Here is a 125,366-nt window from a genome sequence, read left to right on the forward strand (position 1 = left end):
CTGCAGCGCTGAATGCTCCCCATGCTTGGGGCCCCCTCAGCCTTGTCTGCAGCGACTTGCCCCTGCCCCGAGGATTGTCCAGCCTGAGAACACTGCCTTGTGTTGTGGTTTGACATTTCGCCTGGGTTTGCTTTGTCTCCTCTTGAAGACTTTACAACAGGAAAAATTGGGTCCCTAACCACTACCTCCTACTTCAAAGAAGATCCCTTACAGAACTGAGCTTAGAGCTTGACCCTATTGTGGGGGGAAATAAAACCTCACCGAATGTCCCAATGCCTCTGTCTGAGTTCCTGCCTGAATGTCAGTCAGGTCAGGCCAGGCCGGGAGGAGGAGGACAACAGGGGGTTCCCTCCCCAGAATATTCTGCCTGGCAGTCACGTTGCCTCATTTCAGGAAGCTGACCAAGGCCTGCCCCTCTCCAAGCTTGCTCCCAGGCCCCCTCTGACTAACAGTGAGTGTTGTGGGGCTGACCTGAATGGACCAGCCCTTGTCCTACAAGGGACTCCTCAGTGTGAGTGCTTGCAGGTGGATGGCAAGGGACAGGGAAGGGTGGTGGGCACTTGCCAGGCTTCCCCCAGGTCCACTCCAGGGCACCACTCACAGAGCACTCTCAATGGGGGCTCTCCGGCCTTGCTCTCTCCTCTACCCCCAATCTCAGGGAGGGCCTAGCTAATCCTACCCGGGGGATCTGAGAGGGGCTGGGGTGGGGGTGGAGTGAGCCGTCACCCGGGACTCTCAGCCCAGCGCTCTTCCCCCTATTGTGAAATGGCCTTGGATGAGGGCCAAGCAGGAAGCTGCCTCCTATGTCTTCTCATGTGAGTCCGGGCGCCTGGGGTGTGAGGATGGACCCCAGGCCCTTTCCTTCCCAAGGGAGGGCAGAGGCGAACACAGAGCCGACCCGCTAGGAGAGCCCGCGCTGCCCTTGGCTAACCCTGAGGGGCCTGTGCTTTTCCGGCCACCCTCTGTCCCAGCCCCCGGGGCTTCCCGAGGGCTGTGAAGGGCAGTGGGCAGGACATGGGCCTGAGGCTCAGGCTTCCAGCCTTCACTCTGCCACCACCAAGCTCGTGACCCCGGGCAAGTCACTTTCCCTCTCGGGTCTCACTCGGTTCTCTTACTTGTCAGTAACCAGACGGGAAGGGCTTGGACTGGAAAGATCTCGGAGGCTTCTTGCAGCTTGATGTTGTGACTCACTGCAGTCAGTGATTCACGGGTGTTATTGCCAGGACTTGGCTCCCATCTGACGGGAATCTGTCCGTTGTGTCTGTCTAGGTTCCCCGCGTAACTCGACATCTGCTGGTCTCTCAGAGCCGTGGAGCGGCTTCCCTGGACAATGAAGAATGAATGATGACAGAGGCCACGAGAGGAACAGCATCTGTTACTTTTGGGAGTTAGGACACCTGGGTAATTGGTACAGAAACTCTGGCTTTATAATTTCCTGTCCTTGACTTCCAGGCAGGAAATTTAAAATGTTGGGACCCCTAGTCATCACGAATAAAGGGTGCCCTCCTCCCACTCACTACCCGTGGAAGTGGGGGAAGGACGTCAGGAAGAGGACAGACTCCTTTCTTGTTGTTGTTGGGGGCAGAGTCCTTCATGCCCCAGGCCTCCAGCCTCCGTGGGACAGTTTGAGCGACAACCACGCTTGCTTTTCTTGGTCTCAGTTTCCCTCACACAACATGGGGCGTGGTGACCCTCCTCCTCCTGAGGTCCAGCAAGGAAGAAAATCACCGCAGGGGAAGACCTGTCAAAGACCACAGGTGTTTCATGAGTGCCACAGCCCGGTTCTGTGCACCCCGACTTCTGTATATACGATGGGGTGCAGTCTGTGGGGTACTGAGAACTCCTTTTAATCTCCCCAAAGCCCACCTCCAGAGTCCTTTCTTTGTTTAATATTGCCTAAGTTGCCTCCAAAAATGGAGTGTGTGTGTGTGTGTGTGACATATGTAACCATTTGTCATGAGCATATTAGCCTGGTTTGGCTCGCAGATGGGTTGCTCTGCTCCGTGAGCTGAGGTTAGTGAGCTGGGGTTTGGTGGGGGTGGAGAAGAGGGGGTTTTGGAGGATGGAATATTTGTACTCAGGGCACCGCTTGAGTAGGAGGGGAGAATAACAATGAAACCCGGCCGGGCACCATGCTTTCTCGCTTATAACAACCCACAGCTGTGGGAGGCAGACACTCCTATCTTCCAGTTGAGGAAATGGAGGCTCATAGGGATTGAAGGAGTGACTCTCCTTCAGAGACACAGCCAGAAGGTGGGGGGCCTAGACTCCAAGAACTAAGGACCTAGGAGGCGGGGAAAGCCTGTGTGGTGGTGGGCGAGGCCGGGGTGGTGGTGGGCAGGGGCTTGGATGTGGCTCCATACCCAGAGGGAGGCAGAGGAAGATGAGAGGTGGAGAGTGGACTCCCCAGCTTGTCTGCTCTGCGGAGGCCCCTTTCCCCACTTCCCACCTTCTCCTACGCGGCCCACCACCTCTCCGGACGCCGGCCGGGCCCTCAGCTCCCTCGGGCGGCGCTAATGTGCTGCTCTCCTCGGGGCGCAGAGGCAGTGCACCATGGGGGCTGGCTCTGAGGTCCGTGACCCCGGGTTCGGATCTCCACCCCACCCCTGACTGACTGTGTGACCGCGGGCACGTGGTTGTTTCACCTCTGGTGCCTCAGTGTCTCTGGCCAGAAAATGGACGTAAACAACATCCCCCGCACACGACTATTCTGAGGGTTCAAGAAAGAAGCTATTTAAAGCACTAGAAGTCAGCCTGGCACTTAGTAAATTCTTAAAAATATAAGCGATCTATTATTATCTGAGAAGAAAAAAAACACCAAAACCAGTTCCTCCTCTAATGCAGACCTTGGTCAGCTTCCTGTGACCCCACACCTCGAGCACCGCGCCTGGCCCCAGTGGGTGCTTGTGTAGTCCTCGTTCAGTGATTGAATGGATGATAATACCCGTTACGCAGAAACTTCTAGGCACGCAGCAGAAGTGACTTGGAGAAATAATGACCAGAATCTTGGGTATTGGTATGGTCCAAGGTAATGGGACAAAAGATCCGGGAAGACGGGCGGCCCCGCAGCTGCGCTTGTCCGACGTGGTCAGGGCGCCCCCTGCCGGCCCCAGGGAGCGCTGCAGGCAGGGCTCGGCCGGGCGCGCCCGCCTCTGAGATGCCCGCCTGGCCCACTTCCTTATTTTTCTGTGAGCGAAGGGAAGGCCAGGGCTAACCACCGACACTCGTGAGCTCCAGAAACTTCCCTAGGGCCCCCAGAAGGGGCCAGGGGCTGAGAAGCAGTAGCTCTCAGAAGTTTGCAAGTGGAAGTAATTTTAGCAATCTGGTCTAAGTCCTTAATATAATGGTGGCACATAAAAAAAAAAAAAGAAAGAAATACCGTGGTATTTGGTGCTTACCGCGGGCCCTTTACATAGATCATCTCACTGAAACCTGAAAACAACCCTTCGGGGTAGGTACTGTGCAGAGGAGACTGCAGGTAAGCACCTAGCTCAAAGTAAGGGACAAGAGGCAAACCCAGACCCCGCCTGACTCCCAGTCCAGTGCTCTCACCATGCCGCTCCAGGGCACTAGGGCTGGGATCCAAACCTGGGAGTTCATCCTGGGAGCGTGGGAAGCAGAAGTCCCTGGGGCCCTGCATCTCCCAAGAAGATACACAGTGAACACTTGTGGATTGACTGACTGATACAAAGAATAAAGGAATTGTCAGTTCGGAGTGTCTGGGTGGATTCAGTTTAAGGAATGTGTTGCCATGGCTACAGGGAGGTTATTCTCTCACACTGGGCACCCAGATGTCTAGGACACACCCTCAATTCCCTCTGGCCTCACCTGTGGCCTTCTCTAGGATGTTGCCACCAGAGCTAACCACTTCCCACAGACTCAGGGGGTCTGCCAGTATCATTCCCTTCTATGTTTCAAGGACACCCTCCCTCCCTTCCTTCATCCTGAGCTGACCCTGACGTCAGCACACTGGGCCTACAGTGAGGCAGTTCAGAACCTGCGGTGCCCCTCAGAGTGAAACTGGAGACCAGCACAGCATCTGGCAAGGTGGGCACTAATCCATGCTTGTTAACATCGTGACCTGCTTCTGTAGAACGAATCCGCCTTGACAAATAGAAAAGGGAACAGCCACCTCCAATCTAAGGGACTCACTTACCTCTCCCCAGTTCACAGTGAGGTAGGCACTTGAATTACATCCCCATTTTATAGATGAGGGAACTAAAAGACGGAAGGATTTAAGTAAATTTGGAATAAAAAAAAATTAGCAGGTGTTTCCAGTGAAAAACCATGTACTGAGCACACTCTTCGGTGCCATCTGATTATAGCTTTTCATGACCTTTAAACTAGTTTGCAACCCGTAGGTTGGAGAGACCGAATGGCAGTTCAGTCTATGCATATGCAAATGATTCTGTTCAACCTTCCTCTCTTGTGAGAAATTCAATTTTGCTTCCATTTATAAACTCATTTCAGTACTCCTGATCTATAAATGGTCTGTTCTTTGGATTCACCTTGAATGAGTTGTAACATCTCTCTGGTTCCCTGATTAATAATAAAGTAAATAGATCTTAAATATGTGTGTGAGAGTTATTTCACCTTTTTTAAAAAAGTGACCTCTCATTAGAGGCCATGTAATTTGCCTCCAGTCACTTAGGCAAGAAGCGGTAGAGCTGTTGTTCAAACCCAGGCGGCCAGGCGGCATCTGTGTTTATAACCATCACTGGAGTGCAGACACTGCAGAGCTTAATTGCATTCAGGTAACCACAGCTGTAAGTTAATCAACCCACATCTAAATAAGACCTTTGAACCTAATTCAAACCCTAGCCCTAATTAAAACCTAATAAGTTCAATCGTACTCTGCCTAAGGAAGGGACATGTGTGACCACAGCATTCTGGAGAGATGATCTTAGGTGACACAGGCGGACACTTCTCCAGGCCCTTAGGCCCCAGGCCACTGAGGAGTACGGGGCGTTCTCTCCTCCCCGTCAGCCTGCAGCAGCCCCGCACTTGGGGAGGCAGCTAAGGCGGGGCAAGTACACGCAGGTGTCCTCTGTTGAGGGGTTCTTGTCGCACTCAGTGCTGCCTAGGCCTTTGCCTTTGCCGAGGGCCCCAGGAAGTGGGAGGGGATTTGGGAGGTATTTTCATTTCCCAGTTCTCTTAGGGTGAGTGCAGGAGAAGGTGCCAGAAGGTGTCTGGTCCATGTAACTTGGAGACTTCGACCCAGCTTCCTGCCTCACATACTCCTCTGCTCCAAGGGCCCAAAGCCACCAACCTAATTGCAAGGCAGAATTTTGTGTTTTTGACAAAATGTAACCATGTCTTTTTAACATAGACTCTCAGTTTCATTGTTCACTGAGCTGTCTTTATTCCTGACTGATCATTAACAATTCATTGTTTTCCTCATTGGGGAATTTATTTTTGGATCTCTATTTTTAAAAGCTGACTTGCTTCATGATTGCTTTATTCATTGTTTTTAAGTTTTTAAACCTAAAAACTTAAAATTTAGCTACATTATTTTGTTTCATAGTACTGATTTTTATGATTCCTTTTTATGGCAAATGCTGCTGTTTTTTCATTTATGATAATGATATTAAATAAACTTGTTTAAGTGTAAAATGAGTCAACTTGAAGAAAAATATTAAGTAATAATTCAGGTGGTATTAGATTAGCAAAAATCAAGAAGATAATATCTTTGCCCGGCCAGTGTGGCTCAGTGGTTGAGCAACGACCTAGGAACTAGGAGGTCACAGTTCTGGTTCCCCCTCTGGGCATGTGCGGGGATTACAGGCTCAATTCCCAGTGAGGGGTATGCAGGAGGCAGTCAATTGATGTTTCTATCTCTCTCTCTCTCCTTTTCTCTCATTAAAATAAATAAAAGTATATTTTAAAAAGGAAAAAAGAAGGTGGTATCCAAATGACGGAAGGTGGCTGGTCCATAAATGATAACACTGCTTTTTGGGAATTCATTATGGGCCAGCCCCAATGTCATGGTACCCACAGTAGCACTGTCCAGTAGAATCTGTGATGACAGAAATACTCTATTTCTGTATTAGCCAAGATACACACTGAGTGGCCAGATTATTAAGATCTCTGAACGCATAATAAATCTGGCCACTCAGTGTGTATGTGTGCATATATATATATATTTTAGAGGCCCGGTGCATGAATTCGTGCACGGGTGGGGTCCGGCCAGCCTGGCCAGGGGGAGGTGACATGGGTGGTTGGCCGGCCTGCCTGCTGGTCAAACTCCTTGTCGAGGGGACAATTTGCATAATAGCCTTTTATTATATAGGATATACACAGATATACATAGCTTGGACTTTATCAGTGATATGTATCTTGACCCTGCTGCCATGTTTCAGGACCCTTTCCACAAGGATCCCAACAAGCTGGTGTTCTGTGAAGTCTTCAAGTACAAATGAAAGCCTGCAAAGACCAATTTAAGGCATAACTGTAAAGGGGTAATTGACATAGTGAGTAATCAGCACTCCTCATTTGGAATGAAGCAGGAATATACTCTTATGGGCACAGATGGTCCTTTGGTTGACTTTCCAATGGCTTCCTTGGGCCCCAAGGACCATACTACTGTGGCGTGGGAGCAGACAGAGCCTATGGCAGGCATATTGTGGAGGTTCACTACCCAGCCTGCTCATACGCTGGCCTCAAGACCAAGGGTCCAAATGCTGAGGTCATGCCCACCCAGTGGGAATTCCAGATAGGACTCGTGAATCTACATGGGATATCATTTTGATGGCCCGTTTCATCTTGCACTAAGCGTGTGAAGATTTGGAGTGATAGCAACCTTTGATCCTAAGCCCATTCCTGGGAACTGGAATGGTGAGGACAACCATACCAACTTCAGCACCAAGGTCATGCAAGAGGAAAACGGTCTGAAGTACATTGAGGAGTCCTTCCAGAGGCTGAGCAAGCAACACCAGTACTTCATCGGAGCCTATGATCCCAAGGGGGGCCGGGACAATGCCTGGAACCTAAGTGGATTCAAGGAAACCTCCAACATCAACTAATTTTTTGCTGGTGTGGCCCACTGTAGCACTAGCATCCGCATTCCCGGGCTGTAGGCCAGGAGGAGAAGGGTTACTCTGAAGGGTTACTTTTCAGGGTGACAGAAGCCCTCATCTGCATGGGTCTTCTCAACGAAACTGGTGATGAGCGCTTCCAGTACAAAGACTAAGTGGACTAGACCTGCAGCCATCGAACCCCTTCTAATTAATTCTTCATCCCGCTACCACTCTTGCCTCCCTCTCAATTGTCGTAATAGTTGTAACTCAAAGGGTGGAATATCAAAGCCTTTTTTTAATTGCTCATGAAAACAAAAGCAAAAACTTTTTACTTCCTAAGTCTTTCTTATCTTAGCAAATGGCATCACCATCCATCCAGTTGCTCAAATAAAAAACCTATGAGACAGCCCTGATTTCTTTCCCTCTTAATATTCATAACCAATTGAACATCAGTCCTGTTGACTCTACAGTGTCTTCACTTAAGGTTGTCTGTAGGTTCTGCGACTTTAAGCAAAATGACCTGCAATGAAAACAATTTACCCTAGGCTAATTTATATAAACAAGAGTTAAGTTCCCAGGGCATGTCATCAACAGTATAAATGAAACGATGTTGAACAAAATAAAGTTAATTGAGGACCTGCTGTATACCCTAATCTGATTCCAAGTGTACTAGCACCTGGACTTTTGCAATAACTTCTGTGGTAGTGTCCTGCGCGCCACCCCCCCCCACCCAATGTCTATTGTTCTAATACCCAGAACTTGTGAATATGTTACCTTAACATGTTTAAAGGATTTTGCAGAAGTGATTACATTAAGGATCTTGAGATAGGGCGGTTATTCTGGATCGTCCAGGGGTGCCCAATGGAACCATAAGGTCCTTATAAGAGGAGGATCAGAGTCAGTAGTCATCCTTCTAGACCAGTGTCGGCAAACTCATTAGTCAACAGAGCCAAATATCAACAGTACAACGATTGAAATTTCTTTTGAGAGCCAAATTTTTTAAACTTAAACTTCTTATAACGCCACTTCTTCAAAATAGACTCACCCAGGCCGTGGTATTTTGTGGAAGAGCCACACTCAAGGGGCCAAAGAGCCGCATGTGGCTCGCGAGCCGCAGTTTGCCGATCACGGTTCTAGACGGTGACTTCTAGATGGGCAAGAAAACAGATTTCCCCTGAAGCTTCCAGATGAAGTGCAGCCCTACAGACACATTGATATGAGAGGCCTGACCTCCAGATCTGGAAAAGAATAAATTCACCCTGGCCAGTGTTGCTCAGTGGTTGGAGCATTGGCCCAACCACCAAAGGGTCGAGGGTTCGATTCTCAGTTGAGGGCACGTACCTGGGTTGCGAGAGGCAACCAGTTGATGTGTCTCTCGCACATAGATCTTCCTCTCTCCCTCCCTCCCTTCCATTCTCTCCAGGAGCAATGGAGAAAATAGCCTCTGGTGAGGATTAACAACAAAAAAAGAATAAATTCACGTTGTTTTAAGCCACTAAGTTTGTGGTAAAGGAAGCTAATACGATCCTCTAGTGCAGTGGTTCTCAACCTTTCTAATGCCGCGACCCTTTAATACAGTTCCTCATGTTGTGGTGACCCCCAACCATAAAATTATTTTCATTGCTACTTCATAACTGTAATTTTGCTACTGTTATGAATCGTCATGTAAATATCTGTGTTTTCTGATGGTCTTAGGCTCTACTGCAGCGGTTCTCAACCTGTGGGTCGCGGTTGAGAACCGCTAGCAGGGTCGCCTAAGACCATCAGAAAACACAGATATTTACATGACGATTCATAACAGTAGCAAAATTACAGTTATGAAGTAGCAACGAAAATAATTTCATGGTTGGGGGTCACCACAACATGAGGAACTGTATTAAAGGGTCGCGGCATTAGAAAGGTTGAGAACCACTGCTCTAGTGGGACTCCCCGTTTCCGGCCTTGTCTCTCTACTGACATTCTCCACACCACAGAAAGGGAGATCTTTTAAAAATGTAAGTTAGATGGTCACTATCCTGTTTAAAGCTTAACGAGAAACTTCTCTTTGTACCTGGAACAAAATCCAAACTTACCATGGCCATCGGCCCTATATGACTACCTCTCCAGCTGTCCATACCCCTTCACTCCTCCTTCCGAATGCCCTCTCCATTCCCACCCCACCCAGCCTTGTGGAAACAGGGCAACCTGTTTCCCTTTGGGGCCCTTTGTCCTAGCCACTGCCTGTTGTCTGGAACCATCTGTCCCCATTCCACTCAGTTCCTAGAGCTTTCCCTGACCCAACCTAAAGTAGTTCCCTCGTAATCCTCATCTGTATCACCCTGCTTACTTGTCTTCACAGCACTTATCATTACCTGAAGCTATACTTCTTGTTTTATTGTGTGTTTCTTCTCTACTCTTTTAATCCGAGTTCCAGGAAACCAGGAGTTTAGCTTGTCATATTCTGTTGTATCCCCAACTCCTACAGCAGTGCCTAGCACAGGCTTCAGAGGCTCTCAGTGAAAACCCATCGCACGTTGAGTGCTTGACTTCAAGTCAAGGGCCTAGAGTTCAAGTTGGCTACTGGCACAGCAGGGCCTCCAACGCAGGTCTCTTGATTGAATCCAGACGTAAAACCAAGACGGGGTTCCAGTCCTTCTTGCTAGAGGTCCTTTAGGGCCACCCAGCCTGGTCAGAGAAGAGGGAGCGTTCAGAGACCCGCCATGGCAATTTAGAATAATAATAATGATAATGAAAATAACAGTAACAGCTAACATTTATCCAGAACTTCCTCTGTGCCAGGCACTGGTCTAGGTATTTAATATAAATTCATTTATTCTTCACAACCAGTGAAGTGGACACTATTACTATCCTTATGATAAGGATGGGGAAACTGAGGCACTGCACTGTTAGGTAGAAACTATAGGTTTCTATCATGTCTTCCTTTCGCACTCTCACTCCCTCAACTCTAACTGGGGAGAGAGGATTTCGTCCGGGACCAGACAGGGGCGTCCCAGAGCGCAGGCGCGGGGCAGGAGGGGCGGCGAGAGGGCGGAGGCAGGGATTGGTGGAATAGATTAGCAATCTAGAAGCGGAAGTCCCCACCCAGCCTGGCAGGAACTTCCGGCTCCGATTGCTTGGGTCTTATGTGGCTTGAGTGGGGCCCGCGGAGCCGGGATGGTTCTGCTGGAGAGTGAGCAGGTGAGCCGGGGCTGGCCCGCCGCGGGGGCGGGGCGCAGTCGGGGCTTAGCTCGGGGCCGCTGTCTTCTCCGGCGGGTGGGAGTGGGGCTGGACGCGGCGGGGCCTGGGGCTGCTTGACGGGGCCTGGTTTGTTGTGTTCCAGTTCCTGACGGAGCTGACCCGGCTCTTCCAGAAGTGCCGGCTGTCGGGCAGTGTGTTCATCACCCTGAAGAAGTGTAAGCAGCTGTCCACGCGGCCGGGCCGGGAGGAGCGGGGAGGCCGAGCGGTGCCCCAGCCTGGGTGCCCGATGTCTGGGAACCCCGAGTCAGCCCCCGACTCATTCCCGCCTTCCCTTACGTTCCTCCACCGTGTGCGGGGCACATTCGGGGCAGAGGGACCGAAGACTATCCGGGGTGCGGCCCGCAGCGCTTAGCAACTTAAGCCGGTCCGGGTTACAGCGGGGCCCGGACGTCACGGCTCTCTCTTCTCCTTGTCAAGGATCCCAGACCCCACCGCTGATAGTGGAAGTAGCAAGTCGTTTTCCAGGTTTTGGCCAAACTTGAGACAATGGCGGATAAGGTGGTTAACAGAACTAGAGCAGTGCAGGTGGATTAGGGGTCCTCTTCTATTCCTTCCCTACTTATTAGCTTTTTACCTACCTCTTAACAACGTCGGTGGCTGTGGTCACCAGGGTGCATTTTTCTTGCAGATGATGGCCGAACTAAACCCATTCCAAGGAAAGGTTCAGTGGAGGGCTTTGAGCCCTCAGACAACAAGTGTCTGTTAAGAGCTACTGATGGGAAAAAGAAGATTAGCACAGTGGTGAGTTGGGTTCGTAACACTACAGTTTTGGAGTTTAAAGACTTAAACTTAACTGAGCAGGTGGCATATCTGAACCAGTTTTTGTTTTATTTTTAAAGGAAACATTTATTTTTCGTTGATTTCAGAGAGGAACGGAGAGGGAGAGAAACATCAATAATGAGAGAATCATTGATCGTCTGCCTCCTGGGAATGTGGCCCACAACCCAGGCATGTACCCTTGACTGGAACGCCGGACCTTTCAGGCCGCAGGCCAACGCTCTATCCACTGAGCCAAACCGGCTAGGGCTACTTTATTTTTTAAAGAATAGTTGATTTTTACAGAGGAAGGGAGAAGAGAGAAACATTGAAGGGAGAATGCAACATCGATAGGCTGCCTCCAGCACAACCCCTACTAGGGATGAGCCTGCAACCCAGGTGGAACCAGCATCTTTCAGTGCACTAGACATTGCCCAACCGAGCTACACCGTCCAGGGCTTGTTTTTGTTTTAAATGAGGGGTCGTTATTGTGTAGCTCCCCAGCTGTTTTGGGATCAGTGCATTTTTTTTTTCTTTTTAAAAATCCTCACCCGAGGATATGTTTTTATTGATTTGAGAGAGGGAGAGAAACATTGATCAGTTATCTCCCATTCATGCCCCGACTGGGGATCGAACCTGCAACCTAGGTATGAGCCCTGACTGGGAATCGAACCCATAACCTCTTGGTGTATAGGATGGCACTCCAACCAACTGAGCCACGTGGCCAAGGTGGGATCAGGGCTTTCTTTTATTACCTTTGTAATAGAAAACCCAAGAGCAAAATTAAAATGAAGGTGGAAGTCAAACACTTGTTCTGCTGAAAGTTTTGTAGAAATAAAATTAGCATGTTGGTACTTATAGTAGCATTGTAAGGAGCAGTGAATGTATGATTACTTATTCCCTTAGCTTACTGTGCTGGCCCTTCCATGACCAACTTCTTGTCACCAGATGATGCTTTTAAGCTAATTATTCCTTTTCTTTGTGGTTCGCATAGTAAGCATGTAGCTATATGTAGACTTGGTACTTGAGAGAGTATAAATTTAGTCCAGAGCTCTAGTGTTGCCTTTCAAGGTGGAGGTTGAATATGGCTTGAAAGGGAACACTAGAGCTCTGGACTAAATTTATACTCTTTCAAGTACCAAGAGACTCCTTGGGTTCTGAATGAATACAGACATTCCTCTTTTTATTACGCATTGCTTTATTATGCTGCCAGATGTTTATTACCAATTAAGGCAAGGCCCTCCACGGGCAAAAAGGCTGTGACTTGCTTTGTTGTGATAATTGCTTTACTGTGGTGGTCTGGAACCAAACTCGCAGTGTTTGAGATATGCCTGTACTTCCTTATTCTGCTGGGGCAGAACCAGACTGCCCTCCGTTTCCAGGCACGTCAGTATATGATATTCGTGAGCTTGATGGCCATAATTAGTTGGTGCCTCCCTTTACCAGTTATCTCGAGGACATTTACAGTAAAGCTTATGGGGTTCTAAAAAATAAAGTTGGGTATCACGAAATAAGAAAACCCAAAGAATTTTTAGAGGTAGGATTTCTTGTGGTAGCTTGCATTTTGCTTAAATTGGCCTGAATTAAAGGAAGATAGGTTTAAAATAAGATGGGGAATAGTTTAAATGTATCCTGCAGAAAAGATTAGTACTTAGTCCTTTGACATCGCAGAACCCAGGGAGAAAATGTTGATGCCATGTGTGCAAGAGATTTCAATAGTGGTGAGAAGCACGGCTTCTTCAGGAACATAATTCTGCCTCTTTCCCATCGTGGCACAAGTCTCATGTGGAAAAAAGCTCAAATTTTGCTTGTTCCCAGGCAGAGGAGAGTGAAGTAGGAAGATAGCCTTAGTGTATCATGACCTCTGAGACTGAGAAGGAATATTTTAGCGATTAGGATGCTGTCTTCAGGAGGCTTTGGGTTCTTATCTAGGGTGCGGCAGGGGATTACTGTATGGGTCCTAGGGGTGACCATTTTCCCCTCTTTTCCAGGTGAGCTCCAAAGAAGTGAATAAGTTTCAGATGGTGAGTTTCTGCTATTCCCTGTCCCTTTCTCAGGGCAGGTCCGCATCACGTTGGGCACCGGGTGGACACTGATATTTAGGTTCACCGCTCTCCTCTGATGTTTTACCAGTAGTTTATGAATGAGAGCTGCCAGGCTATGAATTTTACTTTCAACACTGATACTGTCTTCCTTTTAAGTTTTTATAAGCTAGATTTTGCCGTTTTAGGCTTCAGATATGCTCTGCCTATAGTAAAGCTGAACAAGAAGTTGCCTATGTTTATCTGTTTTTGCTTAAAAAAAAGTGCACCTCACAGTGGGTGAGCGTTGCAGAAGCTGCTAACATGTGAGTGTTCTCCTCTTACACCATTTTCCTTCAGGAACAAGTGTCCCATGGTGTTATTTGCTTTATCAGGTAGACTTTCTGATTTGGCCACACTAAAGCCATTATGGAAACGGGGCAGCTGCCCCACCAATTTGTAGCTCTTCCCACTAAGGTCGTGCTCTGTGTCTTTTAGGCTTATTCAAACCTATTGAGAGCAAACATGGATGGGCTGAAGAAGAGGGACAAAAAGAGCAAGAGTAAGAAGAGCAAAGCAGCACAGTGAAGGCTCCAGATTCCCTGCTTTCACCAACTAACCACCACATTGCTATTTTTCCTTTGGTTTTTCCTTTTGGCCACAAAACTAGGTTTCTGGTTCCCCTACATTGTTTTCATGTGAGATTATGTTCATTTTGGACGGAAGAAGAGCTGTGATGTTTACAGGGTAGTTATAAGAAGCCAGTTTATTTTAGATCTGGCTAATTGGTCTATGTTGCCTACTTGCATATTCCTGGATTTTAGTTAAAGACTCTGCAGGCATCTGTGTGAAGAACAATGCATCATTAAACCTGTCTATTTATCAGCACTGACTATCTCTTATTTATTCTTTTTCTCTCCCCATATTAATAATTCCTGGCAATAAGTACTGATGCTGGTATGATATGATTATGAATAGGCTTTAGCCCTATCTTCTAGGTCATTGGAATTGAAACCTGAAAATTTTATTAAAAGTTGTGTTAGCTCATGGGTATTCTTCCCAACTGGCTATATAATTTCTTTTTTTTTTTAAGACTAGCTTATCGATTTTTTAAGAGAGAGAGGAAGGGAAAGGGAGAGAACCATCGAAGAGAGAGTGCAACATGGATTGGCTGCCTCCTGCACGCCCCCTACCAGGGATGGAGCTCACAACCTGGGCATATGCCCTTGACTGGGTATCAAACCCAAATCCTTTGGTGCGTAGGCGGACGCTAACCATTAGGCACACCAGCCAGGGCCAGGCTATATAATTTTATCATAGTTCCTTTAGCAAATTTGAATTCTCATAGTCAAATTAGAGTTCGCTTAACAACCTTAGGATAAGCATGTTACAAAATTAAGAATAAAGATTACAAGTTAATGATGATATTTGATTTCTTTATGCCCTTCAGTTTGGACATTTTCATGAGTTAGTCATTAGAGCTAAGGGAAGAACATGGCTGTTTTCCTGTCTTCTAGCTCCACAAAACCTTTCGTGTCAATAGATTTGCAGTTAAAAAAGAAATATATGAAAGCATTTATTATATTGCAAAAGATAAATTTATATATATATTACAAATGAAAAACTTACAAAGCTCCACTTTGCGTGACAGCTTCTTAGAATGTAAAGTTAATTTAAAATTACAATGAATATACAACATTTTACAGCTCCTGTCTGAACAATGTAATGGCTGTTCTCTAGAATTAAAATAAGATTCGGTAGTAGTCATCTCTGTAGCTATATAGGAATAGCACGGACACCCTGCAAAAGAAGGGAAAAAGTAGGATCAGTATAATGGATAGAGAACAGGGTTAGTAAAGATTTATTTTTAGAGCACCTAACTGTAGGAGTTTTGTTTAATCAAAAACAAGATGGAAGGCTAGGCACTAACATTGCACAAGTTTACAAAAGCTGTGACTGGTAAGGGTCTGCAGTATAAGGTCCTACACAAGGAGACCACCATTCACAGGCTTTGTCATTGCCTTTTAAGCAGAAGAGAATATGAACAGCTGGCTTCTGCCATGAGGACATAAAGCAAAGTAGTCACAGCTGTTTTCTATTATTTAAACATAGTTTTAGGAGTTACCTGGGTGATTAAAATTTATAATTGGGACAGTTACTTCTGAGACCTCAGTTTTGTTATTGACAAGATCATGACTGTGGTTCAGTCCTGAGTTGCAGTTCTAACATAACAACTTATCAGCCATCAAAACGCTAGACCAGTGGTCAGCAAACTACGGTTTGCGAGCCACATGTGGCTCTTTGGCCCCTTGAGTGTGGCTCTTCCACAAAATACCATGGCCTGGGTGATTCTATTTTGAAGAAGTGGCGTTATAAGAAGTTTAAGTTTAAAAAATTTGGCTCCAAAAGAAATTTCAATCATTGTACTGTTGATATTTGGCTCTGTTGACTAATGAGTTTGCCGACCACTGCTCTAGATAATAAACTATGTCACTTTAAAAATCCTCCTTGAGTTTTAACCCGTTTTGAAATCTGCGGTGCCTAAGTGATAACTTACTTTTTTCCTACTTTGATGTTATAAATTTCATCACAGACTACTTTCAGGTATCTTTGTCTTTGCTTTGGCAGGCGTGACAGCAGCTGCTTCACAGTTGTGTCAAATGCCTGTTCATCAGCATCCCACTAGAAAAAATAAATGAGACTTAACAACAGGAACTAGGGTTTATTAAGTGGCTTTTTTCTGGGTCACTAATGAAAGTCCAATGCCATTCTCCCCTTTAGTTATACTGACGAAATCATTGTAGGGCGATACTGGAACTGCTGAGCACACTGCTGGGATTCCTCTTTGAAGCATCAGTTTTCTTTACAGCAGATCACCTTATTAGATCTGGTTAACAACACAGCAGCACACTGTGTGCTGATCTGACTTTAGACCAGTTATTTCTGCCTGTTGTCTATTTTTTGTATAATGGACATACCACCTCTGATGTGCATCCATCTGAATGGATCATAAGACAATACACTGCCAATGTAGTGGTATATGCTTATTTATAAGACAACAACAGAAAATACAGTAGGAAGCGTTAGTTTTGGGGCAAAGTTCATTTTTCATCTGATTTAATGTGGATAGACAAAATATTCTTTGATATGATGTTGCAAAAGTCACCTATAGCTATGATTATAGTTAAGCGTTCTTAATAGCAAAGGTTTATTCAAAATTTAAATAGTTATTTGGTTATTTGATAACTAGTAGCCCTGTGCATGAATCCGTGTGCCAGTAGCTCGCCAGTAGCTCGCTGCTGCCCTCCAGTAGCTCTCCGCCTGCTGCCCTGCCCCTCCTGTAGCTCCCTGCTGCCCGCTTGTAGCTCGCTGCCCCACCCTCCTGATCCGAGATCCGGTTGTTACGTGGTCAGTCGTTACACTTCACGGCGTAACGACCATTTGCATATTACATCTTTATTATATAGGATTATATAGGATTAGGGTATGTACTTGGGGGGGGGGGTTACATAAAAAAGTACCTAAATTAAATTTTTACAAAAAGATCTTCCATCACTTCTGCTTCTACAAATGAGCTTCCCTAGTTGGAATGAAGGTATGACCTGTACAGTGGTTAAGAACATTGATTCCACTACTTTACCTAGGTTCAAATACTGGCTCTACTACTTACTAGTTGGGTGACCTCGAGTAAGATATTTAACCTCTCTACTTCTGTTCTCTGTAAAATGGTGATAACAATAGTACCTCTCTCTTGGGTTTGTTATGATTAAATGAGTTTAAAATTTGTAAAATACTTAGGACAAGGCCTGCCAGAGCCTGACACTCAATAAAAGCTCTAGTTATTTGTTAAATAATCTCTGAAATTTAAAAGAAAGTCACCAGAAAAGTATGATTCTTTTAAAATCTGATTTAGTAATACATATATCACATAAAGGAACAATGTTACCAAATTCCTGAAACTGACAAAAAATACCTAATATCACTAAGAAAATAATACCATTTTCAGTGTTGTTTTTTTTGGCAAAGCTTTGGGATTTTAAAAACCACAATGCAGAAGAGTTCGTTTTGCTTACCTCTAATGATAAACACTGTAAGATCGTTTCTTTGGGTAGATCCACCTGTCAATACACACAAAAATGTACATCATCTGTCAGAGAACCCCCAGCAGCACATACTGACTTGTGATGATGGTGCCACTCTGGGTGGAGCAACAGGAAAGTGGCTGGCAGAGTCCGGGATGCTACTGTCCCATAGAGCAGACTTAACCTTTTGCACTCGGATGTCGAGTGTGACTCGACACGGTTAGCATCGGTAGCAGGAATCGAGAAAAAAGCAAGCGAGTGCAAAGGGTTAATGAACCACGCATGGACAAGATCTCAGCCCTGGTGAACTACAGTCCTGGTTCCCACACCCTGCACTCCAGAGGTTTGACACTGCTACCCGCACTCAGTGTAGGCTTAGTGAGGCAAAGGCCTGAAACGTTTAGAAAAAGGATTTTCATTTTCACTTCAGAGGAAGGAAGTAGGAGAAACAAACACAAAACCTTCAATTGTTCTCCCCAGGTCTTTAGATTACATGAGATCCACATCAGTGATAACAGGCTTGTACCCCAATACTGCTGACACTGAGCAAAAAAGCCCTGACCTCTGAGGAAACTACTTTGACAGTATGGACAGAGGCCATCCTCAAAAGGTTAAAGAAAGTAACTTACAGCCAAAATTTCAATTTCACTGCTTTTCTGATGTAAGTTGGCAAGGGAGGTCTGAAGTCGGGTTTGTACCTAACAAAAAGAAAACATGTCAGAATTCAGAACCTGTCAAACCAAGCCATCTTCCTTGCCATTCTATGTCCTATTCCAGGAAACAATCACGTGACAAACCAAGGCCTAGAAAGGACCCCAAATATTATCCTAGAATTTGCGTTTAATCCACCTCAGAAAGATGTATGTGTATCCCATTATGATATCAGGGAAATGAGATTTTGTAGCCTATCTATAATTTGTTTAATAACCCACCTAAGTTGCTTATTTCTTTATAATTCTGAAATGACACCTAGTAAAAAACTCAGTGTGGTGAAACTCATGTGGAAGCAGGGAGATTTCAGTATTAAGCTAAATTTGGAAAAAGGGGAAGGTGGTAGCAACGAGAACATGGAACTGAAATACGGTAGAAGTGAAAAATTTTAGTTTCCACCAACATCCTGAGAAAAATAGCCAGGAGAGCTTACAGAAGTAAGGTAACCTGATCTTCTGTATTTCAGTCTAATTACATTTCTAAAAATGACTGCTCTCCAACACTCACCCTCTTCCCAAGTGAGGCCGGCGTCCTGACCGTGCTCAGTAGCACAGTCCATGCCGCCTTTCCTTCCATCCCTCCCAATTGGAAAACCCTAACCTTTTCTCCCTGCCTATTTCAATCCCTCAGGGACCATCTCTGTGAAGCAAATACTGACCTCTGTGTCTCCCATGTGTCTGTAATACACTCTAACACTCATATTAAATACTAGAGGCCCGATGCACAAAATTCGTGCAAGAGTAGGCCTTCGCAGCCATGAAGGCTGCCTGGATCCCTCCCTCACAGCCTCAGCGGCTGCCTCGATCCTGCGGCTGCAGCCCCGGCTTTGTCCAGAAGGACGTCTGGTCTAATTAGCTTATTACGCTTTTATTATTATAGATATTTAATTCAGCATTCTGTTACTTATTCACATCTATTGTTCTCCAAGCATAAAATGCATATGCTTCTAAGGTTACAAACTCTTTGAGGAGTGGGGCCATGTCCTATGTCTTTTATATTTTACATGGCACTTAGCACAGAATCAGGCAGATAGTAGATACCAAAATATATGTAAGGATATTTTTGCCTCAAGTCTTGGGATAGATCTCTTCTGCTTTGTTATTTAAAGCAAAAACAAACTCCATTTAGGCAGCCAATCAATGATTATCTCTCATCATTGATGTTTCTATCTCTCCTTTCCTCTCTGAAATAAAAATATATTTTAAAAAAACAACAAAAAAACCTCCACAAACTCCATCTGCCATTAGAGCCAGATGAGAAAGCTTTTGTTTAGATCCAGTAATTCTGACAGCTGCTTCTAGGGGCCCACAGTCCACACTGACGCCTCTTTGGAGGACAGATGTGGCAAAATCTTGGTGCCAGAGACATGACTGTGTTGATGAAACTTTCAGAAGCCACCAAGTTAGGGAAGTGGGAAGGAAAATATTTCCAGAACACTCGTTTATTTTCCTTTCCGGTTCCCTTCCTTTGTAGCTTACCTTAGAAAGCCCTGGACACGAACATGTACCTGAGTTTCATACCGCCGCTTAGTGCTGGCTGACAGCTTCTCCGGGGCGATCACAGTCACAGTGGGGACAACGGCTGCTCCATGGATTTCAAACAGACCTGAAACAGAGAGAGCTTCAGACTTCACGGCCGTCTCTGGTCCTCCATTCTCTAACACCGCTGAGGGGACAGAGATATTAACAGAATCCCCTCTGGGGTGACTCAATGGGGCTAGATTATGTCTGGGCCTTGTTTTCTGTCTCTGCAACTGCCTGCAATTGCCCAGGGAGAACCCAGAGCCTCAACACCCAGCAGTTTGGATGCTTCCGTCAAAACCAACAGCCTTCTCTCCTCAGGTGGGCGTGGGAAGTGACAAAAACAAAGGGAGGCAATGTGAGTCACCCAAACCTCATGTACCTATGAAAAAAATAAAACATTATCTCTGAAATAATACTTCCTTAAATTTCTCAAAGTATTTGAAATCTGATGGTGACAGAGAGTCAATACTAACAGAAATGAACCAAAAAGATCCAATTCTGTTAAAAGCCAAATATGTCTTTTGTGGACTTAATTAGGACACTTCTTTTTCAGTAAGATAGATGTGATGAAACTACAGGCATAACTATCACCACTGTTCCTGCTTGGCTTTCATGAAAAAGAAATATATATATATATATATATATATATATATATATATATATATATATATATATATAAAATTACATATATATATAATATATATAAATAAGGTACTATAAGATTATATATATCATCTTTCCCCAAGGGATTTCAAAATACTTTTCTTCAATCCTGTATATGGGGAAAATTTCCAGGAAAAGTATCCACATTTAATAAATCTATACCATAAACTAAGTTGAAGAAAGATTAAACCACTTGTAAAAATAAGGTACTAAGACAAAGAATACCAGGATCAGAAGTCACCAAATGCCCAGTAATCACCAGTAATCATCTTGTTATTTTCTAAGATGTGAGTTTCAAAGCACAGTAATAAATTCCATTTGGTACAATTAATTATGTATATGTTACTTAAAAATATATATATTTGATGCAACAAGGAGTTAGCCACATAGTGCTTACAGAAAACACACACATAAAAGCATTATTATGTTTAGATTGTAATTAGTAATTATACCTGAAGCATTAGAAAATGACCCCTTCAGATTTTGTACTGCGATATTATCGGAAGCTTCTCTAAAAACAACCAAACGAAAAAAATTAGAAAACACTCAATAAGCCAAAAGCAACACAGATTACTTACAGTGAGCTATACTTAGAGTGAATCATTTTTTAATTCAATATAAAAATATTTCATAAGTATTGGTTATTAGTGAAGGAAAAACAAAAACAACTAATTTGCACTTAATTATGCTTTTAGTCAAGAGCAGGTAAAAATGATAAAGGATGTCATTTCAAATTAACAAATGTCTAAAGACAACATTCTGATCTATTCAGCTGTTTGAAATCCTGGCTCAATATCAGAAGCTAATTTCAATGAAATGTAATGGGTGTTCTTTCCGCTCCCCTCACAATACAAGGAAACATTAGCACAGGCCGGCCGGCCCCTCTCATTATGGCAGCAGCCTTGGCTGTCACCCACTGAACATTCAGTAAATAAGGAGATTCTTTCAAAAGCTGTGAATGGATGTTCTTTCAAAGACTTTATGGCCTTTGCGAGACACAATAGCATTCTGTCTTGGGAAAACGGGGAAATAATCATTTGGAAGGAAAGATTTTAAACCTTTCCTGTTAAAACTAAATCCCATCTGGCCAATTAAGTGTCTTAATAGTGTTCATGTACTCACTATTAATTAGTGGACTTCTTTGTTTTCTCTTCTAAATCTGTCTTTGATTTGGATCTGCAGCCCTTAATACCTGGTAACTTCAAAAACATATTCCCTCAGAAAAAGCCTGATGATGAATTTATGCAAGCTAGGTGCAGATGGGAGGGGGCAGAGCCAGGGAGGGAGAAGAGCAAAACATTTATTTTTTATATATTTTTATTGATTTCAGAGAGGAAGGGAGAGGGGGGAGAGAGAGACATCAATGATGAGATTGATCGACTGCCTCCTGTAACACAGGCATGTTCCCTTGACCAGAATTGAACCTGGGACCCTTCAGTCCACAGGCCGACACTCTATCCACTGAGCCAAACTGGCCAGGGCAAAAACATTTATTTTATATTAGCCAGGATTTCTCAGTCTTAACATTTTGAGCCACATAATTCTTTGTTTGGGGTGGGCGGTCAGTCCTGTGCACTGTAGAATGTTTAGTGGTATTCCTGGTCTCTACTAGATACCAGTAGCATTTAATTTCTAAATGAAACTTATTGGGGTGAAATTGGTCAACAGGAACTGTCACCCATCACTGTCACCCACAACACGAACTATTACCCACCACTCAGGTGTGGGTTTCTGTGTTACAAGATCTGTATATTGCACCATGTACCCACCACCCAAAGGCACCTTATATTAGGACCCCTTCTCCCCCAACTCCCTTCCCTCTGGCAACCACCACACTGCTGTTTATGTTCATGAGTTTCAGTTTTATATCCCACATGAGTGAAATCACATGGTTCTTAGCTTTTTCTGACTGACTTATTTCACTTAGCATCATGTTCTCAAGGTCGGTCCATCCATGTTGTTGCAAATGGCGCTATTTCATCCCTTCTCATGGCTGAGTAATATCTCATGTATATATGTACCACATCTTCTTTATCCAGTCCTCTATCGCAGGACACTTTGGCTGTTTCCATGTCTTGTGCACCATGAATAATGCCGCAATGAACATAAGGGTGCATATATTTTTTTGAATACATGATTTCGAGTTTTTCGGGTATATACCCAGGAGTGAAATTGGTGGGTCATATGGCAGCTCTATTCTTAATTTTTTGAGGAATTGCCAGACTGCTTGCCATAATGGTTGTACCAGTCTATCAGCAGTGAATGAGGGTTCCCTTTTTTCCCAAACCTCTCCAACACTTGTTATTGCTTGTCTTGTTGATCATGGCCACTCTAACAGGGTGGTATCTCATTGTAGTTTTGATTTGCATTTCCCTAATTGCCAGTGAGGTTGAACATCTTTTCATATTGGCTGTTCATATGTCTTCTTGAGATAGGTGTATTTTCAGGTTCTCTGCCCACTTTTTGATTGGATTGTTTGTTTTTTTGGTGCTGAGTTCTTTATATGTTTTTTAAATTAAACCTCTGTTGGAGCTATGGTTTGCAAATATCATCTCCCATCTAGTTGGCTGCCTGTTTTGTTGCCGGTTTCTTTTGCAGTGTAGAAGCTTTTTAGTTTGATATAGTCCCATTCATTTATTTTTGCCTTTACTTCCCTTACCTTTGGGGTCAAGTTCATAAAATGTTCTCTATGACCCAGGTCCATAAGTTTGGTACTTATATTTTTTTCTATGTAACATTGTTTCAGGTCTGATGTTTAGGTCTTTGATCCATTTTGAATTAGTTTTTGTACATGGGGACAAACTGTAATCCAGTTTTATTCATTTGCTTGTGGCTTTCCATTTTCCCCAGCACCATTTATTGAAGAGACTATCTTTACTTGCTTTGGCTATTCGGGGTCTTTGTGGTTCTATACAAATCTGATGATTTCTTGTTCTATTTCTTTAAAAAATGGCATTGGGATTTTGATGGGGATTGCATTAAATTTGTATATTGCTTTGGGTAATATGGTCATTTTAACTATGTTGATTCTTCCAATCCATGAATACGGGATATTTTGAGTATATCTGATCTTCATCTTCCTTTGCCAGTTCAGATCTTTCCCCCTTCCTCTTGTATGTTTTTGTTGTCACAAATTATCCCTGTTTATGCTGTAAGTTTTGGGGGATCTTACTCGTAGTGCTGTGACATGTTCTTTGTTTCAGGTAGAATAACTACCTTGAGTATTTCTTGCAAGGAGGTTTTTTTACATTTCAGCTTCTGTATGTATGGAAATGTCTTTATTTCCCCTTCATATTTAAAGGATAATTTTGCTGGATATATTATTTGTGACTGGTAATTTCTCTTTCAGATGTCTGAATATTTAGCTCCACTCTCTAGTTTCTGCTGAAAAGTCAAATGACATTCTAATGGGTTTTCCTCTGTAGGTTACTTCCTTCTTTTCCCTGGATGCTTTGAGAATTTTTTCTTTGTCATTAATTTTTGACAGCTTTATCACCAAGTGCCTTGGAGAGGGCCTCTTGGATTGGAGTAACTAGGTGTTCTGTTTGCTTCTTAGACTTGAGAATCTAGTTCTTTCCATAGATTTGGGAAGTTCTCATTCACTATTTGTTTTAATAGACTCTCCATTCCATGCTCCCTCTCTTCCTCCTCCGCTATGCCTATGATTCTGATATTACTTTTTCTGATTGAGTCAGGGAGTCTCGTAGCGCTCTTTCATTTTTCTTTATTCTCAGGTCTCTCTCTTCTTCCCTCTTGATTCCTATTTTCCATATCACTAGTTCTTTCCTTTAAGTGGTTGGTTCTCTTTTCAATTCTCAACAGTTTACTCTTAATCTCCTTAAATTGCCTGCTTCATTTCCAGTATTTCTGATATATTCTTTTTTAAAGTTTCAATTTCCTTGGAGAAATACTCATTTTGTTCATTGATTTGTTTTCTGAGTGCACTGAATTACTTGTCAGTACTTTCTCGCATCTCGTTGAGTATTTTCACAACTGTAGTCTTGAAGTCTCTGTCATTTATATCACATAATTCCATGTGTTCCACCCTGCTTTTTGGGAATTATTTTGTTTTCTTTCTGGTCATCGTCATTACTGTGGTTCTTCATGGTATTTGCTGCCCTCCTTTGTTTTCGCATTTATCTCTGAAGAGGTCTTTCTACTATGTTCCAGTAGATGGCGCTGAATTGAAAGATTTTTACCGGATTTGAGCCTCATTGGCTTCCATGGGACAGTACCTCCGTGCTGCTTGGGGTGGGGTTTGTTATGCCCGCACACTAATGGTGACCCCTGACCTCTGCGGGGTCCCTCCCCAAGCACCTTTCCTGGGGTTCAGTCACAGAGGGAAACAGCGAACCTATCACAACAGCTCTTGGTTTACAGATAATATGCTTCTGGAGTCAATTTCAAGGGCAGCAGGAGGCGGGTTTTGGGAGTCTAAGCAGCAGCAAGGCTCCGTGGTTTCCTTTCTTTGTTTGAAACACCACCGCCCCCGGCCCAGCAGTGGGGAGCCCCATGGCAGAACCCTATGCTCTCTTTGGGCGTCTGCTGACTCAGTCACTGTTCTCTCTTGTTGCTCGTGCTCATGACTGCTCGCTGCTCCCCCTTCTATCCCGCTCCCCCCTGCCAGCTCCCTCTGTCCCTCCAGGCCCAAGGAAGTGCCTGCTACCACTGGCTTTCTCCCCTTTCCTGCGAGCTCCCAGCTGAGCTGCAGGGCTGCATATGCGGGCTGTCTGCGCTTTCCTGCCTTCTCGTTGCCCTGTTTATTCCCAGATGCCCGCCTTAGGTGTTTCAGTGTGCAGCTCTCAGGTGTGCATCTGTGTTGAGCAGGGACTTATTTGTTGAGTTACAGATGGCTAACTTGTTGAAATGTCAGGGGGAGAAGAAAAGAAGCACCCTTACGCTGCCATTCCTCTGACGTCACTAGCCAGTTTTAAGGCTTTTAAAACTTACTTTATTAAATTCCTATCCAGACAGTTGAACCAATTTACATTCCCATCATGAGTATATGAGATCTCTTCACAGAACGTATTAGACAAAACACTATCAAAATTCACTGATTAACAGACCAAATAAGATAATGGCAGACAGAGTTTGGCAGCTTAGCCCTTTCAAAATGATAAAATATTCCTTGACATGTTCCGGAGAACAAATGTTGAAAGTAAGATATGACTAATCTTACACAGGGGGTCATATAATTAAACTGCTGAGTTATTCAGAAACAATAGAAAGATTCACTGAAAGTTATCCAGACCTATCTTATTTCCAAAAAGGATCAAATTGATTTTTAAAGTAAATTTGCCTATGTTCTATATAGGTAGTCCCAGCTGATTTTCCGGGCTTTTGTTTTATTACAGTTACCTGATAGTCCTTTCATCACTGACTTTAGTCCTCAGTTTCTGCACAACGTGGTCCACAAGATCAGACTCCAGCACACGCTTCTCTGTTTGCCTTTCCTTCTCAAAAGACTTAACCTTAAAAAGAATGAAACAGATCCATCATTTCAGAAGCCAAAAGGCTAAATCAGAATCCTAGAGTAATACAAGGCAATAGTTTAGGGGCGATTTTGCTCCCCACAGGACACTTGGTCATGTTCAGAGACACCTCTGGTTGTGACAACTGTGGGGGCATCGAGTGAGTGGAGGCTAGGCATGCTGCTAAACATCCTACAATGCACAAGACAGCAGCCCCACAAAGAATTATCTGGCCCGAGATGTCAAAGTGTGGCTGTTGAGAAACCCAAGTCTAGACTAGAATAGCTTATCATAGATGACAGAATTAAAAAAAAAAAAAAGGCTAAGACAAACCCGCTCCTACTTAATTTCATTCTTTCACATATTCTTCTCCTTAAACATCCTCTGGTCAGTCACCAAGGTTTCTACAACTCCTCCCTCTCCTTTTCAAACCCAAGTCCTGTCATCCTACTTTTATGGTGCCTGCCCTTTCATCTCCACTTGCACACACAGCACTCAGCCTTGGCTTGGGGATAGCCTGATATTATTCCCATTGCTATCCCTGTCTTCAATTTTCCCTTGCTCCTTTCCATACTACACATCCCTGCAGGTTAATTTTTTTCATATACAATTCTGATGTCCCCTTCTGTTAAAAACATACACTGGCTCCCTATTAGTAGCTAAATAAAGCCAAAATTTTTTTGGCTCTCCATGATCTAGCTAGAACCATTCTCTCCTGCTGAAGTCCCCTTCTTCTTCTTTTTTTTAAAAAAATATATTTTTATTGATTTCAGAGAAGAAGGGAGAGGGAGATAGGGATAGAAACATCAATGATGAGAGAGAATCATTTATCGGCTGCCTTCTGCACGCCCCCTACTGGGGATCGAGCCCGCAACCTGAGTATGTGCCCTTGAGTGAAATCGTACCTGGGACCCTCCAGTCCACAGGTCGATGCTCTCTATCCACTGAGCCAAACCAGCTAGGGCTCAAGTACCCTTCTTTATAATCCTTCTGCTTTATCCAAAACAGACATTGAGGGTAATACCAGAATAGTTCTCCGCTGGTCTGACTCTATCTTTCGGACAATCTACAGAAATAACTACCATTGCCTTTGCTATTCCTTCTGCTGAAAAGTCCCTTTCAGCACATACCTATATCCTGTCCATCCATGAAGTTCCAGTATAAATGCCACCTCCACCCTGTAGACATCCTTGCTACTTCTGAAATAATCTACTAGGCTGATGAACCCTCAGAGAACTTTCTCTGTAAGACCTTCATGGCGTTGAACATTTTCTAGGTCATAATCATGCACAAATGTCTTATGTTTCCTACTAGATTACAGGATCCTTGACAGTAGGGCCTGTGGCTTAATGTCCCTGTACTCTTCTTGGGCCTCAATTTAACCCCTCCCACAATGAATGCTTAAAATGCATTTGCTGAATGGATGAAGCGATGGCTTGCCCTTCAAATGTGAAGGTGATGCTATCGATCCATCATTAATAGAGGCAGAATCAAGACTGAAAAGAGCTGGAGATGCTGGAACAATGCTGAAATGAACAAAATCATATTTAATGGAGATAAATATGAAGTCCTGAAATTAAAGCCTCATTGTGGAAGGCCAGCCAGACCTGGTAATAACTGTGAAAAGCCTAATGGGTTTAGTTGATGATAAATTCAGTATGAGCCAAAGGAACCACATGGTTGCTAAGAATTCACTTACAGGCTGTATTAGGAGAAATATGGTATCTGGATGGAGGGAGGTCAGAGACCCTTTCCTTTTAATCAGAACATGCTTAGAGCACTCTGTAAAATTTTAGTATCACATTTAAGGACAGACACTGACACAGTGAAGTATGTCTAGAGGAGGTTAAGAGGGTCAAGGACCTGGAAACCATGTTATGAGGAATGGCTTCAATACGTGCAATGTTTACACCGGAACAGAGGACAGTTAAAGTGGCATGGCAGCTGAGTCCTAAGATTTATTTGCAGGTAGCTGAGAGAAGTAGGAAAAATTAGATTTGTTACCTCGACTACCCCAGAGGGTAGAACTAGGACCAGTGATGGTACCTATTGGGAAGCAGACTGTGAGTCAGGTTTCTAAAAGGTGCTAACCATAACAGCAGTGTGTTATGGCACTGGAATTATCAGCAGAGGCTGGACAGTCATCTCCTGGTAATACTGCAGGAGCAATCACTGCTCTAGACGAGGCCTGATCTGTGGAACGTAGGGTAACTGATGATTTTGTGACTAACAAGCAGACTGCCAGTGGGGACTTCCAAATCTGTCCGTGAAGGATTAACTACTACAAGAATTGCCCTCCTGCCTTAAACTAGAACACCAGATAAAACATAAACAATGGTTTTCAGACATTGGACAATGAGCAGTGGAGGACTATTATCCTACAAGAGGCCCAGGTTATTGTGTTGAAGAAGTTTGCACACTGCAGTGCCGGGGAGGGGCACCTAAACAGAGACTAGGCGTCTTGCTAAATTGAAGTTTAGGCAGGCCAAGTTGGCTACAAATTGTAGGGCAAACGACCAAAGAGGAGGGAGCCACACACTCACAGAGAAGTATTTCTGAAGCTCTACAGAGGAGTCCACTCACATCTTTGGCAGAGGTGCTGACCTGGCATGGGTGACAGGAAACCATCCACAGCTGAAGAAACAACCACCAGAAATAAGTAGGCATAATAATTTCTGGAATCACAGGACTGGGAATAGTTCTTGTCCTTGCCAGAGTAGAGGGATCTCATAATAAATAGGGCACGAGGCAGAATCCTCCAAAGGGCACTGCTAGGGACTAAATTAGGCCAAGACTAAAAGTTGCCCTGAACCTGCCCTAACAAAGCTTAAAATCAAGCCTGGAAAGGATCAAACAGAACCCAAAGATCCTAACTACATTCCAGAACAAAGGTCAACAGAGCTTACGGGAGCATAAGAAAACCCAGCACCCAAAAATGTAACATTCATAATGTCCAACAACCAATAAAAATTATTAGGAATGCAAAGTGCTAAAAAATATGACTCATAACCAGGTGAAAAATTAATACATAGAAATAGCCCCAGAAATGACAGAGATGATGGAATTAGTAGACAAGTACCTTAAAACGCCCATTTTAAATCTTATAAAGAATGTAAAGCAAATAAGAACCACAATGAGAGAAATGGAAGACATAAAAAAACCCACAATGTAACTTGTACAGATGAAAAAAAATATAATATCTGAAATAAGAAATGCACTGTATGGGATTAACAGCAGATTCGAGATTGCAGAAAAGATCAGGGTCTCATTCAAAATAAAGCAGCGGGGAGAGAAAAACAATAAAACAAAAAAGAGTCCGAGCTGTGGGGCATATAAAATAATTAATAGACTATAATCAGAGTCCCAGAGGGAAAGGGACAAAACATTTGAAGAAATAATGTCTAAAAAATGTCCAAATTTGATAAGTACTATACATCTACAGGTCAAAGAAGCCCCGAGAAACAAAGAATACCACACTGCGGCATATCATATTCAAATCGCAGAAAGCCAATGACAAAAAAAAACAACAACCCTAAAAGCTGACAGGAAAAAAGGGATACATTATATTCAGAGGATCAAAGCAAACATTTTAAAATAGGTTAGGAGATCTGGCTTCACCCGTACCCAAGGACACTTGGCCTCTCCCAGACCCAGGGGCACGTGGCCTCACCCGGGCTTAGTTGCACAAGGCCTCACCTGGATCCAGGGACACATGGTCTCTCCCGGACCCAGGGACGCTTGGCCTCTCCCAGACCCAGGGCCACTTGGGCTCACCTGGGCCTAGGTGCACGAGGCCTCATCCGGATCCAGGGACGCATGGTCTCACCCGGACCCAGGGACGCTTGGCCACTCCCAGACCCAGGGCCACTTGGGCTCACCCGGGCCTAGGTGCACGAGGCCTCATCCGGATCCAGGGACACATGGTCTCACCCGGACCCAGGGACGCTTGGCCTCTCCCAGACCCAGGGCCACTTGGGCTCACCCGGGCCTAGGTGCACGAGGCCTCACCCGGATCCTGGGACACATGGTCTCACCCGGACCCAGGGACGCTTGGCCTCTCCCAGACCCAGGGCCACTTGGGCTCACCCGGGCCTAGGTGCACGAGGCCTCACCCGGATCCAGGGACACATGGTCTCACCCTGGATCCAGGTGAGGCCTTGTGCAACTAAGCCCAGGTGAGGCCACGTGCCCCTGGGTCTGGGAGAGGCCAAGCGTCCCTGGGTACGGGTGAAGCCAGATCCTGGGTCCGGGTGAGGCCGTGCGCCCCTGGATCCATCCGGGTGAGGCTGGGTCCCAGGCCCGGGTGAGACCACGCGCCCCTTGGGTATGGGTGAGGCCACGTGCCCCTTAGTCCAGGTGACGCCGTGCCCCTGGGATCGGCCGAGACCAAACCAGAGGGAGTCAGACCTCCATTACCACCATTTGTCCACCATCCAGAGCTGAGGGGTCAGTGCTGACATGTACACATAAGGAACTACTGGACATCGAAATTGGGTCTCAAAAGAACTGTTGGTCCAGGGGGAAGCTCGCTACAGATTGATTCATTTGCCTGTCAGCATAAATATTATTGCTTGTCTCACATTCAGTTCTTATTAGTATATATCTAGTGACATTTAATCTCGTTCATCTAGAGGAAATGATGAACAACATAGACTGAGGAACAAGAACAGAACCAGAAGCAAGGAGGCATCGATCGGACTATCGGGCCTCAGAGGGAGGATACGGGAGGGTAGGGGGAGGGTGGGGGGAGGGGGAGAGTTCAACCAAAGGACCTGTATGCATGCATATAAGCCTATCCAACGGTTAAGTTCAACAGGGGATTGGGGCATGCGTGGGGAGAGGGGTGGGATGGGAATGGGGGGATGAGGACAAATATGTGACACCTTAATCAATAAAGAAATTAAAAAAAAAAAATAGGTTAGGAGACAACAAAACACATCTTCAAAGTGGAAAAGAAAAATTATAAATCTTGAATTCTATACCAGCAAAAATAACTTTAAGAAATAAAAGTGAGCCCTGGCCACATGACTCAGCCGGCTGGAGCACAGCCCCACATAACAAAAGGTTGTGGGTTTGATTCCTACTCAGGGCACAAACTCGGTGGCAGCACAAACTCAGTGGCAGCGCAAACAGGAGACAACCGATCAATGTTTCTCTCTGGAGTCGGACCTCCGTTACCACCATTTGTCCACCATCCAGAGCTGAGGGGTCAGTGCTGACATGTACACATAAGGAACTGGTGGACATTGAAATTGGGTCTCAAAAGAACTGTTGGTCCAGAAAGAAACTCACTACAGACTGATTCATTTGCCTGTCAGCATAACTATTATTGCTCGTCTCACATTCAGTTCTTATAAGTATGTCTCTAGTGACATATGATCTCGCTCATCTAGGGGAAATGATGAACAACATAGACTGAGGAACAAGAACAGAACCAGAAACAAGGAGGCATCGATCGGACTATCGGGCCTCAGAGGGAGGATAGGGGAGGTTGGGAGGAGGGGGGAGAGATCAACCAAAGGACTTGTGTGCATGCATATGAGCCTATCCAACGGTTAAGTTCAACAGGGGGTTGGGGCATCCGTGGGGCGGGGTGTGGGATGGGATTGGGGGGGATGAGGACAAATATGTGACACCTTAATCAATAAAGAAATTAAAAAAAAAATGTTTCTCTCTCTCTCTCGCTCTCAAAAATAAATAAATAAATAAATAAAAACATGTCCTCGGGTGATGACTTAAAAAAAGAAAAGAAATGAAAGTGAAATGAGGACTTTTTCAGGCCAATAACAGCTGAGAGAATTCATCACCAGCAGACCTACACTAACCAGAAATATTAAAGGAAGTTCTTCAGGCCGAAGGAAAATTAAATCAGAATGATATCTGGCTTAACCCAAAGGAATAAACAGTTCCAGAAATGGTAAATATGTGAGTAAATATAAAGGACATTTCCCCCTTATTTAAAAACCACTTTAAAAGATAACTGACTAATTAAAACCAAAATATTAACAATGGGATTTATAACATAAGTAGAAAAAAGCATTAGGTAATAATAGCACATAAAATTGGGAGCGAGAGGAAATGGAAATATTCTGTTGTAATATTATTCTGTTGTAATATATGTGAAGGTGCATGATATTTTTTTCAAAGTACAATGTGATAAGTTAGAGATGTGTACTATAAACCCAAGAGAAGTCACTAAAAAAATCCCACCAAAAACAAAGAATTATAGTCAGTAAACCAATAGTAGAGTTAAAATGGAATAAAAAATAATTTAAAAGAGGACATGAAAACAGAAAAAAAATGGAAAAAGGACAGTAAAATAGTAGTTTTAAACTCAACCATTTTAATAATTGCATTACATATAAGTGGTTTAACCACACCAATTTCTAAAAGGCTGGGTAACAAAGCAAAACTCAACTAGTGACTGTCTCCAAAGAACCTACTTTAAATATAAAGACACAAATAGAAGGAGAATGATAAGCCATGCAAATACTAACCAAAAGACTTCAGAATAAGAAATATTACCAGGGATAAAGAACATTTCATAATTATAAAGAGCTCAATTCATCAAGAAGATATAAAATCCTAAATGTGTATTCACCAAATAACAGTTTCAAATACATGAAGCAAAAGTGATAGAACTAAAAGGAGAAATAGATAAACCTACAATATAGCTGGAGATCAATGCTCCTCAGTAATTGATAGAACAAACAGACAAGTAAGTTAGGAAAAACAGAAGATTTAAGCAATGATATCAACTAATATGCGCAAATTGATGTTTATGAAACACTCCTAACAATGTAGAATACACATTCTTTTCAAGTGTACATGAAACATTTACAATAACAGACCATTATTTAAAGGAATGAAATCACACAGAGTATGATTTCTGGTCACAAAGGAATTAAACTAGAAATGGTTAAAGAAATATATCTGGAAAATACCCAAATATTTGGAAACTGAAACACACACTTCTACTAGTAAATAACCTATGGATAAAAGAAGAAATCATCAAGGAAATTAGAAATATTCTGAACTAAGTGAAAATAAAAAGTACTAAATAAATTGTATGCAACTAATGCTATATGTAGAGTGAAATTTATAGCATTAAATGCTTATACTTAGAAAAGAAGAAATTATATAATCTGTGATCTAAGCCAGGTGGCCAGCATTTTTTTTTTTTTTCCTGTAAAGGGCTAGATAGTAAACATTTAAACTTTGCAGGCCACACACTGTCTCTGTCACACTCTTTTTCTTTTTAAACCAAGAACATAAAAAGGGTTTGTGGCCCACAGGCCATGCAAAAATAGGCTGTGGGCTGGATTTGACCTGTATGTAGGTTGTAGTCTGTCAAACCCTGATGTAAAGTTCTGTCAGAGAAACTAGAAAAATAAACTAAATCCAAAATTATCAGGTTAAAAAAATAATAAAGAATAGAAATCAATAAAATAGAAAACCGATAAAAAATAAAGAAAACTCAGACATCAAAAGCTGGTTCTCTGAAAAGACAAAATTGATAAACCTCTGGTCAGGCTGATCAAGAAAAAAAAGATGGGAGACATAAATTACCAATGTCAGGAATGAAAGAGGATATCACTACAGATCTTATGGATAGTGAAAGAACAGGGAATATTTGGGAACTTAGATGAAATGGAAACATTCTAGGAAAGATACAAACTACCAGAACTCACTCACGAAGAGGCAACCTGAATAGCTCTATACCTAAGCCCATGTGGCTTTATTGGTGAACTTCACCAAATAAATGAGGATTAAATAATACTAATTCTAAACAAATCTTCCAGAAAACACAAAAGGAGAGAACACTGTCCATTTCATTTTATGAAGCCAATATTACCTTCATATTAAAACTAGACAAAGACATTATAAGAGAAAAACAAGGAGAAAAATGTTTTGTTTATTTTCCCCTTTAAAAACAGAAATAAAGGTTATGAAGTAGTTTCAGTTTGAGCATTTTTAATTACATGCAACACAGTAAAACTGGTTAGTAAGTAGCCAGAGAATATGCCAGTCAGCAGTATCAGCTCTAATTATTATTATTTTCTTGGATGAAAAAGAAAACAAGGGAAGAAAATTAGGAAAAAACTACAGCCACCGTTATTTTTTTTTAAGCTCTAAGGAAGTGTTCAGAGTCTCTCTTTCTTATTTTATATTCTCTCCAATAATGAGTCCAGCAATTCAGAGGGAGAGCAAAGTAATGGATTTCCACGCACAGGCAGGTGGGAAGTGGGGTGCTCCACAGTTAACAGAGCTTTGGAAATCTACTGAATTGTGAAAGATTTTCTCTGGTCTTTACCTTGACATGGCTTCCTTCTTTATCTGACACAAGGGCCACATAGGTGATTTCATGATGTCGGCAGTACTCCTGTAGTTCCTCTTGGGACTGAAACAAATGAACAGTGTATGAAATAGCACAGAGCACCTGGAGCCGCTTCAAGGAATTAAAAAGAATGAAAACACTGTGTTCAATTGTATTCTCAAAGTGAACATGCTGACTTCAGGGGTTATAAATATTAAGCCGAATTCAAGGGAGGAATGAGACCTCTTTTGCTTTCATTACTTTCACTATTGTTTTAAGGGTCCATGGGCAGTGTGGTCAGGACACAGTAAGAGGTTTTCAGAAGCTTCAAATCTTGAGGGAAGGTGCCAGAAATTATAACACACACACACACACATAGACACAGAAAAGGCCTTTGAGGAAAGCAAAGGCAACAAAAGAAATAGTGGAGAGTGAAAAGCAGAACTGAATCATAAAACAAAGAACATGAGAGGAGAGAAGCCTGCAGGGGGATGTCACATTGCAGGACTGAAGTCACATTACTGGGTTTATATTTTACGGTAAGACAGAGCACTTCTCTAACAACTTAGGAAACAAGTTAACAAATGGAAGAGATACTGCTCTGGAAAATGATTAAAAATTATCGCACCTGAACAACAACAAAATCATCGCACCTGGCCGGCGTGGCTCAGTGGTTGAGTGTTGACCTATGAACCAGGAGGTCATGGTTCAATTCCTGGCAGGGCACATGCCTGGGCTGCGGGCTCGATCCCCAGTGTGGGGCGTGCAGGAGGCAGCCGATCAATGATTCTCTCTCATCATTGATGTTTCTATCTCTCTCCCTCTCCCTTCTTCTCTGAAATCAATAAAAACAAAATTATTGCTCAGCCTACTTCTGACATGAATTTTTATATAACACAAAAATGGACAACAGCAGCTTCATAAATGACTTGGCAGGTGATGTGAAAGGAGCAGGAGGGAGGGAGGGGGCTCTGCTTCCCCAGGCGTCTCTTCAGGATCTGGGGCACCTTGAGTGTGGGTAAACGTGTACAACTTGGATGATCACCCAGGGGTACAACCCCTTCTGTGATCTGCTCATGGCAGCAAGAAGTTAGTTATCTAAAGGCCCCACGTTCTAAAGGATAGGCAAGTATTCAGTCAGCTATGGGAGGTCTGAGGATATAAAGCTACAAACACACTAAACACAGAATGCCCTTGGGAAGTGTGGTAGGGTGGATAATGGATTGTAAAGGTGTCCATCCACGTCTTAATCCCCAGGTCCTGTGAATATATTACCTTATATGGTACAAGGGACTTTGTAGATGTGCTAGCGTTAAGGATCTTGAGATAGGGAGATTATCCTGGATTATCTGGGTGGGCCCAGAGTAATCACAAGGGTCCTTATAAGAAGGAGATAGGAGGGTCAGAGTTAGAGAATGTAAGGACAGAAGCATAGGTCAGAGAGGACAGGAGATGCTACTCTGCCATGTTTGAAGATGGAGGATGGGGCTATGAGCCAAAGAATGCAGGAGCCTCTAGAAGCTGGAAAAGGACTCTCCCCACAAAGCCTTCAGAAGGAATAACCCTATTGACACCTTGTGTTGAGTCCAGTTAATACTGATTTCAGACTTTTGAATTCCAGAAATGTAAGCTAATAAACTTGTGTTGTTTTTAGCCACTAAGTTTGTGGTGATTTATTACTGCTGCAATCAAAAACGAATACAGGAAGCAACTGTAACCTCAGAGATAGAGTTTGAGAACCCAAAGTGGTAGAGGATGATTCCCCATGGAAGCCATGACTATTTGCATTCCATTCACTGTGCCTCATTACCTGTGACCAGTCATACATGATTTCTGCTGTGATTCCCGCCGTCCAGAGTTTCTGGGTTATGTTGATGGCCCTGGACATGGACATCTGGCCAACACTTACGACCAGGAGGTCACAAGAGCTTATTGAAACCTGGATCAGAAACAGAGTGATGACATTAGAGGAGCCAGACTACGGGCATGTAGGCGGGACCAGCCCCAGGATGGACGCAGCCCTCATACGAAGGCCGGCATTTTGAAATCTTGTACAGCAACATATGGGCGGAAGCCTTTACTTCAAAATTATATAGTAAAATAGCACAGTAAAAACCTTTAATATTTGTCATTTAAGATAGCTATTATTTCAAAACTACCCTCCAGGAAAACTAATCTTGCTTGAAACACAAAGGAAAAAGAACCATTTTTAGCTCTGCAGAGTACAGCAGGATTTCTGAACAAGGGGTTTTGATATGAGCCTGTTAACAACTATAACACCTCACACCTACAGAGCTCATTACAGATGAAGAGCGAGGCTAGGAAAGGAAGGATGGATTGTCGAGGTTCCCCAGCTAGAGGCTAAGGACAGAAAGAAGGCAAGGACTCACAACAAGTTTTTGGCTTGTCTATCATGGCAAAGAAAATCTACCAAACCCAAATCTATCACTGCCACATCTGGGCTCCATGTAAATGACGATGGAATGGAAGACGACTCAAGGCACACTGGAAAGCAAAGCCGGTACTTACAGGTTCTTCCATGTTGAGGACAGCAGCAGATATCTTGTCTATCGCTATGCTGACCCCAATGGCAGTGGGAACTGGCCCCAGAGCCTGTGGCCCTCTAAACTGGGGAATCTGCAGAGGAAGACACACAGTTCTGGTTACGAAATAGAGAAGAAATTGAAATTACGGGCAAAGCAATGATTAGGGTGCATGCACTCTCAGCAACTTATCATCAAAGGGTTCAACAAACAGTCGCACGCGCGTGTGTGCGTGTGTGTGTATGTGTGTGTGTGTGTGTGTGTGTGTGTGTGTGTGTGTGTAAGAGACAGCAGCAAGCCCACATGCAAACTTAGGTAAATGTGACATCTAGAACTGTACTGTTCAATAGGGCAGCCACTAGCCATATGTGCTTGAGCACTTGAAATATGGCTAATCTGAACTGACATGTGCTATATGTAAAATACACACTGGTTGCAAAGATTCAGAATTTAAAAAAAGTAAAATATCTCATTAATAATTTAAAAAATTTTGATTACATGGTGAAATAATACTTTGGATATATTTTATATTAAATGAAATACATTATTAAAATTAATTCTACCTGTTTCTTTTTACTTATTTTATGTTACTATATAATTTAAAATGTAACATATTTTTTTTCATATATTTTTATTGATTTCAGAGAGGAAGGGAGAGCTAGAGAGAGAGAAACATCAATGATGACACAGAATCATTGAGTGGCTGCCTCCTGCATGTCCCCTACTGGGGGGGATTGAGCCCGCAACCCAGGCATGTGCCCTTGGCCGGAATCGAACCTGGGACCCTGTAGTCTGCAGGCCGATGCTCTATCCACTGAGCCAAACCAGCTAGGGCAACATATAGGTTCTGTACCCAAGATGGATAAGTCCACTTCTCCCTATTCTTATTGCTAAGTACAGCTAAAAATCCTGGACACTACATAAAACAAATATAAAAAGATTCTGAAGTGAAGAGAAGGCAGCAAACTGGCCAGAAACCACATGACATGTGGCTAGTTCCCTGGGTTTGGTCTTTGCCTCATATGTCCTAAATTGGGTGCCAGAGAAACTGGCAACCCAGACATGCCAAGGAAAAACAATAAAAAAGCCCTGATGAAAACCTGCTTTTTCTGGCTAAAAGACCACACAAGAGGCAACCCAGTAGGACAGAAAACTTTTAGATAATACCTGCCCTATTACAGCCAAGACACATCATAAATAAACCTCAAACTAAAGACAAAAAAAAACAAACAAACCACACCTCTTTAAAACCATCGAGTGAGAATCACTTTTCCTATAGTGAAAAAAATAATTCAAATAACAGCAGATTTCTCATAAGAAACCAGAAATGTTGAAGAAATACAACAGACTTTCTTCTTCTCTTGAGTTTCTCAGAGTTTGACAATCAAAGTAATAAGCATAACACTTTCTGATATGGATCTCAATGTATGTAGAGGAAGCATTTAAGACAACTACATGATAAATGGGGATGAAATAAAGGGATATAAAGGCAGATAAGGTTTCTGCAATTATACACATACAGTAAATCAATGTCCATTTCCTGGTGTTGACATTTCATTAGGTTACTAGTAGCCCTGCGCACGAATCCGTGCGCCAGTAGCTCTCTGCCGCCCTCCTGTAGCTCTCTGCCCACTGCCCCACCCTCCTGTAGCTCCCCCCGCTCCCCTCTCTCCTTACCCCCCTCATAGCTTGCTGCCCTGCCCCCTCCTGTAGCTCTCCACCACCCACTTGTTGTTCACTGCCCCACCCTCCTGTAGATCCGTGATCCAGGTTGTACGTGGTCAGTCATTACGCCTCATGGCGTAATGGATAATTAGCAAATTCCTCTCTTATTATATAGGATGCCAGGTTTAACCATTGGAAGAAATTGGGTAAAAGTTACATGAACTTCTCTGTACTATCTTTGCAACTTCCTATAAATCTATAATTATTTCAAAATAAAAGTTTAAAAACATTACAAGTGTGGTTCACAAGACATTTCTATTCTAGATAAAAGTTATGTTTAGCTTGGTGTGGCTCAGTTGGTTTGAGCATCGTTCAGTGCACTGGAAGGTTTCGGGTTTGATCCCTGGTCCGGGTGTGTACGGGAGGCAACCGATAGATGTATCTCTCTCACATCGATGTTTCTCTCTCTCCCTTCCTCCCTCTATAAAATAAACACACACACACACACACACACACACACACACACACACACACGCCTGTACTCAGAGGTAAATCAACAAAGATATACAGGTGTTCAACTATACTATTGGTTCTATTTTTCTGTAGGTTTGAAAATGTTCAAAATAACAAGTTGAGGAATAAATGAAATTAAGCCAGAACAGATCAACAGATCTGGGGCCAGGCCTCACCAGCAGGTCATATCTGCCACCAGCTGCAAGGATTTCAGAGATAGCCCTTTGCCTCCGTCTGATGAACGCCACAAACTGGAAGATGATCCCGCTGTGCTGCTGCACCTTGTAAACCAAGCCCAAATTGATCAAGACCTGCCAAGCGAAATGCCACACAACCGTATCAAAGGCACTGTTTTCCATCAATAGCATCAGAACAATCTATTTAGCATAAACCAAATATTCAGTAAGATCTGGTACAAAGTCTGTTTCACTATAGCCCGCCAAGTAAGAGAAACTGCTGTCTTCTCTAAGGCTAAATGACAATAAGAATTGCTGCACAACAGGAATCGAGATGCTTGCACAGAAATTCTGATTGAAGACAAAATTATTACTAGATATCAAATGTTGCAAAATGTAGAAAGCAGAGCTTTTCTGGAACAATAAAACACTTATTAGCATTAATACAATAAACCCATTTCCCTCTTGTGCTGTTATTAACACTACAAATCTGAACCGACAGAATCAAACAATTGCCAAACCTGTAACTTTATGCCAAGTTTCTTCAACAGCCCAACAACCTCCTCTAGATCTTTTAAGCCATACTTCACCAGCTGGGCAACGCCCGTTTTCTGTTTTATTAATGAATTTATTGTTGGTGTTAGATCTTGCAAATCTCCCTTCTGCTCAATAAATTTGTAGAGTCGACACAGCTAGAAAGCAAAGAGGCACAGTTAGCTTGCAGTCCACAGCAGGGAAGACTTCCTTTGCACTGGGTTTCGTACACATACCTCCAAGAAGAGGGTTTGGTAGTTGAAGGTCATTTTAGCCCTTACCACAATCCCAAATGAGGATTATCCTTTTCCAACAACTCTAAGGCGCCTCATAGAAGTGCTTCAGGCACCTGCCTCCTCACAAGTTCATTTTTAAGCCACACACTTACTCATAGTTAATGCTGACCCCAGCAGAGCAGTTTCGTTCTAGCAGAGCTTCCATTATATTTTCTTTCTTTCTTTTTTTTAATTTAAATTCTTTATTGTTTAAAGTATTACGTAAGTCTTCTTTTCCCCCCACTGACCTCTCCCCGGCTGCCCCCACCTCCCCTCCATTATATTGTCAAGCCAATAGTGTTCCCCTTTCCATCCTCATTCTCATGAATTCCGATTCCTACAGCCATACAAACGGGGGGCTGGGGACAGGAAGGCAACGTCTGACTTGTTCTGTCTAATACCACACCAAAGCAGTCAGAAATCCCCTCTCCTCCCTCTGCCTGACCGATTCCTATTTGTATCTGGCGGGTGCAGCTAGATGTCATCGCCTGCAGGCAGCCTCCTGGTCTTTCAGACCCTGACCCCAGCTCCTGGCTCTTGCCACCTGTATACATGGTCCTTCCCAGGAGAGGGTGGGGGCTAGCGATGACCTCTCTGCGGCCGGCACAGTCGCTGGCACAGAGCAAGTGAGGAGGCAATAACTGGGATCATAAGACCAGAGAGAAAACTTCCAGGAGCTAAAGTGGAAATTATTAAGAAGCAAAATTGTAGCTATTTTAAGGCTGTAGGCAAGCAGAACCTGGTTCAACTCTAAATTGGCACCTGGAAATTAAGAGTTAAATGAACAGTCAGCTTAATATAGTTTCACATAATCATAAATTATTTTTTAAAAATAAGAATGTTAAAATCTCTTTACTAAAGATAAAATATTTTAATTTTAAAATGGTCTCATTTAATTATTTTCTCTTAATAAAGTAATTTCTTCTCAATAATTCTAACATTAAATTTCCCCATTAATAAAACACCAGAAGCACTAGAGTCAACACCCTCAGGGTTGGGTCCACCCCCTATCATCATCTAACGCATGCCACTTTGTACAACTCACAGTATCTCTTTGGGCCTCAGTGCCTCATCTATACTAATAAAAGGGTAATATGCTAATTAGATCAGGTCGACTGGACTTCTGGACAGTTAGGAGGTGGCCAGGCCGGCAGGAGGGCAGTTAGGGCATGACCAGGCCAGCAGGGGGGCAGTTAGTGGGCGACCAGGCCATCAGGGGACCAGTTAAGGGGTGATCAGGCTGGCAAGCAGAGGCAGTTAGGGGCGATCAGGCAAGCAGTTAGGAGCCAGTGGTTCCAGACTGTGAGAGGGATGTCCAACTGCTGATTTAGGCCCCATCCCACAGGGCAGTCGGACATCCCCCGAGGGGTCCCAGATTGGAGAGGGTGCAGGCCGGGCTGAGGGACCCCCACCCCTGTGCACGTATTTCGTGCACCAGGCCTCTAGTTTGTAAATAAGACAGGGCCAGATATTTGAAACTGTTTTGCAGCATTCTACTCTTGTTTTTAATGTGCTTAGAGTTCCATTTTTAAATAATGAGAGTACCAACTGCCTTTATTAGATACTAATTGTTCCATTTTAAACTAACTGAACACATAACTTTGAATCAATGCTTATCATCATCAAATGACCAGTGAATAGAAATTTAGCGAAAAGAAGCTAACACTTTAGCAACCAATGCAGCTTCATGTGCAAGTGTGAAATAGCTTTGAAATAGGACATTAGTTCAAAGAACCTTTTGGGCTTAAACCTTCGGGTAGGGAATTACTGAATCGGGCAGTTTGTTGAGCAGATTCTTTGTGCTATTTATACATTCCACTATTTGTGAACATAGTATGTGCTGTGTGCATGTCTAGGGTTTTATGTAAATACCGTTTTTTGTATTAGAATGCTATGCCATTGGATCACTTTGCATATCATCAATATCTCCTCCAATATTTAACATTTAAAATCTAACCTAGCTGAATTTCTAGAACTCCCAGTGCTATTTATCTGGTCTACTTTCCCTCCCTGCAAACTGTAGGGGTGATTTCTCTCAACTGTGGTCTCTGTGTGCCTGTGAAACTGTTTTAAAGAGCTGAGGGTGAATACATGCTACAGGTGTCCCCTCATGTCTCTCGCTCCCCCGCCCCCTCATGTCTTTTCAAAGGCCAAGCCTAATTAAGAACTGAAAGCAGTCTGCAGACTCCTCAACCCACTCATTCTCTCCCTAGCTCTGCCTGACCTGAGTATGGTCACATTTTAACCTCTCCCATGTATGAGTTCTGCTGATCACAGGATCATGTCTGTCCAAGGGCTACAGGGTTCTGGAAAGGTTTTTACAATCTCTCTTCCTATGTAAATATTCAGAAAAATGTAAGAAATCCCTGTTGTCTTCTGCGTTGCAGCAGCTCAGTTAAGTGTGGGTGACTATGCCCAAGATCTGGGCCCAATCTGATGCCGGTAGGGAGAATACAATAAACCTGGTTACCCCGGGAGACGTTCCTCACGGCCAGTGGGATCAAACACAAGAATTTAGGAGCAGGAAATGTATCAGGAAAGCAAGAGCCTTAATTTAGTTCTCAGGTGTTAGAAGACCCTGGTGGGGAGGGGTTGCAGGATGGGTGGGTGCCCATTCATCTGCAGAGCTCTGTGCCTCATTCTAGTCCCACAGAGTCTATTTCAGAAGAGGAGAGCTGGTACTAGGTCTGCTCAGCAGGAGGGCCCACAGGCACGCCTTCACAAGGGTGTGAAGAGGGTTCTGATGATGGAGAAAGAACAGGATGATTACAGCACATTAAGCCGCAGCGTGGAGAGGCTTTTTTTGATCTCAGCACTGGTTTCTCTCTTCCCTTAGTCCCATGTTGCCATGGTACCTATTAACACTCAGGGAAAACCGTCTGTGAGGCAGCAGGCAGTGCTGCTGGCTGACTGCAGCAAGAATTTGGTGACATTTTCTGGTCTCACAAATTCACAGAGAGCTGTAATAACACCATGAGAAGGTACTTACACTATTAGGAGACAAAGACAGATTACAAAATTTAGCTTCCACTTCTCTCCTCGTCAGCTTTTCTGTCTAATGTAGAAGAAAAAGGTAAAATGAGAGGGACCAAATGACCCTGAACAAGGTACAATTTCCAGGCTAATTCTGTTAAGTACAGTCTTCATTTTGGATAAACTACTCCTAGTCATGAAAGATGTATTAATTCTGTAATTTACAAAAGATTTTTCCCCCAATTCATATAAAACTTATCATTATTTTAAATTGTGAAAAACCCTTACATGAAAGAATTAAAAAGGGGAAAGTTGCACTTGCTGAATGATGAGGCAACTCTGAGGTGGACAGGCCTGACCAGCGCGTTTCTGTTTGTGCGGGAGGGAGTCAGCTGATCTGTCCCCCTGGTAAAAACCACGGACGGACAGGCTCCGCATTTCACCCCACGCTGGCAGTTGGGCTGTGGCTGTGGGGTATGAACAAGGCTGACCTGAGGCCTCTGCAAGACCCCTGGGGCCAGTGTCTGACTGACGTATTGTATCTGTCACTGCTACACAGCAGCAGCATTTTGGGGGAGGAAAGAACCACTAGAAACGGACAGTAATGTTAGAGGCCTCGAGGTATACCTGACAGATGAAAGAAAAGTTAGGTAAGCCTTTTGGTGTATAAAAAACAATTTGTTTCACTATTTGTTCTGCCTTAACCAGAGACTGGTACTGTTAGTTACTGAATCTCCTAGATGCTTATTTGTTATAAAAAAATATTTAACAAGAAAAAAATTATAAAAGATAAGTAAGCATTCACCTCCATCCCAGCCTCATAATATCACACGATTTAAAATTTTCAGCCCGGCTGGTGTGGCTCAGCTGGTTGAGCATTGACCCATGAACCAAGAGGTCACTGGTTTGATTCCCGGTCAGGGCACATGCCTGGGTGTAGGAAGCGGTTATAGGGTTAAGCCTCGGACTGACCTGCTGGCAAAGTCGCAAACAAGTCCCAGCTTGGAGGGCTCAGTCCTCTAAGCATAATTAAGCTTGATCTTGTGACTGATCCCTAGATCTTTCCTGGGTAGCTAGTGGGCTGTGGGAGGGGCAGCAAGTGCTGCCAAAACAAGTGAAACTTACAACAACATTGTAGATTACCTTGTTTGTCCCTGATTATAAATAAAGCCTCAGCTTTGCAGTCTGGATCTGTTCTGTGGCCTCAGCAAGACACAGAAGATCCACCTAGACCAGTGATGGGCAACCTTTTGAGCTTGGTGTGTCAAACTTCGCCAAAAAACTGAGCATAACTCGGGTAGTGTGTCACTTTGAGGAAAAAACTAACTCCAAGACTCTAGTCATAAATGTTTCATCCTCAGGAGCAGCAAATGTTTCATCCTCAGCATGCGGCCACGTGTCATCAGAAATGGCTACGCGAGGCAGTGCTGACACGCGTGTCATAGGTTCGCCATCACTGACCTAGACCCAGCTTTTTCTCTTTGTCTATTATTTCTCAATCCCTGGCCGCCTCTACCAAGAACCAATTTCATCTCTCTTTCCGTGCTGGCCATGGAAAAGGGAGATCCCCGCCATGTTTGGCCCCCGCCACATCAGGCCCCTGCACCTGGGTTGCGGTCTCAATCCCTGGTAGGGGTGTACAGGAGGCGGTCGATTGATGTTTCTATCTCTCTATCCCTCTCCCTTCCTCTCTCTCTAAAATAAAAAAATATATATTTAAAGAAAATAAAATTTTCAGTGTTTTCCCTCTGGACTCTACTATGATGTGGCTAATTATGAAGAGGAACTGGAGGTGCCACTGCCCTGGTCCCACAGGAAAGAGGTGGTAAATGAAGCTCCAACAGAGATTTAAACCACTCTTCCCAGTTCAACCAATCCAAATCTATAAATGACTTTGCTGGTAAGCACGGGTAGGCTGGAAGAATTAAGGGCAGGGAATAAGTCTTTTATCTCAATATTAATACTCCCTTCTCTTGGCCTCTGTAAATTAAGTATAATAACAGCACTTGTGAGGATGGAGTGAGTTAACTCACGTAAGAAGATTAGACTAATGCTTGCCGCATGGGTAGGTGCTCAATAAAGGTCATTATTAGCAAGTATCAGGACTGATTTTTTGCCTCCAGAAGTAGGTTAGTGAAGAACTTTATTATCTTACAAATGAAATAAGACAATTTGGTCTTTATAAAATCAGAAGTTACCCTTAAAAAACCCCACACACACCCTGGAAGTCACTAGTCCAGAATAAAAGCTCAACTTGTTAACTGTTGATATAATCAGAGAATTGGTTCTTTTACCTTACAGCAATGAGGGAAGGAGATACAACTCTAAATTCAATGTTATGGCTACATCACTAAGAAAATGCTCATGAACTATCATCAAGTGAAAGTAATTAAATGCTTACCACGGCATCATACAGAATAATGTAGACTTGACTGAGTTTATCTTCTGGGATCCCACAGTGTAAGAGTATTGCTTTCAATAACATGGTATGGTTCAAGTAAATACTGTAATTTCTTTCCTAGGATACCCCCCCAAAAAAAGAGACTATTTTAATTATAAAAGCAATGTAGGTACATGACCAAACCTAAGATCTCACTACCAATTTACGACCCTAACACATGAAACGACTGAGCGTGAAAGACTGAATTTTAGCATATTACTTTCTAGCTTATTTTTTCATATACATCTTTTTCATTTGTTGTAGTCAAACAGTATAATACCATTCAACACTTTATTACATACATCGAAGTACTTTGGCGTTCAGCTATGTTAAAAAGCCTGAGCAAATTCAGATTTCAAGAGGGAAAAGGCCTGGTTCAGTGGTAACTGACTTTGTAAGCACAGGTTAGGGAAATAGCTATCCTTACTTTTGTCAATTAATGAGCGTTCCGAGCTGCGAGCTGTGTCCTGAGCTCGGTGCCGTGGGGCATGCAGAAAAGTGGGCACAGGTTCTGCCCCAAAAGAGCACACACCCGGGCGAGTTCTGCCTCTGAGAGCACGAGGGTGAGGGTGCTTTACCTTCCCCTCAAATTCCCCCCTAGGCATGCTACTTTGTCTTTCTGCTAAACTGGCTCACTTCTACTACCTCTGCAACTTTCTAAATAAACTTTCTCTTATAGTTTGAAAAAAAAAAAAAAAAGAGCACACACTCTGACTGAACAACTAACAACCAACACAACTCAAGGCAGCAGGTGATGTCTTGTGTCAAGTGAGAGTTGAAAAGGAAAGGGGGCCAGTCCATCAATGGGGGAGCAGTCAGGCTTCCTGGGGAAAATGGGCCAACCCCATGGCTGGGTAGAGAAGTCTTTCAAGAGAAGGAACTGCGATGGGAGTGAACAGCGCAGGCCCATGGAATCGGGAGGGAAGGCCTGAGAGCCAAACCTCGGGCTAAGAGTAGTGGCTAGGGAGCATGCAGACATGAGGAAAAGTGAAGTTGGGGAGTTGAGAGCTCAAGTATAGGAGGGACCCACCAAGGGCTCTGAAGAGGCCATGAACCTGCTAAAAAAAGCATCCTAGGAATCAGCCTAATTTCTTCCATTTTGGAAGAATAGGCAGAAAAGCAACACCCTTCCCTCAAAACAAAACAAACAGATAAAAACAAAGGCTGTTCCTTTCAAGGCTGAGGTAAGCGCCCGGGGTAAAACTCAAAAGCAACATCATCAAACTCTTGTGCCACTTTAGTGACAGTGATTCACTGTCAGCACAGCTGGGGTGCAGCTCTGATGAAGGACTCGGTGGGGGAACCTCAGAATGTTAGAATGCAGAAAGGAACCTGAAGGGCTGGAAACTCTTGGATGATTTCGTAGATAGTGTAGATGACTTCAGCCGTGGGCAGAGAGCTGTTGGTGGTGGAGGTGACGATATCAAACGCACATTCCAGAAGTTCTTTGGGATGAAATCGGTCTAATTTGCGAGGTCTGAACACACGTTCTATGCAGTACCTGGAGAGAGAAACCTGATTTCTAAGGCCATTGCTTACTGGAATCAAATACGCATAAGACGTTTTTGAACAAGATAAAAGTAACAGCTATGAAAAAATTAATCAGTGGTATGACAAAGAAAGCCTAAAGACAGATTTCCCCAGAACAGTCTTGCCTTATGGCCTAGGTTCCAATTCCCAGTTTTCATTAAATGTCTGAAATAGAGATGACATTTCACACAAAAATAACTTTACCTAAGTGCTTGCTTCCCACACAGTGATACCCACACCTTAGGACTATGACTATTAATTGTTCACTTGCAGCTGAGAATAAAAGCATGTAAAGAGCTGTGATTTCTTTTGAGGAAAGGAGCCTTAAAGTAGGGTGCCTCGCGGATGACAATACTGTTCCAATTTATGGAGACCTGGGTGTCAGAGCCCTGTGGTATCTGAATGTACAAAAACTTTCCCGGTGCTAAGTGCCCGGAGCTGCTGGTGTTCAGCACTCCTGCTGGTTAATCCTGCTGGTTCAGCACTGCTGCTGATGGTTATCCCACTAATAACCATCAAAACTCCACTTCCCTACACACAGCTTTTGTTCCGTTACCTATGCAGGCAGTTTTCACGCAGGGACCACTGGCCATTTGTCCCTCCAATTAAGTTTTAAAAGGGGCCATCAAGAACAGCCAGATGTTATTTTTCCAAGCTACTACTCATGAAAATAATTAGTGATGTTGCTTGGGGATATTCAGCAGTCACAGAACAGACTGCAGGAGTTTCAGTACCCACCCAACTGCCACCTTCCTCCCGAAGAGGAGGCTGACTGTCCTCATCGCTTTATAGAAAGGGCTACGTGCCTGGGTTTTTGACCATATTCCAAACTCAATACTTAAACCCCAAATTCTTTGCTGTATAAGGATCACAGGAGATAAAACATTCTTCCTGGGTTTTTCCCCACATCCACCAATGAAATCCTCATTGTTTCTTACCGTTTTAAATTCAATATATTATTTCTTGCCACGTATCTTGCAAAAGGAACCTGAGAAACAAAGTGTCAAAGGTCAATGTCAAGATGTGTCAACTAGCACACTCCTTTTAGTTTTTAAGTAACAGCTTCATTGAGATGTGACTCATATACCATAGAGTTCAACCCTTTTAAAGTGTACAATTCTGTGGTCGTTAGTACATTCACAAAGCTGTGCACTGCTTGTCATTCCTGTTCCTTGAAATGTTCCTGACTGTGTCAGTCAGCAGCAGACCCCACTGCTGGACATAATAAGGTTGGTGAGACTTATTCATTGTGGTATTTTTTAGGTTTTTAAGTTTGAGAAAAATTCACTTTTAGTTAAATATACTCTGCCAAATTTTATTATGCCAAGTTAAAATCAGTGCAAGTTATTTGTGAAACATTTTAAGTGTCATTTATGATAATGCAATCAACATGGGCATTATCTCTTGTGATGAATTTCTTGATTTTCCTACCGATCTTTTAGGAGAAATGTTTAATAACTACCCACTAATAATCATCAAAACTTATAAAACCATTTTCAGATTGTCCCAAGAGATCTGAGAGCATCGTTAACCAATGGGTTAAATTCTAAAGGGTAATTACTTTTTATCTTTTGTAATTGACTATCAGCTCACAGAAAAGGAGCTATGTTTAAAAATTTATATTTTCGTCTCCTAACATCTAGAGAAGAAGCAACCAGTTTTAAGTATCACTGTGTAAATGTCTGTACTCCTACCCTTCCTTTAACAGAGCCCAGCTGTCTGATATGCTATTGACTCACTTCTCACTCAAAATAATCCCAAATCACTTTGCTTACTGTATAAGAAAAACAAGCCAAGAATATGGAAGAATTTTTTCTTAAACCGGAAAAGCAAAACATGTTATTGCAATAAGCTGCACCACAAAGGTATGAAGAAGGAAATGCCTTGATTCCATGCCCTCCCCAGTAATACACAGTCAAAGATTCAGTGTATTCCTTGACACTTCACTCTGTGGTGCTACAAACAAGCTGGCGTTTGTGGCCGTTCACATGCACGTGAGGGCATGTTTATACCACACACACACCAGATGATGCAAACATAGTGCACCTTATGCACACACTCGGTTGTTGTTTTTTAAGTGTCTCTCTTTCTTTATAATAAAAATAGGGTCATATTAGAGTTCCTTTGAAACATACTTTTCCCCCTACCTAACACTACCCTATGGACATTTCTACAGATCAAATATAGATATGGGTATAACTAAATACATATACATGTATTTTTATCTTATACCTCTTTAATATTCCATAGTAAATTATTCAACCATTTTCCTATAGATACACATGCAGTTTTCAGATTTTGACCACCACAATAATATAGCAATAAACATCCTTTTAATATTCATACACCAATGCATTTGTATTTTTCTTTAACTCAATTCCTCACAGTGGAGTTCCTGGTTCACAGGGTATAGTTTGTGTATCAGAAACATTTTTTTTATTTTAGTAAATACTTTCAGATTACTTTTCTAAAGGTTTAGCGATTTACATTCCCATCACTCTTGGCATCTCTGGGTATTAACTGAAATATTTTTGCCAGTCTGGTGGGTGAAGTGGAGATAGCTTTGCTTGCTATCTCCTCATTATTAGTGAGGCTGTACACTCAGAAGTTTATCAGCCCTGTGCATTTCTTGTGAGAATTTCCTGGTTATACCTTTTGCTCATTCCTCTACTTATAAGTGCTTTCTGTACATTAGGAGTATTAAACTCGTGTCTGTCTTATGCACGGACAGTGCTACACATGGGCTTGTCAGCAGCCAACCCTGTGAGTGAACAACTGGTAAGAGTGTTGTCAGAGGGAACCCTGGGGACCGGAAGGAAAGCAAGCATGAGCAGATTCCAGCACAGCCCATTAGCAGACACTGCTGTTATAAGAATTTAGTTGTTCTAGACATTAACATGTTAGAAAATTAGCAAAGATCTGCCCAGGAAGTAGATAAAAACTCCACGTATTTGTCTCAGCGGGCCTGGTTAATGTGCTAAGGTCATTCGGCAGAGCTCAACCACGAGGAGCAGACATGGCACCTGCAGTGCAGGGTTCAGTTTCTAGGGCCAAAAACACTTCCTTGTGCGATTAACAAAGTGGATGTACACAGGGACAAAGGATTACTGAATTCCAATAATGCCCTCACCCCAACAACTTCCTTGAACATATGTCTCCTAAGGGCGACATTTAGATTGTAAGTTCAGCAACAAAACAAAACAAAACAAAAAAAACAAAAACAAAAAAACACCCCAAAACAAAAAGATTGGTGGGAGTAATCCTTTAACAGACATGCCAGCCCTACGACCAGACATGGCATCTGAACTGCCAGCAGAGTGTACCCAGCCTCACCCTCAGGTCGAAAGGAAGCATCACCAGCATCCCGCTGTGGTCCATGAATAAGGCGGCCTCGTTGTGCTCGTATATTTGCCTATTTCGGGGAAGCAGTAGTGGGGTACACAACTGGACAGCTCCTAAACCAAATTAGAAAAAAATAACTAATCATTTTTCCGAGGAGGCAAGTTAAAATGAACACAAACCTGACAGTCGGGTCCCCTGCTATGGGGACTGTGGAAATCATCACCAGTCTATGGTCAGTTCTCAATAGAGAGCTCCCCTAAGGTTAACTTTGACAATCTAGTCATATTTCTGACTCCGTAAACCAGCTGTACTTTAGTGGCAAGGTTGTAATATTAAAATGTTTCTCCTTAACAAGCTGGATTGTACAAATAAGCTTAAATTTCACATGATGTCAGTTGCTTGTAATTTAATTTAAAAGTAAAATATAATTGCACCCAAACCCATTAACAATACTTTTTTCCTTTTAAATATATTTTTGTTGATTTCAGAGAGGAAGGGAGAGGGAGAGAGAAACAGAAACATCAATGATGAGAGAGAATCACTGATTGGCTGCCTCCTGCACGCTCCCCACTGGGGATGGATCCCACAACCCAGGCATGTGCCCTTGACAGGAATCGAGGGATCCATCCTCAATTAGTACTATTGCCCTAGCAAAACCAGCTAGGGCAATAGTACTTCTTAATGATGAAAACAACAACATCTTTTAAGAAGGCATATGATTTTTTCAAAAGTATATACCGTGTCTTTTAAAGATGCGGATGATGGTCTCACACACATGCTGCTGCATCTTGGCTATACGGATTGAAAAGTTGCCCTAAAAACAGGATCAATTAAAATGTTATCAAGGGTTAATCAAAAGGATCACCTAAAATATTAATCTGTGGCTTTCATTACATTGCTTGTTCTGAGGGTCACTGAAGAGATTTCAACATGTTAGTCCCTTTCTGAACATAGTCAGGTTAGAGAAAGCACAAGTCTCACAGCACGTCCTGCTTGCGGAGGGCCAGCTACGTTCAGAGTCCAAACTCTTAACCAGGCTGGTATTTGCCCTTCCGAGAGAGAGCTAGTCAAATACACACATTCCCCCTAAGGACTCTCGGCGCCACCGTGGAGCAAGCAAACCCCTAACAGCATCAGGCCCTCTCCCACAAGCTAAGGGATTCACATTAGATATTTTGTAAAGAGCTCTCCTTTTCACTTGCTTCTTATTAGGGAAGTAGCACTATGTCACTAGAGAAAATTTAAAAACAACGGAGAGGCAAAAAGACAGGAGTCACCCATAATTCTGTATCTTTCTAATATTGCCAGCCAGCAAAATCTGTTTGACCCCAACATTTATACTGATCTACCACAAACCTTCTCACTTCCTCTATTGCTCTTTGAAAATTATATCATATTTTAAACATACAGACAATATAACAAAAATCTGTTATTCACCTACTCAACTTTATCAAATTTCAACATTTTGCTATATTACTTCAGATAATTTTTTCTTATTATTTCAATATTTATTTGTCTTCCTTCTGTCAAAACCTGAGCCAACCACTTTCCCCAGGCTACCTGGGGAGGTACAGGAAAAGGACACGAGAGAAAGAACTATGGGAGGTGGAGACAGCTCCTTCCCATGGCGAAGAGGATGAGAAAGGCCACCATCAGGCAGAGGAGCCCCATGGCCTCTGAGAGGGCAAAGCCCAGATGGCGTAGGAGAAGAGCTGTTGCCTCAGAGAAGGGTTCCTGGCATAACCAACGATCAGGCTCCCAAACACAGTCCCAACTCCGGCCCCAGAGCCGGCCACCCCTACTTTGGCAGCCCCAGCCCCAATGAACTTGGCTGCTGTGTCGATGTCCCTTGAAATGACACTGGTTTGGAAGCTGCGACTAGAAATAAGCGAGGTCAGGGGACGTGGGCTGCCAAGCTGCTGAGGCTCTCATCTGCAGTGTCTCTGGTCATTTCAGCACCACTGCAGACAGTGACCGGCTCAGCTGAGAGGCGCTCCTGACCAAGGAGGGGTGCAGACAAACGTGGCGCAGGCATACATTTTCAGGGGATGAGGGGAGCTGCTCCCAGTGCAGAGAAGACAGAGAGGGGCGGGGGGCAGATACATTTTTTTTTACCCTCTTTTTTTTAAAGAAAACACTGACAGCTCTCAACCCTGGCTATCCTTCAGAAACCAGCTGGGAGCTTTCAAACAGATTCTTCAAGTACCTCACACCTGGAGATCCTGTCACTAGAATGGGCATCTGTATTGTCAAAGGGTCTCCCCGGAGAGTCTGACGTGCAGCCAGCACTGGGAGTTACTGGCTACCTCATCTGTAGCTGAGCTGGCCGATGTCTTTGGCTGTGGACAGCTGGGCCAGGTCAGTCTCTAAAAGCACTCCTTCTGATCTCCTGGGGGGTGGGTCAGACATTCCTTCAAATGGTTCTTCCCAGAATACAAATGCACACGTTTTGCATACACAGACCTCAGATTAAGAATTTATGTTGGAGGCCTTAAAGGAATCCATGAAAAATTAGAAACTGACTTGATCCTTCTGTGAACCAGGTACAGCTCTCTATCGAAGCCCTGCTTAAGCCCACCTTCAGTATGTCGCTGTCATAGGTGTAGTCGATGGCAGGGGGGATGCGCTGGGAGAAGATCTGGGCCATCATGGTGCGATAGGCCTTCCCGTCCACGTTGGCCAGCGTGTGGTGCAGCACCTCGTGCAGCTCCGACTCCTCCATCTGCGGTGGGGGCAGCAGCTCACTCTTGAGCAGTTCTGTGGCTGTGGGCCGCTTTGCTGGATCGTGGTTCAACAGCCAGGAGATGACAGATTTCTATAACAAAACCCAGGCATTCCAGTGAGGAGAAGCAACAGATGGTGCTCAGGAATTCTCCTGACAAGCCGGTGGTTGCTTCCAGTCAAAGACAAGACACCATACTTCTTGCACTGAGTGGGTGCATTTTCATTTCTGAAGGTTTCTGAATTTGTCATTTTCCTCCCTGCACTTCAATAGGCAATGGGCCCACAGTGCTGTGCAACAGTGTAACAGAGGCCCTTTTTTTTTTTTTTTTTTTTTTTTTAAATTTAGGAAGCCTTTATTAGCCGGCTGGCCAGCCAAAGGGCGACTGCTCTGCCTTTCTCCACGCAGGGAGACCAGAGAGCAGCAGCGACCCTTTGTGGGGGACCACTTTTAAGCATATTAACCACATCCTGTTTTTGCAGAGCAAGCAACCCAAGACAAAACAGTTTATCCCAAGCAACGTCAGGATCATGCCATTGACGGCCATGTTATTCACAGGGTCATCCTGTTCTTCAGAAAGCTGACAGTGTTCTGTGAAAGAAGGCTTACATGCTGGGAAGGGGCCATGAAACCATATCTCAAGCGCAGGCGTCCTCAAACTACGGCCCACGGGCCACATGCGGGTGTTTTTGCTGTTTTGTTTTTTTACTTCAAAATAAGATATGTGCAGTGTGCATAGGAATTTTTGTTCATAGTTTTGTTTTTTTTAAACTATAGTCTGGCCCTCCAATGGTCTGGGGGACAGTGAACTGGCCCCCTGTTTAAAAAGTTTGAGGACCCCTGGGTAACAGAGGCCCTTTTTATATTTTATTGACATAAATGACCCAAAAAATCCTCAACAACTACCTAGAAGCAGAACTCAGGCCTTCTAAACACACAAAATACTGAATCCAAGAAACGGTGAAAATATAAAACAAATCCTTTCGATGTCTAATTTCAGTAGAAATTATGTGCAGTAGCTGCTGGAATCCTTAAAGCAGTGTAAAACATCTTGTTTTCATTTTCTCTTCTCCATTTATGTTATCTATATTGATACCATTCCCTTGAATTCTCTTGATTTATGTTACTCTATATCTTCTACTATATCAGCTACTACCCATTAAGCAGGTAATATAAACCTTTCTTTTGAGGGTAATACAAACCTTTGAAACGTTCCATAATGATTCCTTAATTCTCTTGTTTATAATAAGGATTTATAAGGAGTTAGAAGACTAGCTGACATCAGAAACATCTCAATTTTTAGATGACTATTATTAAGCATTTTCTTTTCTTTAATTCTTTATTGTTTAAAGTATTACATATGTCCCCTTTCCCCCCATTGTCCTCTCCCTCTCCCAGCCTGCCCCCGCCCCCCAGCACCAGCCTTCACTCCCCCCTCCCCCATAGTCTGTGTCCTTTTGTTATGCTTATATGCATATAAGTTCTTTGGTTGATCTCTTACCCCCTCTACGCTCCCCCCCTCCTGCCCTTCCCCCGCCCCCAGCAGCATTTTCTAATTATATATCTTTAATATATGCTCCCCTCACCACCCCAATCCCCAAACTCCTATCCTAGTGTTAGGCTGGAATAAAGAGACAGGTAATTGCTTTTCATGTAAAGAAACGGACATGATACAACTTTTATGAAAATGTTGCCAAATTAAAGTGGTAAAAACAATAGCCTATTCAGCACAACAGACCCTGATATACTGCTTAAACCCTGTGTGGTGAACACTGTGTTACACGCATCTATAAGCATTTCCTATGCTGCCTCCTTTCAGATAAGAAGCAATGGCTGCCTTGTGGGAAGCGGCGGTGGCAGTGGTTTTATCAGTTTTTACATAGTCCAAACACAAACGCTCAGGGGTGCCTAGTAAGTACTTGTGACGGAGAACAATTCCGTTGTGAGAAATGGTCTATATAGTTGCTCTCACGTTTACAGTTTAATAAAGTTCCTGAGCCACCACAGCTGCCAACATTCATGTGGAAATACTGAATAAGACTGACCTTGTTATGGGGAACATTTCACTAATGTTCAATGAAATGAACATTTTCTTATGACGTCTGGAAACACAGAAATGACTCAGCTAAGAAATAATAACTAACAAAAGAAGAAGAAACACAACTCAATGTTCTTTCTAATGGTCTTTACTAATTCAATAGATGAGGCAGAACAGGCCCCTCTAGCCACTAGATAAGCACTACAGCATTACAGGATATTTAAGGGTATTTAATCCCTTTATTTTGCAGGTGAGGAAATGGAAAGTCTAGAAAAGTGAATTGTCCACCCAGCTACATAATTAATATGCAAGAAATTAGCCTGGCCGGTGTAGCTCAGTGGTTGAGAGTCAACCCAAGAACCAAGAGGTCATCAGTTCGATTCCCAGTCAGGGCACGTGCCTGGGCTGTGGGCTCAGTCTCCAGTAGGGCGTAAGCAGGAGGCAGCAATCAATGATGTTCCTCTCTCTCATCGATGTTTCTATCTCGCTATCCCTCTCCCTTCTTCTAAAAATCAACAAAAACATATGTAAAATAATAGCAAATTAATGCCATGTTCTAGCTAGGTTTCTCTCAACATTAATACAGTCATACTACTTAAAGACAGGGATATGTTCTGAAAAATGAGTCCTTAGGCAATTCCATCACTGTAAGAACATCACAGTACACAAACCTCGGTGGGATAGCTCGCTACTATAATTGTGTGCTATACTTTTACTAGAGGCCCGGTGCACGAAATTCGTGCATGGGGCGGGGGGTGTCCCTCAGCCCAGCCTGCACCCTCTCCAATCTGGGACCCCTCGAGGGATGTCCGACTGCCCGTTTAGGCCCGATCCCTTGGGCCTAAATGGGCAGTCGGACATCCCTCTCACAATCCAGGACTGCTGGCACCCAACTGCTCGCCTGCCTGCCTTCCTGATTGCCCCTAACTGCTTCTGCCTGCCAGCCTGATCACCCCCTAACCACTCCCCTGCCAGCCTGATTGATGCCTAACTGCTCCCCTGCCAGCCTATTTGCCCCTAACTGCTCTCCCCTGCAGGCCTGGTCACCCCTAACTTCCCTCCTCTGCCGGCCTGGTGACCTCTAACTGCCCTCCCCTGCAGGCCTGGTCCCCCACAACTGCTCTCCTCTACAGGCCTGGGTCCCCCCCATCTGCCCTTCCCTGCATGACCGGTCACCCCCAACTTCCCTCCTCTGCCAGCCTGGTCCCTCCCAATTGCCCTCCCCTGCTGGCCATCTTGTGGTGGCCATCTTGTATCCATGTGGGAGCAGGATCTTTGACCACATGGGGGCAGCAATCTTGTGTGTTGGAGTGATGGTCAATCTGCATATTACTCTTTTATTAGATAGGATAGAGGCCTGGTGCATGGGTGGGGGCTGGCTGGTTTGCCCTGAAGGATGTCCCAGATCAGGGTGGGGGTTCCCTTGGGGCATGGGGCGGCCGGGCAAGGGGCCTGTGGTGGTTTGCAGGCCAGCTACACCCCCTGGCAACCCAAGCGGAGGCCCTGGTATCTGGGTTTTATGTATCTTCTATAATTGAAACTTTGTAGCCTTAAGCGGAGGCCTGGGCAGGCCAGGGTGTGTGGAAAGCTTGGCTTCCTCCATTGCCAGGGGCAACCCTAGCCTCCCGCTCTTTCCAGCTCCGTTGCTGCCGCCATTTCTGTTTGGATTTGCTTACCTTCTATAATTGAAACTTTGTAGCCTTGAGTGGAGGCCTAGGCCAGCAAGGGCAGGCAGAAAGCTTGGCTTCCTCCATTGCCAGGGAAACCCAAGCCTCCCTCCTGTTCTCTGTGGCTGTAGCCATCTTGGTTGGATTTATTTGCATATTTGCTCCTGATTGACTTGTGGGTGTGGCTTGTGGGTGTAGCAGAGTGATGGTTAATTTGCATATTACTCTTTTATTAGATAGGATAAAACTGACAGCATAGTTTATTTGCTTACACTGCACCATCACTAACGTGTGAGTAATGAAAGTCTTGTGCTACAACATTAAGATGGATATGATAATATTAGGCGACAGGAATTTTTCAGCTCCATTATAATCTTAACTAGTAGCCCTGCGCACGAATCCGTGCACCAGTAGCTCTCTGCGGGGCCTGGCCGCTCCACACCCGCTGCCCAGAGGCTCTCCGCGGCTGAGAGGCCCATCCCAGGCCAGGCATAGAACGCTTGCCTCATCGCTACGGCGACAAAGCAAGTATTCCGCCAGGCCACTCATGCTGCCCGTTCTCAGCGGCCGCCCCCTCAGGACTGGGGGACTCCGGCGGGGCTGAGAGGACTGGGCGCCACCATCTTTGTGATGGAGTGATGATTAATTTGCATATTACCCTTTTATTTGATAGGATGGGACTGCTGTTGTATGTGAAGCATGACTGTTATGTGATGCAGGACTGTTATTTAAATAAGGAATTTTATCATAATTATAATTGTTAAGAAAGGTCAGTTTAAGAAATAAATGTCCATATGACAAGAGTATTAATCACAAACGTTTCACCAAGACAAACAACCAACTAAGAAGTGCACACCAGAAGTACAATACATAAGTTCCCTAATAATTATTCTTTTAGACTAGCTGGGCGCCAATATTAACCTATGACAAGCCACACACACACACATTCCGATATTTATAGCATGGAGGAGAAATTATTTTGCTCTAAAATACTGTAACTTCAGACTGTCTGGTCTTCTTCCCCTTCATAATCTGAACTACTTGAACCACAAAACAGAACAAAATGGTAGTTTTAAATTACTTTTCTTTTCTTAAAGTCCTAAGCTTTCTCTAAAACAATGAGCTATAAAAGCATTCTCTTTTTTTTGGAAGGCAAGGTTCCAAATAGCACTTCAAAAGCACAATGAACCACACAAAAGAACTCTGTAGTTTGTTAATTTTCTGTGCCAATCCTTGGCATTTTTATGGTGTATTTCAAGATTAGTGACGTGTTAAGTGCTTTATCTTTTGATTTTCCCTCTACATTGTTCCCAGGACACGAGAATGAGTGGCAGAAGATTACTAATTGAAAAAGAAAAATAGTAATTAAAACCCAAGAGTGAAGATGGTGTTTAAAGCATCAGAAAATTACCTGCTTTGTATGCTCTCCATCATCGAAGTCTTCTGGAAACTTAGGTGAAGTGGGCTAAAAGAATATCATATTCAAATCAGCAAGGGCTTGGCAGACTGCCACAGTGAAAGCATTTATTCACTAGAGGTAAGAAAAGCAAATACAGAAATGAAAATCTGCCAATAAGGGAAGATGGAGGTGGCACCTTCTTGAAACCCAGGGCTATTCTTCCAAGTACATACATACTGATACAAACGTTACCCAAATGACAGCCTAGATGATAGGAAACACCTTAGGGGAGGACAAGCTATTTAAAATCTAATGGTTTCAGAAAACAAGAAAGTAGCTTTATTAAACACATAGATGAAAAAAGGCAAAAACACCAAACCATCAACACAGAGTAAGAGAGAAACATTAACTGAAACCTCTACTTCCCCCAAAGTTCTCACCTTTCTGGTAAATAAGACCCTAATTATCACATTAACTTGAAAGTTTAGATATTCTTGAAATGAGGTAAATTTTGACTAAAGAAAGGCACTTCATCAAAGACAATTCTCAAGTCACAGGAAGGGCACAGTAATCGCTTTATTTACTCCTTTACTTTATGAACACAGCTGCCCACGCTGTACTGGCAGTAAAATAATTCAAGTGTTTTCCAAAGCACTGGCTCAGCTCAGGAAGGAAGAGGAAGAATCTCAATATCTCTTGCTCATGAATATGTAAATCTAAATCACCCTCACCCAAACCTTACTCTCCACTTTCATCTTAATGCCTTTTCTAATTCGAGTCCTTGACCTCACACACTGTTAACATTAACCCCTTTTTATTTTGGATAATAACAAGAGGCAAGGATTAATCCCAAGAACACAAATGAAAATTTCATTGAAGAAACAAATTCAAATGGCTCATATTTTGGTCATGGTAGTTTTCTTTAGGCACCAGCTGGAACCTTTAATTTTTAAAAGTTAATTTCCATTAACCTTATAACCCATTCTCACTGCTGTAACTGTATTGATATTATGCAAAACTTCTTGGATTTTTCCTTTGTTTTAAAATTAAGAGTAAACCTCTCAGGATCATTTTTAAAAAGTAACTATAACAGCAATTTCTCCAAGTAAGATTTCTAAAAATAAACAAAACTGGGGAGTTTCTCATCATGGGAGGTATGCAAGAGATAGATTTCCACTTATTAGGAATTCAGAAAATTATAGCAGGATCACTTTTTCTATATTATAAGTATCAGAAAAACCCTCTGCACTAAATTCTGCTGTCCATGCTAAGATCCAGGTTACTGGAAACTGATGCACTGAAACATCTGATACATACATCTCTGAGTTGGTTGAGAACAAAGATCCTTTCTGAGGCCGTGACCATGGGGTAATAGGACATCTCGAAGAAGATGATTCCCAGGCTGAAGAGATCCACTTTCTGAGGAGGAAAAATAATTATATTTAGAGAGTCGTGATAGGAAATGTTACTTACCAGGGAATTATGAGCACTGTTAATTGGAATTAAAGTTTGCATAAGTGAAAAACAAGCCAATTAAATAGAAAAAAAATTAATTTCTTCTAAAGAATAGTATAAGGTATAGATGAGATTAAATACTTGGCATGACTTTTCAACATTTCCCTTGAAATTTAATTGTGACTGGTTTAGCTATATACAGAGACATCAATAATCACTGGCCAACCATTGAGAATAATTACTAAAAAGCAAAGACAACTGAGATTTGTCTCAAGAATTTGCCTTGCATCTTTACTAATCTCAAAAGTGAAACACAGGCCAAAATCTGTAGTTAATAACAAAGATCAGCTATTGATTGCAAAGCCATACCAACAAGGCAGAGAAATTGCACAACAGAAAGATCATGAGTCAAATCCTAACAAAATATAGAAGTGCAAGCAAAGAGGAAAAAGGTGAAGTCAGTGCAGCGTGCCTGAGAGGGATCTGCCGGGGAGCCAGAGGGCGTGTGCCACAGGCAGCCAGCACTGCCTGGCCGGCTAAGGGAGTCTGCTCACGGTCATCGCACAGGCACGGAAGCCACTTTCCAGAAAAACTCCTGAATGAATTTGGAGTCAAGGATCAGTAGGAGAGCCTCTCCAATTATCACCAGTGACCTCTGAAGTTTTAAAAACATTCATTGTGGCATTTCCTACACTTGTTGGCTGTAGAAAATGTGGACTATGTAGAAAAGCACTAAGATCAAAATCTTAAGCTCACAATGTACCAGTTACTATTGATGTCTAAGACATGCCCACTTTGTGCTTTTTAGAATGTACACATGTACACACTATGAAACTAGAGCCATGCTATTCTTGTAACTTTTATTCCCTTAATTTAGTGAGAATATTTTAAAATACTATATCATTTTTCTAAAACAAGCTTCTAAAATATGACCTTAATGACATACAGTATTCAATTACGTGGAAGTCCCATAATTTATTTAACCAGTCTCCTAGTTTTAAACACGCTTGTCATTTTTCACTGTTATAAATAACTAGAGGCCCAATCCACAAAGATTCGTGCAAGAATGGGCCTTCCTTCCTCTGGCTGCCGGCACCACCTTTGCTCTGGCCCGAAGCCGCCTTCCCACGCTGCCCAGAGGCCCAGAGCCATGGCGACGACTCAAGCAACCCGACCCCGGGCCACTCGGTGCCTGTGTATGCAAATTAATTTGCATACCCACTCCTGATTGGCTGGTGGGCATCACGAAGGTATGGTCAATTTGCATCTTTCTCTTTTATTAGTGTAGATACTATGGAGAATTCCCTTTACACTAATCTTTTTGGAATGTCCATGGTTGTTTCTTTTTGGTACATTTCAAAAGGTGGAACTTCTGGGCCAAAGAGTAGAGTGCTTTTAAGAATTTAATCACACTATTCTACATTGCATTTGGAAAGGTGGCACTGGAAGTCCCGCCCACACCCAAGTCCATCTCCCCCCACCCTCACTCTTGATGGGTATTTGGAGGCCTGTCTCAACTTTCTGTCACTGCCAAGTGCTCCCTGTCGGAGCCCAAACCCAGGCTTGTGTTTTGATGTGAATTGCCTGCCTAATATATTTTTAAAATTTAGCTCTGCACTCTTGCTTTAAGTGATCTCACCCAATCTCATAGTTTTAAATCCCATCTGGGTGCCGATGACTCTCACATTTATAACTCTGACTCTGACCTTTCTCAGAGTCTTGAGCCTTGAGCCTCTCGCAACCTACTGGACATCTCCAATTGGATTTCTCATGAGGTAATTCAAACTTAACATGTCTCAAATGGAATTTTCCTGCCATCTTCTCCTCCATGTCTTTCCTCAGGTCTCCGCATATCATTCTCTCCTGCCTGCCACCCCCCTCCCTGCTCCAGGCAGAAACCTGAGCAGTGTTCCATTTCCTTCCTTTTCTTCACCCAAATCTACTCCATGAGGAAAACCTGTCAATTTCCCCCAAATTATCTTATATCAGAATGCTTCTCCCTGCCTCACTTGGTACCACTCTCGTTCCAGCTACCATCTGCTCCACCCTGGACTTCTGCAAAGCCTCTAGCAGTAGCTGGAGTGACCTCTCACTCGAGATTCTTCAGCAGCTCCCTGTGCCTAGTCCTTACCATGGCTAAGCTGGCCCTGCACGATCAGACCCCTGCCTTCCTTTCCAGCTTCCCTTCATGCCTCTCTCCCCATTGCTCACCGCACTGCAGCTACACAGACCTTCTCTTTGGTGCCTTAAATGTGCCAAACTAGCCCTCACCCTGTCTTCTCTTTATGCATGCTACTGCCGCTTCACCCCCTTTTCCTCCCAGGCATGCTCCAACCTCCAACTCTGCATGGCTTTTCCCTTCTTTTCCTTTATCCTAACAGCCAACTTCTTGGAAAAGCTTTCTCTGGTTTAATCTAAAGACGATGTCCCTAGTGTTCTCTGGTCACTGGACTCCTTTTCTTCTTAGCTTTTGTTGGATAAGCTCTTTGAGGGCTCGAATAAGGTATTTGTCCTATTGCTCGACTGCCTTATCCCTTGTGTTCCTGGGCCTGGCCTGGAACTGGGATGGAGGGACTGTAAATTATCTCAGCAGCAACTGTGTCAGCGTCAGTCACTGTCCTTGGCAACACATGTCCTGTGTAGTGTAGTCACTCAGTATACATGTGGGTATATATAAAATGTTCCTGACTATTTTAGCTGGAAACTAAACCCCAAATGCCATGACCTTGATGTTTTTACTATTGTCTCACTCTTGAGACCTTTCCTTCTCTCCCAAAAGCTTTCCCTTTACCTGGTTGTATGCAGATTTGGTGCTTCCTTGGACTTCTGGGCTTACATACAGAGCAGTGCCAACCATCCCAGTCAAATGACCTGCATGGAAGAAGGCGAGAGGAGGGTTTCCAATAACAGGACTTAAAAAAAGGCAAATTTTAATTAAAAAAAAAGTTTCTTGTGCCCTGACTGGGAAGCAAGTCATGACCTCCTGGTTCATAGTTCGACACTCAACCACTGAGCCACACTGGCCAGACTGTGGTGTGTTTTTTAATACATGAATAAAATATACTGAATTTACCTGAAGGGTCTGATTTAATTAAGTGATCTCCTGCTGCATCATCTTGTTTGCCATCAGCCTAAAAGTATAAATAAGCCAAGTATCAGATTAAAATGTGATATTATTCCATACAAATGGCTTATCCATTTCCAAATAAAGACTGAATGAAAAATATCACACAGAAACCAGAATAATCGTAATAAAGCTTTTTTTTTTGAGCTGTAAAATTTTTTGTTTACTTGGCCCACTAATGCAGAGCTTGCCAGAAACCCAATAAGACCAAGAAGAAGGGCAATTCACTACAGAACTCTTTCTTTGTGACAGAAACCCCTGAAGCTTATAGAAGCAAATGCCAAAACAGAATCTATTTACTAGCAAGAGGAAGAATATATTAGCAACCACCATCACCACCTCACTTTCTGACTTTCCCATTCATTTGGGTCAATTTTTATTCTGTTTTCCTATAGGCTGGCCACAAATTTCCACTATCACTGCAAACACCTCCTAAGTAGCCTCATCTTCTTTCACTGTATCTGTGACAGTGCTGATTCACATATTACCCTAAATCACTACTTTGCTGACATTACTCCATAGGTCGCTATTACAAGCACCATCATCAATACTGGTAGCGGTAACATTTTCAGTGCTGGGCACTGTCCACAGCTTTCCTGTAGTCTTATTTTATCCTGCTGACAACTCTCTGAAGTAGGTACTAGTATTAGATACCTTTTGCAAATGTGTTTATTGAGAGGTTAATCAATTGCCCAACGTCACAACACAAAGAATTGGCAAAGATAGGATTAGTCCAGCTGTGCTCTTATCTACCTCACTATATAAGCTTTCCAGAAAGCAAGTTAAATTATTTAGTTTGGGGACCAAGATCCCCATCATTTAGCCCTTCCTTGGTATTAGCATTCTTCTAAATACCTTGTACTGGTCAGGACCACGTTCTTACTGACCCCCTTCCATTTCCTCCCTCTCTGCTCCTTCTAACGTCTCCTTCTAATTCAGCCTCTATTTACCATTTATCCAAATGGATTATTTACCATTAATCCAAATCCTATTTTATTTTTTCTGACCGCCCTTAGAATTAATGGCATTTACTAACGGCGTACTATTTTGGAACTTAATAACTTGGGCTTCCAATGTCAAGTAAAACTCTCCCTCTGGCACTCAAGGTCTGCCACCTACAGGACTTTCAACCTCACAGCATCCTCTCTCACCCGACAACATGCTGGCCTTCACACAATCAGGTCTGCTCACCTGAGGGCCTTTGCTGATGCTATTTTTGCTGGAATCCCCTATCCTGGTGTCACTACACCCTGCCCTCAAGCTTGGCCTGCTGGACTCACACCCATCCTTTAAGGCACATTTGCAACGCTGTTTTCTTTATATAGCTTTTCTTGGTCCTCATAACCATATGTAAATTTTCTCCTTTTATATCTCTACTAGAGGCCCGGTGCACGAAATTCGTGCACTGGGGAGGGGGGGGGTATCCCTCAGCCCAGCCTGCACCCTCTCCAATCTGGGACCCCTCGGGGGATGTCCACAGGGATCGGGCCTAAACTGGCAGTCGGACATCCCTGTCACAATCCGGGACTGCTGGCTCCCAAATGCTCACCTGCCTACCAGCCTGATCACCCCCTAACCACTCCCCTGCCAGCCTGATTGACACTTAACTGCTCCCCTGCTAGCCCGTTTGCCCCCAACTGCCCTCCCCTGCTGGCCTGATCGCCCCCAACTGCCCTCCCTTGCAGGCCTGGTTCCCCCCAACTGCCCTCCCCTGCAGGCCTGGTCCACCCCTAACTGCCCTCCCCTGCCAGCCATCTTGTGACAGCCATCTTTGACCAAATGGGGGTGGCCATCTTGTGTGAGGGCAGAAGGGTCAATTTGCATATCCCCCGTTTATTATATAGGATTTCGCTCACTTCACATTATTCTACCTTTGTATATTAAACAACTACTCTATAATGCCATGAAGAACAAACACCTGTGAATCATATGTTGTCTAGGAGTGATGTTTTATGCTTTTTGAGCCTTATTTCCTTAAAATAACTAAAAGCCCCTCAAGTGCAAAGCACCTAGCCCAGTGTCTGGTGTGGTAGATCAAAACACAAATTATTTCATAAAGTATTATATGCCTAAATATTGACATAATTATGTCCCTCAAGTGGAATGCACTCACTAAAATGCACTCACGATTTCAAAGCGTAAAAGGTCACTTGCAGCTCACCCCTTCAGACTCGTGTCCCTTCCTAGGGCTTACACAGCAGAGTTCACTGATCTCATTACTATCCTGTCTTCTGACACTTTCATTATTATCAAAGCATGCAGGGCCCTTTTCAGGCACAGTCTAATTTTAAAAATACTCACAGCAAAGGGTAGATGGTCTGTCGCCAAACCAAAATCACCTATTTTTACGTGGTCGTCGGAATCCAAAAAAATGTTGACAGGCTTCAAATCCCGGTGGATCATTCCCTGATGGGAGAGAGCAAAGAAACCAAGTTTAACCTGTTTCCTAGCTCCCCTGCCTGGGAAACGCTTGCTTTTCTCCACTCATTTGAATTGTACCAACATTTACAAGGAAATGGAAGGGGGTCAGTAAGAACGTTTTCACGAGGTCTTCCACGGTAATGCTAACACTTCAACTTTGAATCCCCAGCACACACGGAAGGTGCTCAATGAACACTTGTTACATGACCAGGCTTTCTGCCCTTCCTAATGGCATACTCATAATGTGTATTGTTCCAGGTACTATAATATAGGAGATAATTAAATGTAATAAATAAAAACACAGTGTGTGATCCCTTTTACCTTACATGAAGGTACATTTTGGCTCCCTCAAAAAAAAAAGAAGTCCTTCTCAAGCATGGGGTTTGTCTGCCTGTATTTCAAGGTGTGGCACCATGTTAGCTATCCAACAAATGATTAGCAGATACGGAGCAAATTAGATCGAGAGAAGAGAGCACAGGGGCACGGTTGTAGGACGCCAGGATGATATCACAGTAATAGAGTTCTAGTGACCTTCACTAGAACTCATTTTTATTTCCAGCTTTGCAAATTCTGTTTCCACCAAATCATTTATAAACTAGACATGTGTAAATTACAGTTCTGGCTTTTGAGTAGAAAAATGGTACAGTATAAATATTTCAAGGTTAAAGAAACTGAGGCAAAGGAGAAAATATATTTACACTAGCTAATGCATTAGACAATTCCATTTTTTAAAAAGTAAGAGTGCTTTATCCTGAAGCTAGGCCCATTAGCATTTACATAGTAATGGCAATTTCTAGCTTTATAATGACACAGTGCACGGATGTCATGCACTGGGCGGGGGAGTCCCTCAGCCAGGCAGGCCTGGGCCCTCTTGGGGAGCGGGGCCTAAGCCGGCAGGTGGACATCCCCTGAGGCGTCCTTAGCACTGCTGCCACCGCCACTGCGCTCACCAGCTGTGAGCCCAGCTCAGGGCTTCTGGCTGAGCGGCACTCCCCCTGTGGGAGTGCACTGACCACCAGGAGCAGCTCCTGTGTTGAGCGTCTGCCCCCTGGTGGTCAGTGCATGATTTGCATATTAGGGTTTTATTATATAGGATTTTGTACATGTGGCAAACCATGTTACTCAACAAGACCCATCTCTGTCCTTGCTAGATGACTTTCTGGTTCCTCCATGTTCCTAGGAAGGGTGGCACCAAGTCAGAATCAGATAACTTGGCCTGCATCAATCACATTCTCGCTGTATTGTAAACCACTCTAGGAGTCATCCTCATATTCTAGGCATGTTCACGTATTTCCTAACCCAGAGTTGGCAAAGTTTTTCTGTAAAGGGCCAGAAAGTAAGTATTTTAGGCTTTATGGGCCACAGAACCTGTCATAACTATTCAATTCTATAGTTGTAACATAAAAGCAGCCATAGGCATTATATGAGCATGGCCCTGTTTTAATAACACTTTATGGATATTGAAATTTGAATTTCATAGAATTTTCATGTGTCATGAAATATTCTTTTGATTGTTTTTAAATAATCACTTAAAAATGTAAAAGCCATTCTTATAGGCCAGGTCATACATAATGTGGGTTGGATTTGACCTGTGGGCCACAGTTTGCTAATCCTTGTTCTAACCTTCAATATTTTCTTTTAACTTTGATACTTTGTACTATTTTCTTCTCTTTTGACACATTGTTCTAGTACCTATAAAAATAGATTATTTTCAATATACCCATAATTTTCTCTCTATTTCTGTTTTTCTCCAATCTTACATTATTTGATTTTCTTATTCGGTCCTAAATTTTATATAAAGATGTTTTTAGATATGAAATGCTGTAGTTTACTTTCTCATGGATATAAGCCAGTCCATCCAGAATCTCTCGAAAAAGCCTCCAGAGTCTGTTGGTGTCTTGATACAGTCCCTGGTCGATGGTGTCACGTAAAGTGCTCTTTTCACAGTACTCCATCTACGGACAAGAACAAACCAGGAGTGATTTGACTGTACAGAGTTTCAATTGAGGACAATTGCAATTAATGTAATCCGTCATTTTAAAACATGTACCACAGGTTTCAAATAGCTATGGGAAAGGCTTGATTTTTTTTAATTGAAAAAAACCAAGAGTATTAAAAAATTAGGGATAAAATATGCATAATCTTAGCATCCTAACATAACCAATTTTTCATATTACTGTTCATTTAAAAATTATCTTACTTGTTTAAAATCCCTGTCACAAATAATATAAAAATTGAGAAGTATACTTTTATTTATTGTTTTACAAGATTACTTCTAACCCAAATTTTCAAGAAGGGCTAATTAACCTAATGATGTCATTAGCCTTTCTCATTTGTACATTACATTAATGACAGTGACCTTCAAGTCTAAAATAAAACATTATGAATATAAAAACAATCCAGAAAGGGCTCTATTTCATCCCTTAAATGTACTGATGTATCAGAAAACAATGATATATCAACATGTAGCATTTGATTTATGAAACTAGACTATATGTTTCAAACCAGTGCCAGAGTTGAGATTTCTCATGAAGGAGGATTTTACTGTTTTTAAAGAAAGGAACGTCTCATTTTAAAAGAGAGGAACATCCTCTCATGATCCAAGTAACCATCTACAAATTCTGACTCACTCTCCAGGCCTCACAAGGGCCTCTGACTCCCACCCACAGTCCTACCACATATCAGATGCATCTCTTCTACGTACTTCTGTCAGAGAGCAATGGCATGTAGTAGATACTCAATAGGTAGCTGTTTGGGAGACGAATGCTTATTAGTGTGTGAGAGAAGTATCTCAGACATGTTTATGTTAGCCCTGGCTGGGTAGCTCAGTTGGTTAAGAGTTTCAGGATCAATTCCTGGTCAGGGTCCATAAAAGAAGCAACCAGTGAATATATAAATAAGTGGAACAACAAATCAATGTTTCTCTCTCTCTCCCCCTTCTCTCTCTCTCAAATCAATAAATAACACTTTAAAAAAACTTTAAAAATAAATAAATAAGATAAAAAGATGTTTCAGTTAGGGAATACCAAAAACTAGTTCCAATCCCAGGGAAGCAACTACCTAATTAGCCTCTTTTGAAACACTACACTTGTCTGAAAACTGTCAAGCTCATCTTCATATTTGAAGACCTGCCTACTTGCAGATATGACTGAATCTACTAGTAATGACCCATGGTCCTGTTCACTTGGGGTAGAGGCAAGTTTGCCTCTTTGGTTTGTGGCTGTCTCTCTGCTGGCAGAACTCACCACTGTCCAGAACGCCGCCCCTCAGGCATGGGGGAAGGCCAGAGCCAACAGGCTTCCCTTTAGTCATGCCTCACTGCAACGCGTTAGCCTGTGGCTCTTATCCCCCAGAAGTCCCAGGACCAGCCAGTTTGCCTAAAGCCAAGCTGGTGCTTCTTCTGCATATGCAAGGGTGTTTGTGCATCAGACCTTAACTGGCCAGGTTCATTAGTTAGACAAAGCAGAGTTTCTTACATACAGTCCAGCATTTATGAAACTTGAATATGGTTCTAATTACTTCACATACATTATTTCATTTATGCTTCCTGAGTCATGGAGATGGCTGTTATTTAATTTACAGATAAGGAACCTGAGGCACAGACAAGAAGAACCTTGCCTGAGCTCACACAGCGGTGGCTGGTAGATCCAAGATGTGACTTACACAGCCTGAGTCCGGAGCCCATAAGCAGCACCCTATGCCGCCTCCTGCTGTGGCACAGGAAAGCATGAGTGCGAGGCTGAGGGAAAGGGCCTCCATGCTGCAATCCTCTCTGGCCAATTAAACTTCGTTAGTGCCAGCGGGTCCTGCTCTGCCCAATGTCTTGCTCTAGTCTCCTGAAACATATCCACCAGCAATTACTGGTCAACACGCTGCACGCCAGAGCCTCACCTGGATGTAGAGGTAGTGCACAGCTTCAGTGGTCACCGATAACTCACTTTCATGGCAACTGTTCTTCCCATTGCAGTCTTCATCCTAAACCAAGAGGAGCACACAAGAACTCAAAGTGGGGGCTAAAATTAAACAAGGCCATCATCATCAGCTCACTTGTACCTGCCCCCACCAAATACGTGGCCATCCCGTTGCCTAGTTAGAGGGAAGATCACCGGGCAGAACACAATCACTGTCCTTTAGTTGCTTACAACATTCTAAAGACAATGTTGCTATTATCTGGATCCGCTGTATAGTTTCCAGGTCTGTCACTGAACAGAATAATTGATAGGGAAAATAAAAAAACAGGTTGGTATTAAAGGTGTGCAACCTACATAAAAACTCCATGTCAAGTCAGTTCTTTCTTACCATTATATCTTTCTCTGGATAAGGAAAGCAGAATATGTACAGACGAATACTTCAAGGCTTCAGTTTTACTGAATGCCTTCCTTTGGAAACAGAAGATCAGAAATTCATCTTCAGCTAAAACAATTTAAATGGATCATAGGACCCCAAACACACTGCCCTTTGGGCTAAAATGCTGCCGAGCAGGTCCTCCAGGGCCACTTACAGCCACTGAGCCTCTCTGCTACTTTCCACAGGGCTAGTCTGTCTGTCTCCTTCAGCTAATTTTCTAACTCATGTCCCTGTTTTTAAAAAATTATTTTCTCTTCTAATAGATTAATTTAATACTCCCCACCCAGGTATAGAAAAGAGCATTCGGCAGCATTTGACCTTTTTCTTTTGTCATGAGTGTCTTTACTCTGCTCCAAATTGCTTGCATTTATTAACCAAATATGCCAGTTCAAAATGGCCTCAGTTAATTTAGGGGAAAAAAAAATCTGCCATTTGGGACTGAGGCCTTGACAATTTCTGACTTATACTTTCTTTGTGGAAGCACTTTTCAACATTTTTCCTTTATCAAAGAAAAAATAATTCTGATCTGGAAACAATCACATCTTCCTCCTGAATCATTTATATACTCCGGGGATTATCTGTAGAAGATTGTTAATCTCCTGGAGACTTCTCCCCATTAATTAGAACGCCTGTGGGATAGTGCCCTTAACGGAGCAAAGCCAGGTGTGTAAATCTGGTGACATCATAATAATTAAATGCATTAACTAATGCTAAAACCAAAGAACATTTGCTTTAGCAGTTTACAGTATTTATAATATTATTACTGATTAATTTACAATTCGTAAATTTAAATCAAGAGTATGATTTTAAGGGTGATTTTAATCAAAAGGAAAGTACTTATAAAAATACTGGTTAATGCAATTAAACCTCCTTCAAATCAATTTACCTGCTTATCTAACAGAATCTATATGTAGATTTTGCTTTATCTACTATAAATGCCTCTTGTAATTACTAATGATTATATTTTCATTTCTGGTAATAAAATCATTGTATTGAACCCCCAGATGCAGAATGCTTCTCTATATCAACAACAGATGGCCCTAATAGTAAAAAAGCTTCATGCTGGACTCCATGTACCAGCATCAAGGGGCTTTGCTGGCCTGGGCAAAGGAAAAAAACATAATTGAGTGGGGTTCAAGGCCTAGCATAGTGTTTTTCAAATTTTTATGACCATGATCCATATAAAGAAAGAAATATATTTTATATCACACCAAGTGCACATACGCATGAGAGACAAATTTCACAGAGTTTACCTTTATTATCATGACACATTTTGGCATTCTACACTCCTCTCTAGAGCATTAAGAATAAAATAAAACTGGTTGTGATTCTCGAAACTGATTTCATAACCTGTTACAGGTTATGGCTCAGTGTTAAAACACTCTTCTAGGGGATGGATTATGAAAATAAAGAATCAAGATTAATTGATGTGGGAGAGAGACCTACTTTAACTCCACAATTAGGCTGTTTAGTTATTCAATTAATTTACATTCAATCCTCATCCCCAACTATATAAAGTTTCCCAAAATCCTAAAGGAAAAGGCTTTATTTTTTAAAAATACAGGGTATCAATTTACTTCTCTTTTCTAAAAGCAGGCATGTTTTATTAGGTGGATAAATTAAGTCCTGTAAATAAACATGTGAGTAGCATATATTTTAAATAGTATTTTAACTTGAAGGTTTCTATATTTGCATATCAGATTAAGGCCATTTCACCTGAGATTTGTAACATCAAACATTAGTTTTCTTACATACTCACCCCATGATGAATAAAATGGTGTAATTTCTATTTATACATCTACCTGATTCTGGCTTTTACTGTTCTCATCTTCATTGTCAAAGATGATATCACTTTCAGAATCTGAAGCACGTCTTAAAAAGAAAAATAGAAAACTACTAAAGAAACCAAAATCCCTATTATAATTTTGAAAATCAAAACTTGTTAATGACTTAGGAAGCAAAGCAGCTAGAGACACCATACCATGACCCTGCAGGCATAAATCTGTCCACAATAACATGCTGATTTGTACTCCCCTAATATATGATGAAACACAGAACTCAATTTAAATAAAAATTGGCCTGAATGATTTTCCTGAAAGAAATTGAATAGCTAAGAGTTATGATAAACTGTATCCAACTTGACACAATGAAGTCAAGTCATGAAATTAAATGACTGGCGTCTGAGATGAGTAACTGGAGTTTAGGATCTTAATTATTGGTTTGGTAACCTTTTCTGGAGCTGCGGTTGGCATTGTATCAAGACTCCAAATTAGTTCAATGTTCCACAGGCCCTTATCTAAAAGAATGACCTTTTAAAGAAGTGTATTAAATATATTAAGATGAGGTATTGGAAGAAATTTCTATTTTTCCTATCTCCCAGGCTTGGGTTTTGGAGATCTTTTGAAGATAATGGGGGGAAAAAAATCCCTTCGGATTGCATTTGGTTACTCTGTAAAAGCGGGTTTCATATTTTGTTTTGTTTTTTAACATGGTAAACTGGACTGGATTTCCAATCGAATCCCCACCCCCTGCGACGGGCTTGGGGTGTGAAACTGGGCGCCCTTACAGGAAGGACTGTGAGAAGACACCGTCCAGCTCGTCCTCCTCGTCCTCGTCGCTGCTGGAGCCCTGGCCGGCGGCTGAGCGCTCGGCCGAAGTGCTCCACTCCACCGAGCTGGTGAGGATGGGCGGCGGCGCGGCCGCCTCCACGCTGTCCGGGCCGTCCGCGTCGCTGCCGCCCGCCCCCGGCCGGGACCCCGCGTGGCCGTCGCGGGCCTCGGGCCCCGGGTCCTCGGGCGAAGTGCCCGGGCCCGCCGGCCGCTCGTGTTTCTCAATCCAGGCGTTGTAGTAGCGCACGATGTTCTCGTGGTGCAGGCGCGACAGCAGCGTCACCTCGCCCTTGATCCTGCGGAAGTGCCTGCTGGCCGGGTTGATGGGGATGCGCTTCACCGCGTAGCAGCAGCCGTCCAGCTTGTTCTGCACCTGCAGCCGGACCGAGAGGGACCCGGTACCATCAGTCGCTCAGAACCGTAAGCAGACTGGCGTCTGTAGCGTCACCCAAGCCCTCCCAAATAGAACCTGGAGTTCTGAGTGAAAACAGCTCCAGTCTGGGACTCTTAAGCTGGAAAAAGTACTGACAGCCAAAAACTTAGAAAACATCTCACCCTAAACCAGATGTATTTAAATTGCTAAGAGCCCCTGGGGAAAACAATGTCCATTTTAACCATTAACTGCATAGACAACGTTTCTAATAGCACATCTGCTATCGAAATTTCTAAGTAAAACTTTGTTCCTTTCTTAACCTTGTTTTAAAAATAATTATTTTCTAAAGTCAGTGTAAGGCTTCAGAAGATGACTTTAGTTTCTCTGATTTTTTTTTTTAACTTTTAAAGTCTACTAAACACAAACTAAACTCCAAAAATTTCAACAGACCTAAGTGAAAATTCTAATTCTCAACTTATAAAGCTGTGTGAATTTAGACTAATTAATTTCCTTGAGACGTACTGGTAATTTTCTCATCTATAAAATGGCATCTATACCACTTTCTTTACCTCAAAGGGTGACTATAAAGATTAAATGAGCCCGGCCTGTGTGGCTCAGCAGTTGAGCATCCACCCAGCAACCAAGAGGTCACTGGTTCCACTCCCAGTCAGGGCACATGCCCATCCCCAGTAAGGCGTGTGGGGGAGGCAGCCAATTGATGATGTTCTTCTCTCATCGATGTTTCTATCTCTTTATCCCTCTCCCTTCCTCTAAGAAATCAATTAAAAAAAAAAAGATTAAATAAGCCCTGGCCAGGTGGAGCACTGTCCCATACACCAAAAGGTTGCAGGTTCAATTCCTGGTCAGAGCACATACCTAGGTTTCTGATTCAATCCCCAGTTGGGGAGCATTCAGGAGGCACCTTATTGACATTTCTCTCTCACATCAATGTTTTTCTCTTTCTCTCCCTTCTTCTCTCTGAAATCAATGGAAACATATCCTTGGGTGATGATTGAAAAAAAAAAAGATTCAATGAAATGAGAGAGTAACATCAATGAATGGTTGCCTCCTGCACACCGCACACTGGGAATCAAGCCCGCAACCCGGGCATGTGCCCCGACCGGGAATCAAACCGTGACCTCCTGGTTCATAGGTCGATGCTCAACCACTGAGCCACCATGGCCGGGCTGGTGTTTAGCACTCAAAAATCTAAAATATAAAGAAGTTAAAGGACTTCATCAAAACTACAGGTTGAGCTAGAGGGATAATATATACTTTAATCATTCACTCCTCTTAAAGATAAGTATGATGACCTGGTCAGCATACCTGTCCGCAGTATATCTATTTAATCACCTAAATGTAATGTCTCTAATTTCAAGAAGTTGAAAATTTCCCATACTATAACATCCTTTTGGAAAATTGGCTTAAGATGGTCTTTCTATCCCTGATAACCTCAAAAAACAAATTCAATTATTTTTTTTTTAATGTAAAAGGCCTTCCACCGTAATACTAGTAATGTTTCCTAATAATAGTGCAGAATCTTAAATAGACATATGCCCTACTTTCTTACGTGTAAAATGACATATATCTTATATGGACTTAATAATACTATATTAGTCTGGGTCTCCTAAATTCAAACAAAATACTTACATTATATAAAAACAGCTGAAATCTCTCCCAAGGGACAGATAATAATAAAAGTCACCCAAATAGACTGGACCGAAGAAGGGAAGACCTAACTACAGCATACCTTAATAACGTTATCACTAATTTCCCATCTCAGTAAGAGATGGAAAATAAAAGCCACCAAGACCTTCTGGGGCCATTTCCCAGTTGGAATTCCATCTTAGTTCTAACCTCGCAGCCCTTTTATCTACAGCAACCCTGAAAGCAAATGGGAGAAAAAGAGAACAATTTTCTTTCTAAACCAAAGCACACAAAAATGTTCTTCATGTAAAGGTCTTGACTCCACTTGGGCTGTTACGATCATGTGGTTTTCACATTAATAACACTGCATCAACCCAGGGAAGAAGAATGATGTGTTCTTAATGTGTCCAGTGTAACTTTAAGTAAAGCCTTTAACTCCATGAAGGTGAAGATAATCATAGTTTCAAATGGCAGAACTCACTTCCCTCCTCGCTCCCAAAATAGAAGTCAAGTCCGAAGGGCAGAAATGGGACAGAGCAGGAGCTCTAAAGGGACTGGGGACCACCCTGGAGCACACCTTGATGACAGCTCCAAAAGCTCCTTTGCCGAGAAGCTGTAATTCTTCAAACTCATTGAAATAGCGGGAAAATTGCCTCTGTGTCTCACTGAAGAATGCAGCACTGGGTAGCTGGTTGCTAGGAATAACAGTCTCAATGTAATCTTGTCCTCCAAAATCTGAGATAAAACAAAAAGCAAGAGGCAAATGAGGCATTGGAAATACAGGAAGAGCCGCAATATACAACAACGATTCAAGCACTGGCAGAAGGGGCCCCAGCCAGTAGTTTGAAAAAGTACCTCTTACTTGGAAGACTGTTTAATACTTCCCTCACCTTGTCCTCTTTAAAGTAGGTAGAAATATATAATTAGGCCAAGTTTACAGGTGTAGGTAACTGAGACAAAGAGTAAAGAAATGACTGGACGACAGAGCCAGAACCCAAACCCAGGTCTCCTAATCCATCCCAATCTCTACTGAGATCCCTTAATATGCTACTTAAGTAGCAGCAGGGAAATCCAGTTACATGGTAATAAGGGCGACATGACAAGAAGAGTTAATAAACACTAAAAGAGGCTACACCAATGGTCATTCCATCAGTAGAGACTGGAAAAGCCAGGATGGCAAAAACAGTTCGAGGCACACAGGACACATTGAATGAATGGATTTATTAGTATGTACATAGCTCAGCAAAAAACAGATAAAATAAATCATTCATGTAGTCCCTTCCAGTTTTAGGTTTATATATACTTTCAAAGTAATTTATATCAAGCAGGGTATACAAAAAGAATGGTAAAAGACTCACCTTCGGGACTTTGTTCCAGTAAAGGTGTTTTTGGCTGAGGATTTATAAAGCTGTGTTTCAACAGCTGCTGAGGACTCCATCTTTCCTTGTCATCCAGGCAAACACATCTCAGTGAGAGGGAAGAAAGAATCTCAGCAACACAAAATAAGTGCTAAACTAGTTAATCTAAGGCATTTATCTATGGGTTTATCTTGTAAAGATACACATTAGAGAATTCATGTTACTTATGAACTCAGAGGAATTTAAATTAATAAACATTCCTGCAGGATTTACATGCTAAGCGCCAAGCTGAGTACAAATGGGGAATCAAAAAACGTATACAGCAGCCAACCAGATGGGAAATGATATTTGCAAACAGTAGCTCTGACAAAGGTTTAATTTCCAAAAGATATAAAGAACTCATAAAACTCAACACCAAACAAACAACCCAATCAAAAGGTGGGCAGAGGACCTGAAAATACACCTCTCCCAAGAAGACACAGGAACAGCCAATAGATATATGAAAAGATGTTCAACCACACAAGAAATTAGGGAAATGCAAATCAAAACTACAATGAGATGGCCATTATTGAGATGGCCATTATCAACAAGACAAGCAATAATAAGTATTGGAGAGGTTGTGGGAAAAAGGGAACCCTCATTCACTGCTGATAGGAATGTAGACTGGTACAACCACTTTGGAAAGCAGTCTGGTGATTCCTCAAAAAATTAAGAATAGAGCTACCATACAACCCAGCAGTCTCACTCCTGGGTGTACACCTGAAAACCTGGAAATCATGTATTCACAAAGATATATGCACCCCTATGTTCACTGCAGCATTATTCATGGTGCACAAGACATGGAAACAACCAAAGTGCCCTGCGATAGAGGACTGGATAAAGAAGATGTGGTACATACACAATGGAATACTACTCAGCCACGAGAAAGGATGAAATAGCACCATTTGCAACAACATGGATGGACCTTGAGAACATTATGCTAAGTGAAATAAGTCAGTCAGAAAAAGCTAAGAACCATGTGATTTCATTCATATGTGGGATATAAAACTGAAACTCATGAACACAAACAGCCGTGTGGTGGTTGCCAGAGGGAAGGGAGTGGGGGTTAGGGGGTGGGAAGGAGGTCCTAAGATAAGGTTACAGGAGATTTGACTTGGGGTGGTGGACACATGGTACAATATACAGACCTTGTAACATAGAAACGCACACCTGAAAGCTACATGTTCATGTTGACCAATGTCACCCAATAATTTAATTTTTAAAAAGTGTACAGTAGTCCCCCCTTAGCCATGGTTTCATTTTCCATAGTTTCAGTTACCTACAGTCAACTGTGGTCTGAAAAATAGTAAATGGAAAATTCCAGAAATGAACAATTCTTCAATTTTAAATTGCACACCATTCTGAGCAGCACAGTAAAATCTTTCACCGTTCTGCTGTGAATCATCCCTTCATCCAGCATATACATTACCTGCCTGTTAGTCACTTAGTATCCATCTTGGTTATCAGATTGACTGCTTATGTTCAAGTAACACTTATTTTACTTTATAATAGCCCCCAAGCACAAGAGTAGCCTAATGCTATGTCACGAAGCCTACATCATCCACCTTACTCCATCTCATCATGTACGCATTGTATCATCTCACACCACCACAAGAAGAAGGGTGAGTACCTACAGTACAATAAGATATTTTGAGAGAGAGAGAGAGACCACATTCACATAACATTTATTACAGTATATTGTTATAATTGTGGTATTTTATTAATAGTTGTTGTTAATCTCTTACTATTCCTAATTTATACATTAAATTATCATAAGTACACATATATAGGGAAAAAAACATAGTGTTTATACGGTTTGGTAATATTTGTGGTTTCAAACATCCACTGGGGGTCTTGGAACGTATTCCCCTTGGAGAAAGGGGTACTACTCTAGTCTCCAGAGACAGAAAGACTTACCCTCATAGAACAACGTTGAAACCATCTAAAATAGCACAAGTACGCTATGAATTTTCACTCCCATGTATAGTTCAATGACTTGCCATGCTAAACCATGCCTTTCCAGGGACCAGTCATAAAGCTTTCCAAGGAAAGGCAAATCAGATATCTGAGGTAGGGTTGGGACCCACTATGATTCACTTTAGATAAAGCTGTTCATCACAGTATGAGACTATTAACAATTAAGAACTACTTTTTAAAAGCCCCACACTTTATCATATACTTTCTTTTAATTTTCATTCCTTAATCTTATTAGCTTACTGTTGATTTTTGTTTTTAATGTATGAAAACAAGCCAAACCTTTAACCCTGTGGTTCTCAAACTGGGGTCCCTGAACAGCAGTGTCAGTATAAGTATCATTTGTTAGAAATACAAATTCTACTCCATCCCAGTCCTAGTAAATCAGCAACTCTGGGACTTTGGGCAGTAATCTGTGCCTTAGCCTTAACAAGCTCTCTAGGTGGTTTCAATGCAAGATCAAGTCTGAGAACCACAGTTCTAACTAAACTAAACTGTTTGGCTGTCATCACAAATGACCTAAGTAGCACCACTTAGTAGCAGTTGATCCTAATTATAAACAACTAGTGGCCCAGTGCATGAAAATTCATGCAGTGGAGAGGGGGTGTCCCTCAGCCTGGCCTGCCCCCTCTCATAGTCCAGGAGCCCTTAGGGGTGAGAGGCGACCCGGCGATTAGGGGAAGGTGATGCCCCATCACACACACCTCTGCTGCTGCCACTGCCAGCAGTGCAAGCCTCGGCCGGCCCTGGTTACCTGAGCCTCTGGCAGCCCTGGGCAGCTGGGCAGCTGCCATCCGAGGCTTGCCTGCACCTCGGGCCGGCCCTCTGCGGCTGGGGGGCTGAGGGGACTGGGGGACTCTGGAGGCAGGCTCATGGAGCGGCCTGCTCCCCGGGCGGAGCTGAGGGGACTGGGTGCTGCCATCTTTGAGGACATGACAGTCAATTAGCATATTCCCTCCTTATTGGCTGTGGGTGCCGCCATCTTTGAGGGCATGGCAGTCAATTAGTATATTCCCTCCTTATTGGCTATGGGTGCCGCCATCTTTGCAATGGTGTGAGGGTCAATTAGCATATTCCCTCTATTAGATAGGATGTAATTAAAAGAATCAACCATCATTCTGAATTCTGGACTTAAAATCTATCCTATATAATAAAGAGCTAATATGCTAATTAGACCGGGTGGCGGAACGACCTTCCAGAACTATCTTCCGGGATGACCTTCTGGAATGACCAGTGGTGGGGGGCGGGGCTGCAAGGCACCTGGAGCTGCTGTAAGGGCCGAGGTGGCAGCTGGGGCTGTGAGGGCCGAGCCCCTTGCACGATTTTGTGCATCGAGCCTCTAGTACCTATATAAAGTGGTGACAGCAACTATCATAAATGACAATATTTTATTTTTTATATCACAGCACTAAAAAGTAAAGCACTCAATTTAATACATTGAAAGGGCAACAACAACAAAAAAAGATGGTAATAAAAGCATTTGGATAAGATACTATATTTCCCTCTAAATTTAGGATTTTTAATTCTGTCAGCAAAACATGAATACCTTCTCCTTGCAGATACTATGAAAACATTACTGATAATGGGAAAAGTCTTTGACAACCTCCAAACAAAACATAAAAGTCTTTGACAACCGTCCAAACAAAACATTTTTGTTTTGTGAATACTGATTTTTTTAAATGGTATCATCCTGCACATATTATTCTTTAATTTGCTCTTATATTTTGACCACATAAAATATACTTTAAGGAGAGAACACAGCATAAGAATCAAAGTTGGCCCATTTTCACAACTGTATGTATATCATGTCTACTTCTATTTTATGGTACATAGGAACTATCTTATTTAAAGATGAGTGCAGTTGCCTGGCCGGTGTGGCTCAGTGGTTGAGCATCAACCTATGAATCAGATTACAGTTTGATTCCTGGTCATGGCACATGCCTGGGTTGTGGGCTCGATCCCCAACCGGGGGTGTGCTGGAGGCAGCCGATCAATGATTCTCTCTTTTCATTGATGCTTCTTTCTCTCTCTCCCTCTCCTTTCCTCTCTGAAATCAATAAAAATATATTAAAAAAAATAAAGATAAGTGCAGCTACTTTAGTTTGTAATAGGTATTCCATTGGTGACAGGAAATAACAATATGGATTAGGTCAGACAGATGGCAGTTGGGATAGATGGTAATAGAAAAAGAAATATTAAGGGTAAAAGAAATGAAATGTAGGGACTGAATGAAATGAATTAAAATGAATGGCTGGAAAAAAGAAATAAGGTGAGAAATAAGACAGATGGCTAGAAAGGGAAGAAATCCAGTCCAGGTCAACTTGCTGGAAAGTGGGACTAGGGGAGTATCTAGAAAAACCCAAAGTTAAGAGACCTTATTTCTCACTTAATAGAGAAACAGAGAATGTAGGTCTGGCTTGGACTGAGAGCAGAGGCAGGGCTAACCTAGAAAGCACTGAGTGAAAGGATCTGCACAAAGACTAAGCCAGAGGAAAACCTCTCAGTAAGGATTCTCTTAAAGTGGATAAAACTTGGCTCTGCGATTAAATGTGCATCTGTAATTCATAGATGTCGAAAATCTTCTGGCTAGAGCAAGGAAGTCGTTGGCATTCTAGGGCTTGGCTGAATGAGACATTGTTGATGAAGAAGAATGGTTAAGAAGAATAAGAGGCTCTGGCCAATGTGGCTCAGTTGGTTGGGCATTGTCCTGTGCACAGAAAGGCTGCCAGTTCGATTCCAGTCAGGGCACATGCCCAGATTGTGGGCTCGATCCCCAGTAGGGGGAGTGCAGGAGGCAGCTGATTTCCCTCAGACATTGATAATTCTCTTTCTCCCCTTATCCCTTCTTCTCTCTCTAAAAAAAAAAAAAAAAAAATTCTTAGAAAGAACGAACGAACGAACAAGGGGCAGAATTAGTACTCTCCTAAAGATGTTTTCTAAACAGGAGGCCTTGCCTTTGACCCCTTAGGAACCAGAAGCAAAGGTAGACAGAGAGGCTCTTCCATTTGGATTACCTGGGGCATATCCTCCGTAGCCATCCTTACTGACTTCCTAGAGCAGGCAGTCCCCAAAAAGCAGTTTAAAAACAAATTATTAAGCCCAAGTGAATTTAGGAAAATGTGGGAGTTAAGGGAATCATAAACATAAGAAAACAGAACATATGTGGCTGGAAAAGAATTGAGAAAACATAGAATGAACTCTAATTCTGTTGCCCACTTTTCAGCTTATACACATCACTTAGATGTTGAGCATTCAAACACAATAAAAGCACAGCAGTAAAGTGCAATTAGAGAGAATCTCAGTGTTACTCACTTCTTTAGAAAATCTTGAAAGTCAGCAGGTAAGTCACTAGGGATGGTCACAGGGTACTCTCCACATTCTTGTCCTTGGCTGAGAGAGAGCAGCAAAAGGCCAAGATGCCAAACATCCCCTTTCTTCCCTGTTTTATAAGGCAGAGCACTGTCACTAAAACGAACCCGAGTTTGCTCAAACACATCCTCCTTGCAAATGTCTGCGAGGCGCTTAGAAATGCTGTAGTCTGTAATCTTGATGGTGCCCTCTGCGTCCACCAAGACACTTGATGTACCCAGAACCTTGTGCACCACGGAATTGCTGTGCAAATAATCGAGGCCCAACAAGAGCTGAGCTGCGTACTTGCGAAGCAGTTGCACAGGGATGGGGCCTGTGTGGCTCAGGTGTGCAGCAAGGGAGACCCCATTGAAGTGCTCCACCAAAATGTGCACCACGATGGAGTTGTCTTGCTCTCTGAGATTCATTGCAAAGTAGCGTACTACATTGGGATGGCTCAATTTTACCAGTGAGTTGAATTCGGTTTCTGCCCCTTGAATCTGATAAGGAAAAAAAAGGTAATATTGGGTTGATCAGCATTATCTGGTGTTTCACTTCAAAAGTGAAATATTTAATAGAAAACATACTTTCAAAGGATAAGAGAAGGAATAGACCTGAACTGACACCTCCCCTAAACCGTATGGTCAACCTAATAGTTCATAAAGTGGAAAAAATTTAGTTAATTCTCAACTTCTTTGATCTCAAAACTTAGTGTATAAATACTATAAAATTAGTGAGCAGCTTTTAAAATTTCTTTTGCAATAGGCTACCAGAACAAGGAAACATTAATTTCAAAATAATTAATTTTTTTAAAAAACCCTTTCTGATTATAAAGATTAACTGTCAAAATTTTAATAAGTATTAATACAAAAGAAAAACCCCATAAGACAAAAACAACAAATTATCTATGTGATTACCACTGAAAGATAACTGTTATGATTTTGGTATTTACTTCCAGATTTTCTTCTATCAGAAATACACCTACCTTCTAAACACAAGACTTTAACCTACAGTTTTGTTACCTTTTTATTATGTAACACTGCAATATGTAATATTAAATGTTCTCCTTAAACTCCATGTTATAAATTACTCTAGAATTCTCAAGTCCCCTAGAATTCAGTTTTTAAGCAATATTTCAAAAGACTGCAAAAAGCATGCTTATGCAGCACTATTGAGAGATGGCTATTAATGCCATAATAGAGGCTGAGAAAGGAGGCTAAGAAAGCAGCTGCAAAAGTTTGGGTCACGCTGTGAAAGTTTGGAAAGAGGAAGCAAGAAGCTGAGAAAACTGGTCAAGAAGGTGCTGGTCCCGCACCATCCCGCTGGTTAAACCGATCTCACATCATTCTGATCACCTTTAATAGCCAATCAAATACGGAGCTATTCTGTCATCTCACAAAGCTTGAAATTAGGTCCTTTGCTCAGCGAGCCCTCTCAGATGGCCTACCTGCTTTTTGCACTTATCAATCTTTTCTTTTTCTTGATTGGTAAGGAAAGGACCAATATTTTTCTGCCACTGAAGGACCCACTCATACAACAAGACGAAGCTGCCAGTGGCTGTTTCCAAAGCGTTGTAGACTAGTTTTCCGAGCTGTTCAACACAGGCTGCACATTAAGAGAAAATGTAATTAACACTCACTGGTACATTTTCTGTGGGGATAAAAAAAATACACATGGCATTCATTTGCCAGTGGATGCCATGTGCTACTTAAGAAAAAATATGATTTCATATAATGCATGCTCTTTTGTAACTAAGTTTTAATATTTATCAATATACTCTGAGCCCCCCAAAAATAATTACTATAAAGGGACAAAAATCAACAGTGAGATCTTAGTATCTGACGAGAGTTCTCCTAGTAGCCAGGATTCACAATGTTACTTTCATAACCAGTTCACCTCTAATGACAACTCTCAGTGCGAGAGTGAACCCTCGCAAAGCTAAATACCAACTAATGTGACAGAAGGAATTTGGAAATAGAAACACTCCACCAGATTACTTCATCAATGTATATCAGTGTGCACAGTGTAAACAAGTTTTAGTAATCTGGAAATTTGAAAACACAAATGATTTTTCTAAACACTAAATCTGAATACATTCAGTAAATACAAACTAGCTAACAGTTTTGAGGGAAGGAACCAGAAATGACAGCTTAAATTTGAAGCTAGAAAGAGAGATACATTTATTTAGTGATAGGCATATGGTTTTCACTTGTATCTGGAGAGCTCAATTTCTGTAACACCAAAATTTTTCTTATAAAAACCTGTATTTTCATTAAAATTTTGTAATTAAAGTATGTTGGCATTATTCATTTCAGGTCTACAGCATGGTGATCTTGATATCTGTGTACTTTGAGATGTGATAACTATGACAAGTCTAGTAACCATCTGCCACTGTGCAAAGGCACTATAATATTAGTGGCTTTATTCTCTGTGCTGTATTTAAAAATCTGTATTTTCATTAAAGATTATTATCGAAAATTGCCAAAAAATTAAAAATGACAAAAAACATCACCCACAATATCACCATATTTTTTTTTTTTGGTTTTGTTTTAAATATATTTTTATTGACTTCAGAGAGGAAGGGGGAGGGAGAGAGATAAAAACATCAATGGTAATTGATTGGCTGCCTTCTTCATGCTCCTTACTGCGGATTGAGCCTGTAAGCAAGGCATGTGCCCTGACCAGGAATTGAACTGCAACCTCCTGTTCATAGGTTGATGCTCAACCACTGAGGCACTCTAGCCTGGCACCATTCTGTTTTATTTCTCTTCTAGTTCCCTCTACCATTCCCCGCTCCCTAATTTATGAAATCATAGCATATATAGCAGGGTTTTTTTTACCCTTGACATTTTGGACCAGGTAATCCCTTGCTGAAGGATTATCTTATGCACTGGAAGATGCTGGTTAGCAGCATCCCTGACCTCTACCCACCAGATGCCAATAGCACCTCCACCCTAGTCTTAACCATCAAAAATGTCTCCAGACATCACCAAATGCTCCCTAGGGGCAATGTCAATCCCAATTGAGAACCACTGATATATAGTATTCTGCCTTTTTCTCTTGTCATATAAATAATAGTTTCCTGTGATGTTGCACTGTTTTCAAAATGAAAAACTTTTTTTGAAGAAATATTTTTTTTTCCATTTAAAAACTGAAAAGTGAAGTAACCTGCATATGTAGGACATAGAGGCCTTAGCAAAAATACTTTGAGAAATGTGTGGCTGAACTAGCTCACCTAAACTTTTTATCTGAGAAGCAGTTTTCACTTCATAGAAATGCTGACAATTTAAAAAGGTTTAATTAAAGTGATCTGTTATGCTAGTCATAAACAAATCCTGACATTCTTAGGCTAAGCGGAAAAAACCTGATGTCAACCGAAGGAAGCAACCTGTGCAATGTGGGATCTAAGTAGTACACACACACTAGAGACACAGATATCATATATTTATGGGATAAACTATGATGTTATTTACATAAAGCTTAACTACATGTGTGCATTATGCAGTACAATGCCTTAAATATTCCTCTTCCCAACTGGGGCTAGATAGGTATTTCACAATTGCTGGGTTGTTGTTTTTTTTTGTTTTAATAATTTTATTGTTGCCTCTCCCTGTCACTTTTGCATGATGGGGATAATAAAGGACAAAAGAACACACTGTAATGAGGCTGAAGGAAAATATGTCACAGAAAGAACGCAAACTGAGTCTATTATATGCTAACAATGATCATCATATACTATACAGACAGTTTCTATAGTGCTTTATCCATAAGGAAGTTCTAATGGCTTTAAACTGAAAAGCAAAATATTAATTAGTTGATCTTTTATAAAAATATTTCACAGAAAATTAGAACATATTTTAAAAACTAGACCCATTGTGAGAAAACAAAATAATTTATGTAATTGTTTTATAAAAAACTTTCAGATTGCAAATGTCTCCTGATGAGGGTTTAATCTAAGGTGAATATGTCTAATAACTATCAATGAGAATAGGAAACCAAGTTAAGGTAATAAGTAATTAGATTGATTTCTCTTCCTGATCTCCCAGATTATTAAAAATAGTGAGTTTTATGTTGCCAATTCGTGAGTCTGAAATGCTCTAAGTCAAGGACAGTCTCAAGACCAAAGTTAATCAACTCTACCAAGGTCCTGAACCTGTCCAAATGGCTGCTTTGTCTGCACAGGGCAGGCTCTGTGTATGCACAGAATTCTGTCCAGTTCAGCCAAGGTCAAGTGTCCATTTCACAGACCATTCAGATATTTGGTTTCTTCTCCCTCTACCTGCTGCCTGCTTCCTGGCAGCTCCCCTGCTTATTTGTAGCTCCTTAAAGAGGAAGGAAAAAAGACACCAAAAAAAAAAAGCAAACTCAATTTAGGTAATTTGGCTACCATATTAATGGAATTAAAAATTAAACTTAGGCATGTTCTCCCTGGAGCTGAGGGGGTGGGGGTGGGAGGGCACACACACGCCCTCTTCTTCCTTCCAGGCACCTTACATTTGCCTTTCTCTCTGCTAAGCTCTTAGGGCCCTTCTTCTGCCTCTGTAACTTGTTTCCTGCACTTATGCAGCCCAATTGGCTAACTTCTACTACCTCTGTAACTTTCTAAATAAACTTTATCTTATAATTTGAAAAAAAAAAATCGTCAAATTAATTATATACAAGTGATCCCTACACCACTTAGTGGTTATATCAGTACTAGAGGTCCAGTGCACAGATTCGTACACCGGTGGGGTCCCTCAGCCTGGCCTGTGCCCTCTTGCAATCCAGGACCCCTCAGGGGATGTTGGACTGTCGATTTTGGCCAATCCCCACGCCGAAGCGGCAGGCGACTGAGCACCGCACCACTCCTGCTCATCCTGGCCCACTGAGCCTGCTGCTGCAGCTTGGTAGCACCGCAGCTCAGTAGCGCCACAGCTCGGTAGTGCTGCAGCAGCTGCGCTCCCCGGCCCTGAACCTGGCATCTGGCGCTCATGCTGTGGGAGCGCATTGACCACCCGGGGCAGCTCCTGCATTGAGCGTCTGCCCCCAGTGGTCAGTGTGTGTCATAGCAACCAGTCAAATGGTCGACTGATCAAATGGTCGACTGGTTGCTTAGGGTTTTATATATATAGATGGCTGATAAAAGATGATGGCATTTAGGGCAAAGGAGTAGATAATGAAAACTTGAATTTAATATAAACAATTCAAATCACAAATTGCTGAACCACTTCACTCCAAATAGCCATCAGTAGACAAAACTGCTAAATAAGATACATAGAAAATAAAATGGAAAAAAAGAAAATGGTTTTCTTAGTCAGGTAAAACACGCTTACTGGAAAAATGCTAAATAAGTAGATGGATATCAACTTAAGAAAATAGGATTTGGTCATTAAAGATCACAGGCATTAGTGAAACTAATATAATATTGTACGTCAACTGTAATTGAATATAAAAAAATTAAAGAAAAGATCACAGGCATTAGAACTCATTTTAATGCATATATTTCATCAGTAATAAATGCACATGATGCAAAATTCTACTAATTCATAATATTTCATCCATTTTGGTTTCAAAAGCTCAACTGATTATAATGATGATGAACTTTAAATTATCTTCCTGCTAACCATATTTCCAAGAGCTGAGGTTTTAATTTCTGTCTTACAGAAGGGGAAACCTGAGTGACTTTTCATTCTGCTCATTAGGAATGGAAGCTAGAATGACCGGCTATCAGCTCACCAGTCCTCCTTGGACTGCTCGGTCTAGAGGACTCGGTGTCTATTCTACCTTGTTTCTTCATGATTAACTTTTGTTGATAGAAAAGTTAAATGAATGTAGTTAGTTTACTCACCAATACATTTTCCTTTGTGCACCATGAGCTGATCAGTATTACCCATAGAGAAATACAGGATTTCACAAGAGCCAGGAGAATCTTCACTATTACATACAGAATACTGCCGCTCTCGCCTTAAAAATAAATTTGGACAACGATTTTTTTTTTCAACTTCTTGCCCCTCCATTTTCTCCTGTTTACTAGACTATTCATAGTCTAACATCTGTTTCTACTGGAAATTGAGCTTAAGGTGCTAATGGGAAAGTTGTTCAACTCCCCCATTTCCAATTGTGGTCTTTCCCACATGAACTCTACAAACCCCCAACTCTAGATCTCCACTGTCCAATGTGGTAGCCATTAGCCACGTGTGGGTATCTAAATTTAAACTAGTTAAAATTAAATTAAAAATTCAGTTCTTTGCCCTGGCTGGTGTGGCTCAGTTGGTTGAGCATTGTCCCATGCACCGAGAGGTCGCTGGTTTGATTCCTAGTCAGGGCACATGCCCAGACGCAGGCTCGATACCAAGTAGGGGGCCTGCAGGAGGCAGCCAACCGATGTTTCTTTCTCCTTCTCCCTTCCTCTCTCTCTAAAATCAACAAAAACTTTTAAAAAAAAATTCAGTTCTTCGACTTTAATAGTCACATTTAGGTACTTAGTAGCCAAAAGTGGCCAGCATTAGTATAAAACATTTTCATCATCACAGCAGTTCTACAGAGATTTAGCTCAACCACATTGGCCCCACAATCTCTTCATTCCAGATGCCCATGCACATCTGGGGAAAGCTAAAAAACAGGGTGTTTGGAGCACTTCAAATTCCTATTCTCCAACTGGGCTCCCAACCACTGAATGATAGATACCCTGCCATTTCCTTTTATGAAGTCTCTAAAACACTTAGAGCCAAATCCTCCTCCTCTCTTTCTCTAGTCTACTTTTTTTTTTTTTCCTGAGTGGGAAGCAACAGCTGGGAAAGTAGATTATAATGCAAAAGTAATAAATAAATTGGGGAGAGGGAAGTAGGGAAGAGGCCAGGGAGAGCACTCTTGATGGTCAAGATTGGACCCTTCTAAGAAATGCTTTGATGAGGCATATGGACAAATCTCTAGAAAGCAGCCCTCTCACTCTAAGCACGATCTTGACGTCTATTTTCACATAGAACATGAGGCAAAGAGGAATAAAGCCCACACTTTCTATTGTTCCGCCTAAAAAGTTAGTGGAATCTGTACATTCTTTATTTTCCCCAGACCCCAAGGAAGGCCAGCTATGCTGTCCTCAGTTCCATTTCCTACAGTCTCTCTGGGATCTTGGTCCACTGGTTGTCCCTTTCTCCTGTATGTTCAATCTGCCCTCTAGATTAGCTCCTTCCCCTCAGCTCTACATCTCTCCCATCTCTACGCCCTCTTGTTCTTTGTTTTCAAACTGCTACACTTGCTGTCTCCACTTCTGCCCCTCTATTTACTGATGCTGCTGCCACCTCCCTCCTACCCACTCTCAATCTGACTTCTCCCCTGGGTTCTTTTATTTTGGTTTGTGGCACAGTCATCCATTCTGTCTCGAATCAAAAGCATGAGTCTCCCTGGGCTCCTAGACCTCCTACATATAACTGATCCCCAAGTATCATACTCTCCATTTCCCCTGCCCTGTTGAGATCATCTCCAACTTTCCCCTGGGCACATGTAATACTCCATTATTATCCGGTCTCTCCACCTCCAATCCTACACATCTTCCCTTTCCCCACCCTACTGCTAATAAGACCCATTTTGACATGAGTCTCATGTGTCCACATATTCAAACACCAGGGAATGACTAATACATTGTACTTCTAAAGTTACTTATGCAACCAGGGGCACACTGGTTTATGGAGAAAATAATAAAAGCAAAGATTTAAAATGATATATTAGACTTACTAACATAAATTATTTACAAGCACCTCTACATCAGCTCTGCCCCCTCCAACAATGGTGCTAATAGTCATTTAGTCTAGGTCATCTTTACATTCTTTAGTTTACAGTGTGTAAATATTTGGTTTTAGAATATTAATCACCCCATCATGACGGTTAAACACCAACACAATAAGACTGCTAAGAGTGCTAATAAAAAAAGATGTATCATTATGATTAAGATAAAAGTAAAAGTGCCAAGAAAATGGCAAATGTGGTACATGCCACATAAGACAGGCTGGCAGCTATAATAATTCTGAAGGATAAAAAGTAAATCCCACTGAGTTAGAAAAGAAGGAATAAAGAGGTGAAAACCAATGTCACTAATGTCTCTGGTATTCACCTAAAAATATGTATGTATTTGCTTTTTAGGAGAAGAAAAGTAAAAGAATAAAATGGAACATTATACTTATTTCCTTTGACTTTCTAATCCATAAAGACCAATGAACAGCAAGGAAGGAACAAAATCAAGTGTAAATCATGAAGTGTTTTGGTATATCAAGGACTTTTTATTTCTTTACCAAGGAAGCACATAAACTACACTTGAAGATTCATTCTTTCCTAGCCAGTAGTCAACACAGTGACAGAGATTCATGCAGGGATGTGCAATATTTTGGCAAACAGCAGATGAAAACTATTTCATGTTCCTTCTTGGATGCTCATGGGATGTTTTCCTATCCACGACATACAAATATCACTATTACAAGCATAACAAAAAAAGTTTTCCTACCTATGTCAAAGGGAGAATTCCCCATCCCACTTGAGTAAACTTGCAAATGATCTTTGATCTTAAAAGCAAGTCTAATCTTAGACCCATTGATTATACTTAGTCACAAAAATGGAAATGTTTAAATTTTAAAAACTGTTTTTATATATCCAAAAAGACTTATTCATAGCATTGATTTATTTCTGCTGTGTGGAGAGCGGCTACCGCGTTTGGACAGGTTCAAGCCTCGGACTAATGAGAGGGCATGGTCCTCTCGTGGCAAAGCCACAGGCAAGTCCCAGCTTGGAGGGCAAAGCCCTCCCAGCACAATTATAGCCAAAGGCTATAGTTGTAAGCTTGCCGTTATGGTCCGAACCTGTGGTCCCAGGTGGCTAAGTGATATAGGCTGCGGAGGTGCAGCAAGTGCTGCCAAAACAAAGCCTGATAGAGTTCAGGTGCATGTAATTGAGTAGATTCGAAACCCACGAGAACATTGTAAACATCTTGACCACAACCTTACTTTGCTTTGTGGACTGTGGCTAAAGACTCGGCTTGCAGGCTGTGGCACTGTCTCTCCATCCAAGAGCAGTGTCCCACCTAGCCCCAGCTTTAGTCTCTTGTCTGTCTTCTTTAATCCTTCACTGCCCCCCCACTCCTATCCCCCCTCAGGTTCACCCCTGGCCGTGCTGAGCGTGGCTTACTGCTGATTCTAACACAATAGAAATTTGTTAAGTATTTCTTAGTGAAATGCTCTGACAACTTCAAACTATGTTGCCTACTGGAAGTCCAGTTGCAAAAATAATCTAAATTGGTGTAAGGAGTTATAATCTTAAAATTAAATTGTTACCAGAAACAGTATTCAAGAGAAAATTCAGCTCACCTTAAGGGTAGGTGGCTAAGTGTTAATATCCAAATGATTTCTAAGCTGATTTTTTTTTTTTAAGTCAGGAATTAGGGAAAGAACTGAAACGTTTCCTTCTTATAAAGAAACTATAACCTGCAAGTTTATATGTCTTTAATTTGGTACCTAAAATGTTTCTTTCTATAGAAGAAAAACGTTGGTTTTCAGTGCTGCTTAGATTCTCAAAAGAGACAGTTTAAACTCAAAAGGAAGCTGAATTATAATACCTACACTACTTGGTCACTAACCCACTCATAAATGGATTCTGTACTAAAATTTATTTCTGATCCTCAGAGAGTCACAACAAATATTTGGGGAAATCTCATTTTTTTAGTGGAAAGGATGTGGAGGAAGAGGTAGTATCTTTCATATGACCTCTGGTGACAGGGAACAACCCAGGAGCCCACCTGCAAGGACAGGGAAGCCCAGTGTCCTCAGCAGCTACAGGAAGGGGAGCCCTGGCAACAAACTGGGGCTCCATTCTCAGGTAAAGAATCTTCTACACCATGCCCATTTGGAGCTTTTCCCACCTCCGTGGTGGGGCCCAAGGAGTTACAGACTGAAAACAAATACAGTGGGAAATTTGACTGGATGATGATTCTGATGGAAGAACAAATTTTAAGTCCCTTATTGACTAGGTAGATCATTAGAAGTCAGATCAAACTGCATTGGAGGCAAGATTGTGAAGTGTGATAGACAGTTATGAAGGTTAGTGAGCAATAAAATTAGTTTAATTAAAGATACATAGAAAGTGTTAAAACAAATGAAAATTTTGTTTCATATGGCTAACAAATGGTATATTAAGACATATAGGCTTTGAAAAGTTATTAAAACAACTATCTGAAAATTCATCAACTTTCACAACAAGTTGTTTTATTCCTTCTACATCTTTCATTCTTCCAGATCAGAAATCTCAAGGACTTACCTAGATCTTCCAGAGGAGTTGGTCCGATGTTTACCATTTCCTACAAAGTCAGGAGAGGCTCCATGTGAAACAGCAGCTGTTCTGTGTCCTCCTGGGTCCTTCCTAGAGGTATGATCTTGGTTTGAAAAACTAGCAACTTCCAAACGTTCCTAGAAAAAAGAAAAGTAAACCTACTTTATTATTTTTTTAAACATATTTTATTGACTTTTTACAGAGAGGAAGGGAGAGGGATAGAGAGTTAGAAACATTGATGGGAGAGAAACATCAATCAGCTGCCTCTTGTACACCTCCCACTGGGGATATGGCCGCAACCAAGGTACATGCCCTTGACCGGAATTGAACCTGGGACCCTTCAGTTCACAGGCTGATGCTCTATCCACTGAGCCAAACCAGTTAGGGCAAGTAAACCTACTTTAGACGTAGGTCATAAATGGAAAACAATCATGGTGTATAATTATGAATCCAGGAGGAAGTGCATATTTTATTTAAATGGAATGCTTTCAAGTATAATAAAGTTGAACTCAACTTTTAAAAGCTTAATGTCTAAGAAAACACTCATGGATACGGACAACAGTGTGGTGATTGCTGGGGTGGGGTGGTGGTGGAGGAGGGTACGGGGGGATAAATGGTGAGGGACTAAGACTTGACTTGGGGGTGGTGAACACACAATACAGTGTACAGATGATGTGTTGTGGAATTGTGCACCTGAGACTTATATAATTTTGTTAACCAGTGTTACCCCAATAAATTAAATAAAAAGGAAAATAAATAAAAATAACAATTTAATATCCAAATATGTACTGGTTCAGGAACTGAAAGTCAGATTACAGTTTTAAATGGAAATGTTAGAATCTTGGAATATGCATAAAAAGTTAGAAAGAAGAGCAAGAGGAAAGGAACGGAAAGCATTCAAAGAAAGAGCAAGGTGGCAGATCAGACATAAAGCAGGAAACCTGGTGGAAACAGTAATAACATCTTACAATTTGTACACAGCTTTGTACTTTCAGAGGGTAATATAGTTATCTGTGGGAATAGTTACATGAGACAGAAAAGGAGACATCATAAGTCCCATTTTAAGGGATAAGGAAAATAAGTCACAGAGAGTGTCACCTAAAGGTCACAGAACTTGGCAGTAAAAAAGCCAAAGCTTTAAGCCAGGTGCTGCTTCTCATACATCAGGGCCTCCTCCCACTACACCTCAGAGCTTCCTTTTAGTTAACTGCCATAATTTTAGAAAATGGAATGAGTAACTGGCGTTTTTATTCAGCTGGACACAGGAAAAATATAGAAAAGAGGATTTTATCCTTTTTCACATTGCTTTGAAACCTGCTCTGTAAATCCTTCTTTTCCATCACTGAATGAAATCTCAAGCAGAGCCTTATGGTTTCCATTCACTCCTCAGTAAGAATAAATTGTTTTATTTTCCAAGTATTAAGAATTCCAGTCTGAGTTAATTATCAAAACTTCAATATCATCTCTCTCTCGACTCATCTGATAAACTACAATAAGTGCATAAGCCTAAGTCATTTACAGATAATATACAATTCCAAATTTTGCTTCCTGTTTGGCGATTTTTTTAGTGCTTCATTTTGAGTTTTACTCCTGAAGTAACACAGGAGGGGGAAATATCACCAATGGCAATAAAAAGATTTTATGTTTAGCAAAATGTAAACCATTTTAGTAAATGGTTGATAGTGTACCTGCTTGGCCATTTCTTTCCTTTTTTTCTCTTCTTTGATCTCTTCTTTCCTTCTCTGAATCTCATGAAGGATTTCACGTTGCTGAAAGAGATCATATTGCCATCAAAGGCCAATCTTTGAAACCTCTACAACATATAAGTTCTGAAATTATAAAAACTCTTGTAATTTATAAAATTCACAAGCCCTTTCTTCCTAAGAGACCCGAATACATGAAACCTAGTTCAAACTGTAGTTGCATCAGTTTTATCAGAGTTCTTATGCAATAGGCATTCCCTTTTAAATAGGTATGAAGACTGTGGGAGAGGGACAGTGCCCCCACTCTTCATGTCTCCATGTAGAGAGACTTTCACTACAGCAACTCTGTTGGCCTCTCCTGTCCTCCCACATGTGACTCCGCCCCTCCTCTGTCATGTCTGCCTGTCTGTGGAGAAGTGCACGTGTGCTGCTCTCTGCCATGGGTCCAGGGCAGATTAGGAGGAGGTGAGCTGTTCTCAGGGCCTGGGACCAGGGTGGCACGGGCACCACCACCACAGCCACACACGATCAGCTGCATTCTCCAATCAGCTTTCTCAGTATGAAAAGCGATATGTTGATCCCCATCCAATCAACTCATGTATCTATTGCTCCACTGGGTCTAAATTTAGGTAGGGAAAAGTAATGTGTTTTTATGAGTCCCCTGAAATTCAAGATTGTAATATCAAAAACATTAAGACACTCAACAAAAAGTGTAACAGCAATAATACAAAATGAGAAAACATGCCCCAAGCTAACAGGCAGCTATAGCAATACACCAAAACAAGATGGTTAGCTAAATATTCACTATCTTCTAATAAAAAACATCCCTTCCAGCCCTGGCTAGGTTGTTCAGTGGTTCAAGTGTTGTCCCTCGGACTGAAGGGTTGTGGGTTCTATTCCTGGCCACGCGTACATACATTGGTTGCAGGCTCCATCTCTGGCCCTTGGTAGGTTGGGGCGCATGCGGGAGGCAACCAATTGATGTGTCTCTCTTACATCGATGTTTCTCTCGGTCTCTCCCTCTCCCTTCCACTCTTTCTAAAAATCAATGGAAAAATATCCTTAGATGAGCATTAACGAAAGTAAAAATAAAACAATAAAACGTGCCTTCCTAAAAGCAATGACAGTAAGGAGCTTTAAATTACAAATGGTAACCAGGATATACAATTAAATAGGAGATAAGCAATAACAAAATTAATGGGACCCACTAAGAGACAGTGTTAACATATAGGTGTGTAGGCGGAGACAGTCACAACCTATAGAAGCTCACAGTCGCCGGGGCTGGCCACCTGTGATGACAAAGGTCTCACCTCCTGCTCCTCTTTCCGCTTGGCCTCCAACAGCCTCTGCTGCTCCTCCTGAGCCCGCCTTTCCAGCATTTCCTCATGAAAAGACTTGGGAGGGGGCTTGTTATGTTCGTTGAGAAATGACTGCACATGGTAAGCCAGTTCAAATATCATCACCTAAACATGGAGATGAATGCCAACCACAAATGGTCAAATAATGGGAAGACAGGGTGCCCAGGAGAGACTATAGAAAAACATGCAGACAACCAGATAGCCACTTACAATGGTGATATTTATTTTGATATGACACGTTCTGAATTCAGGACGTGATGCAATCACAGCAGGACCCATCATGTTGCTATCAAGACAAATCACTAGATAAATAAAAAGCTTCACTTGGCTTTTGTAGTCCTGTTTCATTTATTGGCATTTTTTGTATAATAAATCCTATAAAATATTTTTCTGTACAAATAATTTGATAAAATGTTTAAGACTGCATAAAAAAAAACTACCGTCCTTACAAGAAAACCTGTCTACATATGATAGCTGAGCAGACAATAATCATTGCTAACATCAGCTTTTATCTATCCACACCGCATACTGAAAAATAATTCTATGGGGGGTCTGGAAGCAGATATTTAAAGCCCTCGTTATCTCCCTGCTAGTAATGGGCCAGTAGGAGGCTGATCAATACCTGGACAGCACTTCATTTACACTTAGGGAAGCATTCAGACAGTACCAGAAGAAAAACGACCTCCCTCTCAGACAGTCATGTGACCATAGGAAGCCACTTTCCCCTGCACCTGGGAGTCATAAATCATACTGGGGTTGGTGAATCAATAGAACAAGGTGGCTGGGACCCCACACTGACTACCCCAACCCCAAGAGTTGAGAGGGTCAAGAGTGCCAAGCTCCTTCTGCACCTGACGACCAACACACTGAGATTTTTTTCCTTCATTTATACAATGAAGCAGCTTAAAAACTTTTATTTCAATTATATGTTTAAAACATTTTCTAAAGGGACTTAACACAGTGGTAATAGTAATATAAGTCATGGTACACAAGGATATAAAGTTTATTGACTTAGGGAGGAAATGCAAAGAAACCACAGCTGTTGTAGGGGGAAATTCATGTATTTTTTATTATACCAGAAGCTGTGGCATTCACTAGATCTACTTCGATTTACAATTGAGAAACACTAGCCTAGAGTCTAGGAGGCAAGTTCTTTACAGAAAAGCTCTTTTTTTGCCCTGGCCAGATAGCTCAGTTGGGTAGAACATGTCCTGGTATGCCAAGGTTATGGGTTCAATCTTTAGTCAGGGCACATATAAGAATCAACCAGTTAATGCATAAATAAGTGGAACAACAAATCGATGTTTCTCTCTCTCTCTCCCTTACTCTCTTTCTCTAAAATCAGTAAGTAAAAAAATAAGAAGCTCTTTTAAGAAAAGCTGGGGCCCTAGCCAGTTTGGCTCAGTGGATAGAGCATCGGCCTGCAGACTGAAAGGTCCTAGGCTCGATTCCGGTCAAGGGCACATGCCTGGGTTGTGGGCTTGATCCCCAGTAGGGGGCGTGCAGGAGGCAGCCGATCAAAGATTTTCTCTAATCATTGATGTTTCTATCTCTCTTTCTCTCCCTTTGTCTCTGAAATCAATAAAAATATATATATTTAAAAAAACACACAAAAAAAAAAGCTAGGAAAAGGCGGTAGTTTCTATTACATCAAAGAGAAACTACTTCTGTACCAGAAAGGAGCCAGGAGCCAGGTGGTGGAATGTTTTTCTTTTGCCAATCTGTTTAATTTAGTAGCATTTTCTATACAAACAAATCCGATATATAATACTAGATGAAAACAAGAACTACTTTCAAAACTGGCAATTGTCCCTCCCCCCATATTTATAGGGTTCATTGTCTGGCTTCCCTCAAGCTACTGCTCAAATGTCACCTTATCAGAGGCCTCTCCTGACCTTATTTACAACAGCCATTCTCATTCTCACAATACATTTCCATATTAGTCAGAGTTCTCCAGAGAAACAGAACCAACAGGATGTGTGTGTGGATGTGTGTGTGTGTGTGTGTGTGTGTGTGTGTGTGTGTGTGTAGAGAAAGAAAGAGAGACAGATGGAGAGTGAGAGAGACATTTATTTTAAGGTATTGGTTCATGCGATTATAGAGTTATAGAGCCTAGTGAGTCCAAAATCTGCAGGGTAGGCTAAAGAGTTAATGTTGCAGCCAAGTCCAAAGGCCATCCATCTTCCGGAAATTTCCTCTTCTAGGAAGGCCAGTCTTTTTCTATGAAAGCCCTCAACTGATTGGATGAGACCATCCACCTTATGGAGGGTAATCTGCTTAACTCAAAGTCTACAGATTTAAATGTTAATCTCATCTAAAAATTACCTACATAGAAACAGAGAATAATATATGGCCAAACATCTGGGTACTGTGGCCTAGCCAAGTTCACATATAACATTAATCATCGCAACATCTATTAGAACAGCTACAGTGACATCAAATGCTGACAAGGATGTGAAGAAACTGGACCAGTCACATATTGCTGGGAGAACTGTAAAGTGGTACTGCCAACCTGTAAAAGGATGGCGGTTTCTTAAAAAATGAACACACAACTACCATATACCCACAATTGCATTCCGAGGCATTTGTTCCAGATAAATGAAAACGTCTGTTCACATAAAAAGCTGTACATGAGTCTTGGCTAGTGTGGCTCAGTTGGTTGAGCATCAGCCTGAGCACCAAAAGGTCCTGGACTTGATTCCCGGTCAAGGGCACGTACCTAGGTTGCAGGTTCGATCCCTAGCCCTAGTTGGGGTGCATGCAGGAGGCAACCAATCGATGTGTCTCTCTCACATTGATGTCTCCCCCCTCCCTCTCTCTCTCTCTCTCTCTTTCTCTCCTCCCTCTCTCCCTTCAACTCTCTCTCTTTCTCTACCTCCTCCCTCCCTCCCTTCCACTCTCTCTAAAAATCAATGGAAAAAATATCCTCGGGTGAGGATTAACAAAAAACCCTGTACATGAATGTTTAAAACAGGTTTGTTTTTAATAGCTCAAAACTGAAAACAATCCAGATGTCTTTCACCTGGTAGATGGTAAACAAATAGTGGTACCATAAAACACACAGAATACTACTCAGGAATAAAAATTAAGAATTATTGATTCATGCAACCATCTGGATGAATCTACAGAGAATTGTACTGAGTTAAAACAAAGCCAATCCCAAAGGTTACACACTATATGATTGTACTTATATAATTTCCTTGAAATGAGAAAATTATAGAACTGGAGAACAGATTAGTGGTTGTCAGGTGTCAAGGAGAAGGTGAGGTGGGTATAAGGGGGTAGCTATAAAAGGGCAACATGAGGGATCCTTGTGGTGATGAAACTGTCTGACTACCAATGCCAATATCCTGACTATGATACTGTGCATAGTTTTGCAAAACGTTACCATAGGGACAAACTAAGGAAAGGGTTCATCTGATCTCTCAGTATTATTTCTTACAACTGCATGTGACTCTACAATGATCTCAAAATAAAAAGTGTAATTTAAAATAAAGCAAAAAAAGGGGGGGGGCAGCAAAAGTAAAAACAAACATGTGGGACTATATTAAATTAAAAAGTTTCTTCACAGCAAAAGAGACCATCAATAAAATGAAAAGGCAACCTACAGATGGGAGAAAATATTTGCAAATCATATATCTGTTAAGGGTTAATACCCCCAAAAATATAATGAATTCACACAACTCAATGATTATCTATCATCACTGATGTTTCAATCTTTCTCTCCCTCTCCCTTCCTCTCTGAAATCAATAAAAATATATTAAAAAAAAAAGAAGTCACCTAGTTTGCCCTCCAGAGAGAGTGGCATCGCCCAAGGATGAGCTCAGGTAGACCCTGATGTGCAGAGGATTAAGAAAGAATTAGCACTGAACTAAGTGTACCCCCATGCTCAGGTAGAGAAGAGACAATGAAGGATTAGAGCATGTTGCTAATTGTTGTCAAGGAGAATAATTAGATATTCTGATATGGAAAAAGGAAAAGTGGCAAAGTTTAATCAGAAATCACTTATCTGTAAATATTTTCCAATATAAAGGTTCAAATCAAGATCAAGTCATGGTGCCAGGTCCAAAGGATGCAAAAAATATGGCCAGGTTCATCTTTTGGAAAGATTCTTAAGCATCAATAATATCATCTATATACACTTTACAATTTGTAATTCATAAGTACTATAAATTAAAGAAATACAAATAGCAATGTTCTCCTTTGTAGATATCAATAAGAAACAAAACATTCTAGTCAAAATTGGATTTAAGGTGCAATGGAAATATCTTTCAGTCCCAGAAAAGGCAGAAAGGCAAACACTGGTGAACATGATGAGATTTTTACTGTCCTCTTATAGGTCCATTTAAATAAATCTTACCTCTCCACAATGCTTTTTGGCCACTTCATCCAGGCAGGATTTTAATAAATTAACACTTTCATTGGACAGACCTTTGGCATTTTTTAACTCTATTTCAGGGACCCTGGGAAAGAAAAAACAAAACAAAAAGGAGTTACTCGAAAGTGCAGCCTGTCTGCATTAATATTTGGGGATTTCATACAGGGCTCATTTGTGAACCTCTCTCTATACTCCCAGCAACATTTCTTTGCATCTCAAAAGGATTCCGACCACACCCCAGCAGCACGGCATGTGCCCTGACCAGGAATCAAACCATGACCTTCTGGTTCATGAAGCATTGTGAGAACTTCAATGAAAGTGCTGATCATGGATTCACCTGCAGGCTATAGGGAGCGAGTGGGCTGGCCAGTTGTCAGTGTGGGCTGTCAAATGATCAGACTTACTGGGGCTTGATCCCAGTATCTCCCCAACTCCTCTGTCTCTGATTTCAGCTTTACAATCTGATTAAAAATTTCCACATCAACTATTCTTTTACCACCTTTAAAAAAATCACTTCAGCCCTAGCTGGTTTGGCTCAGTAGATAAGAGCGTCAGCCTGAAGACTGAAGGGTCCTGGTTTTGATTCTAGTCAAGGGCAATGCCCAGGTTGCAGGCTCAATCCCCAGTAGGGGGCATACAGGAGGCAGCCAATCAATGATTCTCTCTCATCATTGATGTTTCCATCTCTCTCTCTCCCTCTCCTTTCCTCTTTGAAATCAATAAAAATACATATTTTTTAAAAAAATCACTCACCCGGCTGGCATGGCTCAGTGGTTAAGCATGGACCTATGAACCAGAAGGTCATGGTTTGATTCCTGGTCAGGGCACATGCCTGGGTTGCAGGCGATCCCCAGTAGGGGGCTTGCAGGAAGCAGCTGATCAATGATTCTCTCTCATCATTGGTGTTTCCACCTCTCTCTCCCTCTCCCTTCCTCTCTGAAATCATTAAAAATATATTTTTTAAAAATCACTCTGTGTGTGATTCTAGTCTCGACCCTGGCTTGTCCCCAACATCAATTACTCCAGCTCTGACAGCTCACCCACCAGACACCAAGTGCTTTGCTCTGGTCTGTGTGCTCCACATAAAGAAGGCTGAGAATAACTAGGCTACATGGAGCCACAATGATCCATCTAGTATTCCCACAACATGCCGTGTCCAGTCACTCACTCTGATTGTAAACAAGGTGGAAAAATGCTCACTCACTCATGTATAAATCTAGTCCTGCACACTCTTCCAAAGATGCCTAATTTCCACCCCTCTTCATCCCTATAGAGCACAACTCAGATTCAACACCGTCTACTCAAGGTAAGTACACAACCAGCCCTCAGGCTTCCTTTTATTCTCAACGAATAAACATCCATTAACAATTCATTGAAATTAAGTAAGATTTGATTTTTACTGAACAAAAGATGACTATACTTCCTACCAAGCTTTTCTGAGTAATTCATGGTGTTTTACCTCAGCACACCCTTTACTATTCATTATCTATGAAGTTCTCACAATGCTTCAGTTATAATAGGTTCTACAATCATTATCTATTTGGATAGATGGGAATCTGAAAGTAGTTTATATATATGAGAAAAAGAATAAAAGTACCACATAGCCCTGAGTCTATGCATGTCTAACTCGGGATTCTCTCACAGTGGCATCACGGTATTTTGCAAAAAAGGGAAGTGCCTGCCCCATATAATCTCAAAAGATAGCATCAAGGTATTTTGCAGAAAAGGGAAGTTCCTGCCCCATATCATCTCAAAAGATATGAATGTTCCCCCAAGTCAAGTCTTACATAATTATTTTTAAAAAATAAAGCAAACATTATTTAGCAGTAGTAAAAGAATAATGAAAAATTCATCTACAATCCTACCTAATAATAGACAAATATGCAAATTGACCGCACCTTCGCTACGCCCAAGCCATGCCCACCTGCCAAGCCACGCCCACCAACCAATCAGGACCGACCATGCAAATTACCCCAACAAAGATGGTGGCTAATTTGCATACCAAGACAGCGTAGAAAGAAGCCAAGAGCTGCAGAAGGGAGCAGAGCTGCGGAGAAGCAAGCAAGCGGGGGGGGGGGGGGGGGGCGGAGGAGGAGGAGAAGGGAGGAGTGGAGGCGGGGCCGGGGGAGAAGGGAGAAAAGCAGGCGGGCTGGCGGAGAAGGCAGGCCGGGGGACAAGGGAGGAGCGGAGGCGAGGCCAGGGGAGAAGGGAAAAGCAGGAAACCCTATTGCAGGATTTTTCCTGCAACGGGAACGCTAGTCTATAATAATAAAGCATAATATGCTAATTAGACTGGACAGCCGAACGACCTTCCAGACGTCCTTCCGGACGTCCTTCCAGACCACCTTCCGGATGAAGCCAGGGCTGTGAGGGCCGAGCCCCTTGCACGAATTTTGTGCATCGGGCCTCTAGTACTAATTATATTTTAATAGAACTTTCCAATGTTCTCTTTATGCCCTAACCACATAAATGTATGTAGCTGATATTAGAATTTTTACTTTTTACAAGCACTTTCATGTTGTTGTTTTTTAAAAAGTCATCCCACAATATTTTTACCAAGTGTACACATCAAGATTACCTGAATGTAGTAGTAGTTCTCAACCAGGAGTAACCGTGTAGTCACCCAGGGATACCTGTCAATGTCAAGAGGGTGGAGAAGCTCCATGCCCCTCCTGCATTCCTTGCCTATGCATCTCTTCCATGTGGCTATTCCTAAACTGTATCCTTTATAATAAACTCAGTAGTAAGTGAAGTGTCTTCCTGAGTTCTGTGAGCTTGATCTAGCAAATTACTGAACCCAAGGAGGGGGTTGTGGGAACCTGCAAATTTACAGCCAGCTGATTAGAAGTACTGGTATTTGCAACTGGCCTTTGAAGCCTTGTGGGACTAAGCCTTAACCCCTGGGGTCTGCAATAACTAAGAATAGTTTGTATCAGAACTGAGTTAAATTGTTGGACATGCAGTTGGTGTCAGAAAAATAAAACCTAGAGAGGCACTGTCTTATTCTGCTTTCATAAATTTAGTTGTTCTTTAATTAATTCATTATTTAACTTTCTACATACCTACTTTTCTACTCTGGGCACAGTGTTGAGAACAAAAGAGGGTCACTAACTTCAAAGAGTTCTTCTTGACCTATCTTTATTTTCATATCCTCCATCATCTCTTAGTATAACAAATTCCATAAGTTTACCACCTTTTGTGTAAGGCAGTGCTTGCTTTTATTTGTCACTTTTCTTCACTGGTTCCCTGCACAATAAGACCAAGCCACAAAACATCATCCAGGCCAATCTGTCTTTCCATATGGAACGTCTGGGGGAAATGACATGAAACATACAAGATACTTCAGAAAAAGAACACTTGAGTCCTGATTGCTAATACTTTTGCTGTATCTGTGGTTCTCAACCAGTGGTGGTTTGGAAATATGTGGGGTTCGGTAGTTATCTCACTGGCTACATGCCTTGCAGGGCGACTCTAAATCTTTCTTTATGAGTAAAGTTCCATTTAGCCCAGAAAGCTACTCCAAGTCCCAATGCTGATCATACTTTATTTTTATATATTTTATTGATTTTTTACAGAGAGGAAGGGAGAGGGATAGAGAGTTAGAAACATCGATGAGAGAGAAACATCGATCAGCTGCCTCCTGCACACTCCCTACTGGGGATGTGCCCACAACCAAGGTACATGCCTTTGACTGGGATCGAACCTGGGACCCTTCAGTCCGCAGGCCGATGCTCTATCCATTGAGCCAAACCGGTTAGGGCTCAATGCTGATCATACTTTAAAACCAAGTACACAAGCTACCATGCCTTTATCCTTTTCTTCTTGATTGTTCCTCTTCTCAGTTTATGAAGAATTAGACAAACAGAAGTTAACACATCAGAAGAAGCAAACAATTGGTCATGGAGCAAATACTGGTATCTATAGTGGCTATTGTACAGCTAGAAGCAGACTTAACACGAGATAGGTCTTATGAAAATGTCTATTGCTGATATAGTTTTAATGACTTGCAAGTGATAGAAAATGAAATTTTAGATGGAACGGTGGCAAGAAGGAGAAAATTCTGTTTATTTCAACCAGTTTTTATATGGTCAAAACAGAGAACTGAAATTACATCACAGCTATTTATAATGTACTCACACATCCGGGTAGGTGGGTGGGCATTTAACCCTCAAATCCACTTTTACATATACTTCTTTACCAGCCAGACCCTGGGGGTACAGAACTAAATTGATTTCAGGGGGCTCTTTGACCTAAAAGAGAAAAAGAAAAAAATATATGTATATATTTTTAATCTAGAGAGCCAATCATTAATGATTAAGATAATGATCATCTTAGTTTAAAAGTTCTACTTTTTAAATATTACATGTAATTATATCTGATATAGTGTTTGGTCAAAGTTTCCTAAAGCACAGTTTAAAAATAAAACCTATGCCAGAGAGAATGCATTTCCCTTTTCAAAGTTACCGAAAGAGTGAACCAAAATGTTCCATGTAGCTTCCATTCATTCAAATGTTACTGAGCGTGCTTATGTCTGGGTGCTGCCCTAGAGGCTGGGAGGACAGGATTAACTTTAGGCAGACAACTACTTCATACAAACTAGAAGACAAGTGAATACTTTCCAATAGTGGTGAGTGCTGTAAAGAAAATACCGCAGACAAATGGAACACAGTGGAGAGAAGAAGATATTCAGACAGATGGGGATCAGAGGATATTTCACTTGAGAGTTGAATACTGAGAATAAGTGAAAACCTTGACATGGAAATCTGAGAGTGCTTCAAAAATTGTCTATGCTTCCAACCAACTGCTTTTCACCAAATAACTAAATACTCTGTTGTTCTTTTATGTATTAATTACACTTAAAAAAAAAGATTTGAGATGGCTTATATTATCTTTATATCATGAGAAAAGGGACGCTGAGAGAAGAAACATCTATTCCTGTGGTCCAGGCACTTCACCAATTCTGCAAGGTAGGTGTTGTATCCATTTATTAAATATTTTTTATTGACTTTTTTTTTTAAGAGAGAGTGTGGAAGGGAGTGGGAGAGAGAGCGAAACATCAACGTGAGAACGAATCATCCATCAGCTACTTTCTACATGCCCCCTACTAGGGATTGAGCCCACAAGCCAGGCATGTGCCCTGACTGGGAATCTCTGCATATGTAACACAAGTCTGGTTTAACAGCCTCTTTCATCTTAATGTAGGAAGTGAACAGTACATCTGAAAATAACTAACCTTCTTGGGAAATGGTACGGAGGGGGCCTACACTTAATGCCCAAAGTCTCTTGAACAAGAAGCAGGCTTCAGCAAACAGAGGCCTATTGGGGGCCTATACATTTTGAAGATATCTAATGGAAATGCATTTCTCAGCAGAGACTATTAATTGTTCCTCAACATTCATTCTCCCTTTATTTCTGTGGACTCTGAGAAAGAAGATCCCTATTAAGAAGGATTCCTGGTGGCTAACTGGGCTCAAAATTTAAAAACAGAGGCTAGCAGCCATTTCTACACAGGGGCCTCTCATTCAAACAGTACTTCACAGAGAAGCCTGCACTGACCCTCCAGCCTCTGCACTGAATTGCCTAACTCTACTGTTTCTGCCATCTGAGCCAGCCCTTATAAAGGAGTTGCAGGAATTCTATTTCAACCCATAGGACTAGGCTTGCCCCATCCAATCTAGGCGGCACAGCTATAACCCCAGCAACCTCTTCACCAACCAATCCGAGCATCCATTCTGAACAATCAGGAAAGTGCCTTTCAGACCAATAAAACTGTGAAGATTTGGAGTCCTCATTTGCATAAGGACAGACAATCAGAGGCCAGGGGATATCTGGCTATATAAACCAGCTCCTCTATGGCTCTGGGAGTGCAAACTTTCTTTTTCCACTGAAAACTAAAACACTGAAGATGTCTTGCCAGAGCCTAGTGGAGCAGACCAGACAGAGAAGAGAAGACCTCTTCCTCAAGGAACACAGCAGAGCGGTCTAGCTGGAGCAGGGCCTAGCCCCAGGGCTGCTCACAGCCATGCTGTTTTCAGTCGTGCTGTATCACAATTGAGCTGTTTTGATAGTTTCCGTCTTTACTGCACCCCAAAGTGGGGATTCCTAATAGCACTGAATGGACACCAATGATCATCCATTGGCAACAGAACTCCAAATTTTTTTTACTGGACACATTTATCAGACCTTGCCCAAGATCAATAATAACTAATATAAATGCGAGAAGTCCGGTCAGAAGGCTGAATGGGGCTTTTTGATATTCGCAGGGCTCAATATCTGCATTTTATTACCTACTGCTGATGACTCAATGGCCTAAGCAAACTCCCCCCAATCTGATAATCTTACTGTTTACCAAGCATCACCTTTGATATGTCTGTTTGCATTCCTAAAAGGCAATTGTGTATTCTAGTAAATAAAAGCAGATGGGAACGGAGACTCAGTGGAATGTGGTCCCTTGTACCAAGCTCACAACTGGCTTCCCCCATAATTTCCAAATTTATATTTCTTGTCTTGTGTATTAATTTGCACATCAGCCCTTTCTTCAAGTCTTTGAACCCGAGGCCACGCAGGCCGTGGTGTCACAAGACCTCTTAGCAGCTAAGCATAGCCACTGAGCTAATTTCTGGCCAATAAGATGAAAGAACTAACATAAGCAACTTCTTCATTCCTTTTTCCTTCCAGGTGGCTGGCATGCATATGTGATGGTTGGAGTTCTGATAGCCATTTTGGACCATGAAGGGCACATTAAGGATGGTGAAACTTCAATTTAGAAAAAGCCCTACACTCCAGACTTTTACATGCAAAAAAGCAAACTTTGTAGTTTTCTGTCATATGTTGCTCAACTTAATCCTAACCAATATAGGTTCTGGGAGTGGAAGTGGAGGGACGGTGAGGGAACAGTGATTTTAAATGTAACAGAATATTTGTCAGGCTTTTCTTAAGCAAACTGAGAGGCTCCCCAATGTGTGAAGAAGCTTTTATGTGAAACATGTTTAGAATACCAAGCATTAGCTGGACTCCTGGAACTGAACATAACTTCATTAAAAATGGTTTAACAACCAAGATGCATTGGGGAGTAGGATGAGGTAGGGCCTCCTTCAAGGGTTTAGAAGATAACTAGTCATCAGAATTCAGTACTGGTAAAATCTTTGACTTAACCTGCATAAGAAAATAATTCCAGAAATAATCTGCAAGCAAATAAACACAAAATAAGGGGTAATCGAACATTTTTGAGATCACCGAAGGAGAGGAAAACATAATGTAGATGTATCAGCTCCAAAATATACAAAATTCTACACGACAAAAAAAAAAAAATGATTTGAAGACTGAAAATGAAAGTGACATGCAAGCCGCATAAAAAGTAGTAATTGAGAGAAGGCCATATAATGTTACAATAAGATATGAGTAAATTCACTTCCTAATGGCACCATGAAGCTGGTACTCCCTGAACTGTTATAAAAAAGCCCAACAAATCCTCAAGCATATAAAAAGTGAGAGAGTAATGTAAATTCAGTCCCCAAACACGAGAGAGGTAATGCTCATTTGGAATTCATAAAAAATACCCACAGCTATTCAAGAAACAAACCCCAAGGATCTTAAATTATCCCCAAAGGATTAGAAACACTAGCACACCTCCTGGAGGAGCCAATGCTGTTACAATTCCTGCTGCTCAGTATGAATGTGCTTTCTCCAGGCACTTTCTAACACAAGCCCAGCAAAATCAACTGGGTGTTTAAGAATGTGCCTATTTCTGTTAAAAGTACTGAAGTAAAGGGTAAGACTAGGAAAAATTGAGAATTTTATCAGCCATTCCACACAGCAGCAAATTTTTTGGTTTCGCCCTAGCTGGTTTGGCTCAGTGGATAGAGCATTGGCCTGCGGACTGAAGGGTCCCAGGTTCGATTCCGGCCAAGGGCAAATACCTGGGTTGCGAGCTCGATCCCCAGTGGGGGGCGTGCTGGAGGCAGCGGATCGACTATTCTCATCATTGATGTTTCTCTCTTTCTCTCCCTCTCCCTTCCTCTCTGAAATCAATAAAGAAATATATATTTTTTAAAAAAATTTTTTTGGTTTCAAGGCTAAAGCATAAGGGTTAATTACAGTCTCTGATTAAACTTTACTTGTTTACAAGATAAGCAGCAGAGTAAGGATGAGGTTTGGGAAATCAATTAAAAATACCAACATAATTTTTCATTGCACACAATGTAAGTATACTTAACACTACTAAAATGTACTCTTAAAAAGGTTAAGAGCCCTAGCTGGTTTGGCTCAGTGGACAGTGTCAGCCTGTGGACTGAATGGTCCCGGGTTCGATTCTGGTCAAGGGCACATGCCTGGGTTGCGGGTTTGATCCTCAGTAGGGGGTGTGCAGGAGGCAGCTGACTGGTTAGAGCATCATCCTGATATGCCAAGGTTGTGGGTTTGATCCCTGGTAAAAGAATATACGAGAATCAATCAATGAGCCCTGACCCATGTGGCTCAGTTGGTTGGAGTGTCATCCAGTGCACTGAAGGGTTGAAAGTTCGATTCCCAGTCAGGGCACATACCTGGGTTTCGGGTTCCATCCCTGTCGGGATGCATATAGGAGGCAAGCAATCAATGTTCCTCTCACATCGATGTTTCTCTCCCTTTCTCTCAAATATCTTCAGGTGAGGAAAAAAAATCAACCAATGAATACATAAATAAGTAGAACAACAACAAATCTTTCTCTCTCAATCTAAAAATCAATAAATTATAAAAATGTTTTAAATAATGTGTTAAAAAATGGTTAAGATGATAAATTTTATGTTATGTGTGTGATTTTTTTTTACCACAATTATATATTTTTTAAAAGTTACACAATTCAAACCACTTTCAGATGTTTGGCCTAAAATTGTTACCTAGAATTCTGCTAATCATATCTTCCTTAAATTTTATGGCAAGATTTGTCTCAACATGGCCTGTTGTTTCTCAGCTGCTTCAGATCTCATATTCTGTCATTTCTGTGGGGGGGGGGGGGGGGAACTAGTCTGTGTGAAAACATAACAAATCTAGAAATAAAGTAACATGTGCAAATTGGGTAATCTGGGCAAACCTTTGGTTTTAAGTTTGTGAAGATATCAAAAACAAAAACGGGCCAGCCAGCCTGGAGACCAGTATGCTAAGCGAAATAAACCAGTTGGAGAAAGATAAATATCACATAATCTCACTCATTTGTGTAATATAATGAACAACATAAACTGATGAACAAAAATAGAGCCAGAGAAAAAAATATTTTAGAATATAATAGAAGTATCCTGTTATTTGCAGATTTTTAATATTTCCTACAACTTTTGTGATATTATACTATGTTAGTACAGTTTTGGTAATATTATTGTATTTAAAATCATTCTTGTTGAAATATTAATGTTTATTGCATATAACATTATTATATTTAAAATCATTCTTGTGGAAATATTAATGTTGATTGCATGTAACATTATATTTAAAATCATTTTTATTGAAATATTAATGTTTATTGCATGTAAATGGCTAATTATTTTGTAGCTACAATCTGGTAATAGATTTATTTTGTATACTGTAAAAAAATAATAGTAATAAGTTAAAAAAATAAAATAAATAATAGTGATTACTTAAAAAAAAAAAGAGAGAACTTCCTTGGGTGTCCCAGCATCCTTATCCTGCTATTCAAGGACCTCCAAAGTTTATTCCAAATCTATCATTATAAGTGGAATTCCCACTTTGCTCTTCATGCAGCCTATTCAATGAGCAGGCTTTGAGGAGTTCCAATATTAGATGACCATTTTAAAGGGGATAACCAAAAAGGAGACGAAAGGAGTAGCCAAAGACATAAAGAGGAAAAATCAGGACTGTGTGGTGCTCCATTATTCCAGGAAACACAGTATTATATAAGAAAATAATCAACTGTGTCAAATAAAGGTTTGTAAAGTGCTTGTGAAAGATGTTCAGTTTATACATGATGAGTATAATGCCAAAATAGGCAAGTGAAACCACCTAGTTAAAAAAAAAAAAGGTCCAGCCCTAACTGGTTTGGCTCAGTGGATAGAGCGTCAGCCTGTGGACTCAAGGGTCCCAGGTTCGATTCCGGTCAGGGGCATGTTCCTTGGTTGCGGGCACATCCCCAGTGGGGAGTGTGCGGGAGGCAGCTGATCGATGTTTCTAACTCTCTATCCCTCTCCCTTCCTCTCTGTAAAAAATCAATAAAATATATTTTTTTAAAAAAAGGTCCAGCCGGGGTGGCTCAGTGGTTGAGCACCAAACCATGCACCAAGAGGTCACGGGTTATATTGAGCAGGGTTTCAGACTCAATCCCCAGTAGGGGGCATGCAGGAGGCAGTTTCTAGCTCTCTCTTTCTCTCCCTTCCTCTCTCTCTAAAATCAATAAAAATATATTAAAAACACACACACAAATGATGACAGTGAAAACTTAGAAAATAGAAACTTGGTAACATTCTTCTAGATTTTATGGTTTGTTTTTTTAAAAATATATATATTTTATTGATTTTTTTACAGAGAGGAAGGGAGAGGGATAGAGAGTTAGAAACATCAATGAGAGAGAAACATCCATCAGCTGCCTCCTGCACACTCCCCACTGGGGATGTGCCCGCAACCAAGGTACATGCCCTTGACCGGAATCGAACCTGGGACCCTTTAGTCCACAGGCCGATGCTCTATCCACTGAGCCAAACCGGTTAGGGCTGTTTTTTTTTTTTTAATTCAAATTATTTAACTTAACAGTTTACCTATCCTCCAACTACCACCAATCATTCAATCTATGAGCTTTGTTTTAGATTTCATATATAAAAGAGATCATATGATATTTGTCTTTCTCTGATTTTATGTTAAATGCCTTACTCATTGATTTTTTTCCTCCTTTTCTGAAAATGAATACTTTCTGTAACTGATCTTGTAAAAATCATCAAGTTTATTCTCCTTCTGTTCACTCACCTACCTATTTGTGAAGCTAGTAAACAATGTTAGATTCCTTTTAAAAGTTTAATAACCTACAGCTCTATTTTATTTACAAACATTAAAATACTCAGAATCTGGAAAAAGGGTACAGGGTTAAGATTTACAAATTGCCAGTTATAAAAATAGTCATGGGGATGTAAAGTACATCATAGCGAATATAGGTCAATAATCTACACTAATAAAAGAGAAACATGCAAATTAACCATCACTCCGCTATGCCAAACCATGCCCACTAGCCAATCAGGAGCGAGTATGCAAATTAACCAAACCAAGATGGGGGCTGGCCACGGAGCTGGAGCAAGCAGGAGGCTTGGGTTGCCCTGGCAATGGAGGAAGCCAAGCTTCCCGCCTGCCCTGGCCTCCGCTCAAGGCTACAAAGTTTCAATTATAGAAGATAAATAAATCCCAACAAAAATGGTGGCGGCCACGGAGCTGGAGCGAGCAGGAGGCTTGAGTTGCCCCCGGTGATGGAGGAAGCCAAGCTTCCCGCCCGCCCTGGCCGGCCCTGGCCTCTGCTCAAGGCTACAAAGTTTCAATTATAGAAGATAAATAAATCCCAGATACCAGGGCCTCCGTTTGGGTTGCCAGGGGGTGGGGCTGGCCTGCAAACCACCACAGGCCCCTAGCCCAGGCTGCCCCACGCCCCAAGGGAACCCCCACCCTGATCAGGGACACCCTTCAGGGCAAACCAGCCAGCCCCCACCCGTGCACCAGGCCTCTATCCTATCTAATAAAAGAATAATATGCAAATTGACCATCACTCCAACACACAAGATGGCTGCCCCATGTGGTCAAGATGGCCGCCACAAGATGGCCAGCAGGGGAGGGCAGTTAGGAGGGACCAGGCCTGCAAGGGAGGGCAGTTGTGGGTGATCAGGCCAGCAGGGGAGGTTAGTTGGGAGGGACCAGGCCTGCAAGGGAGGGCAGTTGGGGATGATCAAGCCTGCAGGGGAAGGCAGTTAGGGGTGACCAGGCCAGCAGAGGAGGGAAGTTGGGGGCAACTGGGCCTGCAGGAAAGGGCAGTTGGGGGGGACCCAGGCCTGCAGGAAAGGGCAGTTGGGGGGGACCCAGGCCTGCAGGGGAGAGCAGTTGGGGGGGACCAGGCCTGCAGAGGAGGGCAGTTGGGGGGGACCAGGCCTGCAGAGGAGGGCAGTTAGGGGCAATCAGGCTGGCAGGGGAGCAGTTAGGCATCCATCAGGCTGGCAGGGGAGTGGTTAGGGGTTGATCTGGCTGGCAGGCAGAAGCGGTTAGGGGCAATCAGGAAGGCAGGCAGGCGAGCAGTTGGGAGCCAGCAGTCCTGGATTGTGAGAGGGCAGTCAGACATCTCTTGAGGAGTCCCAGATTGGAGAGGGTGCAGGCTGGGCTGAGGGACATACCACCCCCATGCACTGGCCTCTAGTATTGTAATAATTATGTATGGTGTCAGATGGGTTATTAGACTAACCGGGGTAATCACTTCATAAGTTATGTAAATGTCTAATCATCTAAAACTAATATAATATTGTTTGCCAACATAATTAAAATTTTTAAAAAATTAAAAGAAAAAATATTCAGAATCTGAATCCTCCCCAAATTAAATACCATTCCAGTAAAAATAATTTTTTGAAGCAGGCAAGTTGATTCCAAAGTTTATATGGAAAAACTAAAGTGAAACTAGTTAGGAAAATTTTATAAAGTAAATGGTGACCACATCAAATACTAAGGCTTATTATAAATCTACTAGAGGCCCAGTGCATGATTAAATCATGCACGTGTAGGGTCCCCTAACCTGCCATCCCCATATCCACTGCCCCGCAAAGCCTAGCACGCTCTGCGGACACTGCTAGCAGCCTGCTCCCTGCTTTTGATGGCAGGGGGTCCGCTGGTGCTGGAGCGGACACACAGCTCCCCGCTTTCGATCGCGGGGGAGCTGTCTGTCTGTCCGCTGGTCGGAACCCGGTGTGGCCAGCGGCTCCGAAGTCCCTGGGCCCCTAGGGCGCGGCGGGGCGGGGGCTTATTATAAATCTATAATTAAAGCAATATGGCAGCAGTGCTTAAATAGATTAATGGGATAGAAGAGAGAGTCAATAACAGACTCAAATACATTTGGAAATTATTTCATTCAATAAAGAATTTTGAGCTTTTTACCAGGCACTTGGCATGTAGGTGTGAACAAACACACAGATCCTGTCCTTATGTAGCTACCAGTCCGAGATAATGTGAAGGTAGCATTTCAAATTAGCAGGCAATTCCCCTTTATCTGTGGTTACACTTTTCACAGTTTCAGTTACTTGAAGTCAACCGTGATCCAATTCTGCTATCAAGGATTCTCACTGCCCTGGCCAAGTAGCTCAGTTGGTTAGAGCAGAGCTCGAATAGGCCAAAGTTGCGGGTTCAATCCCTGATCAGGGCACATACAAGAATCAACTAATGAATGCATAAATAAGTGGAATAACAAATCGATGTTTCTCATCCTTCCTCTCTCTCAAATCAATACTTAAAAAGAAAAAAAAAGATCTTCAATCATTAATAACATCTTCATAGCTTGATGACCCAGGATTTCCCCAAGCAGATGATTCTCCTTCTGATAAGATGTAGCCTAAAACTAGCTCACAATGTCTATGTCATTCACCTCACTTCATCTTATCATACTCCATCTCATCATGTAGGCATTTTATCATCTCACATCATCACAAGAAGGGTGAATACAGTACAAAAGATATTTCCAGAGAGAAAGACCACATTCACATAACTTTTATTACAGCATACTGTTACAACTGTTCTATTTTATTATTAGTTATTGCTGTTAATCTCTTACTGTGCCTAATTTATAAAATAAACTTTATCATAGTTATTATAGGGAAAATTATAGTATATACAGGGTTTTGTAGTGCCACTGTTTCAGGCACTCACTGGGGGTTTTGGAATGTATTCCCCTCAGATAAGGGGGAACTACAGTAGTAGCAAATTTGGGAAAAATACAAACAAACCTGGTGTTAGTATAACTGGCTAGTTGGGGGTAGCCTAGATTCATACTTAGATGGAGCTAAGAACTTTTTAAAATAATCTACAGGGACCATAAAACAAACAAAAACAAAACAAAACCAGGCCATTTTGACAATATTAAAGTTTTTTAAATTGCATTAATTACATAAATATCAAAATGCACACGGTCAATTAAGGGAAAGTATTTGCAATATATTGCCTGGCTGGCGTGGCTTGGTGGTTGAGCGACAACCTATGAACCAAGAGGTCCCGGTTTGATTCCCGCTCAGGGCACATGCCTGGGTTGCGGGCTTGATTCCAGTAAAGGGTGTGTAGGAGGCAGCCAATCGATGATTCTCATCATTGATGTTTCTATCTCTTCCTCCCTCTCTCTGCCTCTCTGAAAAAAAAAAAAAAAATGCAATATATAACCCAAACTGCTAATTTTATTAACATATAAATAGCTCTGATACATGAATAAGAAAATATACACTAGAGTGGAAAAAATGAACCAATGAACATGAACAAACAGCTCACAGGAAAAGAAAAATCCATTGCTTACCAACAAAGGTAGCCTACATAATTAATAACTAAGAAGTTAAAATGTAGGAAAACTACTCTCACACACTACTCATAGGCCTTGAAACAGAAGCAAACTTTGGGGGAGGGATGTTTGCAATAGCTATAAATAAAAAATGAGCAGATCCTTTGCTGACATGGAAAATTACCCAAACTTGTTAGATTAATAGTAAGTGTATAACTCTAGAGAAAATTATATTTTAAACTAGTGCTGTCCAAACTTTTTTAGTATTTAAAATAATTTTTAGCATTCACTCTCAAAATGTTTAGCTATTTATAAATGATATACATGTTCTACTAAACTGAAATCTACATAATAACACATCCTCCAAAATGAAGTTCTAAAGACTTCAGAAGGTTTAAAAACCTGAAGTTTATTCAGGTCAATAAATTCTGACCTGAATCTATTGACAGCAAATTTGGCCTTAACTGACACAAAGGCTATTAATAGTCTTGGTTTATCCAGGTTGCACATTTAGTTGTTTGATTTTGGATGATGCTCCCCAACCTCCAAACACACATCAAGGGAGGTATTAGGTAAGGTATGGCATGTGCATAAATGAACATAAATGCAAACACTTCCAGACTGTGTGAAACCTGCCAGGCCTCAAGAGTTTTGGATAAAAGATTGCGGATGCGTAACCTTTCCCTGAAGACTTCAAATAGCAGGTGGTAAGTACTTGCTGAATAACACACTCTGATTCATCCTTATGACCATCAATTATTTGCCCGTAGGGCCTATAAAAGTGTTGAGGCTATTTGCCTTGTGCACTATGGGTCACACGCTGTCATTTGAATTCTTCTACCTGACTTTTATAGTTTGGTTTTTGTTTAGTCTTCTGTCTTGTTATGAAGGCCACAAGCTATAATTTCTGGGATTGGTATCCCTACTTACATCAGCTCCATTCGCCTTTCCGCCACCACAGGACTAGATAATTCAGCATATACAAAGTAAACAAACTGGCTTTGAATGAAGTCTTAGGGCCTTTGAGTGAGTCCGGGTGTGACACCTATTTTGGCTGCTTACTAGGCCTACTTCCTGTTTCTCAATGTTTAGGAACAGAGAAATCACCAGAAAGTTATGTTATTATTTTATTATATGCATGTATAAGAGGAATATTTACATTTCAGGTTAAATGTAATTCTAGTAATTAAGCACTACAGAAATAAATTCCCTTTCCTCAGGGCAGTGGTTTTTGTCTTTTGTGTAGGGCTATTCCCAATGCCTAGAATCAAGGTCCTATTCGTTGAGGAAATATTGGATGTGTAGATAAGGTTGTGTTGAAAAGATGCTGTGAAATGTCAGAATTAAAGGCAGATGAAGGACCCTGGCCTGGGGCTCAGTTGGTTGAGCATCATCCAGCGAACAGAAAGGTCATTAGTTGATTCCCTGTCAGGGCACGTGCCTGGGTTTGCAGCTGGATCCCCAGTAGGGGGCCCGCAGGAGGCAGGCAAACAATGTTTCTCACAGATGTTTCTCTTTCCCTTCCTCTCTCTAAAATCAAATGAAAAAAAAACACACATATTAAAGGCAGATGAAGGAAGAACTAGCTTTTAAATGATAATATGCAGAGACCTAATAGTTCGGTAGATAACTCTTCAAGGATGGGGGGGAAACGGTCAGTATATCAGCAGCTTATAATGTGCCTTAACTTACTTCCAGACAAAAAGGAAAGTAATTCTTTAAACTAAATGTCATTTAAAAAGGTCTAGACTCAGCACCCGTCCCCTCCCATGACAGCTACTAGTAAGTGCCCTGGAGGAAGGTACCGAAAAATTCCTCCATACGGGAAAACACTGTGAGCATGCCTGGGACGTAAAGGGGCCAGTTCTTTACAGTTGTGAACACAGGAAGAGGGAAGAGAATTTTGACTGAGGGCATCAGTGAGGTCTGTGCAAGCGCCCCCAAAGCGTTCCCAGAGCAAAGTTGTAAGGGACCCCTTTGAATGCGCCACTGTATCAAACTCAAGGACTTTCAGGAGGGGAAAGGGGCAAGATTGGAAGGAAGCAGGGATGTTATGGGGTGTCAGTGGGAATGAGAAGCAGTACTAGGTGAGAGAGGAGCCTACTAGAAGGCTGTGGGCGAATTCGGCCCAGGTGGGGGTTCTGAAGACCCGCGGGGCCGCTGCAAGGACAAAAAGTGAGCGCGAGTGGATCTGGGAGGGAAGAAAGGACTGCACAATCCTGAAGGGGGGTGGGCGGCTCGGCTCCGCCAGTTCCCGGCCGGGCCTGGCCCGGGGAGGCCGAACGGATGGAGGCTGGGCTGCAGCAAACCAGCCGGATCGGCGAGCCACGTTCCTACCGGTCCGCACGCGTCCGGTCGCAGGTCCTGGAAGTCGGCGCCGTAGATGGCCTCCAGGGCCTGCAGCTCGTGGTCCTGCCGCTGGGGGTAGCTGTCCGGAGGCTCGTCCCGGCCGCGGCCGGGAGCCCCACGACCCCCAGCCATTGCAACGCCGGGGCCACAGCAGGGCGGCCCCGCAGTGGCGGCGGTGGGCCGGGGCGGGCTTCGGGGAGCGGTGCCGCGGTGTGGAGCGGCCCGTGGGCAGGGCCCCACGTTGTGGGAGGGCTGTGCGGCCCATGGGCGGGGCGTGGGCGGGGCGCCGTGTCGGGGGCGGGGCGGGGCGCCGCGTCGGGGGCGGGGCGCCGCGTCGGGGGCGGGGCGCCGCGTCGGGGGCGGGGCTCCGTGTCGGGGGCGGGGCGCCGCGTCGGGGGCGGGGCGCCGCGTCGGGGGCGGGGCTCCGTGTCGGGGGCGGGGCGCCGCGCCCGGAGCAGGTTTAGCGGCTAGAGGAGCTGGGCTAGGGAGCGCCGCCTTGCTAAGTCTTTTGCCCACGTAATGCGAGAGAACCAGAGCAAAGGAGTCTGCAGGAACGTGGAAGATCAAATCAATCAGAATGGAATGATAAAGCCAAATGGTATGGCTTTCACGAAATAAGTTTCTGTAACAGAAATGCCTGCTGGAATTTACCCTGGTTTGGGTCGTGGCAGGAAAGTCTTGGATGGGTTTTCATGTCACCGGCTCACCCAGAACTTTCCCAGAAGTCTACCAGGAGTAAAAGTCATGACCACTGCTCCCTCTCCCACAGTTTTGTACCCCTTAAACCCATCCCCTTGAGCTATAGATACAACATCCTCTGTATGCCCTCGGTCCCTATATTTCCACCTTTAAGGATCTCTTAGTTGCAATTTCAATGGAAAAAAAATGCCTTTCCACTCAGGCATCTTCATGAACTACAGTCCCATGAAAAAGAAATATGCTCCATGCCCAGTAATGTGAATTTAGGGATCTTTCTGTAATATTCTGCCTCCAATAATATTTTTTCGAGTTTATAAAATTACCTACCTCGACATTGCTATTGTACTTCAGCTTTAGTCACTGAATAAGGCTGCATGGCGATTTAGAATAATCATATTACCTCAAGTTAGGTTTAAGTGACATTTCCTCAGTCTACTTTGCTTACCCCTTTTCTGTTTTCTAATTAATGATTATTTGGGTATCTTGCTGTTATTTATCCACTCTGTTTTGGCTGGATAACACAAATGAACTAATTTGACCCCAGGCCTCCTCAAACCATCTTCTCTCTATGGACCTATTATTTTTCCAGTGATCATGTGTAGATAAATGGCACCCCCTGCTGAACATCAGCTCAAGCCAACTAAGTGTAATACTGGATTCCCTTTTTCTCAACTCTCACTTCCAGATAGCCACCCTTCAAACCACCACTTCACTCCACCCCACTGCCACTAACTTAGTTCAGGCCACCATCATCTCTTCCCTAGTAGACTTCAGTGGCTCGAAAAACAGTCAGTTGGACATCCCCCGGGGGCTCCCAGACTGTGAGAGGGCGCAGGCCCGGCTGAGGGACACCCCCCTCTCCCCCCCCCCGAGTGCACGAATTTCATGTATCAGGCCTCTAGTGTAATAATAATATAGTTGAATCTCAGAATAATTTTGCTGAGTGAAATAAGCCAGGCAGAGTACATACTTCATTTATATAAAATTCTAAAAAATATGAGTTTAGTAACAGAAGATAAGTGATTGCCTGTGGTAGGGATGAGCTGGAGGGAGGGATTCCAGAGGGACAAAAAGAAACTCTTCAGTTTGATGGATATGTTCATTATCTTGATGGTGGTGATGATTTACCAAATTATACAATATGAATATATGCAATTTATTAATGTCAATTATAACTTAATAACCTATTAAAAGAAAATAGATTGTTGTTTTACAATGGTTTATTTAAATCAGGATCCAAACAAGGTCCATAATTGAGTTTGGTTGCCCTATGTGAAATAAAACGTTAAGTCAGCAGGCTTGGGATATACAAACTGTTCATTTCAAACAAAAGACTGGCCCTTAACCAGCTCCTGAGAGATAAACTCTAACCCCTCGGAGCATCTGGCCTGATTATAGTGTCATTGCATAAGTGGGGTTCACAATTTGTCAGGATACCCCAAGATTTCCTTATTTTCCAAGTCTACTCTAAACCATTAGCTCAGTTCTCCAAGTAAGAGTCTCTACCTCTCCATGACTTCCCTGCTCTCCCAAAATATATCTCTTGGTCTCGCTCTTTACCCTCAACTTCCTGAAAAAAAGCTCCCACATTGTTTGGTTACTGGATACTAAATTTCAAAACCACAATCCTTTTCTCCTTCATTCGTAAAGGATATTTTCATTGGATGTAGAATTTTAGGTCAGCAGGTCTTTTTCCTTTTATTTATTTTATTAAATATTTTTAATTGATTTCTAGAGAGGAAGGGAGAGGGAGAGAGAAACATCGATGTGAGAATGGAGCATTGATTGGCTGCCTCCTGCACGCCCAAATCCCTGGCCTGTGCCCTGCCTGGGAATTGAACCAGCAACCTTTCAGTGCACCGGACCTACTGAGCCATACGGGCCAGGGCATAGGTAAGCAGGTCTTTTTTAAAAAATATATATTTTAATGATTTTAGAGAGGGAGAGGGAGAGAGAGAAATATCAATGATGAGAGAGAATCATTGATTGGCTGCCCCCTGCACACACCCTACTGGGGATTGAGCCCACAACCCAGGCATGTGCCCTGACCTGGAATCGAACCTGGGACCTTTCAGTCTGCAGGCTCATGCTCTATCCACTGAGCCAAACCAGCTAGGGCGGTAAGCAGGTCTTTTCTTTCAGTGCTTGAAAAATGTTGTGCCACTTCTGGCCTACAGGGTTTCAGTGAGAAATCTGCAGTCATTCACATTGTAGTGTGGCATTTCTCTTTGGCTGATATCAAGATTTAAAAAAAAAATTTTTTTTTTTTTTTTTGGTCTTAGTGTCCAGAACTCTATGGTGTGTCTTGGTGTGGATTTCTTTAGGTCTATCCAATTAGGATTCACTCAGCTTCTTGAATAGGTTTATGATTTTTACCAAATATGAGAGTTTTTTAGCCATCACTTTTATGAATACTAGTTTCTGCCCTGCCCTCTTTCTCCTCTCCTTCTAGGAGGTAAAGGTACTTGTTCTTACAGTTTTCTATGGCCTGGTAGCCAGAAGTAGGAGTGGTAATACAGCTCTTCATGCTCAAGAAAGTATGAAATAAAAACTACTTAGTGACTTTTGCATCACTTTATGAATGTTTGGATGAATTCACACATTTAAATACCCAAATGAATCTTTCCCTTTAAATTCTGAAATAAGTTAAATATATACTTTTATTCCAAAGCTGTGCTATTACTTCCAAGTCAAACTATGAGTCACATTATTTTATAGTCATATCTCATCTTTTATCAAAGAAGATACTATCTTGATCACTTAATTCACAAGAATTGGTCCCAGATAACTTTTGGCTCTCTCAAAAATAATCAAATTTATTCTTAAAGGACATGTTTGTTATGATCAGGGATACAGAAAAGGATGTGCCAGTTTCTGAAATTAACTGTAAAAAAGGAGTACCAAAAATGTGTTGTGAAATTATGATATTCTTCAATAGCTAAATAGCTTCCTAAGGTGACTCCTTTAAAGGTGAATACTCATGGATATTCTAGTTTTGGCATATTTACTACTAAAAAAACTAGTCAGGTTGCTTTATGATCACTATGTGTATATGTGCATGTGCATGTGTCTGTGTGTGAGAGACTATTGAGGCTATGTGGTTATTCAACCTTCTACCTCCCTGATATTTTGATGAATTTAATAGCAATCTATAGGTGTAAGGACTATTACAAATTGGGACACTGAATTATGAGATATATTCATAGATTCATATCAGTAGGAAACCATTTCACAGTCCACACATTGAGATAATTTGGAATATGGGACGGTCTGTATTAGTAACTTTTGAACAGATAATTGCTTTGATGATAATTTAATATACCAAAAACTTAAAACCCTAAAGTGAACATATTTAGCCAAATAATGTAAAGACTACATTCTGGACTTCTAACTCTTCCAGCAAAATTTCCCAAAAGTCATTCTGTCCTTTGCTAATTGCAAATAAAATGGTTCTTCCATTTTTTAAAATACAAGGCTTGTTAGGCAGTATTTTATTTAAATCTACAAAGAGAATTTTTTAAGATGCTGAAAGGTGATACTTTAACCCCCTTTGATATTTGTTTTAAGCATCAATAAGTAGGAATCATTGTATCACCTTTTATTGATTTCCTACAATGTGCCAGAACTTTTAGAGGTTTTCATTAATTAGGTATTTTATTGTCTTTAAAACAGCCTTACAAAATAGGCATTTTAATCCCAATTTGGTAGAGGAAATTGAGCTTAGACAGGTCATATAACTGCCCAGGGGAACAAATGGAAATAGTAGAGCAGGCATTCAAACCCAGGTCCAACTGACACCAACACCCCTAGCCCCGCTATACTGGATTGTTTTCTTGAGGGAGGTGATAGGTTTGCCTATGTAAAGAGACCATCTGGGTTTCCAGGAAAAAAGAAATGGGTTATCACCTATATTAAGCTTAAGTACTCTCCATAAACTTACCAGTGACCAGTATGTTTTTGGACATGACAAAACCCAAATAGCTTAATTCAAAGATTCCCTGGAGGCTCTATTATCACCTATCATTTTTATCTCACAAGGATCTAGGATATCCTTATTACCATTATCAATATACAGAGAGCTTTTTTTGAAGTTGAAAGGTTCGCGACGCAGGAAACAAGACACAGAGTCCAGGCCATGGAAAGGGGGGAGGTTTTAATCTTGCGCTCCCGGGCGAAACTCACCGGTCTGAGAGTGGGCCAGGGGAGTTCGCGCCAAAACAGGGGCTTAGGTACTTCCTTTATACAGCCGTTTGGTGAGGGGAGGGTGGAGAGCATGAGAGATGTGGAATTCCTGCCTCGGGCAGGGGTTTGGGAAGGCTAGCAAGGTTCTGGGAAGAGGCCAGTTATCTGCCAGTTATCTTCATCACCATCTACCTTGCGGGTGCTTGCATGGCTGTGGTCTTTCCCCCATGCCTCGACCTAACAGAAGTCCTGACTCAGCTTCTATTCCTCAGAAATTAAGTCTGCACTTTCTTTCTGAGCTATATCTGCCAGGATAGGCCGTGTTATGCTGTGATAATGAGCAGCTCCAAAAATCTTGGTTGTTTAGTACAATAAAGGTCTATTTCTTGCTCATACAAAATTTGTTGTAGGTAGCTCAGTTGGTTAGAGCATTGTCCCGATATGCCAAGGTTGCAGGTTCAATCTCTGGTCAAGGCACATACAAAAAACAACCAATGAATGCATGTATAAGTGGAACAACAGAACAATGTGTGTGTGTTTTTCCTCTCTCTCTCTCTCGCTCTCTCTCTCTCTCTCCCTTCCTCTGTCTCTCTAAACCAATGCAATAAGAAAAAAATTGTTGTGGGTCAGGGTGGCTCTCTAGGGCATTTGCCTGTGCTGTCCCCTCTTCACCTTGAACATGGTGGCTCAGAAACATAGGCTGCTTCAGTATTTCAGCTCTTGTAGTTCAACACAAGACCCCTTCCATCATTGCAATGGTAGGGCAGCAGAGACTTGAGAATCACTGCCATAGCCCAGAAATAATTTGTCACTTTTACTCACATATCATTAGTCATTAATAGTTGCATGACCCTGCCCACTTGCGAGAGCAGCTAAAAAAAAAAAATCGTCTTCTGTGTGCCCTTAAGGAGAATAAGATATTGTTGAACACTAGGAATGCCTACATAATAATGGGCACCATCTATGCCTTTTATACAGGCATAGAAACAGCCATTTGGAAATAGAATCACTTATTCCAGACGGGTAGTCAGGGGCCACAAGGACCCCTCTTTTATCAGCATGCTGCTGCTTGGACTTAACAACTCAAAATATTACCATTTCTCCAACATTTTTCTTTTCTCCACCTTTAGTGAGAGGCCATGCAGGGGCATATGAGGGTGTGGTGTGGGGTACAGGAGGGAGGAGGAGGAGACCTTCAATGAAGAAAGGGAAGGAGGAAGGGGAAATAAAACCCAGAAGCTCCTCCTTACTTCCCACCACCAGCTTGGTCTTTGCAATTATCCTAAACCCTATTTCATCTCTTTTCCCCCTACCTAACTGCCTTCCTGCTCTTCAATAAATGCCCAAGAAAATGGACATCTGGGAATTCTTTTGAACAGAAATGGATCCTATTACATTCTGTAGGTATGTAAAGACTTGTAATTAGCACCTATATACAAATTTTACCTATCACTACACCATTGGAGTATAAGAGGAAAAAAAAAATAGAGAAGGAAGTAGGCTCTTAAAAATTCCCTATTGCCCGTTTGTTCTAGTCAGATCTTCAACTGATTAGATGAGGCCCACCCATTGTTTATTAATTTTATTTTTCAATTACAGTTTATATTAAATATTTTTAGTTTTAGCATAGTGGTTAGACAATCACATACTTTAAAAAGTGATTCTCCCCCTCCCCCCATATTTCAAATACCCACCTGGCACCAGACAGTTATTGCAATATTATTGACTATATTCCCCATGCTGAACTTTACATCCCCATGACTCTTTTCTAACTACCAATTTGTACTTCTCAATCCCTTCATCCTTTTCACCCAGCCCACCTCCCCTCCCCTCTGTCAACCATCAGTCTGTTCTCTGTATCTGTCTGTTTCCATTTTTAAAAATATATATTTTTATTGATTTCAGACAGGAAGGTAGAGGGAGAGAGAGAAACGTCAATGATGAGAGAGAATCATTGATTGGCTGACTCCTGCATGCCCCCTACTGGGGATCGAGCCCACAACACGGGCATGTGCCCTAGACTGGAATCAAACCCAGGACTCTTCAGTCCACAGGCCAACGCTCTATTCACTGAGCCAAACTGGCTAGGGGTGTTTCAATTTTATTTGTTTATTTAGTTCTTTAGATTCCACATATACGTGAAATCACATGGTATTTGCCTTTGTCTTTGACTTATTCACTTAGCATGATAACCTCGAGGTCCATCCACAAATGTTAAGATTTTGTTCTTTTTTGGAATCAAGTAATATTCCACTGTATATATGTACCAGTTTTTTATCTACTTTTCTATTGATGGGCACTTTGGTTGCTTCCATATGTTGAGGCCCACCCGTCTTAAGGGTTTTAAGAAGGGCAATCTTTTTTGCTCAGTCTACAGACTCATATATTAATCTCATCCAGAAATACTCTCATAGACAAACCCAAAATAACGTTTGGCCAAATATTTGGGCAATCCATAGACCAGTCAAGTTGCCACATAAAATTAACCTTATACCTATTTTCCCATGGTTATGAGAAGGAAACTTCCTAAGCAAATCCCAGTAGGTATATTATTAAGGAACAGGTGATTGTTGAAAGCTATGAGAATCTATTCTAGTCCACACTACTGTAGTCCTGCCTTCCCAGCATAAGGGTATTAACATTTGTTAAATGAGTAAACTACTGATTTGAGGAAAAGAGAAGTAACTCTTTTAAAAGACTGAAGGAGGCAGACCACCAGGGAGAGAGAACTTCCCTGGGAGTCCTTAGTCCTTGGAGCCTCTCATTCCCTCTTTTTGCCCCTGTCTTGCCTGGGAATGCTATTACCATGTTTATTATTTCTACAGGGAAATGGATCCTGAGTGCTAAACAACTAACTTAAAAACTGGGAACACAGGGTGTTTTTAAATTGGGAGAATGCCTTCTTACAATGTTCATTATGGGAAAGGAACGTTACTGATAACATTATCTGAGATAGAGGTTACTTATTTTTTTACTCCATTTCCCATTATCTGCTTTAAGTGTATCTCCAGAAAGTTTGTATAAAAATTAGCGAGCACATAAACGTGTTGGCTGGTGGTCCTAATCACCTGCCTTCAGCCATGGCTGTGTATCAGGTTGCTGTCAGGTGTTACTGTTGGCCAGCTCACCTCCTGTACATGATACGGTAAGTGAAATGAACTGTCATTCATTTTTGTGGTTTTTTACCTCTTTAGGTTTAATTCCAAAAGAAATATACCTGAAATGGGACCTTTTGAAGAATTTTTTTAAAACATATTTTCTTTAAATGACTGCAACGTATCTCATCCCACATGCTCTTTTTTTAAAAAAAATATATATATATTTATTGATTTTTTACAGAAAGGGAGAAGGATAGAGAGTTAGAAACATTGATGAGAGAGAAACATCAATCAGCTGCCTCCTGCATACCTCCTACTGGGGATGTGCCTGCAACCAAGGTACATGCCCTTGACTGGTATCGAACCTGGGACCTTTCAGTCCGCAGGCTGACGCTCTATCCACTGAGCCAAACCGGTTAGGGCTCCACATGCTCTTTTTACAATATGACTGACAATCCTCCCCTTGGGAAGTATGATCTATGTCCTCGCCCCTGAAATATGATTTTTTTTACTGTTTCAACAGATACAATATAGTGGAAGTGATGTCACATGACTTCTGAGGTTGTCATAAAAGTCAATGCAGCTTCTGCCTTGTCCTCTTGTGAGTCTCTCTTGGAATACTCACTTTGGGATTGTAACTGCCAGGCAGTGAGGAAGATAAGCAGCTACTTAGAGAGGCCACATGGAGATAGGTATTCCAGCTGACAGTCCCAGCTAGAGTCCCAACAACAAGCCAGCATCCATTTCCAGACATGTGAGTGAACAAGCTTCCGGATTCCAGACCTTGGCCTCCCTTTGAGCTGCCTCAGCTGATGTCATGTGGTGCAAAGATAAGCTGTCCCATCAAGCCTTGTCCAAAATTCATATTTGTGAGGTAAATAAAGGATTGCTACTTTGTAGGCGCCTACGTTTATGATGACCTGGCAAGTATGAATACCACCACTATAAGTACTTAGCATACATTTAAATCATGTCCAATCTCTTAGATCCGTGGTCGGCAAACTGCGGCTCGCGAGCCACATGCGGCTCTTTGGCCCCTTGAGTGTGGCTCTTCCACAAAATACCATGGCCTGGGCGAGTCTATTTTGAAGAAGTGGCGTTAGAAGAAGTTTAAGTTTAAAAAATTTGGCTCTCAAAAGAAATTTCAATCGTTGTACTGTTGATATTTGGCTCTGTTGACTAATGAGGTTGCTGACCACTGTCTTAGATCAACCTTAAATTTTCTTGTAGCCAGAGAAAAAATATAGCACACAGCCATAGAAATTCTGTTCTTGGTCCTATATTTTCACAAAACAATCCTTCTGCAAGTCTGAGAATCATGGTGACCTCTGCTGATCAGGCTATTTCTTGATTCAACTAGACCTATACCCTAATACTAATTTAGGGACTATAGAGAACTTACTGGTATATTTTCAGAATTAAAAAAATGAGAGGTTTCTTGCTTTATTAAATACTCTTTCCTACACCTTTATCCCAATCCTTCTTACAGTTTTGAGTGGGGGGAGGAGGGTGGCAGGCGAAGGTGGGTAAATGGTATTTTTACAACTGTTCTGGACAACTCACTCACACCTTCTTTCCGAACCCTTCCTAAAGGAATGTGCTGGATGGTGGTGAATTATCATTATCCTTTTTGTTTTGTAATGGTTATTGTGTAAGGGGTTTCATCAGGGATTTAAAAATGTTTGGACTCCCAGAACAAATTTTAACTTAAAAAAAAATACAATTCATCAGTAATTTTCCCTCTTTCTCTTTCTTGACCTCCAAAATATTTAAAATAACTGTTTACATGGGGGATCGTGATACGCAGGTATTGTGAGATGTACAAGACGGATTTGTGTCCTTTCAAGAAGTAGCACAATCAGCCTCGAGGCAACCAAGAAATAACTCTATAATCTTAATTCTTACGAATTATTATTCTGGGACCAAGGCCAATCAGTCAATATGTCAAAGCCCTCAACCATGTCCTTTCACTTATTAAAAAAGAAACCCATGGCGGGGACTTCCATAAAGTCAAAATAAGCAAACCTTTAGTCGTCTTTTCCTGTCTCGTTTCTCCTTTTCTTTTCCCCGATCCTTTCTGGGGATACTGTACACGTTTCTTTTCCCACTCAGCTTCTCTTACTTTACCATTCCTTCTTGCTTAACTGGTTATCCCCGCTTCCCATCCTTTTGCATCAGCCGGCAGGAAGTTGCTCCCTCCCAACTCTACATTCCTGGGACCCACCAGCCCTGAATTACATCGTGTACCTTTTAGAAACGAGGATCGATTAAAAAAAAAAAAAAAAAAAGCCAAAACCGGTCTGGCTCAGTGGATAGAGCCTCGGTCTGCAGACTGAAAGGTCCCAGGTTCGATTCTGGTCAAGGGCATGTACATTGGTTGCGGGCACATCCCCGATTGGGGGGGGGGGGGGTGCAGGAGGCAGCTGGTCGATGTATCTCTCTCATCGATGTTTCTAGCTCTCTATTCCTCTCCCTTTCTCTCTGTGAAAAATCAATAATAATAAAAAAAAAAAGGACCAAGAA

At 42.1% G+C, this 125,366-nt stretch overlaps 2 protein-coding genes and 2 pseudogenes across 5 annotated transcripts; 2 read left to right on the forward strand and 2 right to left on the reverse strand.

The window, feature by feature from the left end:
* The first annotated feature begins 2,930 nt into the window (after window positions 1-2,930).
* On the forward strand, window positions 2,931-7,189 carry LOC103287303 (glutamine synthetase-like; annotated as a pseudogene).
* Window positions 7,190-10,089: 2,900 nt separating this feature from the next.
* SRP14 (signal recognition particle 14) lies at window positions 10,090-13,922 on the forward strand. 4 transcript variants are annotated; one of them, XM_054716363.1, is made up of 6 exons: window positions 10,090-10,193; window positions 10,336-10,408; window positions 10,864-10,994; window positions 13,001-13,033; window positions 13,391-13,425; window positions 13,529-13,922. In XM_054716363.1, exons 1-6 carry the CDS (start codon window positions 10,170-10,172, stop codon window positions 13,545-13,547), a joined length of 315 nt encoding a protein of 104 aa, XP_054572338.1. In that variant the 5' UTR covers window positions 10,090-10,169; the 3' UTR covers window positions 13,548-13,922. The 4 variants fall into 4 exon arrangements, with proteins under 4 accessions (XP_054572338.1, XP_028003258.1, XP_008141211.1 ...); XM_028147457.2 differs by lacking the exon at window positions 13,391-13,425; XM_008142989.3 differs by lacking the exon at window positions 13,391-13,425 and having other exon boundaries at window positions 10,882-10,994.
* Window positions 13,923-14,532: 610 nt separating this feature from the next.
* EIF2AK4 (eukaryotic translation initiation factor 2 alpha kinase 4) lies at window positions 14,533-115,062 on the reverse strand. Its single transcript, XM_054716364.1, has 39 exons — window positions 114,853-115,062; window positions 102,177-102,289; window positions 98,022-98,124; window positions 93,613-93,765; window positions 92,288-92,368; window positions 90,588-90,736; window positions 86,137-86,252; window positions 81,757-81,914; window positions 80,274-80,809; window positions 74,949-75,055; window positions 74,168-74,325; window positions 71,528-71,943; window positions 70,764-70,833; window positions 68,506-68,589; window positions 66,447-66,569; window positions 64,495-64,599; window positions 62,143-62,200; window positions 61,861-61,940; window positions 58,932-59,033; window positions 57,627-57,680; window positions 52,367-52,603; window positions 50,527-50,602; window positions 49,780-49,901; window positions 47,385-47,434; window positions 46,249-46,417; window positions 44,878-44,994; window positions 42,493-42,558; window positions 39,216-39,386; window positions 38,695-38,829; window positions 36,327-36,434; window positions 35,608-35,736; window positions 33,795-33,881; window positions 25,368-25,480; window positions 20,462-20,520; window positions 19,331-19,428; window positions 17,742-17,810; window positions 17,104-17,148; window positions 15,588-15,712; window positions 14,533-14,830 (listed from the first exon to the last, which is right to left on the reverse strand). The coding sequence occupies exons 1-39, from the start codon at window positions 114,994-114,996 to the stop codon at window positions 14,773-14,775; spliced, it is 4,944 nt and encodes a 1,647-aa protein (XP_054572339.1). The 5' UTR covers window positions 114,997-115,062; the 3' UTR covers window positions 14,533-14,772.
* Window positions 51,385-51,876, reverse strand: LOC103287473 (ATP synthase F(0) complex subunit C2, mitochondrial-like; annotated as a pseudogene).
* Window positions 115,063-125,366: the final 10,304 nt, after the last annotated feature.

The sequence above is a fragment of the Eptesicus fuscus genome, chromosome 5, assembly GCF_027574615.1.
Source record: "Eptesicus fuscus isolate TK198812 chromosome 5, DD_ASM_mEF_20220401, whole genome shotgun sequence".
NCBI classification, from domain to species: Eukaryota; Metazoa; Chordata; class Mammalia; order Chiroptera; family Vespertilionidae; genus Eptesicus; species Eptesicus fuscus.

Excerpts from the sequence above, each read along its gene's own strand:
- SRP14 (XM_028147457.2), top strand. The coding sequence starts at position 10,170 with ATGGTTCTGCTGGAGAGTGAGCAG. Across the intron at positions 10,409-10,863 it reads GTTCATCACCCTGAAGAAGT|GGTGCATTTTTCTTGCAGAT; the intron begins GTAAGCAGCTGT and ends TGTGGTCACCAG. Across the intron at positions 13,034-13,528 it reads AAGTGAATAAGTTTCAGATG|GCTTATTCAAACCTATTGAG; the intron begins GTGAGTTTCTGC and ends TGTGTCTTTTAG.
- EIF2AK4 (XM_054716364.1), bottom strand. The coding sequence starts at position 114,996 with ATGGCTGGGGGTCGTGGGGCTCCCGGCCGCGGCCGGGACGAGCCTCCG. Across the intron at positions 64,600-66,446 it reads TGGCTTATATCCATGAGAAA|GGAATGATCCACCGGGATTT; the intron begins GTAAACTACAGC and ends CTCTCCCATCAG. Across the intron at positions 39,387-42,492 it reads TGTCTTTGTCTCCTAATAGT|CTGTGTCGACTCTACAAATT; the intron begins GTAAGTACCTTC and ends TTTGCTTTCTAG.